At 43.0% G+C, this 144,179-nt stretch overlaps 3 protein-coding genes across 5 annotated transcripts; 1 reads left to right on the top strand and 2 right to left on the bottom strand.

The window, feature by feature from the left end:
* Positions 1-26,455: 26,455 nt before the first annotated feature.
* On the bottom strand, positions 26,456-77,944 carry TXNDC16 (thioredoxin domain containing 16). Of its 3 annotated transcripts, none has more exons than XM_016226806.3 (21): positions 77,772-77,944; positions 71,221-71,336; positions 67,078-67,281; positions 66,483-66,565; positions 62,992-63,065; positions 59,923-59,997; positions 57,010-57,131; positions 54,631-54,721; positions 51,237-51,393; positions 50,456-50,622; positions 49,582-49,642; positions 47,401-47,536; positions 45,049-45,195; positions 44,372-44,431; positions 41,812-41,980; positions 39,059-39,195; positions 36,516-36,600; positions 32,245-32,383; positions 30,754-30,914; positions 29,749-29,939; positions 26,456-27,256 (listed from the first exon to the last, which is right to left on the bottom strand). In XM_016226806.3, the coding sequence occupies exons 3-21, from the start codon at positions 67,244-67,246 to the stop codon at positions 26,991-26,993; spliced, it is 2,490 nt and encodes an 829-aa protein (XP_016082292.1). In that variant the 5' UTR covers positions 67,247-67,281; positions 71,221-71,336; positions 77,772-77,944; the 3' UTR covers positions 26,456-26,990. The 3 variants fall into 3 exon arrangements, with proteins under 3 accessions (XP_016082292.1, XP_028934300.1, XP_039770053.1); XM_029078467.2 differs by having other exon boundaries at positions 45,073-45,195; XM_039914119.1 differs by lacking the exons at positions 71,221-71,336; positions 77,772-77,944 and adding an exon at positions 70,006-70,095.
* Positions 77,945-78,393: 449 nt separating this feature from the next.
* Positions 78,394-102,098, top strand: GPR137C (G protein-coupled receptor 137C). The gene is made up of 7 exons (XM_016226459.2): positions 78,394-78,771; positions 90,898-90,941; positions 92,714-92,942; positions 95,627-95,773; positions 97,620-97,745; positions 97,889-98,007; positions 99,219-102,098. Exons 1-7 carry the CDS (start codon positions 78,394-78,396, stop codon positions 99,385-99,387), a joined length of 1,212 nt encoding a protein of 403 aa, XP_016081945.2. The 3' UTR covers positions 99,388-102,098.
* Positions 102,099-102,605: 507 nt separating this feature from the next.
* ERO1A (endoplasmic reticulum oxidoreductase 1 alpha) lies at positions 102,606-133,923 on the bottom strand. The gene is made up of 16 exons (XM_029078810.2): positions 133,613-133,923; positions 124,756-124,875; positions 122,749-122,832; positions 118,217-118,255; positions 117,608-117,684; positions 117,095-117,168; positions 115,243-115,363; positions 113,187-113,233; positions 111,851-111,862; positions 110,928-110,954; positions 108,965-109,057; positions 107,427-107,673; positions 106,678-106,747; positions 105,473-105,559; positions 105,257-105,390; positions 102,606-103,811 (listed from the first exon to the last, which is right to left on the bottom strand). The coding sequence occupies exons 1-16, from the start codon at positions 133,781-133,783 to the stop codon at positions 103,751-103,753; spliced, it is 1,464 nt and encodes a 487-aa protein (XP_028934643.1). The 5' UTR covers positions 133,784-133,923; the 3' UTR covers positions 102,606-103,750.
* Between the last annotated feature and the right edge of the window lie 10,256 nt (positions 133,924-144,179).

Raw genomic sequence — 144,179 nt, 5'->3', positions numbered from 1 at the left:
CTTCTGAGCATCAACAAGCCCACTCCATATTTTCCTTGCACTGAATTTGGTTGTTAAGGGCTTGGTGAGCCAAAAACTTAAACCAGAGACTGCCAAAGAGCCCTGGAAAGTAATTAGAGTCAAGAAGGGATCCCATTGGGTAAATAAATTTCTAAATAACCCTGCAAAGGCTTTTTGGGGACAAGAAGCAACCTATATAGGGTGAGCTCAACTCAGAGCCCAGTGAAGATCAGAGTAATCAACATCTAAACTAAAAAAACGTAGAAATATGTGAAAGGGGAGGAAAAGTCACCTGAGGGCTGGGAGATGGATCATTCAGGATTTATTAGCATTTAGAAAAAGATTCACACCAGGAACCAACCTAATGCAAAGGAGAAGCAACAAAGCCTAGGGGAAAGAGCAGGGGCCTGTGAGTCAAAAGACCTGGATTCTAAACCCACTTCCATCACTTGTCTGCTGTGTGACCTTGGTTGAGTCACTTTACTTCTCTTTAACCTCAGTTACCTCATTTGTAAAATGGGGATTGACTGTGAGACCCAGGTGGGACATGAATTGTGTCCAACCTGATAAGTGTGTACCTACCTCAGAGCTTAGTACAGTGCCTACCACATATTAAGTACTTTTCAAAAATGCCATTTAAAAAATGAAAACCTGATGGATGGATTTCTCTGTTTTGTATCTGTTGACTTTCAGAAGCGAGGGACGTTACCAAAGGAATCGGAAACCTCAACAGCCAAAAGCTAGTCTTCTCGCTGTCTCTGTGTGAAGGGAGCCCCGCATGTCTAATTGGAAGCAGCATGGGCCTGTTCTCCAACAGCTCGAGGGTTTATTTGTTTTTCTTATTTGTTGTAAAGGGAATTTACTATTCAATTATGATGATCCATTCTTCTCCGGTGGTTTAGCTTGGAATCGACCCAGATTGCTGCCTCTGGGGACGCAGACTTTCCGACTCAAAGGCTGATGGGTGGGGTGGTCGCTTGGCTCTCAAATCCGGTCCTCCCCACCTACATGGCAGAGCTGTTTTAATGGTTGAGTTCGTTCATTCATTCAGGCGTATTTATTGAGCGCTTACTGTGTGTCGAGCACTGTACCAAGCGCTTGGAAAGTACAATTCAGCAATACAGAGAGACAATCCCTGCCCACACTGGGTTTACAGTATAGAATGGGGGAGACAGACATCAAAACAAATACACAGGCATCAATATAAATAAATAGAATTACAGATCTATACGCATCAAGACAAGTAAACAGGCATAAATATAAATAAATAGAATTATAGATATGTACATATATAAACAAGTGCTGTGGGGCGGGGAGAGGGGAGTAGAGCAAAGGGAGTAGGGAGCTGAGGAAAAGGGGGCCTTAGTCTGGGAAGCCCTTTGGGAGGAGGTGAGCCCTCGGTAGGGCCTTGAAGTGGGGAAGTGTGACTGTTTGGTGGGTTTGAGGAGGGAGGACATTCCAGGCCACAGGTAGGACATGGGCCAGGGGTCAACGGCGGGACAGGCGAGAACAAGGCCCAGTGGTTAACCTTCTGGTTAGCACCAGAGGAGCGGAGTGTGCGGGCTGGGCTGGAGAAGGAGAGAATTCATTCACTCAGTAGTATTTATTGAGCACTTACTATGTGCACAGCACTATACTAAGCGCTTGGAATGTACAATTCGGCAACAGATAGAGACAATCCCTCCCCAGTGACGGGCTCACGGTCTAATGAGGGGAGACAGACGGCAGAGCAAAACAGAACGAAACAAAAACAACATTATCACAATAAATAGAATCAAGGGGATGTACACCTCGTTAACAAAATAAATAGGGTAATAAAAAATATATACAAATGAGCACAGTGCTGAGAGGGGGAGGGGCAGAGGGAAAGGGGGCTCAGCTGAGGGGAGGTGAAGGGGGGAAAAGGGGGAGCAGAGGAGCAGAGGGAAAAGGGGGTAGCTCAGTCTGGGAAGGCTTTTTGGAGGAGGTGAGCTCTCAGTAGGGCTTTGAAGGGAGGTGAGGTAAGAAGGGGCGAGGGGATGGAGATTTTTGAAGCCAAGAGTGAGGAGTTTTTGTTTGCTGGGTTGGAGAGGCAGCTGCCCCAGAAGCACCACTCTCAGGGGGCCCCCTGATGGCCTTAGATGGTGCCTTTCTTTTGCACTAATAGTATTTATTAAGCACTTACTGCACGCAGAGCACTGTTCTAAGCACTGGGAAACAGTCTACACGTGGGAATTAGACATGGATCCCGAGCCTCAAGGGAGCCTTAGCAACTACTTCAGCAACAAGTGGCAGGGCTGAAGTTCTAATCCCCATTCTGCCACACCTACTCGCGTAAGCCCGTCAAAGGGCAGGGACTGTCTCTATCTGTTGCCGATTTATCCATTCCAAGCGTTTAGGACAGTGCTCTGCACATAGTAAGCGCTCAATAAATACTATTGAATGAATGAATGATAGTCGCCCCACCAGGCTTAGGTATGTATCTTTAAATTCTAAATTCTAAATTACTTAGTCACAGGAATGTCTGTCTTCCTCTCTAGACTGTAAGCTTGTTAAGAGAAGGGAATGTGTCTGCTAATTCTTCTGTGTTGAACTCTCCCAACTGCTTAGTGCAGTGCTCAGCACACAGTAGGTGATGTGAGAAGCAGCGTAGCTTAATGGTAAAAGCACGGGCTTGGGAGTCACAGGTCGTGGGTTCTAATCGCCACTCCACCACTTAGCAGTGTGACTTTGGCAAGTCACTTAACTTCTCGGTGCCCCAATTACCTCATCTGTAAAATGTGGATTAAGGCTGTGAGCCCCACATGGGACAGCCTGATTACCTTGTATCTCTCCCAGCACTTAGAAAGGTGCTTGGCACATAGTAAGCACTTGATGTTGGTTTTTGTTAAGCGCTTACTATGTGCAGAGCACCGTTCTAAGTGCTGGGGTAGATACAGGGTAATCAGGTTGTCCCACGTGAGGCTCACAGTTAATCCCCATTTTACAGATGAGGGAACTGAGGGACAGAGAAGTGAAGTGACTCGCCCAAAGTCACACAGCTGACAAGTGGCAGATCCGGGAGTCGAACTCATGACCTCTGACTCCGAAGTCCAGGCTCTTTACCACTGAGCCACGCTGCTTCCCACTTAACAGATACCATCATCATCATCATAATCAATAAACACCACTGATTAAGAAGCAGCCCCAACTGGGCCATCCAGATGGGAGGAGTCAACTGGTCAGGGAAGTGACAGGCAGGGCGGCTTAGTACCCCTGCTATCATCAGAATTTCCAGAGGGCCTATTGTATTTATTGAGCACTTAATGTATGCAGAGCACTGTACTAAAGGCCTGGGAGAGAACAATGTAACAGTCTAACAGACACACAGTCTACTGGGGGAGATAGACACTAATAGAAATAAATTATAGATATGCACATAAGTGCTGTGGGGATGTGAGTCAGGGTGACACAGAAGAGAAGGGGAGAAAAGGAAAGGAGGGTTTAGTCAGGGAAGGCTTCTTGGAGGAGATGTGCCTTCAGTAGGCTTTGAAGGCGGGAGAGAGGAATTGTCTGCTGGATTTGAGGAGGGGGAGCGTTCCAGGCCAGAGGCAGGAAGTGGGTAAGAGGGCGGCGGCGAGATAGACGAGATGGAGGTACAGTGAGAACGTTAGCACTGTACTAAGCATGCGGGAGGATGGGGTCCCTGCCCACAAAAAGCTTACAGTCTAATGCCCCAAGTTCCTTCCAAGTGTCAAGAAAGAGAGGCACAGCATTGCCAAGAGAATGAAGAGTTCTTTTTTTGCAATTTGTTTAGCCACTATGTGATAGAAGCATCAGTAGCTTTGGTTGTGAAAAACTTGCCAGGGAATCCTACAAAGAGTAGAAAATGATCAATTATGTGCTTTCTCCTTATGCCAATTTTTAGTCAGCCAACAGTAGAAACTATTGATTTTTAAAAATAGCTGTCTAGCACAGATAGTGCAGCCTGAGAGCTGTCTGATATAAAGTTATTTTAGAACTGGCTACTCGATCTCCTCTAGCTGCTTGCAAGGCTGCGATAATCCATATCCAACCTATAATAGGATTCCAGTGAAGTGCCTTGTTTTTATTGGTTAAATACAGTGTCTTCAGAGGAGGAAAAAGAAGAGGACATTCATTTTCTACCTCTGGGTTCTGTTTCCATGGCAGTACACGGGTTCAGTTGTGTTAGAAATATATAGAGGGAAAGGTATAATTACCTCTTAAGTCTTTGAAAACATTGGCAAATTGTGAAAAATACCACATCTGGGTGACATAATGACACCAGCCTCAGAAACCAATAGGTCACAGGTAGCCCGAATTCATCATCCTTTTCTGCTTTCTTCTCACACAGCTAACTCGAGCCACCCACTGAATGATCAGATCGACTTTTGCACTTAAGGTCAAAAAACTCAGACTTGATCTTACTGTATAGAGAAGTCTAGTATTCTTTCTCCACAGCCTGAGAACTAAGAACTGGGAGCTACTGAGAGGAAATGACTCAAATACCAAACCAGGTATAAAGGGGGCATACAGTACATGACAATAATAATAATAATAATCATGGTGTTTGTTAAGCGCTTACCATGTACCAGGCACTTTACTAACCACTGGGATGGATACAAGCAAATTGGATTGGGCACAGTCCCTATCCCATGTAGGGTTCATAGACTCAATCCCTATTTTATAGATGAGGGAACTGAGGCACAGAGAAATGAAGTGACTTGCCCAAGGTTACACAGCAGACAAGTGGCAGATCCGGAATTAGAACCCATGACCTTCTGACTCCCAGGCTGGTGGTCTATCTCCTATGCCATGCTGCTCTCAAACTTGATACAATCTTGACCAGTATTGGGCTTCAGGATTGGCATGTGAGAAGGACTGAAATTAGAGAACAAAATCAGAGAATGAAAGGAAGGCCCAGGATGAAAGTTCTTTTAAAATGAGGGGGGAATTAGGGAGAGCATCAGTTTACAGAGGGGGTAATTGGCAAGACGTGAAATGGAGCCTTCTTAAAAACAGGTGTTGTGTCTGGATTTTGATTAAAGGCCTTAAGGAGCATTCTTTCAGCATGGATGATTTTGAGTTGGATATTTCTAGCCTGAATTCGTTTTCCTGGCAAAAGTGTCTTCTGTCTTGGGGCTGAACCTCCCTGGAGCAGGAAGAAAGCCAATGTTTTCATTTCACAATGAACAAAAAAACATCTTACCACCTGGGGTTAAAGCTGAGAGAGTAACATGTTGGGATTCACAGAATCCTGTTTCTATCCCTTTACTCTGACTTGTCAGAGAGAGGTAGATCATGTTTAAAACAAACGAACAAACAAACAAAAAATTCCAAGACCAGCCAGTTTAAGTTAGCAGGAGAAAATTATCTTCCCTGATAAATTTCTTTCATTTTCAGGATATGCTTTTCCTTTAATTCTACTCCCTTGCCACACCAGTCTCCTTTTATCCCTCCCTTTGTGTTTCAAATAGAGTCAGATGCTCTTCTTCCAAGGACTCAAACCTTCCACATTTATGGATTTTAATGCTTCCTGCTATGCACTTTCATTCACCAGATTTTTAATTCCCTATATGCGCTTTGTGGAAATTCAATAGTCTTGTTTTGCAGCACTCACTTTTCTAGTCTAACTTAATTTAAAAACAGAAGATTGTAATCAGTGCTGTATCGTTTCTTCCTTTGCTTACATTATATTGAGGTGACAGTAAAACCCTGATTTAAATTATGGAAAGGAACAGGCTCTATTTTGGGACATACCAAAAATAAATGCCAATTATTAAATCATTAAGAAACTTTCTGTTTTGGAAATGGAGAAATAATCAGGAATCTTCCATGAAAAGATCGACAGAGGAGACGACGAGTTGGCGTACTCAGGGCGGTGGGAAAGCCATCTTCAGAATCAGAAAGTGAAAGGGATAGAATTTTTTTACAGTATTTGTTATCCTCTTACTGTGTGCCAAGACACCGTTCGAAATGCTGGGGTAGATACAAGATAACCAGATTGGACACAGTTCCTGCCCCACAAAGCACTCACAGTTTTAATCTCCATTTTACAGATGAGGTAACTGAGGCCAAGAGAAGTGAAGTGAATTGCCCAAGGTCACCCAGCAGGCAAGTGGCGGAGCCAGGATAAGAACCATCTGCCACTTGTCTGCTTCATGACCTTGGGCAAGTCACTTCATTTCTCTGTGCTTTCTCCCTCTATCCATTAGGCTAACTATCGAAAGCTTAGTTAGCCTGCCAAAGTGAAAATACATGGTCAGCGCTACAACTAGAGCCATGAAGAAGAGCAAATCTTATGGGTTTGATTTGGGGGTCTGTCTAACTGCAAGCTCTGGTGAAAATACGAATAATGAAAAAGCAGTGTTGCCTAAAGGGTAGAGCACAAGCCTGGGAGTCAGAAGGACCTGGGTTCTAATCCTGACTCCATCACTTTTCTGCTCTGTGACCTTGGGTAAATCATTTCACCTCTCTGTACCTCAGCTATGTGGCAGAGCCAGGTTTAGAACCCAAGACCTCTGATTCCCAAGCCCATGGTCTTGTCACTAAGCCACGCCATTTGTCTGCTGTGTGACCATGGGCAAGTCACTTCGCTTCTCTGTGCCTCAGTTACTTCATCTGTAAAATGGTAATTAAGACTGTGAGCCCCATGAGGGACATGGACTGTGTCCAATTTGACTAGTTTGTAGTTACCCCAGTGTTTACTACGGTGCCTGGGTCACAGTAAGCGCTTAATGAATACCATGAAAAAAATTCCACAAGTCAGTCACTAGGAAATCTTGGAATCTAAATTGAAGCTCTTGCTTCACCCATTAAGAATACAAGTTTATTGTGGGCACAGAATGTATTTTGTGGGTCTATGGTATTTTCACAGGGTACACTGTGGCAGAATAGCCACCACAAATACAATCTCTATCGTGAGGTCGTAGAGATTTGGAAAAGATGTGATGTACAAATGAGATTGGGAGAATTGGACTCTTAAGATATCAACTCTGAATTGCCATAAAAGACGGCTCCATTTCAAAAGGAGGAGAACAGGACAGAACAAACCAGAAATCACAAGTACAGAACATTAGGGACACAGCATCCGAAGATTCAGAGTCAATATCCAAGCTTTTAAACTCAGGTAACCGCAGATGTTCTTCATTTGGCCTCTTTCTTTTAAAAGGAAACATAGCTGGGGTGGGGGAGATAGAATTACTGTTTGAGGACCAAAAAGGCTAACAGATCACTTCACGAGAGGATGACTTCCTACCAAAATGTTCTGTGGATATTAAAATTTCAGCCATCTCCATTTCCTGAAAAGCCCTAGACAGGGCTGGCTAAATTCCAGAAGGATCATTCAGAAGACAATGGAGACTCAAGTCTCCATTAATAGTTGTGAGACAGTCCCAGGGAATTAATGAAGTTCAGGCTAAAAGGAAAAGGTTAGCCAAACAGGAACTGTTATACAGCACTGGAAAAGAAATAAGGATGTTGACCCACTTGAGCACTAAGGGAGTACTAGAAATATTTCCCAGAGTTTTCCAGAAGGCAATCATTTCCCATTGACCTAACAAAATGTTAACACGTTTCTTTCTTTAAATGGTATTTGTTAAGTGCTTACTATGTGCCAGGCACTGTTCTAAGTGCTTGAATAGACAGAAGGTAATGAGGTTTTGAAAGGGAATGCAATGGAATGGCCTCCTTGGCAAGGAGGCCAAATCGGAAATAGTGAGAAGTGTTGCAAAAGTGCACAGCAAGGGACATCCCCCAAATGTTCAATTCCCCATATTGAGCCTTTCCATCACACCCTCAGCCAGTGGTGACTTTCATCCTCAGTGACACATCTGAGGGACAGCTGTGCAGAAGAATGAAACAGAGACACGTTAAACCACTCACCACCACTTGTCTGCTGTGTGGCCTTGGGGAAGTCACTTAACTTTTCTGTGCCTCAGTTACCTCATCTATAAAATGGGAATTCAGACTGTGAGCCCTCATACGGGACAGGAACTGTGACCCTTTTGCTTGTATCCACCCCAACACTTAGTACAGTGCCTGGCACATAGTAGGCACTTAACAAATACCATTATTACTATTATTATTATTAATAAACAGTTTCAATTCACCTTTGTTTCTTTCATCTTCTTTACAGCCAGTTTCTTTTCCCCAAAAAATCTGGTTGAACTGTTACTGTCTTGTCAGCTGTTGGACATTATAAACTTTTCCTATTACTTCTGTTGTTCTTACCACTTTTTGGTTTTAACCTAATATTTTTGTATCACTTCCCTGTATCCCTTTATCCTTCTGATATTTTCCCATCGAGGCACCTATCAATCTTTTCTCTCACGGTCAAATGTTAAACACCTACTATATACTACAGCTTTTCCTGTTTGATTTCTTGCCATTTGGTCTACTAATCTTTTTTCAACTTTTTGCTAAGTTAATTTCGAGTTTACCTTCTGAAGAGTGACTCTACCGGTGACCAACCAATTGTTCCGCCATGTGTCTGCTGTGTGGCCTTGGGCCTCAGTTACCTCATCTGTAAAATGGAGATTGAAACTATGAGCCCCATGTAGGACAGGGACTGTGTCCAACCTGATTTGCTTGGATCCACCCCGGCGCTTAGAACAGCAGCTCACACACAGTAAGTGCTTAACAAATACTATTATTATTGTTGTTATTAATAATAATTAAATAATGTCAATATGGATCCCCTCCTGAATCTTTTAATTTTGCTAACAGCCTCTTTAATAATCTTACTCCACTTGAATTGTTCTGGAACAGAAGGGACACATTAGGAAGGCATATTCCTTAAAGTCAATGCTTATTTAAAGGCAGGGGAGGGTCTATTATCTGAAAAACTTCAGCCTATATCCCCCATCTATAAAAACGACTGATATCCTTGAGAGCAGCCCACAACTTTTCTCGTGTAATTTCTTTTTTTTTAGTAAATACCTGAAACATCTTGTACCTTGGCCAGATGGGGAATATTCTTTTTAACAGAGCTACATACGCTCAAGGATTTCCGCTAAACATCTTTGTTTTGATTGCGAACAACTGTTTTCTATTTGGAACTATTTCTACATCACACGCCCAAACCTCTCCTCTAAATGTGAAATTTCTTTCCATAGATATTTATCTAATTTTTATTCTATTTCATGCCCCTATTGTATTTTAATCTACATCTGTTATTGCCTTCCACCACGTAGTGCCGCAGCCGAAATCAGTAACTCATCAATATTCAAAACCTTACTTAAAAATCACCTCCTCCAAGAGGCCTTCCCAGACTGAGCTCCTCTTCCCCCTCTACTCCCTCTGCCATCCCCCCTTTACCTCTCCGCAGCTATAGCCTCATTTTCCCCTTTTCCCTCTGCTCCTCCACCTCTCCCTTCCCATCCCCACAGCACTGTACCCGTCCGCTCAACTGTATATATTTTCGTTACCCTATTTATTTTGTTAATGAATTGTACATCGCCTTGATTCTATTTAGCTGCCATTGTTTTTATGAGATGTTCTTCCCATTGACGCTGTTTAGTGCCATTGTTCTTGTCTGTCCGTCTCCCCCGATTAGACTGTAAGCCCGTCAAACGGCAGGGACTGTCTCTATCTGTTGCCGACTTGTTCATCCCAAGCGCTTAGTACAGTGCTCTGCACATAGTAAGCGCTCAATAAATACTATTGAATGAATCAATATACGCTTTTGTTCCATCTAAAGGTTTGAAATGCTCAAGCCAATACAAACAGAAGGACCCAGCAACAGGAGGAATGTTAAACTGATCTGTTTAGGAATGATAATTTAAGACTGATGTGTAACAGTGTTCGCAGATGTTCCATTTACCATCTATAATATAAATATTTGGAGATTACATAAACGGTATTATTCATTATGTTCTTTTTTGCCCCTCTTTCTTTAAACAAAAATCACCCGACATGGTTCTGTCCTAAACTTACAAGCTGAAGAGATTTTAGAGGGGAGCAATAATCATAAATCAAACAAGCCTGGCCCATGTCTAGAGCTAATGGAAAGCAAAGGTGAGAACATCAATAGAAAACTTCAAAATGATGAGTTTTTTCAGTTTGGTATTTAAGTGCTTACTGTGTGTCGAGCACTGTTCTAAATGCTGGAATAGGTACAAGTTAATCAAGGGGGATACAGTCCTCATCCCAAATGGGGCTCACAGTCAAGTATGGAGAGGAGCAGGTATTGAATCCCCATTTTACAGGTGAGGAAACTGAGTTAAAGAGAAGTTTAAGTGACTTGCTTAAAGATTACCCAACAGGCAAGTGGCAGAGCTGTGATTTGAACCCAGGTCCTATACTTCCCAGGCCCCTGCTTTATCCACTAAGCCACACTGCTTCTCAATGTACATAGTCCAATCATCTCCCTCCTCATTCCTCCAGTTTGTATCACTAGTTACTTCACCTCAGTGATTTGCCAACTAATCCGTCAATGAAAGACTGTGAGCCTGTTGTAGGGCAGGGATAGTTCTCTATCTGTTGCCAAACTGTACATTCCAAGCACTTAGTACAGTGCTCTGCACATAGTAAGCGCTCAATAAATACGATTGAATGAATGAAATAGCATGGCCCTGGGAGTCAGGAGACTGGGTAATCAATCAGTAGTCTGTGTCCTGAGCACTGTACTAAACACTTGGGAAAGTACAGTAGAGATAGAAGACATGGTCCCAACTCTGTCATTGGCCTGCTGGGTGACCTTGGGCAAGCCTCTTAACTTTCTTTGTCTACGTTTCCTCGTCTATGAAATGAAAGTGACAACTGCCTCTCCACAGGAGGGTAAAATGTGATAAATGATGCGAGAGCACTTTGGAAAAATAAAAGAGCTATACAAATGAAAGGTATATTTTCCGATTAATCCTCCATTTTTTACGTTCTTGAGTCAATCAGTCAATTATGAATGGTTCATAATAGTCATTCTGAACTAAGCCACTGGGTGAACTAGCTGTGGATCACGCTAACTTGGTGATCTAACTGGGGAAGCCAAGTGGCTTAGTGGAAAGAGCATAGTACTGCAAGTCAGGAGATTTACCTGCTGTGTGACCTCAGGCAAGTCACGGAACTGCTCTGACTCAGTTTCCTCATCTGTAAAATGGGAATTTAATACCTGTTCTCCCTCTCCCTTAGACTACGAGTCCTGTGCGGGACAGGGACTATGTGGACTTTGACTGTGCTGTATCTAGCATTGTACTAGGCACATAATAGTGCTTAACAAATGCCACATTACTTTTCTTTTTTTATGATATTTATTAAGCGCTTACTGTATTTTTGTGGTATTTGATAAGTGCTTATATGTGTCAAGCACTGCTCTAAACGCTGGGGTAGATACCAATTCTCCTAAAACACAGACCCCTACAGTAGAAACAGCGTGGCTCAATGGCAAGAGCCCAGGCTTGGGAGTCAGAGGTCATGGGTGCTAATTCAGGCTCCGCCACCTGTCTGCTATGTGACCTCGGGCAGTCACTTGAATTCTCTGGCCCTCATTTACCTCATCTGTAAAATGGGGATTAAGATTGTGAGCCTCATGTGGGGCAACCTGCTTACCTTGTATTTATCCCAGTGTTTAGAACAGTGCTTGGCACGTAGTAAGTGCTTAACAAATACCATAATAATTATTATTAGACTGTAAGCTCAATGTGGGCAGGAAATGTGTCTGTTTATTGTTGTACTGTACTCTCCCAAGCACTTAGTACAATGGCCTGCACACAGTAAGTGCTCAATAAATATGAATGACTGAATAAATAAGGAAAATTCACTTTATGCCCAATGCCACAAGTTTGTGCACAAGCATTTCTTCCAAAACCACTTTGCTTTCTATCCAGACCGACGCATGCTGTCAGAAGAATGATCCCTATTTCTGCTTGTCCTGATCTATCCAAAATACATAGCGCAAAAAAATTTGTTTTGGAATACCTGACGGTACCTCAAGACATTTCTCAAACACCGAGTACTAGAACCCAGAAGTTTAGTTCACAGGAAAAGGAAAACCGAGATAGCATCCAACTGTCTCCACTCCACTAGATACACAAGCTTAGATGCAGAAAGACTCCCATAACACACATGCAAACTCCTTCAGACATGCCCTAAGCAGACACCCTTAGAAACAGATAAAGTTTTGAGCCTGTGCACTCCCAAGTCAGCTGGTGGAAATGGACTTAAAGCAAAGCTGCAAGTGAGTGACTCGGGATAGGAGGGAGCAAATAAAAGTTCTAATTCTGAATTTTAATGCCCCACCTAGTTTGCGGCAAGAATCTCATTCCCAGAGACAATTGGGAAATTTAGTTCCCTTGCCTCAGGTGCTGCAAGACTTTACTTCCTCTTTCCTATTCAGGCCCTTAGACCTCAGTTCTGCCTCAGTTAAGGCCTTGAACATCCCCACAACCAGGCTTTACCGATCCCTCCCACCTCCTGCTCTGGCACTAATAGGAGAATCAATCCATCAGTGGGATTTATTGAGCGCTTATTATGTACAGAGTCCAATAGTTAGCGCTTGGGAGAGTACAATACAACAGAGTTAGTGAAGGCGGTGGTGGGTGAAGGGTACACAGGTGCCATGGAGAAATGGGAAATGCTTTTAAAAGTTAGGACTGGGAAGGAAGAAGGAAGCTGCATGACGTAGTGGATTGAGCAGGGGCTTTGGAAAGTCAGAAGATCATGGGTTCTAATCCCAGCTCAGTCCCTTGTCTGCTTGCTGTGTGACCTTGGGCAAGTTACCTCACTTCTCTGAGTCTCAGTTACCTCATCTGGAAAATGGAGATTGAGACTGTGAGCCCAATGTGGGACAGGCATTGTGTCCAATCCGATTTACTTGTATCCACCCCAGCAATTAGTACAGTTCCTGCCACATAGTAAGCATTTAACAAATACCAGTCTAGTCCCATATAGACTCTGAGCTAGTTGTGGGCAGGGAATATGTCTGTCCTTATATTGTACTCTCCCAAGTGTTTAGTACAGTGCTTTGCAAACAGTAAGGGCTTAATATTATTAAATTGAATTGAAATTCCACAATTATTATTATTATGGGAAAAGTTCAAAGAGAGTGGGAATGGATGAACTCCCTTGGTGAACTCAGTTGCTCCCAGAGGTATCCCAGAGGTGGAGGCATCACAGCTGGCTCACAGCATCCACGACCAGAAGTCCAGCTACGTCCCTCATTTAAAACCTCACCCTTTACAGTCGCACTTCACCGCAACAGCTGGAGTGTTACAACCGGGCCAGGTTTATCAAATTTGTTCAGAGGCCAACAGGCAAAAATCATCATCCACCCTTAGTCAACAGTGTCTCCTCCTCCTCCTCTGCCCACACGCTGGCAAGCTGATTAAAGCTCCAAAGTCAAGGGATCACTGGGCAAACTTGCATACGTGGGGAGGGAGTGTGTGTTATAGTGGACTCTCCTGAATGTTTAGTACAGTGCTTTGCACATAGTAAGCACTCAAATACCACTGATGGATTAATTTCAGATCTGGATCGGGGAAAGGATGTGAGAAAGGCTGCGGGGAGGAGAGCCTATTTGGAGCTGGGATACCACAGATACCCATGGGGCCGATTCTTTTCTCTGCCTCCCCCCCCCTCAACTAATAATAATTATGATACTTATAAAGCATTTACTGTGTGCCAAGCACTGTTCTAAGCACTGGAGTAGATACAAGGTAGTCAGGTTGGACACAGTCCCCGTCCCACATAGGGCTCGCACTCTTAATCCCCATTTTACAGATGAGTTAACAAGGGCCCAGATAAGTGAAGTGACCTAAGGTCACACAGCAGACACACGGCAGAGCAGGAATTAAAACCCGTTACCTTCTGACTCCCAGGCCCGCGATCTATCCACTAAGCTACAACCCATGTTCCTTTCCTCTTGCCCAGCAGGGAACAGAGAGACTCCTTCCTGATGCTAGTCTTTCCTCTCAGAATATGTGAGGACGTCACAAGTGGAATGAAAAAATTGACTTGTTGTCTCTTCCTCTAGTTTTACAATTCCTTGAGGGCAGGGATGTCTACTAACTCTTTTGTATTCTTCTGGAGCTTAGTAATATAGTACCCACTCAGAGAATTCAACTGATGGATGAGTGACAAGAATTATTCTCAAGCAGACCTTTTCACAACCATCGCAGGATACTTAAAGATGCTCTCTGAATGGTTTACAGATGGATTACTGTGGCTTACTTTCAGAGGTGGGAGGGAGAAGGATGATGGGAAAGGAAAGAGACAGCTAGCCGGGGAATTTGAGCCACTCAGTTATCTGTTTATAATTCCTCCAAATACTTTGTAGCACATCAGCTCAACATTGTGTTTTTCCTTCTTTCTGTTTAACTTGGTTTAGAGCTACACGTTTCTTGGGCACCTAGGCCTGCAGGAGGTTCGCTGGGGCATCCCTGGAACTTGGGCAAGTGACCTTGGGCAAGTCACTTAATTTTCTCCACACCTCGGTTTCCTCATTTGCTCCGTCTCCCTTAGACCGTATGCCACATGTGGCTTTTACCTATTCCAGTGCTTAATAAAGGGCTTGGCACATAGTAAGCACTTTAAAATGCCACATTTAATTAGGCGAACTAAGTTCTAGTACAAGCTTCTCATTTGCCTGCTGGGTGACTTGGCAAGTTATTTGCCTTCTCTGCTCCTCATTTGTAAAATGAGGGTAAAATCCCTATTTATCTCTCTCTCTCTAGGTCATGGACTGTGTCTGGTCTGACCATCTACAGTAGATCTTAGTTTAATAAATAACAGTATTACTATCATGTGGTTTGCGGACAGGGAATGGGCCTAACTCTTGTATTGTGTTCTCTTCCAGGGATTTAGTACAGTCCTCTGCACATAATAAGTACTCAATAAATACCATTGATTGATTGAAAACAACTTCAGTGCAGTTGTGGAAAGTGCCTAAATGTACTATTACTTTCAATCTTGATATTTCCTTTTGTTCTAATGACTGTTCAACAAAATGCATGTGATCTAAAATGTTACCATGGATGAACATGAAATTAAATTATCAAGTGTTCTAGCTCCATTAGAGAAACCATAATCTCCTATCAAAGCAACTTTATTGGTGCCAGCTGATCAAGCAAACTGTAAGGCAGTAAGAATGGGGTGAAAGTAATTAAGTAATCCCGAAATTTAATTAGAAATAAAGGGTTTTTTTTCAGAAGCCTGGACTCAAACTGTTGGCTTCTATAACATGGAAAAAAACACACAGAGTATCTACAAACTGACAGAAAAGCTAAAAACAGATTTACTTGGAACTGCTTGCGGAGCCTGTATCATTCACAACTGCTTCCAGACAAACTGTGATGTATTTTCACTAGAAATACATCTAAAGCATCTGTGACAGATACAAACATTAACACATTTATTCTGAGAAACCATATTGCAAGCATTCTGGTACCTACCTGATGCTGAATATGAAAGTTTATTACAACGTGGTACCCTTATGCTTTCTATTGCTACTCTTCAGTCAAGCACCTCTGTAAGCTATATGTGGTGTAGCTTAGTGGAAAGAGCTCGGGCTTGGGAATCAGAGGTCGTGGGTTCTAATCCCGGATCTGCCACTTGTCTGCCGTGTGACCTTGGACAAGCCACTAAACTTCTCTGTACCCCAGTTACCTCATCTGTAAAATGGGGATTAAGACTGTGATCCCCACATGGGACAACCTGATTACCCTGTATCTACTCCAGTGCTTAGAACAGTGCACATAGTAAGCTCTTAAAAATACCATTATTAGTGTTAAGAAACATAAATCAAATCAACAGTGAGTGCTTATTATGTGCAGAACTCTGTTCCCATCTCATTTTTTAACTTTTGGAATGAATGCACAAATTTTTCATTGCTATTTGTACAAAATTGGAATTCTTCATGCTAATTATCCAAAACAAGGCTACTTCACCTTCTGGAATATTAAGTGAGGTGAAGTTAACTGAAATCACAACTAGTGAACTACAAAATGACCTAGGCAAAGCCCAAGATGAAATGAGTTGCTTTGAAGGAATAATTAGAGGTTACTTGATTACATACTCCCTTTCTTTTTATTACTAGAATAGGGAGTATTTGGAAAGGGTTTTTAAATATATTTTGCATTGTAAATAGATGGATCTCAGCTCTGAATGGAGAAACTTGAACAGCTTATGATTCTGTGCACAAAAAATTTAACAAATATTTTTATGATGATTATAAATGAGGATAGCACTCGTGATGAATTTTGGGCCATGCAAACATGTGCAGTGTCCAAACAAAAAGAATGGGGAGATGATATCTCTCATAAAAATAGATCATGTGGCATTTTCAACCATTTCAATTGTTCTCTTGTTCCAACAGATAATAGTTGGGATAGGCTGAAAGCACGTTTTGTGTTCTGAAATCATTCTCTCCATTGGAAACACATTTCTTTTAAATGAATAAATTGCGATCAATATATCAGCAGGTCAATTATGCTGAGAATCCCAACAAAGAGCAATTTGGAATTTTAATCAGAAGGTACATTTAGATTGCTCATTTTTAAATAAAATGCATTTCTCTAAAGCAATGAGTGGTTAAGAACCAATTGCATGGGGGCAAAAAAGACATGTTTTCTACCATTACCTTGCTTTTGCTCCTACAATTTTGCCTCACAGTTTGGTTTGATTCCTCTTCTGGACTTTTGTTTCCTTTTTAAGGCTGTAAGCTCATTGTGGGCAGGGCCTACATCTGCTAACACTGTTGTCATGTACTGGCCACATGCTTAGAACAGTGCTCTGCATGTAGTAAGCACTCAAATACCACTGACTCATTCAGCCCAGAGAGTTGGGGTTCCTTGAAAAGGTCTGGGTCTCCTGTGAGGGGCCTCTTCCACTTAATATTCCTGCAGTCTTCATAAACAAGCAGGACACGCAGCTCAGGCCGATCCTTTATAAATCAAATTTGCATATATCTAGACTGTGAGCCTGTTGTTGGGTAGGGATTGCCTCTATCTTTTGCTGAATTGTACTTTCCAAGCGCTTAGTACAGTGCTCTGCACACAGTAAGAGCTCAATAAATATGATTGAATGAATGAATGCACTATAAAGCCTACCTGCAATTTACTCTGATCCGACGGATGAATCCACTTGCCTAGGATGTTTGGTCCAATTGATGATAGATGAAAAAATAATTAGTCTGGATTTAAAAACTAACATTTTAAAATGGTAATTAGAAAGTGAATTTCACTCATTCATTCATTCATGCATTTTTAGGGTAAAAGAAAACTTTGGAGAAAGCAAAAATGAAAGTTTTTCAGTTTCATTCTCTAAGGGGAAATTCTCAAAAAGACCCTCATTTCTACAGGTTAATCACCAGATATAACTAAGTTGATCAAATCGAAAGTTGTTCTTTTGTTGTTTGCTTTTTTTAATATTGCTTAAGTGCTTACTATGTGCCAGGTACTGTAATAAATGCAAGGGTAGATACAAGCCAATTTAAGTGCTTACTATGTGCCAAACACTGTTCTAAGCGCTGGGGTAGATACAAAGTAATCAGGTTATTCCATGTGGGGCTCAAGGTCTTAATCCCCTTTTTACAGATGAGGGAACTGAGGCCTCGAGAAGTGAAGTGACTTGCCCAAGGTCAGACAACAGACAACTAGAGGAGCCGAGATTAGAACCCAGGTCCTTCTGACTTTCAAGACCATGCCCTATCCACTAAGCTATGCTAAAGTTGTTGGTGAACTAACAACCCAGTCTTCAAAAGACAATCAAGCAATCAATCATTTATTGAATGGTTACTGTGTGCAGAGCATTATCTAGGGGAGAAAGTGCTCTGACTGTGCCTCAGTTACCTCATCTGTAAAATGGGGACTAAGACCATGAGCCCCACATGGGATAACCTGATTACCTTGTATCTACCCCAGCGCTTAGAACAGTGTTTGGCACATAGTAAGCACTTAAACAAATACCATAATTAATTCTCATTAGTGAGGCAACTAGGGCAGTTCAACATTAAGGTCAGAAGATGTTCCAGGACTGGGCAATATGGGAGAATGCCAAAATTTATAAGTGGACTTCCGTGAAGGTCTTGAAATTTGTCAACATGTTCCAAAAAACAGATTGCTGCTGTTTTTTGTTTTGGTTTGGTTTTTTATGGTATTTGTTAAAGCTTACTATTTGCCAGGCACTATACTAAGCTCTGTGGTAGATACAAGTTAATCAAGTTGGACGCAATCTCTGTTCCACATGGGGCTCATGGCCTTAATCTTCATTTTCCAGATGAGGTAACTGAGTCCCAGAGAAGTGAAGTGACTTGCCCCAGGTCACGCAGCAGGCAAATGGCAGAGCTGGGATTAGAAACCTAGTCCTTCTGACTCTCAGGCCCGTGCCCTAGCCACCAGGCCATGCTGCTTCTCTGTTGTTGCTGTTGTCCGCTGTTCACACCCAAAGGTGGGAGGCTGAGTCTTCAGTGATGGTCAGGGACTCCACACAGTTGCTTGGGGATGGCAAAGGAAGAAAATGGATTTACAGATCTCATCCCCTACATTCCACTTAGCTGAACTACTCTCCTGCTGCCAGATGTTCGTTCAAAACCTACTAGGTGCTCTTTAACTTGCCTTGAACAAAGGTATTAAGACTCATTCAGATTCTCTTTTACTGAGCAACACAGTACAGACCTGGATTCTAATCCTGGCTCTGACACATCTGTGCTGTGTGACCTTGGGCAAGTGACTTCACTTCTCTAGGCCTCAGTTACTTCATCTGGAAAATGGGAATTAGGACTGTAAACCCCATGTGGGATGGGGACTGTGTCCAATCTGATTATCTTATATCTAAGTGCTTAGTACAGTGCCTGGCCCACAGTAAACGCTTAAAAACTGCCCACCCCTCCCCGCCCCCCAATTTTTTTTTTTTTAATTCCTGGTCCCCAAAGCAGCATGACTTAGTGGAAAGAGCATGGATTTCGGGGTCGGAGGACGTGGATTCCAATCCCAGCTCTGCCACTTGTCTTTTGTGTGACCTTGGGCAAGCCACTTACCTTCTCTGTGCCTCAGTTACCTCATCTGTAAAATGGGGATTAAGACTGTGAGTCCCACATGGGACAACCTGATTACCTTGTATCTACCCCAGTGCTTAGAACAGTGCTTGGCACATAGTAAGTGCTTAACACATACCTTCATCATTATTATTACAGAGCGCTTGGAAGAGTATAATTCAAAAGAGTTTTAGTTTTAATCAAAGAGCATTTTAAAAGTATTGACTCGAAAAACCACTGCCTTTCAAATCTATAGTTCACTGTGATCCTGTGGTGCAGGACTGATATCATTCACTCATTCATTCATATTTATTGAGTGCTTACCGTGTGCAGAGCACTGTACTAAGCGCTTGGAAAGTACAATTCCAATGCTGCATTTTTCTACTCTCCTGTTCCCAAGTTTTCAAGCCTCTACAGATATTTCAAAAATAGATGCTAGCAGTGTCTTTGTGATGGTTGGAGGGAAGATATCACTTCAACTTTTCAGATGGAAAGTGACTTCTAAGACACTCAGTTTCATTTGATGCATCATAGCAGAGTTAGGGCTTGTCCTTAAACTTATTGCTGCCATCCTTGGAGTACCTTTTATTTTTTTCACATCTGGAAATTGACTACGACAAAGAACAGAAGCCCATTTAAGGCCTCGCCATGAGAAGTGCAGAATCTTTACTGACCCTCTTTCTTTAAAAAGGATTCCCTGCTGCATGTGAATTATCTCCATAACCACCACAGCCATAAAGCTTTTCAATGTGCCAGGAGTTTCAAAAAGTCCCGTTTTTATGCAGAGATCAAGAGCCAAATCTGGGGTTGTTTTGACATTGCAAATTTCCCACAATGGTCGATGCCATTTGTGCTTTGGGAAAAAAAACCAAAGATTTCTCTGCTGTGATAATAAAACCACAACTGCCAAGATAAATGATTACTTTCCATATTTGTGAGAGGTTAGGGGGTAAGATATTTTAACTGCTTTCTGTGGGACTGACATCACAGAAACAGCCAACCTATGGCAATCCCTCTCTCACCCACCATCATTATCTCGCCGGTCTCCCCTGTCCTACTAACAGGACTGAGATAAAGGGCAGTGGAAACACCAGTGTGGAACAGTGGTTGGCAGAACCTAATGGCTGAGTTTCCAATTTTTAAGTGCTGGAGGGAGCTTTGAGTATTCTTTTCCCACTGATTCTAATCAGTGACTTAAACCCAAAATAACTTTCAGAAATAAATTTGGCAAGTTGATTGGTAGGAAGATGGTATTTTTTTAAAGTAATTACTATATTTCAGGCACTGTATTGAGAGCTGAGGTATATACAAGCTAATCACGATGGACACAGTCCCTTTAATTCTCCTGGAAAGGGCATGAGCTAATAATCCTCAAACAAAGCCTAAGAATTAAGGTGTCTGCATAAATTCTTAATCTGCTGTCACTGGGTACTGAGGGAAATTTGATCCACACTACATTAAACCAGCCAGAGAAGCCTTTAAGAAATATGTCTCGAGAGTTCAGGAATCTTAGTCCTGTTCCACAATTTCCAATGCTTAACCCATAAAAACACAGTTATTATTAATAATAATAACAACAGTGATGGTATTTAAGTGCTTACTGTGTCAAGCACTGTTCTATGCGCTGGGGTAGGTACAAGCTAATCAAGTTGGACACAGTCCCTGCCCCACATGGGGCTCACAGTCTAAATCCCCATTTTATAGATGAGGTAACTGAGGCACAGAGAAGTGAAGGGACTCGACCGAGGACACAGAGCAATTCCACAGGGCTACTACCTGGGAGTAGAGCAAGTCCGTTCTAGTAGAATGTGGGTACTGAATTTTAGCATATCTCTGTGATAAGAAAAAACTCATGTAATTCTCACCCCAGATCTAATGCTGGGCTCATACCCACAGTCCATTTCTTCTGACATCAATGCATAGATGCACTGCCAGAAGAAAATTTCTTACACATTTATGAAGTCTTTGCATTTCAATCTTGGACATTTGATGTGCATCCCACCCCCAACCCCTCGGCACTTATATAGATATCTTTAAATTCTTAACAGTTATTTATTCATAATAATGTCTATCTTCCCCTCAAAACTGTAAGTTTGTTATGGGCCGGGAATGGTTAATTCTGTTGTATTGCATTCTCCCAAGCACTTAGTACAGTGCTCCGCATGTACAAAGCACTCAATAAATGCCATTGATGAATTCTACTGTTGCATTTGATTTGACATGCAGAGGGAAAACACCAATTTTGGCAGGACTGGGTGTACTGCCAGTGAGGTTTCTTGTCATTGCAAGGATTAATTTAGGGAACCTATCATAACTTTCAGCTCTCTTCCCCCAGATGGTTAACTGTACTGATTGATACCTAATTCTGGTATTTAAGCACTTACTGTGTGCTGGGGTGGATAAAAGCAAATTGGGTTGGACTCAGTCCCTGTCCCAAGTGGGGCTGAGTCTTGATCCCCATTTTACAGATGAGGTAACTGAGGCCCAGGGAAGTGACTTGCCCAAGGTCACCCAGCAGACAAGTGGCAGAGGCAGGATTAGAACCCATGACCTTCTGACTCTGGCCCAGGCTCTATCTACTACACCATGCTGCTTCTCAACCTAGTATGTGAAGAGCACTATACTAAGTATTTGGAAGACCAAAATAGATTTAGGGACATGACCCCGTGCACAAAGAGTTTACAATCTAACAGTTCCCTTTATAAGCAAACGGGTTTTGAGGATTACAACTGAAGATTAAATACTAACTAAAAATTATTCAGACACAACAAATGTGAGTGCCTGAGTCAGAAAAGTGCGTTCCCAAATTCTGGAAACTACATCTCCCTTTGCCTGGCAGTGGTGATTATTCATACTCATTTTATACCTCCACTTTTAAATTCATTCCTGGAAATAGAGACAGAATGATCTTCCGAAGTGGTTTTCTTCCATTAGAAGAAAACAATCACTAGAAAACTGTCAATAAGGTGGTGTGACATTGGCCATGGTAAGTTTACATCTGATTTTTAAACAAAATTTGCAACATTTCCCAGTATTCTAATTCTGCCTTTACTCTGTCCACTATCTTCATTATTTTAGAGATTTCAAAAATGGCCTCACCTCAGCCTTTGTCTTTCCAGACTGAAAGTTCTGACCCTTTCAGGAGGTCCTCATCCAGAAGCTTTCCTACTTCCCGCTCATCCAGTTCCATCAAGACTTTCCTAGAAATTACTACTGTGAGCTTCATACGGGACATGGACTGTGTCCAACCTTATTAGCTTTTTTCTTCCCCAGCACTTAGGACAATGCCTGGCACATAGTAAGCACTTGACAAATACTATAAAAAAACCCCCAACAACCCTTTTCTAAGACATGGCAGCTAGATTTCAACCAAACTGTCTTCACTTCCACCACTTCTGCTTCCCCCCACACCAAGGAGTGACATAAACCCTGGGGGAAAGTAAAAGTTTTTACAATTTTCTGAAGGGCAAATTTAGATTTGAAAAACTCTGTTGGGGGCACTGGGAGAAGAACAAATGTGAGGGGCATCAGTAAAAGTGATCAGGACCACTGCAAATGGAGGAGAAGCAGCGTGGTCTAGTGGAAAGAGCACAGACCTCAGAGGTGGAGGACTTGTGTTCTAATCCCAGCTTTGCCAATTGTCTGCTTTGTGACTTGAGGCAAGTCGCTTAATTTACCTGTGCCTCAATTTCCTCATCTGTAAAACGGGGATTCAATACCTCTCCTCTTTCCTACTTAGACCATGAGCCCCACGAGGGACAGGAACTGTGTCCAATGTGATTAACTTCTATCTACCCCAGCAAATAGAACAGTGCTTGCCACACACTTACATAGCATTATTACCATTATTACCATTATTATCATCATCCTGAAAACTCTCTGCAAGATTGGTCTACTGGCAAAGGTGACCTCTCTGAAAAAGAACTCAAATTATGGTTGTGAATACCTCCCATGCGTCATGCTCTTGCCTTCAACACAACCTAGTGCCCTGCAATTTAGCGGAGAATTTCTGAAGCATGGCCACAGGCTAGGAACTTCTGTGAAAGAAAGAGAAGTCTGCCATTCACACAGCTGCTGTTGGCCAGTCCAGAGCATTCTAGAAGGTTGCCTCCTCCAACAGCCTGAACTGAATATTCCCAATCAGCTCAGATACATCTTTCAAAAAACATAGAAGCTGCATGGCTTAGTGGATAGAGCCTGGGCCTGGGAGTCAGAAGGACCTGGGTTCTAATCCCAGCTCCGCCACATGTCTGTGTGACCTTGAGCAAGTCACTTCACTTCTCTGTGCCTCAATTGACCTCATCGTTAAAATGGAGATTGAGTGTAAACTCCATGTAATAATAATAATAATGATGGTATTTAAGCACTTACTATGTGCCAAGCACTAAGCGTAGGACAGGTACCGTGTCCAACCTAATTAACTTGTATCTACCCTAGCACTTAGAACAGTGCTTGGCACACAGTAAGCACTTAAGTACCACTACTATTATTCTTCACTGCCCACTATAGTTGGAATGGTGAAGAAAAAGGAAGCCCTAAGGAGAAAAATCCCATCTTAAAAAAAAAAAAAAAAGCCACAGGAACATTCCCAACATGTCTTAAGAGAATGGACCCTGAGAGTACAGTGGCTTTCCCTTTTTTACTTCCCACTTCCTATCTCAATCATCTCCCTGGAAGAAATAGAATGATCTTTTGTCTAGTTTCATTTAGGACAGTCTGGTTTCTAGCTCGTCCCCGCTCTAGACTGTACGCTCTCCCTCTAGACTATATGCTCGTTGTGGGCAGAGAATGTGTCTGTTATATTATTCTCTCCCCAGTGCTTAGTACAGTGCTTAGTAAGTGCTCAATAAATACAACTGACTGTCCCCTGAATGACAGACACTAGCACTGCCTGATGTTTTAATTTTAAATGTCCATCTTCCCTCTACATTGGTTCCTGGCACCAAGTCCCCATGGCACGAAAGTAATGCCTACGTGAACCTAGGAGGGGAATTCAATGGCTCTAGAATAAGGATGGAGGTCAAGGGCACTGCAAGCAAAATGCTCCAGGTTTTGCAGATTTCCTCAGCAGGTTGCAAATGACATCATGAAGTTAGATGGAGCAACTAGCTTGACACATATTAACATAATGTGCACTTTTTATTTCCAGCTCGTCCAAGTGGCATCCCGTTTCCGGGGGTACCATTAGCAGCAACTCTAGTTAAGAGACCCTGTATACCTGACCAAATTTATTTCCCACATCCTAGAGGTGGATACTAACATCTCCACGACGTTCTACACCAAATAACCAGCTACCGCACTATCTCAGTATTTATAACACTTCAAGATCCCGAAAAGAATATGTAAAAATTAGGGGCCTCTATTCTCTAGCTAGGGGAAAAAAAAGGACTTCTGAAATTGCTGAATGTCCTGAACAAAATAAAAGCATCCAAATTTCCTTCACAGCCTGACAGTCACACATTACTGAAAAGCCCAAGAAACATATTCATACATAAGCTCATTCAACATTCAGCCTTTCAGTACCAAGTGTTGGCAAGGATAAAGCAAGGAGACGAGAAAAAGAGGATTTGAAAAAAAAACCAGAAGGGAAAAAATTAGTTGGTCCCAGAAAATAGCATTTTGTAGCCATCCACAACTCTTCCGGATGGCAGAAATATCAACTTCCAAAGACCAATTTCTTGGTTAAATTATTCTATTACGGCGGCTGTAAGTCATATAGCATATATCTGTTCACTTCCCTTCACCAAAGTACTGAAGTATTTTACAGGTGAGATATTTTAGCATTAAGATTTCCTGGTTGTTTTATTTTTGCTGGGGGAGGGATCGAGGTAAATAAGCCCTTCATGTTCCATAAAGCTTTGGTTCCATACTTGGTTAGATGACAATGTTGACCAATGGCTACTAGGATTTTGGTGTGGCATTACTTTAACTAGCATCAGAAGAGAACACACTGTCTCTGCCCTTTGGTGATTTTAAAATTGTCAGCTACCGAGGCTGTTTTGGGGAATAATATCCAGTTCCTGAAAGTACATGGGGAAGAGATAATGTAAAGGTCGCTCCTTGGGTTGGATAATTTGAGATAACCGCCGCAGACACCACGCTTTAAGGGACCTGCTGAGAAACTGCAAAGCGAGGGACTAAATCAGTCCCTCAGAACCAGACTGAGCCCGGCTGATAGCTTCTCGCTAGCCCTGCCCAGGGACATTCTACAGACCCATGAATATAAAGACCAGTAGTATTCATTCATTCATTTGTACTTGAGTGCTTACTGTATGCAGAGCGCTGAACTAAACCCTTGGAGAGTACAATATAACAAGCAGCAGCATGACTGAGTGTATAAAGCATGGGCCTGGGAGTCAGAAGGCCCTCGATTCTAATCCTGGCTCCGCCACTTGCCTGCTCTGTGACCTCAGGCAAGTCACTTAACTTTTAGTTACCTCATCTTTAAAATAGGGATTAAGACTGTGAGCCCCCTGTGCGACAGGGACTGTGTACAACCTGATCAGCTTGTATCTACCCCAGTACTTACAACAGTGCTTGACAAACAGTAATTGCTTAATGAATAATACCATCATTAACAGTATCTACAGTGTATCATTATATGGCCATGAGCTTATTTATGTATATGTCCATTTTTGGTGCTCAATAAATACGATTGGATGAAAGTCAATTAAACCATTAAAATGCACCCAAGAAAAAGTAAGAATGAGGAGTGTAGTGTACTTCCCCAAGTACTTAGTGCAGTGCTCTGCACATAGTATGCGCTCAATATATTGATGATGATGAAAATGTGAAGGCACATACCCAGCAAATTAGAAGGCAAGGATAAAAGCTACTATTACATGCTCAGTTCTCCCAACAGCTAATTGAACTTCAAGCTCACAAGTTGGTTTTACCCGCTACACTGGGAAACAGTGATAAAATTCTCCCTGTTAATAACTTCATCCCTAGAGGTAAATTAAGATCTTTAGGATTGACATGAACTGTTTCTGGAACACTAGGACACTGTCAGTGTATTGCTGCTTATAAATAGAGCATATGCTGCTGCTGACCATCTTGTCTTTTTCTTTATGATCTTTGTTAAGCGCTTACTAGGTGTCAAGTACTGTTCTAAGCACTGGTGTAGATACAGATTATCAGGCTGGATACAGTCCCTGTCCCTCAGGGGCTCACAGTCTAAGTAGGAGAGAAAACAGGTAACGAATCCCCATTTTGCCGTTGAGGAAACTGAGGTAAAGAGAAGGTAAATGATTTGCCCAAGGTCACACAGCAGGCAAGTGGCAGAGCGGGATTAGAACCCAAGTCCTCGCTTAACCCACTCGGCACACTGCTCCCCAAGTTACTGATCCTCCCAAAGTGTTTATCTTACTGCCAGCAAGTCAACTTAAGTACAAAGAAAACTGAGCTCTCTATGCCAGAAATGTATCAGATTAATTTACCTCATTGTTTTTTCATTTTTGAAATCTCATTAAATTGGGCATGAGCAATGATTAATTCAGTATTCTTACTTCAAATCAGATTTTTTTTAATATAAAGAATTTTGGGTCCCGGAGAGGCTTCATGAAAACCTTCCATTTTTTAAATCATTTTTTCAGAAATATCATGATAATCAGTTTAGCTACTGATATTTAATCCTACCCAGCCATGATAATAAATTTCACTAGTGACATTAAATCCTACCCACAGCTACATGTAGACATATCACTAATTGCATATTTTAAAAAATCATTTTAATTGTCAAATACATTTTTCCAATTCCTCCAACCATCACTTACCTGAAGGCCAAACTTAATGATTGAGATTATTACGGTTATTTTATAACATACCATGTTGCCTGGAAAAACACAGACCACTCCGGTGACTGGAACTGAATTAAATTATTGCACTTATTCTCTCTAGAAACACACACAAACACACACACACTTTCTGCCCCACACTTTAAAGACACTTATGTAAAAGGAGAGTATTTTAAAATGTGTCAAACAGGACAGGCTAAGGAGCCTTTGGTAAACTGCCAGAAATGCCACCAGCCGGTCAATTCTAGATATCACAATTCAGTGTGATGCTTAGTCTGCTTTTCTACTCCTTTAAACCATCTGGTTCTTTCCCGACGTTTCATCCTTGTGGATTCAGTGGGTTCAGTTCTGACTGTTGCTTTGTCTTCGTATTGTTCCTCTGTCTCCTCCTGCTGATCAGCTGTTTTCCTACAGTTAGGAGCACTCTGTGTAGACAACTGAAGGATCATGGCATCCATCCTGCTCAGAAAGTTGTAAGCAGGAAGAGGAGGCTTCCACTCGTCATCAGGTAAAGTTGCTGGGAGAAGGATATAGTTAGAGTTTTACCACTGATTTTTGGAAAGTTACCTGGCAAATCGAAAGGATTTACTGAGTGCCCTCTTGTGGGTAGAGCACTGTACCAAAGACTTAAGAGAGTACAATGGAAGCAGCAGAGAAGGTTACAATCTAGTGGGGAAACAGACAAATAGATGCTAAAATAATGTACAGTTGAGACGAACACTGCAATCAGCTCCCTTCTGATCTGAAAAAGTGTCAACCAAAGTGTACACCAGACAAGAAGGAATTACACTCTGAAAGAACTGGGTTCATTCTCTTTAGAAAACCACATTTGAAGGAGAGAAGGTTTTATCAAAACCAGTTTTCTATTCAAAACGAGACTTCAGTCGTGACCACATTTTCTCAATTAAAAACAACTTGGCATTATAGGAATAGATGGCTTTCACTAACAGGAAGTGCTCAGTTGCATTCGAGACATAAACTGTGTGTTTGGGAGTGGGCCAAAGTACCACAGTGAATTTAATGCTGGTCATGGATTAATCATTTAGTCATACTGGCAAAAACTTCATTGGTTATGGCTACGACATGCCTAGTTATCCCCTGAAATGCCAGAGTTCACCGTTTCACACAAGAAATAGTCCAGGTTCAGAAAGGAACAGCTTCTGCAAAAATCAGGGGAGAGTTCAGATAATCCAAGTACCTTAATGCTTGCACAGTAATGGAAGTCACAATCACAGTAGAAGTAATGGTGGATATGATCCACTGTAATATGTGATTCGGACGTGACACGTTCCCTGGCCACAAAGAGCTTACACCATAATAGGTGTTCGAGTTGGAGTAGTGGTGATAATAAATAATAATAATAATGGCATTTTTAAGCACTTACTATGTACCAGGCACTGTACTAAGCACTGGGGTAGATACAAGATCAACAGGTCGGACACAGTCTTTGTTCCCCGTGGGGCTAACAGATAAGGGTTCTTTCCTTTTTGTACCAAGGAAATGTCCCATCAGTCTCCCAGTAATTGTCGGGCCAGAAAGTTGAGTTATATTTTAGTAATTTCCTGCAAAACCTCCCTAGCAGATCTTGATGATGCACAGTACAGCCTAATCATCTGAGCTTAGTGTAAAAGTCTGGACGTCTACATTACTCCTAGTACTACTGCTGACTAGAAAATTGGGCAACTCACAAATCCTGCCTGGTTTAATTAATCAGTGAAATGTAGGATAAAATATTCAGTAACGTATGCAGATCTTTAAAACAAATGTTTGTAAAAATTACCAAAAAAAAACCCCAAGCCCCACAGCAACGATACTTAAAAGATACTTTCCGGTCACTGATATACTAAATACACTACCTTCTTCATTCCTGTTACTACAATTGTTTATCAAAAATATGGTATACCTTCAGTACCAATAAGTTAATCAATCAATAGTTTTGACAGAGTACCTACTTGTGCCAAGCACTGCACTAAACATTTAGTATGGTATAAGAAGAGATAGACGTCATGGTCCCTGCCTTCAAGAAGCTTACAATCTGACAAAATACATTTATAGATAGGTGGAAGAAGAGAATGGAAATATGGTAGGTGATTGAATAAGTGCAAAAATAGTAGAGCATGAAAATTGAGATGTATCGATGTGCCGAGATGTGTCTAAGTGGTAGTAGGGCAGATACAATCATGGGAGACGAAGATGGGATATGACTCGGGAGAAGATGAGGGAAAATGTCCTGTAGGAGATGTGATGGGGAGGACCATGATTTGGCAGATTTGAAGGGAGGAGGAGTTCCAGCCAGGAGAAAGAGCATGAGAAAGGCAGAGTCAGACACACAAGAGTTGAAATGAGGCACAGTAAGAAAGAACAGAGAATATAATATGGGTGGTCAAGGAAGAATGGATAAGTTAAAAGGAGAGAGATGATGACTCCATTGGCCTTTGAGTCAATGGTTAGCAGTTTCTGCTTAAATATCAAAATGAACAGTACTTCTACAAAAAAAAGGATTTGAAGTAATCTTGGGAATCCACTCATTATAACTCATTAGAAAAGCCTTTGAAAAAGGGTACCTTAGAAATTATGAGGGTTTTTTTAAATGCCTGCTGTAATTATAACATTCACCCTGTCAGCCTTAATTCTGTCCAAAACAGGGGGACAGGAAGGAAGGAAACCACTTCCAACCTGGCGCCTGACATTTTGTGACCTACACAACACTTGGCCTGTGCTGATTTGGCCAGTGTAGTCGAAATTATGCCTAAGCTGTCCTCAGTTCACCAGATAATTGAATCGCCTTTAACAAGCTTTGGTTCTGGACAACATTTTGGGTAAAGTTTCGAAATGAATCCACGAATATCTTTTGCAAAGTGCAATTAATCCCTAAATATTAATGTTGATGGTGTCAATAGGTAAACTAAAAATGGATTTTCCAACATCCTCATTAGCTCTGTGTAAAATATATGCAGCACAGTCAACAAGGTAATGTATTCTAAAAAAAAAACAAAAGTTCATACTTACTGGTGGGATGCTCTAGTCCAGCTTCTAATTTCTTAAGCCATGACAAAATATTTGCCTCAGTAAAAGTCTGGTCTGAAGGAAACGCAAATACCCGGCCCCCTGAAGGGAGATCCACCAAAACAAGAAGTGGTAGGGCCGGTGGATGGTTGAAATATACCTTCAGGATTCCTCTTCCCACAGGGGTATTTTTGCTAAAAAAAGTTTAAATATGTGTATCAATAACTTCTAAGACAATGAATATGAGGAGAATAATAGCAATTAGCAAGAAGTCCTCACAGAATATCACCCAAAAATAAGAGTTGTAATAAAGCTCTCCTGGAGAACATTTATGGCTGCTAACAAGAAGCGGACTCCTCACCAGCAATGTTAATAACAAATCCAGAAATACATTCTTAAGAAGGGGACAGTGTCTTCCTTTCTGGTAAAGATAGCCAAGTACATCAGGGCCACAATCCAAAATTAAAGAGGCTTCCCAGGGCTAATTATTCCTTTTCAAAGGTTGGCCAAGAAGCAGAAAGAAGGCCAACTAGATCATATGATTTTTTTTTTTAATTTATCCAGTCAATACCTTCTCCCCGATTTTACAAATTTAAAAATATATTGTTTACCCTTGAAACTATCTTTTATCACAAAATAAAACCTCAACTAACTGAATTAGGAAAAGGCTGTAGAACAGGGATAATCACGGAAAGAACGGAAATAAACCTATTTCAATATAGATGACATACCACACTGAGGTTTTTCCTCAGAAAATACATCCCACACAATGTCCCAAATTTTTGTTCTAATAAAACACAAGTGTCTTTCTCCCATGAGTCAAGGTCAGTTCACCTGGCATCTGTGAATGGTGGAATGTGGGATTTTTAAAAAAGGAAAATAGTATCATTGCTATATGTTCCCCATTGCTTCCTTAACAGAGATCTAACAATTCATAAACATAACTTTTTCTTCAAAGTGATTTACACAGCTACATAAAGGAAACGAAAAGTTCCATAACATACTTACAGGTTTAACCAGCAAGGGGTAAAATCTTCTAGGGATTTTTGTTTTATGAGACTCAACACTTCTTTTTCATCCTCTTTATTTAAAGTGCCTTCACTAAACAAAATAAGTAATGGCTTCTGAAGTCTTAAATAGATGGGAAGATTTTCCACTGTGATTTCTGGCTGTTAGAACAATAGGAGGGGTGGTTAGGAAGATAGATAACTTTAGTTGGATAATTTAGTTCATAAAGTAGAAAACTACGCCTGCTTTTGCGACCCTGAAAAGCTTATTGCTTTTATATATATAGTTTATATTTCCATTTTAGAGGCTTTTAATTATTTCTCCAGTGTTCAATGATATTACTGACTGTAATCCATTCCATTCATACCCAAATCTGTACTGTTAGTAATTAGCAATTTTCAAAAGAGGGTTACTCGAACCAACACTTAAATATTAAAATTTGAGACTCGATTTGCACAAAAAGTACTTCTGATCTGGAAGTGACAGAAATAAACAAATGTGACATTTATGATGTTACAGACACACATAGTACAACACAATTCAACATGTTGGGCTAGGAACTCAAGTCTCATCTGGCTTTCTCTTGAAGTTTGAGAAGGAGGAGGGGGAGCAGGAGGAGTAGTATTTATTAAGTACTTACTGTGTGCAGAGCACTGAACTAGTTGCTGGGAAAGAATACATAGGTGGTAATTAGACATGCTCAAAGAACTGTGTTATCCTAGTACCTCAGAGTAGCCAGTTCATCAAAAATGCAATACTGTATTTTATGGTCTCTTCAACTAGCTAAAACTCTCTTCTAGCCTCAAAAACAACTCAAACTAACCTGTGGATTAACTTTGGCAGGGAAAAAGGGAAATCGTGTGTGTTTTGGTTTTCAGTAAACACACATTTTAAAATACTGATGCATTAGAACTCTGTATCTTACAATGAGAATTAGAATAAGAGAAAGGGAGAATACATTGATTTAGGGAGAGGGAGCTGAGAAGTGCAAAGGAATGGAAGGGAAATGAACTGGGGAAACCATTCAAACTCAAATCCAGTCACTTGGAAAAACTTTTCAGGGTCCTGAATTGCAGGTGAGTAGTTTATTGTAAAGTGTAATCAGCCATTTCCATACATCACCCTGTAGACTGGTGGGATAAAATCCCTGAACCTTCTTCAATAAGGGGGCCATCTTCGATTCCCAAGTAGCTTTCTCCCTCTCTCTCTCTCCCCTTCTCTTTCCCTCGCTCCCGAAGAAGTGATATGCAACTAGGAGCTGTTTCATGAGTCCCCCAATCCAATTCTCCGCAACTTCAGCAGTGCGTAATAAACACTGGGTAGCAGTCAACATTAGATATGCACAAAGACCTATTGGATTTCACCTTCCCGATCAAAGTCGTGTGGCTGATGTTAGTCGACAAATTCTGGTCGATGGACAGGGTGCAGAGAATGAACAATGAGAACTTTTCTCCACAAAATCAAAAACATCTCTAATTTTTGTATACTTACAAAGATTTCCAATAATGCATTTTGGACTGTTTGAATTATATCCTGAGCACTAGTGTTAGTGAGCGGGATGCTCTCTATTTGGCCATCTTGGGGTCTAGCAAGCAGCAGAGCTGGAAGAGTCACAGCATATTTTTTGGATCTAAGGAAAAAGGAAGTATTGTTTAAAGACAAACCTGAAGCCAAGCTTTTGAAATGTGCGGACTCAAGAGTGAGCTGGATGTTTCCATTTAGGCACTGGGTGAGCCTAAAACACTTTAGAAGATTTGGTTGTCATTGCTTTTACACTCTTCTCTCAATAGGCAGTAATGGGCAGAGTTTCCCTGGGTTTGTCAGATACAAGGGAGGTTTAGGTGCCTAAAGAAAGCATGTGTGTGGGGAACTTAAATCATCAAGTAAGTCTCTGGAAATCTCTCCTCATCAATAAAACTAAGAAAATACAGTCCAGAATCAACAACTGCAGATGGGCACACAACTTGTTGGAAGTTCATACCCAGAGAAAAGAGAAGAAAGGAAAGAATCAGTATATCAACCTGGAGGAACAGAGATGATGTTCCACAGGACAACTAGTTCTAGCCCCAGAGGCTAATATTTTCTTCAGTGAACAGAATAAAAGAACTAAAACCAAGCTTATTCAGTCCACAGAAAGTTCCAAGACGGGAAAGAGTGGGCAGAGTTTTGGAAGATCAAAAGTATAGTTCAAAGTGACGGAACTGGAGAAGTGATTGGCATCAGAATGAAGTTCAGTAAGAACAGCAAGTTAGACCATCAGTCCGTGGAGAAAGTCAAATACAAAATGGAGAAAGACAATGGGGAAAAACAGCAAAAAAAAAAAAAAAGTCTCTGGGGTATAGTGGATAATCAACAGACCATTAGCCAGCAATTATCTTTTAGTCTAAAGAGCAATTATCATAGGAGTGCAAAAAACTACTTGCTGTACTTAGCTCTGCTTAAGACCTTACTAAATACAGTCCCACTTTAATTCCATAACTTAAAAGGGCTGGAGAGCATTCAAAGAACAGACCCTCAAAGATAATTGGAAAATACGTTCAACAAGCCTGAACTAAAGAAGGTTCTCTTCAACTACAGGAACGGGTGTTGTACTAAGGATTATAAACACTTTTCAATCTTCACCATGGCCAAAACAAGTAGAAATAGGCTCAAAGTACAGTATGAGGGGGTTCAGGACAGAAAACCAATATATTCCAGTTAGAGTGACTATAATGAAAGGTTACTGAAAACAAGATAATAAAAGGGAACCAGCATGGGAAGCAAGGGAACCTAAAGAAGCAGCATGGTCTAGTGGAAAGAGCATGGGTCTGGGAGTCAGAAGACCTGGGTTCTAATCTCTGCTCTGCCACTGGCCTATGTGACCTTGGGTAGATCACTTAATTTCTCTATGCCTCAGTTACCTCATCTGTAAAATGGGGATTAAATCCTACTCAGACTGGGAGTCCTTTATGGAATAGGGATGTGTCCAACCAGATTATCTTGTATCTATCTAGAGTTTAGAAATTGGCACAACGTAAGTGCTTAAAAGTACCCTTAATAATAACGATCATCACCACAGATGGTAGCCCACTACAGTATCTTGAAATTCAAAATCGTGACGATGGGTTGATCAATTTCTAAAGTGAAGTTTAAGGAGCTTGTTTTATATTTCTGGGGATCTGACCATTAATACACAGGAAAAGACTAAAAAGTAAAAGGTGTGGGGGTTTTTTTCCCTTGCTATGTTGATTTGTTATCAGCAAGAGGATGTTGCTGTCACTGGAATCTGAGTGAAAGGGTAGGTGGCTTAGTGGTAACTTATCTTGCATTCATGAATCTGTCCTAGCACCATGAATGACTAACTATACGGTAAATGGGAGCTTCTTGTGCACAGGCAATGTATCACTTCTCAGAGCTGTACTTCTTACTTTCCCACGGAATTTGCGCTATTACTATTCCAGGGGGTGGGGGGAAATGGGGCATTTAGAAATAAGACAGAAGTAAAGTTGGAGATGCAGAGGCCTCTTTTCCCTGACTCCCTCTCCGCCTTTGCGTCATCTGCACATTTGGATCTGTACACTTTGGGCACTTGGTAGTCAGGCCTTCTGCCCCACAGCACTTCCGCACAATCTAAGTTATTTAGTTATATTAGCGTCTGTCTCTCCCTCTACAGTGGAAGCTTGTTGTGGGCAGGGAATGTGCCTCCCTACTCTATTGTATTGGCCCCTCCCAAGCTCTTAGTATAGTGCTCAGAAGAAGGGGAAAAATACTGGGAACACAATCAGTTGAAGCTGTAAGCAGGGGGGATTGTGTCTACCCACTTTAAGAACTTGGAACAGTGCTCTGCAAACTATTAAGTGCTCAATAAATACTTTGGATTGATTGAATTTGTGCTTCAAAGTTTAAAGTGTGGAACCTTGTGCTGACCTACTCCCTCAAGCTCACCTAGTCCCTTGTAGTCAGGTAGCACAATGGTGACCAAGTTGGTGAGAGAAACTTCCAAAAAATAAAAAATAAAAGAGGAACAAGTTCAGAGAGAAAGGGTAGGAAAAAGAGAAAGAAGAACCAAGAAGAGTATAGAAAAGGGAATGAAAAGGAAAGACAGGGGAAGAGGAAAAAAAAGAATATACTTAGATTAGTGATGAGGCCTTCTATTTAGACAGGGGAGAAATAGTGAAAATTTAACTAAATTCACCTCACAGTTCCCCCAAATCCTGTGGATGGAGTTCTACTAGCAAAGGCAGAAACTCTCATATATAATCAGTGGAAGAGCCACTCTAACTTAAAGGTTACTGACAAAAAGCATCAGGGTTAGCAAAAAAATTTTACTCCTTCTCAGAAAACTTCTCCTACTCCTTGGCAGGACAGGTCCAAAGCCCTTCTGCCTTCCAATACAGGGGCTGTGAGGGTTAGGGGATTAATCAAATGAACTCTAGCTTCTGCCCCCTTAAATGGTGATTTAAGTTAAACCAAAATAGTATTGTTAGAAATAGAGTGATTACTCTTCAGCAGTTTGGTTAATAAGTTGTGAGTGGCTACTACAAGCACAGAGGAAGACAATTTTCTAATCACACCTTCAAAAGGAATAAGAGTTCAACTTAGGAAGGTTATTTTAGATGAAGTCTTGGATGCAGTTGAGTTACAGTGACTTGCTAGATTAGCAAGTATTATGCTGACTAATCTTGTACGGCAGCAGTCTAATTCTTTGGCAGCGTTTTCTACACAGTCCTTTTGACTGGCTGGTATTCGTAAACTTGAAAATCTGGGAAACCTGTTCTTCCCATTTTATTCAGTGTCATATTTCTGCAAGACATTTCCCATAAAGCTCAAACACATTCCCAGAGCACTGTTCCTTCTGTAAATAGAAGGGTCAACTTTTTTCACTTCTAGAGTGAGGGAAGCCTTGGGGTGGAGCTTTTGGTGGGGGGGTGCTTTTAAGAGGGGTGTAGTGCCCAAGATCATGGAAGTAGTCCCTACCATCCATTTCCAGTGGAGTTGCCAAGAGCCCCAGATGTTTCTGGAGCCCGGTGGGAGAGGAAAAAGCCCCCTGGCCTGGCCTTCTATGGTCAAGAGGAGCTGATGGGCTCGGGAACCAGGCCAGGGAGGAATCACTGGACCAGATGGAGAATCTGGAGCAGGTATGAAGAGTCTCTTAGCTTGTCCTCAAAATCTGCCAGTTTCCAAAGATAGTAAGGACAGTGCCTGGCCTGCCCTTAATAACAATAATAATTATAATGATATTTAAGTGTTTATTATGTGCCAGGCACTGTACTGAGCACTGGGTACATGGTAATTGGGTTGGACACAGTCCCTGTCCCAAAGGGCTCATAGTCCTAATCACCATTTCACAGATGAGGCTATTGAGGCTCAGAGAAGTGAATGACTCCCAAGGTCAGACCGGGATTAGAACCCAGGTCCTTCTGACTTTCAATGGGAGGGAGAGAGAGAGAGGGCCTGTAATCTGGACTGAGGGAAGGACTCCAAAGACAGACCCCTTGTTAGGGGAATTCCAGGAGCAGCATATTGCCATTGAATCCATGCTGCCTCACTCCCTTGCCATCATGGACCCTGCTGCTGTGGGACATCCTTGAGTGACGTCAACTGTGGCAGCTAAAACACTCCCAATCCTTGGGAAAACGTCTCATCAACACCCAAGATGATACCGACTGCCCCTGTGACCTCATACCCAGTTTGTGAGTGTGTGGAGATCTGCAGAGATGAGTCTCAATCATATTCTGTATCGTTTGATTATGTTTTTGGTAACTGTAAAAAGAAAAACTTACAGGACCAAAGCATCTTCTTTAGAATAGAGTCCAAAAATGACATATCCTTTCAGGCTGTTTGCTGCTTCAATGAAGGTTTCTTTGGCTATAAACATAGAGTTAGACAAAGATAAACATCTGCTCTCTTTTAAATTGTGCAGTCAAGCAATAGAGGTCCTCTGCATTATTATCAATGTTATTTATTAAGTACAAAGCCATTGTACTAAGTGCTTAGGAGAGTTCATGAGAACACCCAAGACCGCTGCCCTCCTACAGCTTACAATTTAAGGGGGTGAAAAGACAAAAATTATAATTGTTTAGAGGTAGTGCAAGCAGGAGGAAAAACAGGGATAACAGGAGGTAAAATATTATCCGGATGAAAAAGTACAAAAAGGTACAAAAGTGCTGAGGAATGAAACAGAAGTTCTATGGGTGGTATTGATTTAATGTGACTGGGGTGTTGTGAGTGAATAACAGAAGGCTTCCTAGAGCAGGTGAAATTTCAGAAGGCCTTTGAAGATGGGGAGAGCTGTGGTCTGGCAGACCCAGTGGGAGAGGGTGTTCCAGGTTGTGAGGTGGGGGAGAACAGCATGAGCAAGAGGTCAGAGATGGGAGAATCCAGAGCAGGATAATAAAAAGGTGAAGTAGGGGGAAACAAAGATAGCAAGCTGGTGAAAAATGGATTAAGAGAGCTGATAAGATGACTTGAAGCCAATGGTAAGGGGTTTGTGCTTGACGAGGAGGAAGATGAGTAGCCAGTGGAAACATCTGAGTGGAGAGATGTGTACTTCAGGAAGATGACTCAAGCAAAAGTACGGAGTCTAACTGAAATGGGGAGGGGCTGAAAATCGGGAGACCAGTAAAGAGAATCAATAAATCAATGATTTTGAATGCTTATTATGTGCACAGCATTGTATTGAGCGCTTGGGAATAAGAGTCAGTAGGCTCGATCCCTGCTATCAAAGACCTTAACCATCTTGGAGGAGAATGCACTAGTATAACTGTGAGAGATCAGGGATTTGGATCAGCGTGACAGTTGTTTGGATGAGGGAAGAGGAATGGAAACATTCAGGAAACATTGTGGAAGAGAGGACAGGCTACAACAATTCAATGAATGTGAGAGCTGAAAGAGAGAGGAATAAGGGATGACAACAAAGTTGCAGGTTTTGTGGCCTAGTGGGAAGAGCACAGGTCTGGAAGTCAGGGGCCCTGGATTCTAATTCCAACTCCATCATTTGCCTACTGTGTGACCCTGGGCATGTCACAACATGATCTCTCTCCCTCAGTTTCCACATCTGTAAAACAGGGATTAGATTTCTGTTCTCCCTCCTACTTAGATTGTGGGCACATGTCGGGCAGGGCCTGTATTCAAACTGGATTACCCTGTATCTATCTCAGCGTCAGTACAGTGCTTAATGTAGTAAGCGCTTAACAAATACTACAATTATTCTAGGGAGAATAGCAGTGTTTTTGACAGATGGGAAAGTTTATAGAACAGAGGAGAGTGGATAAATTCAGAACATGAGAACTGCACAAAAATGTTAAATACACTTCCATTTGTGAGGGGTGAAGGTATTCAAGTAGGCGGTGCTGTTTTTCTTTATAAGGCAGAGGGTTTTTTTGGTTTTCAGGTATTGCTATTGGGATTCCAATGGCTCATTTAGAGGTTCTGCATTTTATTCTGAATAAAAGCAGTACAATTGGTGAAAATTAAACTGGAAGTTTGAAAACAATATGGCACACTTTTGCAAGGAGAGGGAGACACCTAGAACACAAGTGGAGAACTACTGTGAAAAAAGAAATCTGAATAAGATCCATCATTACCGATGTGATCAGTGGTGAAACTTGAAGAAGGGGACCACAGGTCGGGAAGACAGCCTGGGCAGAGTTGAGGAAAAAGAAGGGACCTAGAAAGGGGTTTTAATTTCTTCCCTTGCCTCACACAGGTCAGGAAAACTTGCTCCCACAGATGGACTGAAGTGTTTAGAACTTGTGTCCAGTCTGATTAATTTGTATTGACCCCAGTGCTTAAACAGTGCTTGGCACATAGTAAGCACTTAAAGGGAACCATAATTATTAGTATTACGGCTGGTTAAGGAAAACTGGCCCCTACAAACAGACTAAGGTGGTGCAGAAATGGAGGAGCAGTCACTTCCAATTCCTTCCCTAGGCTGGTGGTAACCCAGCAACCAGCCCTTCTACTCCCAATCTGCGATCAATAAATACCACTGATAACGATGATACACCTGACTGGAGAGGAAAAGACATATAAAGGAAAACAAGATGACTTTTCTGAAATGTCAAACAGAAACTGAATTTTTAAGGAAAAGGCCGTTATGACCAAAACACTATATGTCAGAGAGCAACAAACACCAACCAAGAACAGTGAATGACTTTTGTAGAGGAGTACAATATCAATAGGTTGCCTGCACCCTGAAAGCAATTATTATTAGAAGTGCTTGCACTTTAAGTAAGGAAACAGTCATTCAGTTCTAAAATATGAAACAACGATTTTTTAAAAAATACATCTCATGCCTCTGTCAAACTTCAAGTTGTGTTTTTACCTTTTGTCATGCTTGGGTTAAATAGTCCCAGAACTGATACACTCCAATAGGATGTCAAATCTTTATTTGATTTCCCTCTGAGATATTCTTCTGCTTCTTCAATACTGACTATCGTCAGGGGACAGGAGAGCCTGTTGCTGAATGATGGGTTTTAAAAAAGATGTTTCAACTTGTTAAAAAATAAAACAACAAGGAAGGGGGACTTAATATCTTGTTGACCACAATATTTGGGACAAAGTCTCTGAATTTAAATAACAGGTCATTGTTTCCCCTATTTCTAGACTTGAAATGAGACACTCTAAAGACCTCGCAAACCCACTCCACTTATCTCCTTCCCATATCACTCCAATATGAAAAAAAGGATTTTTAGAAAGTTACATATCACTGTCCGGTGATCATAAATGATTGCTTTTCACATTTAAAAGGTTAGGAGTTTTGAAAGTCATCCACGCACCAAAAAAAAATCTATTGTGTTTTTCAGCAAGGGAGGACTTCCAGTTCCATTTCTTGACTGTCTAACCTTTTTATAATTAATAAATCAGAGGTACTTACTGAGCGCAAACTGTGTGCAGAGCCCTATTCTAAGTCAATGCTGAATTGTACTTTCCAAGCACTTAGTACAGTGCTCTGCACACAGTAAGCATTCAGTAAATACAAATAAATGAAGATGAGGAATTCTGTTTTGGACATGTTAATTATGAGGTGACCACAGGATATCCAAGTAGAGATGTCTCTGAAAGCAGGAGGAAATGCAAGACTGCAGAGAGGGAGAGATATGAGGGCTGGAGATGGAGATTTGGGAATCATCTGCTTAGAAGGGGTAGCTGAAACCAAGGGAGTGAATGAGTTCTACAAAGGAGTGGGTCTAGATGGAGAATAGAAGGGGAACCAGAACTGAACCTTGAGGGACACCTCCAGTTTGGGGATGGGAGGCAGAGGAGGAGCCCACGAAAGAGACTGAGAATGAGTGGCTGGAGAGACAGAAGGAGAACCAAGAGAGGATAGTGTCAGTGAAGTTAAGGTTGGATAATGATTCCAGGAGAAGAGGGTGGTTGAAAGTGATGAAGGCAGCTGAGAGGTCAAGGAAGATTACAGTGGAAGAGACTGTTGGATTTGGCAAAAAGGAGATCATTTGTGACTTTTAAGAGGGCGGTTTCTGTGGAGCAAAGGGAATGAAAACCAGATTGGAGGGGGTCACGGAGAGAAACGGAGGAGAGGAACTTGAGACAGCAGGTGTAGACCATTCACTAAAGGAGTTTGAAGAGGAATGATAGGAGGAAGGTGAAGCGATAACTGGAAGGACCTGTAAGACCAAGGGAGAGTTTTTATTAGGATAGGAGAGATGTGAGCATGTTTGAAAACTGTGGGGAAGAAGCCATTGGAGAGCAAACAGTTGAAGGAGGTGGTCAGGGTGCTTGATAGACTAGACTGTAGATGGTACAGCTCTACACTGTAAGCTCGTTGTGGGCAGGGAATGTGTCTGTTCACTGTTGTATTCTACTCTCCCAAGCGCTTACTACAGAGCTCTGCATGCAGTAAGCACTCAATAAATACGACTGAATGAATGTAGCATACAGAACAATAAAGTAGACAAACACAATCCCTGCCCACAGAGAGTTTACAGTCTAGAGGGGAGATGGACATTAAAATAAGTTACAATCAGGTGCTTAAGGGTAATCGAGAAAATGAGGATTTCATCTGGGAAGGCCTCTTGTAGGAGATGTGATTTTAGTACGGCTTAAAAGGTGGGGAGAGCAATGACCTGTCAGATTTGAAGGAGTTCTAGGCCAGAGGGAGGATGTGGGCAAGGGGTTGGTGGTGAGATAGATGAGATCAAGTTAAAGTTAGTAAGTTGGTTTTAAAGGAGTGAAGTGTGTGGGCTGAGTTGTAGCAGGAGATCAGTGAGGCAAAGTAGGAGGAGGAGAGGCAACTAAAAAGCCTTAGAGAGGATGGTCAGGAGTTTCTATTTGATGTGGAGATGAATGGACAACTATTAGAGGTTTCTGAGGAGTGGGGCGATACGAACTGAACATTTTCTTAAAAAATGATCAGGGCAGCAAAGTGAAGCATAGACTGGAGTGGGAAGAGAGGGGAGGGAGGCAGGGAGGTCAACGAGGAGGCCAATGGGATTTTTATCGGTGCTTGGGCCAGCGTGGTAGGAGTCTGGGTGGTGAGGAATGGGATTCTAGAGATTCTGTGAAGGCTGAACTGACAGGTTTTATTACAGATTAAATATGTAGGTTGAATGAAAGAGATCAGCCTAGGAAATTGCCAAGGTTTCAGGCTCGGAGACAGGGAGGTGGTGTTGCCTTCTTTGATGGGAAAGTTAAAGACAGAACAGGGTTTGTGAGGGAAGAATAAAAACACTGCGTTGGATGTGTTAAGTTTGAGTGTTGGTGGGACATACACATAGAGGTGTCCTGAAGGCAGCAGAAAATGCAAGAATGCACAGAAGGAGAGAGGTCAGGGCTGGAGAGGTAGATTTGGGCATCATCTGGGTAGAGATGATTGTTGAAACCATGGGAGCGAATGAGTTCCCCAAGGAAGTGAGTGTAGATGGAAACTAGAAAGGCACGTAAAACTGAGTCCTGAAGGACCCTCCCCACACACACAGTTAAAGGGAAGGAGGCAGAGGAGGAGCCTGCAAAAGAGACTGAGCAGTAATAGCCAAGAGGAGTATTCAGTCACAAATAATCACATTTCCTCTGTATTTTAGAACATTCTTAGGAATCAATCATGTATCAAATACTTACAGCAGTATGAATCTTAGCAGATCTTCTGTTCCTAACATGCCAGTATATGTTACTGGATTCTCTCCTTTCTGGTAAAATTTTATAAGAGGAAATTCTGTGATATTTTGCTTGGTACAAACATTAGACCAGTGTCCACAGTTTATTCTCAATAGCAAAATACTAGGTGCTCCTAAGTAAAAGAAAAAATGGTTATTATAGCTAAAGAAAACAAAAGACTCTGAAGTTTCAGGGAACTAAATACACTACTTATTAAATTGGAAAACATATTTACTCAATTTGTACATAAGAAACTGTTATGCACATAAATGCACTTTCTAATGTATTAAGTTAACTAAAAGGTAAACTCCAACCACAACACATGCTGATTATTTCTGTTCCTTACTAAAGCAAGTTGTCTGCATTCTCACAAACCCGACATACGCGAAGGAAATGGCAAAAAATTAATGCACGCTGCCACCTTGTGGCACAGGGATCTTTCTTCGGCATTTCCCAAGTTATTTGAAACGAACTCAATCTAACAAGCGTCCACCAATGTAACATTTGTTGAGTGAATAGCTAAACTGGATTCTCCAGGGCCCTTTAAAAAACAGAATTCCCACCTTCTAGTAATTTATAATCCGGCAAGGGAGAAGAGATTAAAAGACCTGTATGCCCACAACCACCTAACGAACGGCGTGGCCAAGCGGAAAGAGCACGGGCCTGGGAGTCAGAAGGACCTGGATTCTAAGCCCAGCTCTGCCACTTTCATTCAATAGTATTTATTGAGCGCTTACTATGTTCAGAGCACTGTACTAAGCGCTTGGAATGTACAAATCGGTAACAGATAGAGACAGTCCCTGCCCTTTGACGGGTTTACAGTCTAATCGGGGGAGACGGACAGACAAGAACAATACTTGGCCGCAGTGTGACCTTGGGCAAGTCACTTAACTTCTCTGTGGCTCAGTTACCTCATTTGAAAAATGGGGATTATGACTGTGAGCCCCATGTGGGAGTGTGTCCAACCTGATTAGCTTGTGTCCACCCCAGCACTTAGTAGAGAGGCTGGCAACAGAGCACTTAAATATAATTTAAATTTAAAAAGCTACCTAATTACTAAAAAAGTAATTAAAGCAGATAATTGCACAGGTTTTTTGATTGCTTTAGGGACATTTTCTTTGTAGAGACATCAAGTAGGACAGATGCCTTGATTGGAGTACAATCACAAAATGATCGATTTCAAGATCCTAAGGGAAGGGAGGAAGAAAGTCAGATGAAGTAAATGGACCTCGAGTAACAGGTTTGGTGCCGCAGAAAGGACCCGATGGAAGGAAAGTCTAAAAGACAAAGGAAATCTTGAAAGTCGGCTTATCTTCAAAAGGACAATTCTGTAGGCTCAAGAATAAATTATTCCACTACAGAAGAAAAAAGAAAACAGCTTGTCAAAACTGACCAAACTGAGATCCCTTAAAATGCTTGAGGTGAAAATGGAAAAAGCTACAAAGAGTAGAAATTGGGCCAAATCACTAAAGAACTAAGTAGAAGCAGGAATAGAAAAGCAGAAGCTGAAAATGAGGTAAATTAGCAGGAGATATAAAAGAAAAGCATTCAAAAATATTGGGCAAAAATAGGAGGGATAGGGAAAATGTACCAGGGTTTGGCTGTGAAAATGGAAAGGAAATGGAGGTCAGGGACAGCTGGGGAAATGGGAAACCTATTTGAGCAGCACCTGAGACTTGGGAACTACATTTTCCAGAAGCCTAAAGCCCCCGCTCAAATTTCAACCTCATCTTTCGTAGCTCAGTGGAAAGAGCATGGGCTTTGGAGTCAGAGGACATGGGTTCAAATCCCAGCTCTGCCACTTGTCAGCTGTGTGACTGTGGGCAAGTCACTTCACTTCTCTGTGCCTCAGTTACCCCATCTGTAAAATGGGGATTAAGACTGTGAGCCCCACGTGGGACAACCTGATTCCCTTGTGTCTACCCCAGCGCTTAGAACAGTGCTCTGCACATAGTAAGTGCTTAACAAATACCAACATTATTATTATTATTATCTTTTCCTCTCATGCCCCAGTATGTGTTCCTGAATAAGAGAGTTGGCGAGGGGAGATATCCCCACCAAGCCAAAATCATTTCTGGTGCCACTCCTGCACCAGGTGTCAACCACCACCAACCTCAACAAACATCTGTCCCTAATACCAACCGGGTCAGAAGAGTTTTAAGACAGAGAACAGCAGGGTATCCAAACAGCTGTGGGCAAGCAGAGTGAAAGGAGACAATGTTAACCGGGGGGTAAGGTAAATTAAGTCTCAAACAGTGTGAGAGCAGTGGACTGCTTAGTACCGTGCCTGGCACATAGCAAGCGCTTAACAAATACCATAATTATCATTATTAGAAAACAAGGAATGATGGAGGGAGGACCTAACTGCCTAAAGTCAATACTTCCCTCCTTCCCTACCATACCTATCGGGGGAGACAAGACACTTACAGACTGGGGTAAGAGGCCTGCAGACCACCCCGAGCAAGATGTTTTATAAATATCTGCAACCCCGAAATGATCAAGTTTGCCCACCATAGCATTTTACCTTTTAATTTAATTGCCACATCTACATAGGACTGCAAAAATGCCAAGGACACAGCTTCCCCTGCAAGTAAAAAACAAGTTTTTGTAATTCTGGATTGTATACACAGTCTTTGATTTAACTAGAATAAACTCCTTGATCTCTCCAATTAGCTTTTGTAATCCCAACATAAAAGGAAAAGAACTGCAATCTTGTGGCCTTCTGTCAAATTGTCGCTTCGATCACAAAAAGATTATGTTGTTGGAGGCCTTCCCCTTTGTCAAGTTGGCAAGTAAAATTAAGTTATTCTTAAACTCACTTTTGTTCATTAAAAACACCTGATGTCATTTTAAAAAATGAATCATCTATTTTCCAAATAATGAAGAATTTTCCAAATTCTCCCATAATTATTATTTTGATAATAAAGATGCTACCTTTACGTTTGATCAATTTTTGCCTAAATTGTTTATTTCAATATCTTATTCATTTGAAAGTTCTAAGTTTTTGAGAACAATGAAAGATTCAGAATCAGCTCTTCAGTTATGAACCATTTCTGTATGCCTAATCTATCCAGAGGACTGCTAGCACCAAAATTTGGTGACTTTAACACGTGGCTCTTACGCTTCAAGAAATATGTCTTCTCTTGGTTTAACGTTTACCAGCGTCAGTGAAATTAGCATATTGTGAAGGTGTACACTCACAACTAGCATAGAATAATACTACACTGTCGGATGTCCCCGATATTGTAGCGTTGAATGTTTCCTCAGTCAATTCTACTATGAGCTCCAAAGGTAATTCTCGTTTCCTGTCTCTGTAAACAGTTTCAACCACTTGGTCGTCCTGAACATCTGTAGTGATTTAAAAGAAGAAAATGCATATGTATTAATAATTAACTTGAAAGAATTCCTGTTAAAATTTGATTTAGTGTAGTTATCTCCAATGGTGAAGTATTATCATCATCAATGGCATTTATTGAGCACTTATGTGCAGAGCACTGCACTAGCCACTTGGGAGAGTACAATACAACAGAGAAGCAGCGTAGCCTTGTGGATAGAGCATGGGCCTGGGAGTCAGAGGACGTGGGTTCTAATCTTGGCTCTGCCGCTTGTCTGCTATGAGACCTCGGGTGAGTCACTTAACTTCTCTGTGCCCCAGGGACCTCATCTGTAAAAAGTGGGGATTAAGACTGTGAGCCCATGTGCTACCCAATTTCCTTATACCCACCCCTGTGCTTAGTACGGTGCCTGGTACATAGTAAGTGCTTAACAAATACATAATTATTATTATTAGTTGGGCAGAAGCATTCCCTGCCCAAAATAAGCAGCATCACTTCAATACACATTATAGAATTCAGTGAGAATCAATTCTGATATGCTCCATCTTATCTACTATTGTTGGGATGCATTTTGGGGACGTGCCTGGAGTCTTTCATACCATGATACTATTTAAAGCAGTGAAAGGCTGCATTAAATGCATCCAATGGCTTGTAAGCTCCTGGAGAGCAAAGATTGTGTCTAACTACTCCACTGTTTTCTTCCGATTACTTAACACAATGCTTATTGTGGGCAGGGAACATGGCTACCAATTCTGTTATACTGTAGTCTCCCAAGTACTTAGTAGCCTGCTCTGCGAACAGTAAGCACTCAATAAAAAAGTCATATCTCTTCCAAGAGGCCTTCCCCAGTTAAGCCCTCCTTTCCCTGGCTCCCTTTCCCAATCTCCTTTCTGCGTAATCTACACATTTGGATCTGTGACCTCTATACATTTGATATTCGCTCCACACCCCACAGCACTTATGTGCATATCTTTAAATTATATATTACAAATTACTTAACTATTTGTATAAGTGTCTGCCTCTCCCTCTAGGCTTGTAAACTCATAATAGGCAAGGAATGGATCTGCTAATTCTGTTGTATTGTACTCTCTCAAGTGCTTAGTACAGTGCTTAATATGATTGACTGCTCTGCACGCAGTAAGCATTCAATATATAAAGAGGATTAATTGAAAGAATTGATGCAGCGCCAAAAAGTAAGCAAATTACTCTTCTCTCACGGCTACATAATAATGATGGTATTTGTTAAGCGCTTACTATTTGTCAAGCCCTGTTCTAAGCACCTGGGTAGATCAGGCCAGTCAGGTGGGACACAGTCCCTGTCCCATATGGAGATCACAGTATTAATCCCCATTTCATAGATGAGGTAACTGAGGTCCAGAGAAGTGAAGTGACTTGCCCAAGGTCACACAGAAAAGTAACAAAGGTGGGATTAGAACCCAATTCCTTCTGACTCCCAATCCTATGCTCTATCCAACAGGCCATTTATCGATGTCAAATTTTCTGAAGACTTGAAATACAAAAACATAACATTCCATAGATGGGGATCATTCCTGGAAACTGATCAGTGGCCCATGAAGTGCAAGTCAGTCAATCATATTTACTGAATTTACTGAGTGCAAAGGACTGTACTAAGCGCTGGGGAGAGTACACTATAAACAGATACATCCCCGCCCAAAGCAACCTTACATTCCAGAAGGGGAGACAGGCATTAATGTAAATAAATAAATCACAGACATGTACCTAAGTGTTGTGGGGCTGGGAGGGGAGATGAATAAAGGGAGCAAGTCAAGGGGACACAAAAGGGAGTGGGAGAAGAGGAAAGGAGGGCTTAGTCAGGGAAGGCCTCTTGGAGGAGATGGGCCATCATTAAATTTTTGAAGGTGGGAGAGAGCAGTTGTCTGCCAGATATGAGGAGGAAGGACGTTCCAGGCCAGAGGGAGGACAAGGGTGAGAGGTCAGGGGTGAGATAGATGGGAGGAGGAGTTGAAGTTCTCCAACAAATACCACAGTGACAAAAGAAGGGCAACACCTTTCAAAGTTTTGGGTTACTACACATTATGGGGACAAAATACATTTGAAAAAAATGTCTATGGTTGTGTAAATGTGAATACATTGCAAAATGAAGAGAGCTTTGTACGCCTGCTTCCCAGTTTTTTGCCGTGTCATTAGAAAGAAAAAAGATCAAATTAAAGTCAGAATTCCAGAGGTCGTTACATACCCAAGTCCAGATTCTCCATTTCATCCTCTTCATATTCTTGGATTGGATCACTTTGTATACTATTTTGTACATTACTTTCCACAAGGGCTATTATCGAATCAATATCTTGCAAAACCAAGAAATCGAGTGGTACACCCTGGAAATATTAAAATATTTATTTTAGCAAAAATTCCTTTTCAGTCAGTATTCAAAGTGGGCTCAATAAGATCTAGATCACTTAAGAGAAAAATTTCCAAGGACAGAAAAACAACCTAATAAAAACACTTTTTGCAGTATAGTGTTTTATTTCTCTCTCACACAGCACAAAAGCTGGTTCTAAGACTACAAATCATTCCCCATCCTAAAAAAAAAAAAATTACAGTATACACTGTCCATAAATAAAATTCAGAATAGCAAAGTGGCCAAGGACATTGACTATGACAGAGCAAAAAAAAACCACCTCAGAGCTATAGCCCATTTTGCCCAGAAATACTAATTCCATAGATCACAATTAATGGCAGCATGTTCGCCTAGTACCGCATGAGAAAATGTCTATATGTCTTAAATAGTCCTAATTTCCAAAGGTCAGATAAACATGTTTGGGTTAAAGAAAGCCCACTCTATAGGGTTTTAATTGCCTTTGGCACACACAAAAAATAAAAATTAACTGCTGACAGAATGCCTTAACCATCCCTGGGATGATAAATCATGTCCAGTTAAGCTTAATTATTAAAAATTTTGTATTCACACCCAGTGATCCAAATACTAAGTCAAACTCAACTTCCAGAGACAAGGGCCAATAACATTCGTCTTTCAAGGTGAATTAATTCTGGCTGCTACTGTACTATTTAGTAAACTATTTCCTCCGCTTGGTACTTAAGGGGCTTGAAATAGTACATTTATATCCTTATTTCTACACTGCAATTTCTTCAGATGTTTTAAAAATTTGTAAAGTATAATATCCTATTTCTGTTTTTCTATTATTCTATAGTCCAGTTATTGGAATCACTCCAAGGATGCATTTAGAACAAACTTCCATTTTAACACTTTTTACTGGCAACAATCTTGTTTGTTTTTTCTTTTAGAATGATGTCAACTGAAGGAATTTAGAATTGCTTATTTATAAGTCAGAATCTAACAGAAAAATACTAGTGCTGAAGAAGAGGTTAATGTATGCTTCTTAAATTCTAATGAAATCATACATCATCTTAAAATCTCTGAAACAATATACTATGAAGTAGGCTTAACCCAAGAGAGACAACCATGGCTCAACTGCAATAGATTCTGAGTATTCTAGGCTACTGATAGATGGAGGGAGAAAAGTGGGAAGGGATACTGAAGGAGAAGAAAAGTAAAGAACAGAATTATGGGGCCTTGAAGTAGGAGGTGTGGATTAGAATTTCACAACTCTACTAAAGCATTTGTGAGACTAGAAGCAGAGTAACACACACTGCACTTGTGCAATCTGAGGAAAACTAGTGTTTAAACCAATCACTATGTCAAGCAAAGGATCATGAGATTACTGGGTGGAGGGATGTGAGCAAGGTGGTAAGGCTGTAAGGAGGAAGCAGAGAGCTGCGTTTCTTGAATCTACCTATTTTGGAGATACTCTCAGGTGAGTGCAGTGAGTCAGATTACTCCACTGAGTTTACAAAAAGCCATTAGACCATCATGATACATCCCCTCCATCCCGCTGTAAAATATATCATCCTAAAGTCTTTTAGCTCCTGCTTTCTAAACACCATTGCATCAGGAATTGCTTAGGCATTATTAAAATTCAAAAAAGAAAAACCTGGGAGACCAATGGAAACCCTACTAAGGCTACTGGGATGAATTTCCAAATCTATTTTTTACCTGAGTTTTTTCTTCACTGACCCTGTCTGAAACCTCCCCCTTCAAAACCCCACCAAAACTGTGCACTACATACCTTCCTACTAGAAATTGAAAATTAGTTTTGGCAGTCTAGGAAGCATAAGAAAATTTAAAGTAATCTGCAATAGCAAAAAATAATAATAATAATAATACACCTCAAACCCTGTAGAAACAATAATGTTTTTGTATGGCAAAATAATTTAATTTTACTTAAAGAAATAATAAAGTCTTTGAAGGTAAAGATATAAATATATATATATCTTTACACACCCACACATGTACACACAATTAGGTAAAAAAATAGAAGAGTAATAAAGATAAGCAACTAACCTCTTCTGGTTTTTTGAGGATCACATTGGCCTCCCCAAGAACTTCTGAATCCCAGGAATCCCTTTTAAAAAATGGAAATCCATTTTTTCAGTTGTTTAACCTAAAAGAACAGAATCTAGCCCTGCTGTCCACTATCTTACCTAAAAATGAGTTCACATCCCTTAATAGCACAACAGGTCACTTGTACACTAGATATGCCCAATTATAATAAAACGTTGCTCATGATAATTCTCGCTAAAAGTTTTGCTCATTTCATTTTTCATTCCACAATCCCTTTATTCTATTTTTAAATTTTTAAACAGTACTTGTTTAAATATATATTAATAAATGGTATTTATATTAAATTAATGGTATTTATAGTGTGATCACTCTGATCCTAGCACTGAACTAAGCACTAAGGTAGGTACGAAGATAATCAGCTTGGACAAACTCCATCTCCCAAGCGGGGCTCAAAACCCTATGAGGTTCTAGAGTCCTTTTTCGCTGGTACTTATGAAAAGGTTCAAGGCACATCATCTTCACTGGGTTGTGGCTTGTTTGGGAGGGACATTTCTGCTTTGCTGGTTGCTTTGAGTTGTATTTCACATTTTAGGAACTGCTAAAGTGGACTGTGTTATGAAATGAAATAATATATATTTATTTTAAAAATTCAGTTATTTAACTGAAAGAATAATCCATTTTCATACTTTCATACCTATCTGTTCACCAGATATCTGCATTTTACTTTCATTCCCTCAACTCCTCCATCTCCTTATATCCTCCAGGGTCACTTTATTCCCCTTCTTCTCTCCCTCTTGTTTCCTAATTTTGTGCTCCTTAATGTTTCCCTGAGTTCATCTTCTCCTTTTATGCTTTGCAGACTCCCTCTAATTACCTTAACAACAGTGTGACTCCAGCTTTTCCCAGAAGATGCCAAGCAACTAATTCTGCGGTTCTCTTATCATCTGCATAGGTCTCTTGTCGACTGAGAATAAATATCAGAGGCAGACCAAGTTGGAGATGAATAGTTGATACTTTTTCAGGATCTTCAGCAACTTCAACCTTTAAGCCAACAAAATAAACAGATTGTGGTCACTCTAAACAATAGGGACTGAAAGGATATTTAGGATTTATTCTGAAGGGACAGGTGGTGGAGCGAGGTAACAATGAGACACAATCCTAAAATGGCCCTTCAAGCTATAACGGCGAGATAAATTAAGCTCCCCCTCTAGATTGTAAGCTCATTGTGAACAGGGAATTTGTTTAGTGATGAATTGTACTCTCTCAAGTACTTAATACAGTGCTCTGCACATAGTAAATGCTCAGTAAATACGACTGACTGACTCTGTTGCCGGCATTCACCTTTGTGAACGGTCTGGAGTTGATCGTCATTTTCAGCAAAATTTATTACATGACCACAAGGTGATGTTCCGGGAACATACAGATATTTTCTGGAAATGGCCCTGTAACTATGTAAGAGTACCTGGATACTGCAGCACCTCTCAGCAAGCAGCACAATTACATTTTACAAATAAAGTTTGCGCTGCCCTATTTAATCAAAAGGTCAGAGCCAGGAAAGGAGGTTAAGCCCAGGAAGAACCAACTCATGCCAACAGGTTGAGGCATAAAGATTTCTGGCTGTGATTTGCTGACATATAATATTGGGGACAACATACCAAAAGGGGAGTTTCCATTAGCTTCAGAAACCTGTGAATGTTCAGTGTAGTCAGAGGCTGCTCCAATAATGTTCTCCTGCACTTCTGGGTGAAATCCAAGACTGGCTTACAGTGAAAGAAGTAAAGTCTTGCAGAAACTAAATCAGTCTCTTCAGTGCTTTAAAAAATTATGGAAAAACTCTGCATTATGTATAAATAATGGGCAACACAATGAAAATCTTCAAAAGAACAAGCAACAACTTTTAAGACCTATAAAAACATTTTCCAATGCTTCAAACGTTTCATCTTTTCTGAACCACTGTGGAACCTAGACTTGTAAAAAAGAGTAAACTGGACAAGTGAAAAACAGACAACACTGTACTTAAACCATAAAGCATATTTCACTATTTTTCTCCCCCCTTAATTTGACACTAAAGCTGTTTTGCAAGATAATGTTTACAGCTAAATTAAAAAAATTCCACACATACTGCAGTAGAAGAGGGTAGAGTCGTAGACAGTGAAGCAATTTTTAATCAAGTATGTGGTTTTCCTATTGAAATCCTAAATCAAACTTTGCAATGAAGCACAAAGGCATTTTCTGGGTTTAATTATAAAACCAAATCTCGGTTGAGTCTTCAGCCCCTCTGAGCCAAAAATGCTTTAACATGGAAACCATTTGTAATTGATGGCAGATTTCTATCAGAAACATGGCAAAACTGCCTTTGTAGATTTTACTTAAGTTGGCAAACTAATGGCAAATTCATGGGAGAAGCCAAAAGTACTTGATCCTAGACAAACTGGCCAGGGTGGATCAAATCAATCCCTGGAACCACAGGCTCAGTATGGAAGAGGAAAGGGGAAGGGAAGACAAAAGGATGGAAGAAGCAGAACAACTGCACTGGAAAGCAGTTTCACTTTAAAACTCTCTTCCCCTCCTCAACCTTGATTGAAAGTCCCATAAGATTGATTTACCCCAGACTATATGTGCCACGGTACAGTCCAGGCTAAGCCAGTTGGTCAGTCGATCGTACTTATTGAGCACTTACCATATGCAGAGCACTGTACTAAATGCTTGGGAGAGAATGGTACAACAGTATACGACACATTCCCTGCACACAGTGAGCTTGGCCTTGGGAATCAAAGGGAGCTGACTGGACCAGCATCGTTTAACTATGCTTTCAGCTGGTCTGATGTTAGAATGACACATCCCTGGGGTCAAAGGAGTTACTGGGTTTACCATTTTGGTGAGTTTGGCAAATGCAAGAATCAGTACCCAAAACTACCCATTGTAAGCAGCAGCCAACCTTATCTTAAGTAATACAAGTGAGGAGGGTGTTTTCTTGGGTTAATATGGCCTGTATGTCTTTTGTAGACTTCCAAGGGTGTATGCTGCAATTCAATTACATCTGAACACAGGGCTTTTCTGAGACTGGCATATGGGGCTCAGCTGATCGGTTAGAAAAGGTCAAAAGTAGGAGAAATGGAGCTGCGGGGAGGACTGGGTGGGGAGAGAGCAGGGCAGCAAATGACTGGTTATGCCTGGGCTCCTTTTTATCAGCACATTTAGTTCTGGGTCAGCATCTAGATAAAGTGGATCTGGCACCTTCTTCTGTTGAGGAGCCCTCCTTAGGGCCTCCCTTCTTCCCATTACCTGTCCAGGTAGGAGGACTATACCCTAAAGTCAAGGCCCCTCTTCCCCTCCTAGAATTTCCACAAGTCTTTTCATTTACTCTTTTCTTAGAAGGATTCCCTATGAGGAGGGGAAGAAAAATATCCCAAATATACCTTTGCACGGGCTCAATGTCTGGTTGCATGGATTTTGCCAGCTTTCAAGCTGGCTAAAAGTGGTTCTCCCGAGAAAACTGATCCAGAGGGAAGGAATGGGCCTGCCACCAGAGATTGGGAAGAGGGATGGACAGACAGGGATGGAGGATCAGCATGAAGCAGACTGGAGGGGTGAGATTCATTCATTCATTCATTCGCATGTATTGAGTGCTTACCATGTGTGCAAACCACTGTACTAAGCCCTTGGAAAGTACAATTCGGCAACAAATAGAGACAATCCCTATCCAACAATGGGCTCAGAGTCTAGAAAAGGGAAGACAGACAACAAAACAAGCAGATGGGTAATGAATCCCATGAGGTTATACACAGGATTCCCATAATGAATCCCATAAGGTTATACACAGGATTCCCTGACAGGTAAGCTTTGAAGCTTTGCTTCTCTCAGTCCTTCAGGCAGCCTATTTTGAGCTTATGTGGCCTTTTACACATCTTCAGAGTTGCCAAAATCTATGATTTGGAAACTCATTGGCAGTAGCCTTATGTCTGAGTCAGACCACATTTAAACACTGGCCTGGGCACCCTACTTTCACTCTTCCCCATCCCACTCTCCAATAAGGGGAATGGAGAGAAAGGGCAGAAACTTCTGGAAACTTTCCTGCCCTGAGTAGTAGAAATAATAATTGTGGTATTTGTTAAGTGCATACTATGTACCCAGCACTATACTAAGCCCTGGAGTGGGTACAAGATAATCGGGTTGGGCATAGTCTCGGTCCCACCTTGGGCTCAGTCTCAATCCCCATTTTACAGATGAGGTAACTGAGGCAAAGAGAAGTCAAGTGACTTGCCCAAGATCACATGGCAGACAAGTGCTGGAGTCCAGATTAGAATCCAAAACTTTCTGAATTCCAAGCCCATGCTCTATCCACTACGTCAGACCAAAAAGTAGCTTTTCCTTTCACACTGTAGTAGATGGTGTTTTCAATCTTTATCTGATTCAAACCAAGTCTTTTTCTGATTATATCCCGATGAGACCATAATCATCTGTTTCAGCAAGCTTCCTTCATTCGTAAAGGAACCTATGAGTTGTATTTCTGGCTGGGACACAGGGTGCTCAGAAGGAGGGTTTTTAGAGTTTTAGTTAAATTTCCTCTCGGCTGACTGTCCCTACCTGATCGATCAGAAGCACAGGCCTAGAGGCTTCCATAGAGAGAGCCAAATCTGGGAGCCAAAGACATCTAGACTCCAAGAAGGGTAGCTATTGTTGGCTTTCTGTTTTCTATGAGCCTGCTTGAAATAAGAGCTCTAATCCAAAAGGGGTCTAAAAGCTTCAGAAAAATAAACATTTTCCACAGCAGAGCCACATGAAAAATTTATCAAAAAAGTAACCTTTCAACGTACTTCTACTTCTTGTCTCAGATAAAGGAATATGGATTTATGCCAACTTAAGTACAAAGGAGTTCAAATCAATTTTAAATAATGGAGGAAGTTTGAGAGCAAACAGAAGGTGGTTCATGTGCTAGGAATTATAGGCAGCACACACACACAGAGACTCTTACCAGGAATGAGTGATTTTTGAAAAATGAACATACACAAACCTAATGTTTTGGATTTATGCTTCTTTCATACCTACCCAACACTCTCCAAGAAGGCAATTTCGGTAGTTAGCACAAATTGATATGTTGTGCCATATACAAAAGCAGCTTCCATTACTGCTCTGTGCTCTAAAACAAAAACCCAGAGGGATAAAATAAAATTAATTGGAATGCCTGCAAAATTGTTATATACATGATACCTAGACTAGGACACAGCATAAAAACAATTCTGAACTTAGTTATTAATGGATCTTCTTGAATGAGGGTGACCAAAGTCTTTTGAATTATCCACACTGCTTGGCTTACAATGACGATGAAATAAGACTAAAGAAAAACAGACAATACAAGCCTACATTACTCCATTCTAGAATTACCCTTGCTCTAGCTTCATTCAGATCATTCAGCAAATCTTAGGGCCCCAGGCACAGGTCTGGGAGTCTGAAGGTCATGGGTTCTAATCCTGGCTCTGCCACATGTCTGCTGTGTGACCTTGGACAAATCACTTCACTGTGCCTCAGTTCCCTCCTCTGTAAAATGGGGATAAGACTGTGAGCCCTAGGTGGGTCAGGGACTGCATCCAACCTAATTAACTTGAATCTACCCCAGTGCTTGGCACACAGTAAGCACTTAAGGATCATAATCATTATTATTATTAATTCATTATTATTACATACCAAGGGACAACTTCTGTTTCCTAAACTGCAGTAGAAATATCCTTCGGTTTAAAGATGACCCTGCTGACTTAACTCCACAGGATGACAGGGTTCTTTTAGCATTTTCCCAGAACTACCTGAGGCAATGAATGACATAGACTCTTCTGTGGGCTAGGAAGGCCTAGCTAGCTACACTTTTGATACTAACCCTATTCCATGTGTATTTTTTGAAAATAGAAATGAAACTGTTTTAAAATGAATACTAATAAACACACAGAGAAGTTTTATTACAAAATTCAAAAATCCTAAAAAAAACTTCTTGGCATAAGATTGCAAGTTCCTTTCAATGGGCATACTTATTCTAGACTCATAAATCTCCATGGTTCCTACTAAACAGTACTAGGTGTTCTGTAGACCCCCAAATATGTTCACTTGGATGAAAATGAATGCTTGACAGTTATCACTATTTTACCCCATCTAACTTTAAAAAGAGTTAGAGAATACATAGGTCACATAAGGGTAGAAAACAAGTCCACCACAGTTAAAAATGTATTTTGCAAAGTTTAAAATCTGCAGCCTAGTTTACTCTAAGATTGGACAATAATCTTTTCACCTTAAAGTCCAATGTAGAGATAGAGTGAGCAGGAAGAGGGGAAGAGGGATGGACAAAGAGAGGAGGAGCCAGGAGACCCCTGTATCCTCACTTCTGACATGAAATGACACTGGGGAAACTGAGGAGTAAAGGTGAGAAATAGGATCCTGGTTTCTCCTCAATCCCCCATATCTACAGCTCCAAGACAGGGAAAGCAGTGAGAGGAAGAAAAGCGCAGAGAGAAGGGTGGGGGAGAACAGCTGGAGAATACAGAGAAGGAAAGGAGAGAAAATAATTAGCATACTATTTATTAAGCACTTCCTATATGCCAAGCATTGGGTGGATACATGATAATCAGATCCCACAAGGGCTCACAATCTAACATGGAAAGAGAACAGCTCTTTATTCCCATTTTACAGATGATGAAACTGGGGCACAGAGCTGTTAAGGGGTGGAACAGGTACTAAAAACCTTGGTAACCTGACTGCCCAACATGTGCTATTTCCTTTAGGCCAGGTAACTACGTAAAAGGAGAGTCCCAACATTATGATTATAATTGGGAAGAAGCATGGCCTAGTGGAAAGAGCAGGTGCCTGGGAGTCAGAGGGCCTGGGTTCTAATCCAAGCTCTGCCCCCTGTCTGCAGTGTGACCTTGGGTGAGTCACACTTCTCTGTGCCTGTAACCTCATCTGTAAAATGGGGATTAAATCCTCCTTCCTCCAATTTAGACTGTGAACTCCATAAAGGGACTGAGTCCAACCTGATTATCTTGCATCTACCCCTGTGCTTTGTTCAGAGTCTGGCACAAATACCATTAATAATAATGATTCTGATAATAATACCACCAAAGCCAGGAAGGATTGGTAAATACTAAATTAGCCAGGAAAAAAGAGAGATGAGAAGGGCAGATTTGCAATGGTGAGAGAAGGCACAAAGAGAAGAAGCCCAGGAAGAAACTGAAGAAAAAAATAAGAATATATGGGAAAAAAGGGAAGGGGAGAATAGAGCTCAATTACTATACATTAAACAAAAGACAGAATGCTGCAAATAACAATTTTTAAATAATCCTAACTTGAACCCATAGCCAAAGAATATATTTTGGTTACTTCTAACTGCTTAAGGAAAGATACAGAAATTAAAAAGTGTACCAAAAAAGACTTCAAATTTAATACCTGGTGTTCCAACTGCTCGTACATATGTGAAGACTATATTGGTTTTTCCCTTCAAAGTATTTTCTACATTATAAAGATCCTCTTGAAGTGTAATATATTTTACTTCATTAAAAAGGAGAGCACTACGGAGAAATAAAATATGATTTATAGACAGCATCTTCCAAGAAAAAGACAAAAACACCAAAACGTATTCTTGCCACAAATCTAAATGTGTTCTGGGGGGAAAAAAATCAAATGAGGACGTCTCAACCTACCTTTTTACTCCCTCTCCATCAACAGTAGCACCAACATGTCTTGGTGAAAAATATAAATTTACTATTTTCAGCCCTTCATGGCCAAATAGTGAAACTGGAGCTTGGACAACTACCCAGCTAAATCAGGTAATGGCCTACCCATAAAAAAAAAAAGAAAGAAAAAAACAAACAAAAAAGCCCCAACCTCCTTGTGTGAATCAAAGGTCTAGTTGTTGCATTTTGAGACTGTTTGTGCAGCCACATCACCAAACTTTTCCCTAAAATACTTTCTACGGTTCTCCAGAGGGGAAAGAGTGTTCAGTAGAGTGTTGTCTCATCTTGACGGGAGAGGGGCAACCCGGAACCCTACTGAGGTTTTAGACAGTCTGGGCACAATTCAGCACCTGTCAGGCAAGAATAAGCCCAGGGCTGAAGAGCTCCCACAGGGATGAAGTTCCAAGAAGAGGGCCCTCTCCAATTTCAAATGTTGAGACTGCAAGCTCCTTGAGGACGGGAATCATGAATACTAATTCCACTGTACTCTCCCAAGCACAGAGTACAGTGCTCTGTTCATAGTAGGCATTCAACAACTCTGGGATAATCTCTTTTGGACTACTGTCCTCCAAGCAACCACTCCTTAGGGAAAATGTTATAATGCTTTGCAGAATAAAATACCACAGTAAAAATGAAAAACCCAAACCCAGTCTTTTTACCACCCTTAAAAAAAATCATATTTTAATTGGGTTATAAACAGCCTGTTCAAACCCAAGAAACTACATCATGGCCTGGATATTTAACTTCTCGGAGGTTGAGAAACTTAATCTATAATTACATTGGTTATTTCTACTTCTACAAAGTTGCCTGACCTGTTTTAATAACTTATTTTGTTCGAATCCAATTCCTACATTTCAAAAAGTGTTTCCATATGCCCAACTGTTTTATTCCAAGCACTATTTGATCTCTTCTTAAGGAGTCTGTTACTTTCAAAATTGCACCTTTACTTAATTCTTTACCATTTGATACAGGAATGGTTGCAAATGTCTCTGCTTCTGTCCGATGCCTTGCATGAATTTGAATCTTTCAAACCATCTCATTCTTTGCTACAGTATTTCTGAAAATACTGAGTTACCAGGTTATATAAGAAGCAGTGTGGAAAGAGCACAGGCCTGTAAATCAGAGGACCTGGGTTCTAATCCTGCCTCTGCCACCTGTCTGCTCTGTGCCCTTGGGCAAGTCACCTACCTTCTCTGTGCCTCACATCCCTCATCTGCTAAATGGGGATTCAATACCTGTTCTCCTTCCTATTTAGAGTGTGAGCCCTATCTTCACCTTATACCTATGCCAGCACTTAGGACAGTGCCTGGCACATAGTAAACACTTAAATACCACAATTATTCTTTTCAAATTATTATAAATTAAGGCAGCTGAGAAAACTTTTCCCCCCAGCTACATTTAAGATTATTGTATTCTCCTGAGGATCCCCCTTTAGACCGACTCCACTGGAACTCGGGAACAATTTGAAGTCCAGCACAAAGTACTGTCAGCTGTATGCAGCACTTTCCATCAATTTTAAGGGCTTGGCTGTTTTTCTCTTTCCCCACTCTTGTATTCTATTTCCAATTCACTTCTGGTACTGTACACGTTGTATATCTCCACTGATAATCGATCCAATCCCTGTTTTATTACACATCAAATAGTTTAATTATAGGATTTAACCCTGAACAAGGAAGCCTCTCATATTCTGTCCTGCTTTTTGCCGAGTCTCGGCACTTCCTAAGTGGGCACTGCTGCACCTTTTCATTAGAAGAAAAGGGTAGAAATACCTGCGAACCTATTATGGGAAACGCTTATTAACTGCTTTAGAAATGTTTACCTACAAAAAGCCTAAGTATGACAAATTTGCTTAATGAATTTGGCATACCTAAAAAGCTTGTCAATACAAAGCTTGTCAATATAAAAGATGAGTGTATGTAAACTCCCCAAGATGTCAGTCGATCACAAAATGGGAAAAGATTAGCACAAAGCAATCTCTTAAAAACTTGCAGGTTATTGGCAGGTTAGCACATTTTTAACACAGCAAATATATTGAAAGGTTCTGGATCATTATTTCATATATTTAAGAGCATTTTGAAAAAGGAACTGAATTTCACAGGTGGTTGTTCTATTTCCTGTAAATAACCTATTTCAGGAGTCTTGCTGCTACAAATGCCACGGAACCAGAGGAGCATATTGGCACAACCGCCTGTAGTGCCCCAAGATAGCAATCAGTCAATCAACGGTATTCATTTTTTTTATGGTCTATGTTAAGCACTTATTAGGTGTCAGACACTGTTCTAAGCGCTGGGGTACATACAAAGTGATCAGGCTGGACACAGTCCATGTCCCACAAGGGGCTCCCAGTTTTAATCCCCATTTTACAGATGAGGGAACTGAGGCACAGAGAAGTGAAATGACTTGCACAAAGTCACACAGCAGACAAGTGGCGGACCCAGGGTTAGAAGAACCCAGGTCCTTCTGACTCCCAGGCCCGGGCTCTATCCACTAGGCCATGCTACTTCTCTAGCAATTTAAACATGTCTCAAAGGCAGGAACATTTGGCCATGCTGAAATACAAGGTGGTGTCATATTTACACAAACACTACAGAGTAATTATAGACAATGGAACATAATTTCTACTTACAAGAGAACATTAGCTATGATGGCGTTGACATCAAACAAGGCATCTAGAGGGAATTCTCTAAGCAGTATACTACCCCTATAAAAAGCAACAAAAAATATTACATAGTGATACAAGTCATAGAAAATGTATTTTCTTAGTACCAATAAGACCAATGATGTTTATGAGCAGATCCTTAGGCAGATGAATAATCCAGAAAAGTTATTTTAATTACTCACTAATAATAACTGTAGTATTTGTGGAAGCGCTTCCTGTGTGCTAGGCACTGTATTACAGCACCGGGGTGGATACAAGGAAATTGGGTTGGACACAATCTCTGATCCATGTGGGGCTCACAGTCTCAATCCCCATTTTACAGATGAGGGTACTGAAGCACAGAGAAGTGACTTGCCCCAGGTCACACAGCAGACAAGTGGTGGAGCCAGCATTAGCATGCTCTATCCACTGCTCCATGCTGTTCACCCAAGATCGCATAAAGTTAACATCTCCTCAGCTCATCACACACACACATACAACATGTATATATGTATGTGCATATTACCATCTCCCTGTGTTTCTGCCAGCATGCCTATATGCTTGGCTATGGAAAGAAAAGACACACACACCCCATCCCCACCCTGTTGTTCCCCCCACCCCTCACCCCTGTCGGGAAACTCTCCTTATTCCCTCCCCAGAATCTAAAATAGGATCTAAACTTATCCTTACTTGGCTGAAATTCAGGTTTTCTGCAGAGCAAAAAGGTTGCTACCAATTCAGATCCTTGGGAGACTTTAAAGGACTCCCTTCTCTAGTACTCAACAAGTTTGTAAAGGATACCTTCACATTAACACTCTGCAGCTATTGTCTGCTGCATCCAGTGCATTCAAAACGGCGACTGTCATCTGAATTTCCTTAGCTACTGCAGGAGCGGGAGTCGAAGGGTGTGAGGAAACCCTTTGATGGAAAATTCTTCTCTCTAGGTCCTTCTTCCTCCGAATGACTTCTCTTTAATGTCATTTTTCAACCAGTCATTTAATCAATGGCATTTGAGCGCTTATTGTGTGCAGAACTCTGTATTAACCACTTGGGAGGTGGTACACACGTTCCCTGCTTACAGTTAGCTTACAGTGTAGAGGGGGTGATAGAGATTACTATAAAACTATTTATCTTTCCCCAGTACCTCCCTCTCCAACCTGATAAATTTACCTGAGACTGACAGTCTTTCCTGTCTACCTTCCTCCATTCGCAATCCCTTCTCCCACTGACCTTTTCCCCAGTGACTTCTCACCTACCGTGAGACCATGAACAACAAACCTGGGTGGAAGAATACGATATTTACACTAGTATAAATACATACATGGGACTCCTTCCCTCCGATTCTATCATTCTAACTCTGATCCATCTTCTCAGGTTCCTTCTCACCTAAGTTATTAAGACTTCACACATACAGGTTCTTCCTCAGGTCCAGACTGGAGACTCTAATTCCCCACCAATTTTGAACTTTGTTACCGAATTCCCCACGCTTGAGCTACCAACCTGGTTTTCCCCCCTCTACTTAGTTTTCGGACACCTTCCCTTGTATTCTTATTGAAGCCTTGTCTTGCCTTATGATGTCGCGTCATTTCTGAAGCCTCATCCACAACAAAAATCAATCAATGTTATTTGAGTGCTTACTATGTGCAAAGCACTGTATGTACTAGGTGCTTGCTAGAGGATGAAACAACAGAATTAGCAGACACATTCCCTGCCCATAACGAGCTTACAGTCTTGGGGGCAGACAGACAATAAGTAATTGATAATCCAAAATTTAAATATACATACACAAGTGCTATGGGGTTGGGGGTGGGGCGGGGGGGTGAATATCAAATGTTCAAAGGACACAGATCCAAGTGCATAAACAATAAATCTACCAGATACTATAATCCTCTGCATGGGTATTTCAGAGCCTTTTCCATTATTTGGCTAAATAGCTTGACTTCCCTAGGATGCTTCTTTTACTGGCCTCATTTGCAATAGATAGTTCTGAGACCTTGCTGAAATAGCTGAACCTCTAAGCTCCAGTTCTAATTCTTGATAAAATATCCCCTCTAGCTTCCTGTGACCTACTTCAACTCTCCAGTCTGTTTCACTTCTAAAAGCCCCTTAATTCACCGAGCTGAAAGGCAGGAATTCCCCACATACTCGGTGAAATTCAGCTATCTGGCCTCTCCCCTTCCGAGAAACCTCACTTTGCCAACCATATGAAAAGATGTTTCCTTGGATATAAAATTTTACCTAAAAAACATCATGGATTGGTTTACAGTTATTGGCCAGTATATGGGCTTTGCTCTAAACAAGTTCCACCCCAAACTCACCACATTAAATTAAAGCATTAAAACCTTCCCTGATTAAGTCCTCCTCTCCTCTCACTCCTCCTGCGCCTCTCTGACTTACTCCTTCATTCATCCTCCCTCCCATCCTTACAACGCATATATATATATATATATATATAAATATATATATAATATCTGTATATCTGTAATTTATTTATATCAGTGTCTGTCTCCCCCTCTAGATGTGAGCTCGTTGTGGGCAGGAATGTGTCTGTTGTTATACTGTACTCTCCCAAGTGGTTAGTACAGTGCTTTGCGCACAGTAAGCACTCAATAAATGTAACTGAATGGATGAAAGCACTGAAGATAACACTAGGGACACTACTCATTTCTTGCTAATGTGACTGCAAATGTCTGTGTGGGATTGATACATAATAATGATAATGACAATAATAATAATAGCATTTATGAAGCGCTTACTATGCGCCAAGCACTGTATTAAGCACTGGGGTAGATACAAGTTAATTGACTGGACCCAGGCCCTGTCCCACATTAGGCTCACACTCTTAATCCCCTTTTTTTTTTTTTTTTTTACAGATGAGGTAACTGAGGCATAGAGAAGTGAAGTGACTTTCCCAAGGTCACACAGCAGACCAGTGGTGGAGTCGGGATTAGAACCCATGACTTTCTGATTCCCAGGCCCATGCTCTATCCACTACACCTTACTGCTTCTCCCACATCTTCCCACATGGTTACTCTATTTGCAAGAAAAAATCATTACCTGAACAAGTAGGCCTTCATCAAACTGCTTTCTTTTCCACAGTATTTTGATGTTTCTTTGTACTCACAAATAACCTGTAAAAATTTGAAATACTGAAGTTTATATATCTCCCGAAAAAAGAATCTTCAAATATCCATTATCTGATTCATTACATAATACGGCAGGAGACTAAAATGGTTTATAAGCCATTAAACAAAGACATGACCCCCTTGCTATGGTATGGCTCGCATTTGACGCTTCTTAGACAAGCAACAATACCACCATGTTTCATTTTAGTTGTTGCTCTATTTTATTAATGATGTGCATTTATCTATGGTTCTTTTTATCTATTTTGAAGGCAGTCATGCCTGTCTACTTGTTTTGTTTGCTTGTCTCTCTCCCCCTTCTAGACTGTGAGCCTGTTGTTGGGTAGGGATTGTCTCTATCTGTTGCCGAATTATACTTTCCAAGCCCTTAGTAGAGGGCTCTACACATAGTAAGTGCTCAATAAATATGACTGAAGTGTTTTCTTAACCTGGATTGAAAATTATCTGTTCTAAAGCAAGGTGCCAAGAGGAGATGTGACTTTTTTCACTGTCTTAGGCAAAGCACCTACTACATAAGTCAGATGCAGTCCCAGAACAGCTAGATCCAATAAGTTAAAACTATTCTTCCTTGGCCTTCTTGTAAAAATTACCCCATTTGCCCATCTTCTCAAACATCACGGTCAGGCATGTTACTTAAAAATACGGAGTTTTTTCAAAATGTCACGTAAATATTTTGACAACATTTGAAGCTTGCATTGTGACCCAGAAATAATGTGTTTGATTTGAAATTGAGGGTTAGGTAACAGTGACAGCTCCAAAATAAATCACAAGATTCACTGATGCTGCATTCTGCTTGCCAAGAGAAATCCTGGTAACAAATAACAGCAAGAGGATCCAAGTTTGATGTAGCGTGGAGGAGAGGGAAGGAAGGTGACAAAAAAAGAAAAAGGGAGGAGAGGGTGTGACCATATATAACAATAACTATAATTATGTCATTTATTAGGTACTTACTAAGGGCTAAGCACTGGGATTAAATAATGACGCTATTTGTTAAGTGCTTACTTTGTGCCAGGCCCTGTACTGAGCACTGGGGTAGATACAAGCAAACTAAGGTGGACACAGTTCCTGTCCCATATAGGGCTCACAGTCTCAATCCTCATTTTACAAATGAGACAACTGAGGCACAGAGAAGTGAAATAACTTGCCGAAGGTCACACAGCAGACACTTGGAGTAGCCGGCATTAGAACCCACAACCTTCTGACTCCCAGGCCCGTGCTCTAACCATTACACAACACTGCTTCTCCACACCATGTGCTATCATATTAGACACGGTCCCTGCTGCAGATAAAGAATGTGAGCCTCATGTGGGTTAAGGAGTGTGTTCAACCTGATTAACTTGTGTCTACCCAAGCGCTTAGAACAGTGCTTGGCACACAGAAAGGGCTTAACAAGTACCATTACTATTATCTGCCTTTCCTGGCTAAGATTGAGCCACTCAGCTCACGAAACGGCAGCTGTTTGGGTTTCCTGCTGTCTCTCCTTCGTGTCCCAAGGGTGATGTGAATGAAATTACAATCTGTGGGAGGTCTGGGTCTCTCGACAACTGGATAAAGTTGGACGTTACAACTTTCTTCGCTTTGATCTGAACTCCTTACCTTCTCACCCGAACTCTGTCCTCTCCGATTTTCCCGTCACTGTAGACGGCACTACCATCTTTCCTGTCTCACAAGTCTGTAATCTTGGTGCTATCCTTGACTCATTTCTCTCATTCAACCCACATATTCAACCTATCACTAAATTCTGTCGGTTCAGCCTTCCCAACACTGCTAAAATGCACCCTTTCCCCATCCAAACTGGTACCACTGTTAGTCCAAGTACTTTTCCTAACCTGCCTTGATTCCTCTATCAGTCTCCTTGCTGTCCTCCCTGCCTCCTGTCCCTCTCTCCACACTAATGCATACTTCAGTCTGCTGCCCAAAGCATCTTTCTACAAAAACGTTCAGTTCACATTTCCCCACTCAAGGACCTCCAGTGGTTGCCTATCCACCCCCACATCAAACAGAAACTCCTTCCCATCGGCTTTTAAGCAATCACCTTTCCCCCTCCTACTCCACTTCACTACACTCCTATTACAACCCAATCTGCACTCTTCACTCTTCTAATACCAACCTACTCCCTGTACCTCGATCTCATCTATCTCACCTCTGATTTCTCGCCCACATCCTGCCTCTGGCCTGTAGTGCCCTCCTTTTTCAGATCCAACAGACAATTATACTCTCCATCTTCAAAGGCTTATTGAAGGCACACCTCCTCCAAGAGGCCTTCCCTGGCTAAACCCTCATTCTTCTTTTCCCACTCATTTCTATGTCACGCCTTATTTTGGTCTCTTTATTCACCTCTCCCTCAGCCCCACAGCACTTATGTACATATCCATAATTTATTTATATCAATGTCTGTCTCCCCCTTTAGACTGTGAGCTCACTGTGGGCAGGGAATGTGTCTCTCAACTCTGCTATATTGCACTCTCCCAAGCGCTTAGTTCAGTGCTCTGCCCAATGTAAACATTCAAATGTGATTGATTGATGGCACACTGGCATGAAAATACAACAGTCCACCACCTTTCCATCTTCAAAGCCTTATTAAAATTACGCTTTCTCCAAGAGGCCTTCCCTGACCAAGCCCTAATTTTGCTTACTTCCTTTCCTTCTGCACCCTCTAGGTATTTGGATCTGTATCTTTTAAGCACTTGGTATTCACTCTACCCTCAGCCTCACAGCCCTTATTATGCAAATCTTACACGTCTCTAATTTATTTTAACATCTGTCTCCGCCTCTATAATATAAGCCTCTTGGGGGCAGGGAAATGTGTCTACCAACTCTGCTGTGTTGTACTCTCCCAACCTCTTAGTACAGTGCTCTGCACACAGTAAGCACTCAAATATCACTGACTGATTGATTGGCATTACATCGTCAGTTTCTTAAAGACATGATGGTTTTCACTATTCAGTTTATTACTCTTTTGTCTATCTGTGCACTACTGAACACTGTTTCAGTGGAGACATTTTCAGGTCTGTATTACCAAGGATCATCTTCAAATATATTTCATTTTTTTTCATGCTGCCTAGACCTAACTTCAGTCTTCTTCAGGCTTTATAAAGCTTTGCTGATTCTGCTCAGCAGTTCATAATCATTTGATGTGCACTTCCAGGCATCAGGTATAGCAGCTTTTGGATGACTGATTCAAGGCTTTCCAATAATGCCTGAAGCCTACTGAGTTGGAAAATTTTCCAGGAGCATCAGAAGCTCTTTCTAATACCATTTTCCAAATCTCCTGCTACACCCTCAGGCAGGGCTGAATAAAATAAGCCCAGTGATGATGGGGAAAATGGCCAGATAAGGAAGTTTCTACTTTTTAGCCCAATCAGTCAAACCACTGTGTCAAACATAACAAAGACAACTTTTTACCTTTGCAGCTGAAATCCCATATTCCTGGAGAGGTTCGATGGAGTTAGTCAATTGTTCAAGAAATGCCATAGTAGTTGGAGACACTAAAGTAAAAATCGTAGATACACTTTGTAATATACTCTTATCTTACTCAAGGAAAAGGGTTCCAAAAAAATTTGCAATTGAGGGTTGCAGGATGAGAATTGTTCCCCCCCAGTTCCCCAATGTGTTTCCCTGACAGAACAAAGGTTGTCAGCTATACTGTCAACATTGTAAATGGCATAAAACCCTATGCAAGTTGTGTTCTGCAAGAGAGTTCACGCCTATCTCTTTCAAAATGTTTTCTTAACAACCACTTCCATTTTATTATAGTTACAAGCAGACGTCCAATTAAAAATCTAAGTAGGAACGGGGCTAACCGTCTCAATAAGAATGGCATTTTTATGGCACCGGCAACTGATGAAATGGTACAGTGGTTTTGCATAGAGCACAAACTCTTTAAACCAAAACATAATTAGTACGTCACAAAAGTAAACGGTAAAATATAATTTGAATCTGTGCTAATCATACAGACTTCACCACCCCAAAATGTGTATTTTCTTTAAAAAGTACTTACCACCTTGACTAAAATAAACAAGGGAGGCTTTTCCTGGTTGTAAAGTGCTGAAATAGTTCTGAGGAGTTAGCTCCAAAAGAGTACCTGGATTTCTTGCTGTCAACTTGTAAAACGTACATGTCAGCACAAAATAGATGCAGGTTACCCATTTATTTAATCTGGATGACATGGTTTCACCAGATAGAGATTCAGCTGAAGAAATATCTGCAAAAAACAAAATGAAATACTGGAATTTTTTCAGTTAAATGACCGTATATGAAATTACTCAAAAAAGCCCTCATGAAACTATATCCAATATAGCCCTCATAAAACTATATTCAATATCCTGAACAATCTCTTTGTAGGAAGGAACATCTGTACTGACTTGGTTAACTGTACTCTCCCAACACTTAGTATAGTGCTCTGCACACTGTAAGCACTTAATAAATAACATTGATTGATACCAGGTTAATTAAAATCCTATGCATGACCAAAGAAATCCATCTTCAACCACGGAAATAATAACTACAAATGCAAACATTCTACTCTTTGGAAAACGGTTCACCCAACGGCAGCAATTCTCCTTTTTGGTCTAAAAATAAATGTGTCCAAAGATAAAGCATTTAACAGATTCGATTCTGCAGTTTGTCACAATAAGCAAGATCAGCACTTTATTCAGTTCCTGACAATGTGAAAAAGCTGTCTTTGGCATTAAGCTATTATTATCGTCAAACTGGTTCAATGTATAATTCATAAAAATGTCAAGCATTAATCTATTACATATACAATCAGTGCACTACGTAAATTCATTTTCTACAATGTTCAGAAAATGTCATGCCATATACCTCCAGGACACTTCTTCACTAACCAGACCAAAAAAAAAAATGGATAATAATAAATCTTTCCTTGCAAGACTATACTGTTGATATACTCTGGCTAGAAAATGTGATTCGGTACATTTCTTTAAAATGGTATTTGTTAACCGCTTACTATTACCAGGTACTGTACTAAGTGCTGGAGTAGATACAAGATAATCAGGTTGGACACAGTCCCTATCCCACACGGGGCTCACAGTCTTAATTCCCAATTTACAGATGAGGTAACAGACCCAGAGAAATAAAGTGACAGGTGCCCCATTTAGGCCAAATCCGCAGAAAAGACCTGTTGCTCAATGGGAAGAACTTGTAGATTATCAGGATGATAAAACTATGTAATGGACACCCATTTAAGTTTGAAAGTTGTAGGTTCAAAAAAAGAAGTCAGGTGGAAGCACTTGCCACACAACAGGTGGAAGTGTGAAGGCTGAAAATATCAATAGGTTCAAAAAGATTTGGAGAAATTCATTACAAGCTCTGGGACGGAAAAGTGAAGAGATGTTGGATGGGTTTAAGTAGATGGGTCGACAGGTTTGTGAAGGGTTTCATTAGCGTTATTAACATCCCTAACTCATATGTTAACCTATTAACATCCTTAATCTTAATGGGGATTATTTCAAGGTGGACATCTGTAAAACTGTTCTTCCAAGTATTTTGCCAGAAACAGAATATTGATCTGGATGGCCTGTTGATTTTATCCAGTGTGGCAGTTCTTCTGTTCTCATGTGCCAATCAACTAGGAAAACACCAGGCTACAGGATAGTTCCATCCATCCTTTCTGAATGCTGGTTTGGATTGAGGGTAACTTCAGGAATAAAGTCTGAACCTGGGTAGACCTAGAAAAACATTTTTTTAAGGTATTAAGCGCTTACTATATGCCAGGAACTGCATTAAGTGCATAAAATACAAGCTAATCAGGTTGAACACAGTCCCTGTCCCACATGGGGCTCACAGTCTGGATCCCCATTTTACAGGTGAGGGAACTGAGGCCCAGAGAAGTGAAGTGACTTGCCCACAGTCGCACAGCAGATAAGTGGCAAAGCCAGCATTAGAACCCGGGTCCTTCGGATTCTCAGGCCCGTGCTCTGTCCACTACACCAGAGAAGACAGGTGCCCCTTTGGGCTTGACCTGCAGCTAGATGACTTACGCAGAACCGACTTCACCCTGTTCATCCCAGCACTTCTTGACCTGTAGCTAAATTGCATTTGCTAAGCCAACCCCTCAAACACTTCATTCATTCAACAGTATTTATTGAGCGCTTCTGTGTGCAGAGCACTGTACTAGGCACTTAGAATGTACAATTCGGCAATAGTTAGAGACAATCCCTGCCCAATGACGAGCTCACAGTCTAAATGGGGGAGCAAAACAGAAGAGAACAAAAACAAGACCACATGACAAGATACTACAGTGTTCTTCACCAGCTCCCTAACGCTAGCAAAGAGGAAGGAGATAAAGCTTCTAAAGTCCTCCTCAAAATGTCTCCCCACAAGAAAATAAATGTTTCTGGGTTTATCTACCTAACAAATTAGAGGAGTAAGACACAGCTGAATCAGCAAAATTCAGGAGGATATATTTGATGTACTTAAACTACGGCCATATCGAGTATTCATTGCTTTCTCTGAACTAGATTTATTAGAGTCTTCCCATAAACTGTGCTCACTGGATTTGGCCAGCTAATTCTGGTTACTCAAAAGGAAGATGTGGTTGAATTCTTCCATTTTACACACAATTAAAAGCTCAGTTATCTAGAAAACATGGATTAATGCAAGTCTTAAACACATATATTCCAAATACATGAGGTTTTTTTTTCCTATTTTAGTCAAAAAAATAGTTACCTTTATTGAAATACCTGAATATGAAATGAAAACATTAAGGACAATATTTTCTTTATTTACTTTAGAGATGAAGGCCTGCCATTCCTTAGTTTTTGCCAGTAGATAGCAGCACTAAACCCTGCCTTTCTCATTTATTCTCTTGTCATACATCAACGTCACCTGAGAATCATACGTAACCTCACATGGCAAGATAAAAGTCATCAGATGAACTGTGGTACCGCAACAAAAATCAGCTCACCGGGAAGGGGGCACTACCCATTGCCAACACCATTCTGCGGGAAAGGATGCATGAGGAGAATGAATGACCGCAGGACCCCAAAGCGTTGGCTGTGTGTGGAATTGAAGCAGATCACACACAAACAAGACGAGAGAACAAACGTTTGAGTCAGTCAGTCATATTTATTGAGTGCTTGCCGTGTGCAGAGCACTGTACTAAACGATTGGGAGAGGACACTTTAACGATATAACAGACATTCCCTGTCCACAAGGAGCTTACAGTCTAGAGGGGGACTACTGCATTAGAGATGTGATGGAGCACGGCATCACACAAGAGGACAAATCACTGGACTGAAGCAGGATGATCAGCTTGGTTTACTTCAGTCAGGAGCGGGAGTTGCTCTGAGCTCGGACATCAGAAACATTGGGAGACAAAGAGGTGAGTTCAAATACAGCAAGAGTCCCTGCAGGTAAGCTCGTTATGGGCAGGGAACACGTGTATCAATTCTATTGTGTTCTACTCTCCCAAGTGCTTAGAACAGTGCTCTGCACATAGTAAGCACTCAATAAATACCATTGAATGAGGTAGAAAACGCAGCAGGGTAGCAAAGAGATTTTTAAAATATGAGCATTGTGGACTGGTTTGGAGATTTTTTTTCCAAATCACCCCCCTGTCCAAAGAGGACCTTATATCAGTCATCCCCAGAAAGAAAGAACAGTTTTCAGGGGTTTTTTAAAATGGGATTTATTAAGTGCTTACTATGTGCCGGGCACTGTTCTAAGAGCTGGGGTAGATACAAGCTAATCAGGTTGGACACAATCCATGACCCCCGTGGGGATCCCACTCTTAATCCCCACTTTACAGATGAGGTCACTGAGGCTCTTGGAAGCAAAGTGACTTGTCCAAGGTCACACTGCAGACAAATGGCAGACCTGGGACTAGAACCAATGTCTTTTGGATTCCAGGTCCAGGCTCTATCCACTAGGCCGTGCTGCTTCCACACAGTTTGCTCTGCCCCTTCCTCTCACCGTCCCGAGACACACACACACTCTCTCTCTCTCCATTTGACTGGGAAGCCGTGGGACACAATATCCCCTGCCCAAACCTTGTCTCCCTAGGGGACACAGTCTTCAGCCTCTCTCCCTGGTCTCCCTCCAGGACACCATTGCTGCAGCTTCAGACCCACCCTTTTGCTAAACTGGGACCATGATTGAGGACAAGGTTGAAGAGACTCACCAGAAGCCTGCTTTGGAGCCGGTGGTCACACCTGGGAAACCTCGACGTGGTTCAAGGCCGGCAGAGTTGGTGGGATTCAGCTCGATCCCGGCTGCCCGATTTTCAGCCCGTCCCTGCTGAAAATTGAAATTACAACCAGTAAGATCAGATTTCAAGTGGGCCATCCCATATTTTCATTTTAATACGATGAAAGGCACAAACTGCACATAAGGGCTTTAATAAAATTCAGCTCTCCATAGTATCTGGGCAATGGCAAAATGGAAATGATAACGGCATTGTAAAAGGTTTATTTTCCTGGTCTTGTGGTCACAATTCAGGTACTTCTAGGACACCTTACAGTCATTTAAATCCATTAACCGGGAATTAGGTCAAAATTTATTAAGCCCACTGAATTTTTCTGAAGTAAAAGATGGTTAAAAGAAAGAGGCATTACTTGTTTTCTGGACGTTTCCAGAGGTGCCGAGGTAGGGAAGTAGACTAGATGTTCAACAGTGTACGTTCAAGTAAATGCCCTACGATTTGGCACTAGTGCAATGTGGGAATACGTCTGTTTATTGTTATATTGTATTTTCCCAACCACTTAGTACAATGCTCTGCACACAGTTAGGCGCTCAATAAATACGACTGAATGAACAGGAAGTCCTGAATAGGTTACAAATGGTCAAACGGACTCTCTGGGGCAACAGAAGCAAGTCCTTACCACAACTTCCAAACCCTGAAAGTATCCAAAGGCCAGTTTAATCTGACTACTGGGCTTCAGAGATTCAAGAGACCATTCAAAACAGTCAATTCAAGCAGTAGAACCTAATTCGGCTTTTATCAAAAATTACAATATTGAAAACTATTTTTCAAAAAATAAAGTATAACACTATTCTTTTCAAAAAGAGTTTCTTGAAAGACTGGAAGGAGCTTAGACCTCATTTTCTAATTGATGTTTGGATGAAGCATCAACTGCTGCTTGAGAAGCAGCCGTGGCCTAGTGGACAGAGCATTGATTTGGGCATCAGAAGGACTTGGGTTCTAGACCCAGCTCCACCACTTGTCTGCTGTATGACCTTGGGCAAGTCACTTCACTTCTCTGTGCATCAGTTACTTCATCTGTAAAATGGAGATTAAGACTGTGAGCTATTTATGTGTCTAACCTGATTAACTCATATCCTCCCTAATGCTAAGCACTTAGCAAACACCACTAAAAAAAAAAAGGGAGAGAACAAAAAGTATTAAAGCCCTTCCTAAACGCTTAGTACAGTGTTCTGCACACAGTAAGTGCTCAATAAATACGATTGACCAAATGAATATTTCTTTCTTGTACTTTCAACCTGGCTCCCCAATGACATATGGCAGAGTTCAAAGAATATTTAAAAAAAATATATATTTTTTAAATAACTAATCTCTTATTAAAATCAACTCTAGTTCATTCTCACGGTCTAGAAACTGAAAGACTGATTTTCAAAAATGAAAATGTTATTTTAATCTCAAATATGATCATTCAGGGAGGAAACATGCAACAGGAAGTTGGGCTTTATTAGTCGGAGGGAAGGGCAAAGTCTTGTCCTAAAATACTAATATGATGGACATACGGAAGTACTAACATTTTCAAAGTTATGCAAAAACTTCTTTGGGGTAGCGGGGAAAATATGTAATAATTTTCTTAGTTTTTTAAATCCAACCATGCTTTTATGTTAAAAAAAAAAGAGAGACAAAGTTTTGGGTCTTCATAGCATCACAGCAGGAAGGAACATCAAGGGTATCCACTAAAATTGACCAAAAAAAGCAGTTACGTACATCTTTCTTAAAGTCCTCCTAGGATGGAAACATCACAAACCTCCTTGGTAACTCATTACAGGCTTTTATCATCCTGATAATCTTGCCCATCATTCGGCGGGGATTGTCTCTATCTGTTGCTGAACTGTACATTCCAAGCGCTTAGTACAGTGCTCTGCACATAGTAAGCGCTCAATAAATACTACTGAATGAATACAAGTTCTTCATATTGAGTAACAGGTCTTTTCTTCTGAGTTGGGCCTAGAAGACTTTCTGTCCACTGACCATTATTTCTCTAATTTGTTTTCTCTTCCTACTCCAGACCACCCCTCTCACCACCTTCAGAGCCTTTCCCGATTAAGCTCTCTTCTCCCTGATGCCCCTCTCCCTTCTGCATCACCTAGGCGCTCGGATTTGTATCCCTGATTTTCACTCCACACTCAGCCACAGATTTATATATTTAGACTGTCTGCATCTTCCTCTAGACCGTAAGCTCCTTTGTGAGCAGGGAACAGGTCTGCCAACTCCGACGTCCTTACTACAGTGCTTTTAGGTAAAAGAGACGAAGCTAAGAGCTTTATCGGAGATTTTTGTGACATAACCAAAGTGCAGATGTTCTCTTTCCCAGTACGTACAATCTGACTTTGCTATCACAGTTATGAATTTACAAAACGCTTTTCTCCCAAGAGCTCACAGCTTTACATTGGAACAAAATTCTGGTGTTTATTATAGTGTTCTGCATTTGTTCTATTGAATAGCAATCCTGTTTTTTACAAGGCCATTTTTCCAACGTCTCGCTACGTTACTTTGAATTCTTCTCCAATCATCCAAAGATTTGGCAACCCCACCCGCTGGAGTAGTTTCTGAAAATGTAATTTATATTACTTATTGTCCGTCTCCCCCTCTGCTCGTTGTGGGCAGGGAATGTGTATGTTATACTGTGGCACTGTACTCTCCCAAGTGTTTAATGCTGGGCTCTACACACTAAGCGCTCAATAAATACGATTGACTGACCGATCAGCTTTTAATTCCTTCATCCAAAGCATCTGTACTGAATCAGGACCACACCGTGAGAAGCAGCGTGGCTCAGTGGAAAGAGCACGGGCTTTGGAGTCAGGGGTCATGGGTTCAAATCCCGGCTCGGCCATTTGTCTGCTGTGTGACTACGGGGAAATCACTTAACTTCTCTGTGCCTCAGTTACCTCATCTGTAAAATGGGGATTAAGACTGTGAGCCCCACGTGGGACAACCTGATTCCCCTGTGTCTACCCCAGCGCTTAGAACAGTGCTCGACACATAGTAAGCGCTTAACAAATACCAACATTATTATTATTATCAGGACCAAATATGCCCCTCAAAAACATTCCATTGGTGAGCAGTCCTCAAGCCAGCTCTGCACCAAAACGGTCAAGATCAAACTCTCCCTATAATTACATCATCGGAGAAGAATATTAAACTTCTTTTGACAAGTAAGCTCGTTATGGGCAGGGAATGGACCTGCTAATTTTGTTGTATTGTCCTCTCCCAAGCACTCAGTACAGTACTCTATTGTTAATAAGTGTTCAATCAATTCCACCAACTCCGATCTGCCCCGCTGAATGATGAATTTCACACATCCCACCTGCAGCATGCTCAGTCATTCATTCAATCGTATTTATTGAGCGCTTAGTGTGTGCGGAGCACTGTACTAAGCGCTTGGAAAGGACAATTCGGCACGGGTAGAGACAATCCCCACCCAACGACAGGCTCACAGTCTAGAAGGGTGGGAGAGACAGACAACAAAACAAATTGACAGACGATAACGTAAATAAATAGAATTAAAGATGAATACACATCATTAGAAAAGCAGAATGGCTCAGTGGAAAGAGCCCGGGTTTAAGATTCAGAGGTCATGAGTTCTAATCTCGACTCTGCCACCTGTCAACTGTGTGACTGTGGGCAAGTCACTTCACTTCTCGGGGCCTCAGTGACCTCACCTGCAAAATGGGGATGAAGACTGTGCGCCCTTCATGGGACAACTTGATCACCTTGTATCTCCCCCAGCGCTTAGAACAGTGCTCGGCACATACTAAGCGCTTAACCAACATTATTATTCTTAATAATGAAATAAATAGAATAATAAAATACTAAATATGTATATTCATTCAATCGTATTTATCGAGCGCTTACTGTGGGCAGAGCACTCTACTGAGCGCTCTGTGTATATATGTGCGACTTTGGGCAAGTCACTTTGCTTCTCTGAGCCTCAGTTCCCTCATCTGTAAAATGGGGATGAAGACTGTAAGCCCCACGTGGAACAACCTGATCCCCTTGTATTTCCTCCAGCGCTTAGAACAATGCTTGGCACAGGGTAAGGGCTTAACAAATACCAACATTACTCTCATCATTATTCTCTGGGCCTCAGTGACCTCATCTGTAAAATGGGGCTGAAGGCTGTAAGCCCCACGGGGGACAACCTGATCCCCTTGTATCCCCCAGCGCTTAGACCAGTGCTTTGCATGCAGTAAGCGCTTAACAAATACCACCATTTATTTTATTTTGAAGGCAATCAAAGCAAGGAGGATGAAAAGATTCATTCATTCAATAGTATTTATTGAGCGCTTACTATGTGCAGAGCACTGGACTAGGCGCTTGGAACAGATAGAGACAATCCCTGCCCATGGACAGGCTTGAGAAGCAGCATGGCTCAGCGGTAAGATCCCGGGCTTGGGAGTTAGAGGTCATGGGTTCGAATCCTGACTCTGCCCCCTCTCAGCTGTGTGACTGTGGGCAAGTGGCTTAGCTTCTCTATGCCTCAGTTCCCTCAACTGTAAAAGGGGGATGAAGACTGTGAGCCTCACGTGGGACAACCTGATGAACTTCTCTGTGCCTCAGTTACCTCATCTGCAAAATGGGGATGACGACTGTGAACCCCACGTGGGACAACCTGATTCCCCTGTGTCTACTCCAGCGCTTAGAACAGTGCTCTGCACATAGTAAGCGCTTAACAAATACCAACCCCATTATTACAAATACCAACATTATAATTAGAACAGTGCTCTGCACATAGTAAGCGCTTAACAAATACCAACCCTATTATTACAAATACCAACATTATTAAAACAGTGCTCTGCACATAGTGAGCGCTTAACAAATACCAACATTATTACAAATACCAACATTATTATTAGCACAGTGCTCTGCACATAGTAAGCGCTTAACAAATACCAACCCTATTCTTACAAACACCTACATTATTTTTAGAACAGTGCTCTGCACATAGTGAGCCCTTAACAAATACCAACATTGCTATTACAAATACCAACATTACTATTACAAATACCAACATGATTATTAGAACAGTGCTCTGCACATAGTGAGCGCTTAACAAATCCCAACATTACTATTACAAATCCCAACATTATGATTACAAATACCAACATGATTATTAGAACAGTGCTCTGCACATAGTAAGCGCTTAACAAATACCAACATTATTACAAATACCAACATGATTCTAACAGTGCTCTGCACATAGTAAGCGCTTAACAAATACCAACACTATTATTACAACTACCAACATTATTCTTACAAATACCAACATATTATTATCAGAACAGTGCTCTGCACACAGTGAGCGCTTAACAAATACCAACATTACTATTACAAATACCAACATGATTATTAGAACAGTGCTCTGCACATAGTGAGCGCTTAACAAATCCCAACATTATTACAAATCCCAACATTATGATTACAAATACCAACATGATTATTAGAACAGTGCTCTGCACATAGTGAGCGCTTAACAAATCCCAACATTATTATTACAAATACCAACATGATTATTAGAACAGTGCTCTGCACATAGTGAGCGCTTAACAAATCCCAACATTACTATTACAAATCCCAACATTATTACAAATACCAACATGATTGTTAGAACAGTGCTCTGCACATAGTGAGCGCTTAACAAATCCCAACATTACTATTACAAATCCCAACATTATTACAAATACCAACATGATTATTAGAACAGTGCTCTGCACATAGTGAGCGCTTAACAAATCCCAACATTACAATTACAAATCCCAACATTATTACAAATACCAACATGATTATTAGAACAGTGCTCTGCACATAGTGAGCGCTTAACAAATCCCAACATTATTACAAATCCCAACATTATGATTACAAATACCAACATGATTATTAGAACAGTGCTCTGCACATAGTGAGCGCTTAACAAATCCCAACATTATTACAAATACCAACATGATTCTAACAGTGCTCTGCACATAGTAAGCGCTTAACAAATACCAACACTATTATTACAACTACCAACATTATTCTTACAAATACCAACATATTATTATTAGAACAGTGCTCTGCACACAGTGAGCGCTTAACAAATACCAACATTACTATTACAAATACCAACATGATTATTAGAACAGTGCTCTGCACATAGTGAGCGCTTAACAAATCCCAACCCTATTATTACAAATCCCAACATGATTCTAGCAGTGCTCTGCACATAGTAAGCGCTTAACAAATACCAACACTATTATTACAACTACCAACATTATTCTTACAAATACCAACATATTATTATCAGAACAGTGCTCTGCACACAGTGAGCGCTTCCCAAATACCAACCCCCTTATTGCAAATACCAAGATGATTACTAGAACAGGGCTCTGCACCCAGTAAGCGCTTAACAAACACCAACATTACGGAAAGATGGGTTTGGGGGAGGGGTGGGGGGGGGACGTTCACTGGATGAAATGAAATAAATCAGAACTCACCTGCCCAGGACCGGTCGGGGAGGAAAAGGGGCGGATGGGGAGGTGGAGCAGGTTCAGGCGACGGCCTCTAGGGGGCGGGGCGGCGGGAGAGCTGGGGTGGCAGCGGGCTGCAGCTGCATGCACGAGGTTGCATGCACCATGCACCGTGCAGCCTGCAGCGAGCAGGCCGCGCGCCGCCGCCGCCGCCGCCGAAGCGTCCGCGGGAAAAAAAAACAACCGCCCCCCCCCCTCGTGGCTCCGCCCCCTCCTCCACGTGCTCCCTGCGCCCACGACCCGGCAGCCAATGAGAGCGCCGCAGGGCGGGGCTCCCCGGCCAATGAGGAGGCCCCCCCCTCCTCGCCGAGCGGCTCGTCCAATCGGCGTCCGAGAGAGCGTCCGCGCTCGGGGGGCGGACCAATGGCGGCGGGGCGCGGGAAGAGCGACGGGCGCCGCGGCCAATGGGCGTCGGGGGGCGGGGCTCCGGCGGGCCAATGGGGGCGCGCCCGCGGGGCGCAGCGAGCGCCTCAAATGCCGGGGCTCCTCAGCTGATCGTCTCCGGCCGGGAGGCGTAGTGAGCGGCGGTCGAGGAGGGCGGCGGGAGCGGGGGAGACGCCGCCGCCGCCGCCGCCGCCGCTCCGGCGCCATGCGGGCGAGCGGGCGGGCGGCCCCGCCGCCAGGGGGCGCGGTGGGGGCGGTGGGCTCGGTGCAGCTGGTCCTGAGCGTGCTGCACACTGCGCTCTACGCTTCCCTCTTCGCCTTCGCCTACCTGCAGCTGTGGCGGCTGCTGCTCTACCGGGAGCGGCGGCTGAGCTACCGGAGCCTCGGCCTGTTCCTGTGCGTGGGCTGGGCGGCGCTGAGGACCACCCTCTTCTCCGCCGCCTTCGCCCTCGGAGGCTCCCCGGCGCTGCCCCTGCTCCGCCCGCCCTCGCACCTCCGCCCCGCGCCCCACTGGCTGCTCTACTGCTTCCCCGTCTGCCTCCTCTTCGCCACCCTCTGCCTCCTCAACCTGCATCTGGCCGAGGTGAGGGACCGGCCGGCCCGACGGGGGGAAGGAGGTTGGGGGGCGTGTAGGGGGGGGTTGGGGAGCTGGGGGTTGTGTAGGGGAGCTGGGGGTTGTGTAGGGGGGCTGGGGGTTGTGTAGGGGGGTTGGGGGCTGGGGGTTGTGTAGGGGGGTTGGGGGTTGTGTAGGGGGGTTGTGTAGGGGAGCTGGGGGTTGTGTAGGGGAGCTGGGGGTTGTGTAGGGGGGTTGGGGGTTGTGTAGGGGGGCTGGGGGTTGTGTAGGGGGGCTGGGGGTTGTGTAGGGGGGTTGGGGGCTGGGGGTTGTGTAGGGGGGTTGGGGGGCTGGGGGTTGTGTAGGGGGGTTGTGTAGGGGGGCTGGGGGTTGTGTAGGGGGGTGGGGTTGGGGGGCTGGGGGTTGTGTAGGGGGGTGGGGTTGGGGGGCTGGGGGTTGTGTAGGGGGGGGGGTTGGGGGGCTGGGGGTTGTGTAGGGGGGTGGGGTTGGGGGGCTGGGGGTTGTGTAGGGGGGTGGGGTTGGGGGGCTGGGGGTTGTGTAGGGGGGTGGGGTTGGGGGGCTGGGGGTTGTGTAGGGGGGTGGGGTTGGGGGGCTGGGGGTTGTGTAGGGGGGTGGGGTTGGGGGGCTGGGGGTTGTGTAGGGGGGTGGGGTTGGGGGGCTGGGGGTTGTGTAGGGGGGTGGGGTTGGGGGGCTGGGGGTTGTGTAGGGGGGTTGTGTAGGGGGGTTGTGTAGGGGGGCTGGGGGTTGTGTAGGGGGGTTGTGTAGGGGGGCTGGGGGTTGTGTAGGGGGGTTGTGTAGGGGGGCTGGGGGTTGTGTAGGGGGGTTGTGTAGGGGGGCTGGGGAGCTGGGGGTTGTGTAGGGGGGCTGGGGGGTTGTGTGGTTTTGGGGGAGCCTGGCTTTGGGCTTGTGTAGCTGTGGATGATGATGATGATGATGGCATCAGTTAAGCGCTCACTCTGTGCCAAGCACTGCTCTAAGCGCTGATTTGGCTGGCTTTTGGTTTGGGGTTGTGGCTCTCTGGGTTTGGGTGGGTTTTGGAGGGGTTGTGGTGTGGCTTTGTGGGTCTGCTTTGGTGGGGTTGTGGCTGTGTGGGTTTGGGGAGGGGTTGTGGCTGGTGGGGTGGCTTTGTGGGTTTGGTGTGGGGTTGTGGCTGTGTGGGTTTGTGTGGGGGTTTGGAGGGGTTGCGGGGGTGGCCTTGGTGGGGTTGTGGGTTTGTGTGAGTTTCTCAGGGGTCGTGCCTGGTGGTGTGGCTTTGTGGGTCTGGTTTGGTGTGTTTGTGGCTGGGTGTGTGTGTGTGTGTTTGAGGGTTTATGTTGCATCTGTGTGTGTGAGGAGGGGGCCGCCCCGTTACCCCTCCACAGTTTAAGCAGCAATCCTTCTTTCTCTCTCTCCACCATCCCCTTTGGGGCAGGCCTGGGACTGTTTGTTTATGACTGTCTCGCCCTCTCCCCAGCGCTCAGTCCAGTGCCCTGCACCCAGCGCTCAGTCCAGTGCTCCGCACATCTTGAGTGAATTTAGGGACTGGATGCTGGGGAAGGGCGGAGATATCCCTCCGACCCCTTTTGTGCTGCAGGCTTGGCTGTTTTTTCCAAAGAGACAAATCCCTTCCTCCAGTCAGGAAGCTCATGGTGGGTTGGGAATGTGTGTTGTTGTTGTTGTTGTTGTTACAGAGTCCTCTCCCCCCAGCGCTTAGCTCAGGGCTCTGCGCGCAGCAGGAGCTCAAATCCAGCGCTTAAAACGATGCTCGGCAGATAGCAAGCGCTGAACAAATACCAACATTGTTGTTATTAAATACGAGCTAGTGAGAGACACCCAGCTCCCCAAGACTGAAAACTCATCGTGGACCGGGACTCTATCCGTTGGCCTCTGCCAAGCGCTTAGTACAGTGTTCTGCACGCAGTGAGCGCTCCCTAAATAGGATCGAAGGAGGGAGAGACAGATCCCCAGCCCCCTCTCGACCGTAAGCCCGTTACAGGCAGAGAATGTGTCTGTGTTTATTGTTCCAGCGCTTAGTCCAGTGCTCTGCACCCAGAAGGCGCTCAGTAAATACGACCGGAGCACCAGGACACCCACTACCTGCCCCCGGACCCCAAGCTCCCGGTGGGGACAGGGAGCGCGTCTGCTCATCGTTCCAGCCTCGTCTCCCGCAGCGCTCAGCTCAGTGCTCCGCACGCGGGGGAAGCGTTCAGGAAATAGGATGGGGGGGGCGCTTAGCAACTTGGGGTGCAAAAGGAGCCCTTTGTTCAGCTCTGGGCACCAAGGGACGAGCGAAAGGAGCATCCGGCTCAGAGTCCACCGGACTGTTTTGGAAGCCGGGGGGATGCTCAGGCGGCGGCGCGGCTACAGCTTGGCCCACTGCCAACCATTACGTCACCGGCCAGAGCTATTGTTGTTGCGTCTCTTTTATCCGGGGGCTCCCAGACCCTCCCGCATCTTTCTCCCCCCTCAACCCTTCGGTCGGGGATGGGCGACCGGACCGGCAGCTGGAAGGGTCAGCACGGTGGGGTTGGATCTGCCCATTTGGCACCCCTCCCCATGCCTCAGTCGCCTGCTCTTTCAGGATGTCCTACCACCGGACCACTCAGTCCTTTCTCCTCTTGTCCCCAAGACATCGGGGGACCGGGGCGGGGGGAGGGAGAATTCTCACCGTCCTTGCCTGTTGCAAAAGGAGACAAAAATTGCAAATGTTTGGCAACCACTTTATTGCCCCTTCTATACACACACACTCCCTCCCCCTTTCTCCTTTATTGGTGCCCCCCTTTTATTGGTGGGGGGCGGCTTGGGTTTACTCTGCAACATTTAGCCGTCTGACCCACTTGAAAAAGGTAAGCCTGGAGCTAGTCATCAAATCTCACCACGTATATTTAAACCCAACCCGTTCCCCAAGTGATGCAGGACCACGGTGGTGGGCTTTTGTGTTTGTTTGGGGGGGGGGGGCTATTTTTTTCTTCATCCAACCTCCGCTTAACTTGAGACAAAACAAATCAATATATAGAATTGATGTAATAACCCGGGGTACGGCCAAGCCCCTAATATGTAGGCTGTTGACGGTGCTGCTAAATCATCATCGTCTGCCAAAGGGACAGTTTTTAGCCAAGCGGGGGGAATTGTTCAGCCTACTAGTTAAATGACAGTTAAATGTGCGTCGTACTAAGCGGTGAATTTTTTCAGCCCTATGTTCCCGTGAAAAGGTTGGGGAAGAGCCTGAAAAATCAACCTGTACAGATAATCCAAAGGCACCATTAGGGCCTTTTAATCTCCTTTCCACCAAATCTTTTCCCAGAGCTGTGAAAAATCTATGGCAAAATTGATGTACTGAGCTTCAGAAGAACATAAGTGGGGCCACGATTTGAGTCGGGCCAGTGGCCCTTTAACCCCCATATTCGACCTGTGGTGATGGCGAAGGTCCCGACTAACCCTTCTGATGTGTGGTGATTTAGTCACCTACTGTCCCTAACTCTATTAATCCACTGTGGACTTGATGTTCAAGAATTTATCCACCCCATTCTCACACGGACTGTAAACAATCAGGAGGTTCACCCTAATAATAAAAATAATTACTGTGGAATTTAAGTGCTTACTATGTGCCAAGCACAGTACCGAGTGCTGGGGTAGATTCAAGGTAATCGGGTCCCACGTAGGGCTCACGGTCTAAGAGGGAGAACAGGTCCTGAATCCCCATTTTGGAGCTGAGGGAACTGAGGCACAGAATAGTGAAGTGAGTTGCCCAAGGCCACACAGTGCAGATAAGTAGCGGAGTTAGGATTGGAACCCAGGTCCTCTGACTCATTCATTCAGTCGTATTTGAGTGCTCTCTGTGTGCAGGGCACTATACTAAAGTGCTTGGGAGAGTACGGTGCAATAATAAACAGACCCATTCCCAGCCCACAGTGAGCTTATTCATTCAATAGTAATTATTGAGTGCTTACTATGTGCAGTGCACTGTACTAAGCGCTTGGAATGTACGATTCGGCAACAGAGAGCCCAGTGACACAGTCTAATCGGGGGGAGACAGACCCAAGCCTGGGCTCTTTCCACCTGCTGTGTGAATAAGTCTTTCCTCTGACGTTGCTCTCATCTCTCCACCTTCGATAGTCTGAGGGTGAGCTTTTTTGTCCCAGAGTTATGAGATCATTGAGTGAACAAAACCTCCCAGGGCTCACTTTTATACACACCCTCCAGGATTTGGCAAATTTGAGTGGTGTCCAGCCTTTTGCTTTCCAGAGGGAAGAGCCCTAATCTTTTTTTTTTTTTTTCCTTCACCCCTTAGGAATAAGCGGCTGTCTCCCCTTGATCACCTGGGTTGCCCTCCTGTACCTCTTCTAGCTCTACCCTGTGGCTCCCCAAATTCAGCGATTAGCACTGCACACCATGTTCCAGGGGGTGGTCAGGTGTTTTATATGCTATCAAAGTTATACCCTTTCTTGTTTCCTATGCTTTATCCACGCTGTCCGGTGCTGTTTCTCACCTTCCCTCCCATTCATGAGGCGGAAGTGATAGCAAGCAGTGACCTCCCCTAAAACAGAGCTCCTGAAGACCCGGAATAATAATGATACTTAAGTATCTCCTGTGTGCTAAAATGCTCAGATCGGACACAGTCCCTGACCTCACATGGGGAACGCAATCTAAGAGAGAACAAACACAGATATTTTTATCCCCACTTTGCAGATGAAGAACCTGAGGCCCCGAGACATTGCCAAAGGTCATGCTGCAGGCAAGTGGAGAAACTGGAACTGGGACAGAGAAGCAGCGTGGCTCAGTGGAAAGAGCACGGGCTTTGGAGTCAGGGCTCATGAGTTCGAATCCCAGCTCTGCCACTTGTCGGCTGTGTGACTGTGGGCAAGTCACTTAACTTCTCTGTGCCTCAGTTCCCTCATCTGTAAAATGGGGATTAAGACTGTGAGCCCCACGTGGGGACAACCTGATTCCCCTATGTCTACCCCAGCGCTTAGAACAGTGCTCGGCACATAGTAAGCGCTTAACAAATACCAACATTATTATTATTAACTGTGCTTCTGACTCCCAATCGTGCCCTCTTTCCCCTAGGACACACTGCCTCGTTCTTTCTCCTGCTACCTTAGTAATCCCCCCACCAATTTTAGTTCAGTGCTTGGAAAGGAGTAAGGGCTCGATCCCGGTTTCTCCACTTGCCCACTTTGTGACCTTGGGCAAGTCCCCAGATGGGATGGTCATGAGAAGTGGAAACAAAAGGCATGGATAAACTCTTAGTTATGGAGCCTAAAAGTGTAAGCATAATATTAAATTCAGCTGACTGGCCTTCAGGCAAGGAAAAGCAGCCCCTTAATCTGACACTTGTCCCTATACGCTGATAATGATACGATAATGATACGATTGAGTAATGCCCACTACCTTCCACTACTTTTATTCAATCGTATTTGAGCTCTTACTGTGTGCAGAGCACTGGACTAAAGGCTTGTAAAGTTCAATACAGCAATAGAGACAATCCCTGCCCACAAAGAGCTCAGAGAAGCAGCGTGGCTCAGTGGAAAGAGCCCGGGCTTTAGAGTCAGAGATCGTGAGTTCGAATCCCAGTTCTGCCACTTGTCAGCTGTGTGACTGGGCAAGTCACTTAACTTCTCTGTGCCTCAGTTCCCTCATCTGTAAAATGGGGATTAAGACTGTGAGCCCCATGTGGGACAACCTGATTCCCCTGTGTCTACCCCAGCGCTTAGAACAGTGCTAGGCACATAGTAAGCACTTAACAAATACCAACATTATTATTATTATTATTACTTCTCAAGGAAGGTTATTCTGTAACTTCATAGAATATATATTTTTTTTTAGCTGACACTCTTAATCACGGCCTCTTTTTTTAAAGTGACTCTAACATACATCTAATATGCCATAAGTATTAAATTCTTTTTTTCTAGTAAATGGTGTTTTTGTAGGTGCAATCTCTAGAATTTTACTAGTAATAAATGAAGGGCTAAGCCATTTTGCAGCAGAAGTCATTCAATGTGAACACTTCAGTTGAGGCTTTAGTTTAAAGCTCCAGCTTCAAAGTAACTTTTTGCTCTCTGCAATGAGATCCTGAATTTGTTTTCGAACTAGGTCACCAGACTTAGTGTTTGATAAGTATTCCACCCATTGAAGCGCTAAATGCCTGAACTACTTAATGTACCCTGTCTGTAAAGACTCTAGTGAAGATGGGCCACTTGGATCTGTTTGGAAAATAATTTTGCATTAAATGGGGCCCGGGTTAAAATGGAACATTCTGTAAGGGTTGAAAGAGTCATATTTAAGACGCTTTTCCTTAGGAGGGGGTGTGAAGCCTTGTGAAGTTTTAGGGGTAGGGATCGGTAGACTATAAACTAATTGTGGGCAGGGAATGTGTCTTCTGTACTCTCCCAAGTGCTTAGTACAGTGCTTTTGCCACAGTAAGCACTCAGTAAATACGATTGAATGAATCGGTAAACAGCACAAGTATTGCTCCTTACCTTCTTATCCTGGGATAAGGCACTTCTCTATGCCCATTTCCTCATCTGGAAAATAGGAACTAGATATGTGTTGCACAGGTACTGCTCCTCACCTTCTTATCCTGGGATAAGGCACTTCTCTGTGCCTATTTCCTCATCTGGAAAATAGGAACTAGATATCTGTTCCACAAGTATTGCTCCTCACCTTTTTATCCTGGGATAAGGCACTTCTCTGTGCCTATTTCCTCATGTGGAAAATGGGAACTAGATATCTGTTCTTCCTCCCACTTAGACTATGAGCCCCATGAGGGGTAGGGATTGTCAGTCAATGGTAGTTGAGCGCTCAGTGTGTGCAGAGCACTATTCTAAGCCCTGGGGAGAGTGCAATACAACAATAAAACAGGCACATTCCCTGCCCCCACCGAGCTTGTACTCCAAGGGGAGGAGGCAGACATTAAATAAGTAAATATACAGTCTGGTTCAGCTGTACCTACCACAGTGCTTGGCACAGAAATAGTGCCACAGTTACTGTCCTTGTCCTAGCTCTTTACCCCACAACTCACCTATCCAAATGAACATTTCCCCATCAGCAGGAGTCAGGGAAAAGCTGCCCACTCCTAGCCTCTCTGGTTCCCACACACTCTGGACAATCAGATGTATTTATTGAATGCTTACCGTGTGCAGAGCACTGTAGTAAGCGCATGGGAGAGTTCGACACAACAGTAAACAGATACAGTCCTTGCCCACAGGATCTTAGAGTCTAGAGGGCGAGGGAGACGTGAATAGAAAGAAATAAAGGGCGGGTATGTACATAAAGTGCTGTGGAGCAGGAAGGGGACCGTGAATAGAAAGAAATAAAGGGCGGGTATGTACATAAGTGCTGTGGGGCAGGAAGGGGGCCCGGAGAACAAAGGGAGCAAGTCAGGATGATGCAGAAGGGAGTGGGGGAAGGGGGAAAAGGGGAGTTTAGTCAGGGAAGGCCTCCTGGAGATGTGCCTTCAATAAGGCCTTGAAAGGAGGGAGAGTCATCGTCTGTTGGATTTGAGGAGGGAGGGCGTTCCAGGCCAGAGGCGGGACATGGGCCAGGGGTCGGTGGTGAGATCAAGGCACAGTGAGAAGGTTAGCATTAGAGGGACCAAAGTGTGCAGGCTGGGTTGTAGTAGGAGAGTAACGAGGTGAGGTAGGAGGGGGCAAGGTGGTTAAGTGTGTTAAAGCCAATGGTGAGGAGTTTTTGTTTGAGGTGGAGGGTAACCGCTGGAGTTTTTGGAGGAATGGAGAGACTTGTCCTTTACGTTTTTGTAGAAAATCTGGGCAACAGACTGAAGTATGGGCAGAAGGGTGAGAGGTCAGCAAGGAGTCTGATGCAGTAATCCAGGCAGGATAGGATGAGTATTAACATATTTTGGAAAAATTAGGAAGAATTGGGTTTGAGGAAAGTACTTAGTGGGAGGGAGAAGGAGCTGTAGCAGGTGAGTCTCTTGGAGCTAACGGGGGGAAATATTCTGTAGCCTAAGCTAAACTGCTGGCTTACTAAGAACTGCATCAGAGGCCAGATCTAGCGTTTTCACGCCATCGATTTTACAAGAGATCAATTTAAATGGCCTGTACCTGGTCCAACTGACCCGACAGACTCTTTTCGGAGACCGATATGAAAGGTAAGAAGCGGTCGATTTCAAAATGTCAGTAGCGAATTCCACCCTGGCACAAAAGCCCATCTCGCCGGGGCGATAAACGGTAGGTAGAATCGGTATCTTTTGAGGTTCGATGTTGTAAATGGGCTAGGTAAACCTCGGCCGTGTTCATCGGGAGCCTGACTGACTTGGTGGAGCACGTACAAAGACTGGGTGCTTAGTTCAAGATGGCTGCCTCCAGTCGCTTCACATTTTGAGCCTCTCCTCCTCCTAGCAAACTCTTTTCCTGACCTTCAGCCAGGAAGGTGGTGGAAACATTTCACAACTGCCAGTCTGGGGCCCCTCTGCACCATCTGACCAAATCAATACAAGGGGAGTGGATGGAAATAGCATCGTACAAGAGGATGGTCAACCACAGCCTTCTCTTTCCAGTTTGTGGGTCTTCACCTCCTTCCTGTCATTCCACAGGGACTACAGGTCAGGCCCAGGAGGAAAAGATATAAGGAATCCAAAAAGGCACTATATTAATAACTATGGTACTTGTCAAGCTCTTACTATGTGCCGCACCCTAGGGTAGATAAAAGATGAGCAGGTTGAACACGGTCTCTATCCCACAAGAGGCTCACGTTGTAATAAAGATGGATTAGGAGGGTCTTATTAATAACTATGGTATCTGTGAAGTGCTTATTAGGGGCCGGGCACTGTACTAAGGACTGGGGTGGATACAAGCAAATCACATTAGTCACAGTCCCTGTCCCACATGGGGCTCTGTCTGAATCCCCATTTGACAGATGAGGTAACTGAGGCACAGAAAAGTGAAGCGACTCTCCCAAGGCCACACTGCAGACAAATGGCGGATCCAGGATTAGAACCCATGATCTCCTGACTCTCAGGCCCTTGCTCTATCCGCTAACGCCACAGTGCTTTCCATGGCTTTAGTCAAAGTACTCTGACAGTGTGCATAGGTCATGACTAAGGAAATAGATGTTCTAAATCAATAGTATTCCACATCTTCGCTGCCACAGAGCACTGTGTGCACTTCGGGCAGTACAGAAGAGTTAAAAGGCACGATCCCTCCTCTCAAGGAGCTTGTAGACTCAGTAATTCCCAGAAGAGAAAGCAAACCTGGGTAGGAATATGAGTAAGTGCTTAAATTGGTTGTAGAAATCTTTGGCCACACCATTACACACTCATTCCCCATAGACTTTAAAAAAAAAAATAATCAAAGAATGGTCTGGCCTGCCCATTATTCTAACAATACAGACTCTTCAAAAATGTAAATTAAAAGAGAAGACTATGGTGGAGGGCCAATCAAAAACTGAATAACTCTAATTTATTTCAATTAAACGATCGCGCGTGGTAAAATATTTTAATAGAATTGCCTGAGAATAGATTGTGGGTAGAGTGGTGTTATGGAAAAACAGTAACATTAATTCAGGGCACTTCCAGGCAAAAACCTGAGACCGAGCTTCTCATCTCCTCCGGATAGCGCTTCAGAATTTTCTTTCTTGAAAAAGAGCGATCAGTCCTCTTATTTGCCCTAGAAAAGTTACAAATATGTGTAGGTTTAGATGGAGCTGTGACAGGACACTTCCTGGCTCCCAGCAGGTGGCTAATTCTGTCCCCAAAGTTTGGTGTATAAGAAGCCAAGGGCACACACCCTTTCCTTTCATTCTCTCTAGATCTCTCCCTCCACCTGTCCCTCCAATTTTCTAAACCTGAGCAGCTTCAGCACAGCAGCAAACCTTAAAACTAAGAGGGGGCTACTAAGACCACTCGGGTAAATCAGTGCCCAGTGCTGCTCTGTGTGCCTTCAGCTGGGATTCTTCAGGTCTGTGTCTGTCTGGACTCCAAACTCTGTGTTCAACACCAGAACCGCCCCCTTCCTAATGCCACTTGATGGGAAAGAGGAGTTCACCCTTAAGAGGAGCAGCATGATCTAATAGAAAGAGCACAGGCCTGGGAGTCAGAGGATCTGGTTCTAATCCCGGCTCCAACACTTCTCTGCTTTGTGACCGTGGGCAAATCTTTAAACTTCTCTGTACCTCAGTTACCTCGTGAAAAATGGAGATAAAGACTGTGAGCACCAGGTGGGACAGGAACTATATTCAGCCTAGGTAGCTTGTAGCTACCCCAGAGCTTAGTACAAGTGACTGGCACATAATAAGCACTTAAATACTATGTTTTGGGGGGGGGGGGGGGGTTTTGGTACAGTGAGCTGCCCTCAGGGTGCTCAAACCAAGCTAGTCACAGCTCCTCATTCTCATCTCTCACCCCTGACCTCTTAGACCCTTTATTCTGACTGCAAATTCCCTCCCGTTTCAAATCTGATGGATGACCACTGCTTTCCCTGTCTCCTCCCTGCCACTTCCACAGCCCGTCTGAAGTCACATCTCCTGGAGGCCTTCCCTGATTAATCTCTCATTCCCCAACTCTATTTCCTCCCTCTACTAATGATAATATAATTGCTTAAGTGCTTACTGTGTTCTAAGCACTGGGGTAGCGGCAAAATATAATCAGATGCCAGTACTTTCCCTAGAGACACAATCTAAAGGAAGGACTGCCTCACCCTTTGGCTACTCAACCCCTGATCTCTACCCCTTTTTTAAAAAGTGGTATGTTAAGAGGTTACTATATGTCAAGCACTGTTCTAAGCCCTGAGGTAGATACAAGTTAATTAAGTTGGACAAAATCCTTATCTCATGTGAGGCTCACGGCAGGGAGAACGGGTCCTGAATCGCCATTTTATAGTGGAGGAAACTGAGACACAGAGAGGTTAAATAACTTGCCTGAGGTCGCACAACAAGCATTTGGCAGAGCCAGGATTAGAACCCAGTACTGACTCCCCAGATGGTCTTTTAACTAGGCCATCCGGCTTCTCCCCTAGCATTTTTTAATGTATTTTTATAATCTGTTACTTCCCCATACGTGTTAATTTAATGTCTGCATCCACCCCTAAGCTCCTTGGCAGCAGAGGATACATACAGTAGACACTCAGTAAATAAATACTATTGTTTGATTTGAAAGCAGGGAGAGCTGTGGCCTGTCAGATCACTACCAACACTAACACTCTACTGACTCTTCCTCCTTACTCTTCTCCTCCTTGCTTCCCTTCCCCCCCGCCCAACCCCTCCACCCCGACACCTACTTAAGGTGTGAGGAGAGGGTTACCAAACCACCAATTCTCTAGTCACTCTGCTTGCGAGGGTCATGTTAAATTCCCAGAGGGTCGGACTGTGCGGCTTCCATCCCTCTGAATAAAAAAACTAGGTTACTATTAGGCCTATTAGGAGAAATGCTTTAGCTTGGAGCCCCTGTCTGTGGCTTTTGCCTGGGTAATTATTCCATCCGCTTCTTTGCTATGAAATATACCACTGTCTTTTTCCAGGAACCAGACACATTTTATGTTTGCAGGCTCTCCCAAGCCACAGCCCCCAGAAGGTTTGACAGTCACTAAGTGAGTCCCCGCCTCCTGGTACTTTCTTGACGGGGTGTCATCGCTGCCTTCCCCTTCCACTCTGCCTTTCGCTCCCACCTCCTGCTGCACTCCTTTGCCTTTTTGCTTCCTGTTTCTCGAACTAGACGCTAGGAAAGGCAGCAGTATTGACGGCATTTGAGTATCCACTGAATGCGATGCACTGTACTAAACAGTTGGGAGATACGAAGCACACACGTTTCCCTACCCAAAGGAATGTTGCAGTCCAATAAGAGAGACGGGCTTGGTGGTTTTAGAAGGGAACTGGCGCTGGTTAGAATGTAGAACCAGAGTCTTCTAGGCCAACTAAAATATAGCCAAGCACGGTTCCCCACTTTGTCTGCTGTGAGACCTTGGGCAAGTCACTTTAACTTCACTGTGCCTCTCAGTTCCCTCAGGTAATGAGGATTCAATACCTGCTCTCCCTCCCCCTAGACTGAGCCCCACGTGGGACACGGACTGTGACCGACCTTATTAATTTGCATCTATTTCAGAGCCTAGAACAGTGCTTGACACACAGTAAGTGCGTAAGGATACTGTTTAAAAAAAAAATGACACCATTCATACCTTCCACAACTTTCTTTCTTTCTAGGTTATATGTAAAGTCAGATGTGCAGCCGAACTCGACAAAAACAAGTAAGTTTTGCTTGAGGTTTTTGTGTCAACACAAGCTTAGAGGCCAGAAATATATCTCTCCATGGAAGAACTTGGCAGGGAGGGGGTGAGGAAATGTGCTTTAACAGTCTGAAGCCAAGTTCAGAAGCACAGAAGCGTCAATAGCAAATCTGTCGCTCTAGCTTTGTAAATAATGCAAGGGAGAAGTTAAGACTTTGAAACACAGATTCCCACCCAAGCTGGCTACTCTTCCTCATGAGTTCCCATCAGTGATGATTGCTACTTACTATCTTTAGAACACTCGATATCTACAAGCTCCTCTGACTAAATACTTTGTGATGCCGGGAGGATGTATCCCAAAATTGTTGGCCAATTTAAGGCGTTACCGGAGTAGTCGGAGACAACAATTTAATTGGCTTCTCCCTTTTTCTGTGCCATTTAAGTGCTTACTATGTGTCAAGCACTGTTCCAAGTGCTGGGATAGGTACAAGTGAATTGGGTTGGACACAGTCCCTGTCCCGCATGGGGCTCAGAGCTAAGCAGGAGAAGGAACAGCTATCCCCATTTGACAGTTGAAGAATCTGAGGCACAGAAAAGTCACTTGCCCCAGGTCACACGGCAAGCAACTGGCCGAGCTGGGATTAGAACCCAGGTCCTCTGATGCTCAAACACGGGCTCTTTCCACTAGGACACATTGCTTCTCCGTTTCAGGAAATGTTGTAGGGATTGGTGGGCCACCTCTCCTTAGGCTCTGTGCTGAGGCCCGATCCTGACTCGGGCAAGAGTCCACATCCCCCCTGACCTGGCCCCAGCGGAGCCCTGCTTCCAGTTCTGGGCCCTGCCAGTCTAGGCTGCCCTGCTGGCAACTCCAATCCACCACTTCCTCTTTGCCTGCCTAACAGTAATATTTGGGCTATTTGTTAAGCGTTTACTGTGTGCCCGGGCACTGTACTAAAGACTGGGGTGGATCCAAGCAAATCGAGTTGGACACAGTCCCTGTCCCACCTGGGGCTCACGGTCTCCATCCTCATTTTTCCAGATGAGGTAACTGAGGCCCAGTGAAGTGACTTGCCCAAGGTCACACAGCAGACAAGTGGCAGAGCCAGGATTAGAACCCCTGACCTTCTGACTCCCAGGCCCGTGGTCTATTCACTAGGCCATGCTGCAAATTCCTGCCTGCTCTTGCCAGCCCCAAGATGATGCTTTGCTAATGACTCACAAGAAGCCTAGCCTGGGGTAGTGGTCTCCTGGACAGCAATTAGCTGTGCTTCCCACACACATTGGGCATGGGAGATATCATGGGAGTCCCCAGGGCCCCGTGACGAGGTCTGGCTGGCCAGCCCAAGCCCAACACAAATATTTTCCTCTCTCCCTTTACAGTGAGCTGAAGGGCTACAGGGAAACGATGACAACAGTACTTAGATCAGAGAGACCCAGGGGCCACTCGGGCTTCTATTTTGCTAATCCACACAGGCTTTTTAGCCACCGAAAATGGCTTTTTTTTTTTTTAATCCACTGAAGTGGCTTCCTTGCGTCTAAAGTTTGCACATTCTAGGCTGGTTTACTTGGATTTGGCTATTTTTGCCCTCCCATTACACTGGAACTTAAAGGTTTAACCATGCAGAGTCGATTTGGATGTTTGCAAAGGAAGTTCTAGAAAATAAGGATTACTGAAAAGTAATGATCAGGGGTGGATTTTTCAATGTAATTTGGGTTGGGATTTCCCATACCCATTTGGCAGTTATGAATTCAAGAGCCTAACGTGTTTGGTTGTCATTGTTCTTTTTTTCCAGAATTCTACTGCATCTGGGCTTTATATTGGCGAGCCTCATCTTTCTGGGGGTGAATTTAACTTGTGCAATGTTAGTTCATAAAGGCATCCCTGAAAATCAGCTAAAGTGGACAATGTCTGCTCGAGCTCTGATAAATGATAGTCTCTTCATCCTTTGTGGTATTTCATTAGCTATTTATATCTTCAAAATTACAAAAATGTCATCAGCAAATGTCTACCTCGAATCAAAGGTAAATGTTTTTTTCCCGTTAAAATGACTTCTTAATCTCTGAGTGTTAGTATAACATCACAGTGTATTTAAGAAGCTGTCAGTAGGGGATCCGAATATCAGATCCTAAACCTGCGAAGTCTTCGGCAGGAAAAGAGGCATTCCAGTTTCAAAATGGAAGTTTAAAAGCATTCAAAACATAGCTGCTACCGATGGAAGACTTTTTTTTTTTCCCAGTCTTGATTTTGAAATTTCTTGCAATTTTGTCAGGCTTATAGCTTGCAATCACAAAGCAGATACATATTTTTTTTCCAACTGTGTGAAGAACTGTTTCAGTGCTCACAGGTAGCATGTGTAGGATGAATCAAGATATGGTCTAATGAATAGAAACCTGTTAGGAAGACCTTGGTGTCCTGTTGCAGGAGAACAACTGTACCTTTCTAAAAATGGAAGACTCTTGCAAGAACACCAATTAGACTATTAATGGGTCACATCTTTGTAGAGTTGGCTTAGTAGTTAAATGGTATCAGGATGGGTCTTCCTCTAAGAATGGCTTTAGAATCTATCTTGCGAATGCTCTGTGTTTGTGCTCTAATTCTTGAAAGGTGCATCTCTACAGTTTTGCCATGAATACTAATATGGGTAAAATACTTCAAATCTCCCTGGGTAAAGGAAAACATCTTTGTTACCTGGACTTTTAGGTGGGTGTGGTTTTGTTGTTTTGTTTTATTTTGTCACTCTTCAGCAGAGCTCCTCTGGTCAGTGTTCTTAGAACTTCTTAACTGTTATGAGTCAGCAGGGATGTGGTGGATCAGAACCACCAGGGTTTGACGAGGAAAATGCGCCTAACTTGGAAATCAGAGTGAAATAAAAATGAACAGAACTATAACACTCAGCCAAGCCAAGAAATCCTGCCCCAACCTGGCATGGATGCCTGTTGCCAGAGCACAGGGACGACAAGCTAGGGAGGCTGTTGGGGAAGCTTGTCTGAAAGGAATATATGGAGCAGACTATAAGATCCACCTTGTCCAGCAGAAGAAGAAATTTGTCTTAAATTCCCCAGGACTGTAGTCAGGCATGCAGATGACTTGATCTGAAAATCAATTTCAGCTAGTGAAGCAATTTTGAATAAGATCCTGATTTTGATAACAAGAAACTTAAATTTATCAGGAGCTCATTTGAGCCTCCTTTGAAATATTGTCGGATGACTGAAACAGTCCTGACTGGAGATCTCTTAGGGGTGGAGGAACCTGGAACGCCCTCCCTCCTCAAATCCACCAACCACACTCCCCCCACCCCTTCAAAATCCTACTGAAGATGCACCTCCTCCAAGAGGCCTTCCCAGACTAAGTCCCCCTTTTCCTCAGCTCCCCCTCCCCTCCACGTCGCCCCAACTCGCTCCCTTTGCTCTTCCCCCACCGACCCACAGCTCTTGTGTATATATGTACATATCTATAATTCTATTTATTTATATTGATGCCTGTTTACTTGTTTTGATGTCTGTCTCCCCCCTCCTAGGCTGTAAACCCCTTGTGAGCAGGGATTGTCTCTCTTTATTGCTGCATTGTACCCTCCAAGCGCTTAGTACAGTGCTCTGCACACATTAAGCGCTCAATAAATACGACTGAATGAACGAATGGTCTCAAGCAAGCTGGCCTGAGTACCAAGTGGCACTCCGTGCTATAGAAGGAAAACGTGCAAAGTCTTGGGAAAGTCTTTCTAAACTCTTCTGAGCTCAGTATTGGTTACACTTGCTTAATGCACTAAACATAGTCTCACAAATTAGAATAGTGTGTTTGAATTGGCGGGTGTTTGCAATAGCGGTTTTACCCCTTTCAGCATGGAGAGGCTTGACAATAGATTCTGTTCATTCAGCATTCTGAAGGAAGAGTACAGATGCAAAACAACAAATCTACTCAAGAGCGGTCTAACTCTGAGTCCCCTCCCCCCTTACATTCTTGTGAGGTTTAATCAGAAATTGGGTTGTTGCTGACTTCCAAAGAGCCTTGATATTGACCTGATGGTTCACTCTTCCTATGATTACTTGTGGTTGCTTACTATCAGCTGGTCTAGGATCGGTTTGTCCCCCAGCTCCCGAAATAGCACACGCCACGCCGGCCTGAGTGGAGACCCAATTCCCCATGTGAGTTAAACATTTCTAAAGCCCAAGAGTGGAAAAATTATTTTCGGATCATTATGTGCATTTGAAATGGAGTCATTCAAATACCTAAATTGAATTAAGATGCACAGCTGGTATTTGGAAATATGTGAATTTAAGATAACTTTTTTTCCCCAGCCCAGTTATTTAATAAAGGTAATAATAACTGTGGTACTCAAGTACTTACTATGTGCCAAGCACTGTTCTAAGCACTGGCACTGTTCTAAGTGCTGAATTGGTTGATAACTTTATTAATAATAATAATAATTATAGTATTTAAGTGCTTTCTATGTGCCAAGCACTGGGGTAGGTACAAGGTCATCGGGTTGTCCCACGTGGGGTTCACAGTCTTAATCCCCATTTTACAGATGAGAAAACTGAGGCACAGAGAGGTTAAGTGGCTTGCCCAAGGTCACACAGCAGTCAAGTGGAGATGATTAGAACTCACATCCTCTGACTCCCAAGCCCGTGCTCTTTCCACTAAGCCACGCTTCTTCTCTAATAATTAATTTAATTTATTAATGTGACTTCATTTTTTTTTCTTTTAGGGCACTTCTGTGTGTCAGACTGTCGTCGTAGGGACTGTGGTCATTCTTCTCTACTCTTCAAGAGCTTGTTATAATTTGGTGATCACAATATCTCAGGATAATACAGAGAGCCCATTTAATTATGGCTGGGATAACCTTTCTGACAAGGTAACCTTCTGTCATTCATTCAGTACCATTTATTGAGCGCTTACTATGTGCAGAGCACTATACTAAGCGCTTGGAGTGTACAATTCGGCAGCAGATAAAGACAGTCCCTGCCCAATGACGGGCTCACAGTCTAAATGGGAGAATCACGCAAACTTTCCTTAGGGTAAATCCATCAAGAATGTGATCAGAAACTCAGTGTATGTGTATAGAGAGAGAGAGAGATGTATATATCAATCAGATGCTGCCTTGAAAATCATAAGGAATCCACATAGCCAAGGATGTGTCTTGAGGCAGTTGGCTATGTAATTAAGTGCTAGGTAATCCCCATTTCCCCCATTCCCTTTCAGTCCTAGAGATTGATACTCTATTATACTCCCCTAAGTGCTTAGAGCAGTGCTCCATACAGAGTAAGTGCTCTCAGTAAATCCCATTGATGTCCCGGTGGAGGATTCAACATGGAGGCTCCGGCTGGCCGGTCTTCTTTCCCCACCTCCACGGCTCACATCTCCTCTCCCCTCTCTCTCCCCACAGCTCAGCCTCCTCAGCTGCCGCCCTCGCCCATTGAATGCGGTGGGGTGTGGGGAGAGGAGGTGTGACAAGCAGCACTGGTCATTACTGGGCACATCTCCACCATTGGGGTGTGTGTCGTGGCTGGCTCTGGAAAAACTGGGTTAATAAAAAACAGTAATAATAATGACTGTGGTATTTAAGTGCTTACAATAGGCCAAGCACTGTTCTAAGCACTGGTGTAGATACAAGGTAATTGGGTTGGACACAGTCACTGTCCCACATGGGACTCACACTCTTAATTCCCATTTTACAGATGAGGTAACTGAGGCCCAGTGAAGTGATTTGCCCAAGGTCACACAGCAGGCACGGGGCAGGGCCGGGATTAGAACCCACATCCTCTGACTCCCGGGACCGTGCTCTTTCCGCTAGACCGTGTGGCTTCCGTGGTCCGCTAGACCATGCTCAAGCCCTCCTAAGATCACACCTCTAAGAGGCCTTCCCTGAATACTGAGCCATCATTTCCCCTTCTTTGTCACCTAGGCACCTGCATGGAACAATCCCTTTCCATCCCTCATGGAACATCCCAACTTCAGCCTCAGAGCACTTATGTACATATCCTAACTCCCTGCCATTTCCCCGTCTGTAATTTATTTTAATGCCTGTTTCCCCCGTAAAATGGTAAGTTCCTCACCGGCAGAGATTGTGTCTACCAACTATTACCCTCTCCCACATGCTCAGGACAGTACTCTTCACTCAGTAAGCACTCAGTAAATATCAGTGATGGATGAAGGAAATAATTGTTAGAGCACAGATGTGATTCCACCCAGCCTCTTTCCATTTTCCCCAACTCTAACTTTCAGAGGAGGGTCAGTGGACATAATCTGACTGGATGGGCCAGAGAATGTTTAAAACCCGTTGCAAGACAGGCTGGATTTCTCTCTCTCTCCTCTTTTTTCTTTTTGAGGGTGCAGAGCTATCAGAGCAGTTGAAGTAGTTGTTTGTCCTGTGGAGAGCTGGCTTTTTAGCCTCTTTTTTAGCAATCATCCTCTATGGCTTAGAGATAATGTAGCCGTTTTCAATGGGAGGTCCGTATCGCCTTAAGCCTGGAACTCGAAATGTCATAGAATCGGTTTTCACAATTTCCAAACTTGGATTAGAAATGTCACTGACCGCTCACTAACCCCATGACCCCTAAAAGTGGAAAGACTCTTGCAAATGCTGTAGTTGATTCTAAAAATCTCTCTTGGAACTTGCCTACTTAGAGGGCCTTTTGTCTAAAAGAGCTCCACAGGGCCGGTAGAACTTTAGAAACTGACCCATCCCCTTGTCGTCGCAGGCTCGTGTGGCAGACCTCAGCGGAGAAGAATACGTAGTGTTTGGAATGGTCCTGTTCCTGTGGGAATTTGTGCCAACTTGTACAGTGGTGCTGTTCTTCCGGGCCCAGAGGCCGAACCAGAATTTGGTATGATGCCGTGAGATGCGACTTTCCCACAGCCCCAGACCCTCCCTCAATTCTCAAATGTCAGTAGTTACCACCGGGGGGGATAGAAACTCGTCTCCCTCAAAATCTCGGCGTCCCCCTTCCCCCCAACTTTCTCTCCACAGGCCCCCGCTGGGATGGTCAACAGTCACAGTTACAGTTCCCGAGCTTACTTTTTCGACAACCCGAGACGGTACGATAGCGACGACGACCTGCCAAGACTAGGAGGTTCGAGAGAAGGGAGGTGAGTGGCGCCGAGCCGTCTAGGCAGGTGCCCGAGCTCTGGGCATTTGTGTCCCCTGGTGAATATCTGGACACACACCCCCGTAGGCAGGTAGGGGCTCTGGGGGAGATTCGTAACCCAGAAAAGCAACTTGGTGCCAAATAAGTGAAAATTGTCACTGTTAGGATCTCGCCTAATAAAGGATGCTGCTCTATAAAGCTGTCCAACAGAACCGCTTTGATTACTGGAAGGCAGCAGGGTGTAGTGAAAAGACCACAGAACTGGAAGTCAGGAGACCTGGGTTCTAATCCCAGGACTGGTTTGCTGGTGACCTTGGGCTGTTCACTTAGCCTTCTGAACTTCTGTGTTCCCACCCTCCCTCTTCAACTGGGAGTCTGGGTAAGACAGGTTCTGTCTCCGTCTACCCCAATACTTAGCACATTGTAAGTGCTTAATAAATATTAATATGACTGTTACCAGCGAAGACTTTCTGACTTTATCTGGTGGAAAAAATTGTAGTTTGCTTCCAAGAAGCCAGGGAGAGTTTGCCACATTGCTGTCAGATTAATGGGTCACGAGACCTTAAAAACTAAAGCGGAGACTTTTATCACGTTAAAACTTGAAGAAAAACTGCCAAGCTCAGTGTTATCCCAGGAGTTTAATGGAGCCCAGTACAGATTCCTAATATATTCCATAATCATCTTTTGAGGGAGGGGGTTGGGAGGGGAGTTCTAGCACCTCTTAGGGAAGCAGCATGGCATAGTGGATAGAGCACGGGCCTGGGAGTCAGAAGGTCATGGGTTCTAATTCCAGCTCTGCCACTTGTCTGTTCTGTGGCCTGGGGCAAATCCCTTCAATTCTCTGTGCCTTAATTACCTATTCTGTAAAGTGAGGATTAAGACTGTGAGCCCCATGGGAGACAGGAACTGTGTCCGACCCGATTTGCTCTTATCCATCCCAGTGCTTAGTACAGTGCCTGGAACATAGTAAGCACTTAACCGGTACCATTATTATTATATCCCAGTGCTTGGCACATAAGTGCTTAACAAATGCCATCATCACTATTATTATTATTATTATTACCACCTCCAAGCATGAATCCATAGTTGGAGTGAATCAGCAAGTCTCTGGAATCAAAGTGGATTTGTCAGAATACAACTAAAGCTTTTTTTGTTTGTTTTTTGTTTGTTTTGGGGGGGTATTCCCCCACCCTGACCCCCTTGTTCTTCCAGCTTATCCAACTCCCAGAGTTCTGGTTGGTACGGAACTATAGCTAGCAGCAGCGGTCACACCGCCACTCCACATTTGAACGGGCTCCCATCAGATCCAGTCCCTCTCCTCTTTTCCGCTGGTAACTTGGAAACCAACAATCATCATTTCTATTCGACGCCCCAAAACTGACGATGTCACCAAGAGCCAACATTCTCCAAATGGTTTACATGAGCGTGTGCGTGCGTGTGTGTGTATGTGTGCGTGCGTGCGTTTGTTCTAGGCGGTTTAATTCCATCGACATAAACATTCCAGTTACTTGATGCAGCTAAAAACAAAGCCCTGGAGAGATGGCTGCATTCGGTGGACGGCGAAACAGTTACTCCTGACTCTTTCTGGAAAAACGAAGCCCAATTTTTGGAAACTGTCTTGGAAGGAGGAGGGAGGGAGGGAAGGAATGGGTCATCGGGATCGTAGAGCTGGATCGTCCAGAACTTCCTGACTTCCAATACCATCAGATGCGTATTTGCACTTTTATCTTTACATTTTGAAGGAGCTAACCCTCGCTAGTTACCACACTCCAGTGTTCAGAATAGTTTGTTTTTATTGCACTTTCTACCTGGGAGGCAGGCTTCATGCAAAGAACAAATATTCAGCAGCGTATGTGTAGGCTAATCCTAATACCATGACGGTAGGGGATGTCCTTTCTATTTGGCCCAGTATTGTCCGAGCTTTCCCCACCCGGTACTAAATGTCTAAACACCACGGAAAGGGTCCTTAGGGAATCAGTAGAGAGGTCTTCTTCTTGGGTAAGCTTAATGTTGCCGTAGGATTGCAATAACTCTAGCAGAAGAGCGGCTAATGGGGTTATCAAAATAGCAACTGCCGCTTTCTTAAAAAGAAAAGTAAGCTAGTGAAGTCCGCGGTCCTATTACCAGAACCTGCGGTCAAACCCACAGGACAGAGCGTGGTGTCTGAAAGCCGGCTTGAAGAAGACCATAGTGAGATTGTGGTAGAAACTTCCTGAGGTCAGATAACTCTGGGTGTTCCTCTAAATTATTCACCGCAGGAGATCCATTTGACTAAACTCCTAGCTCGATCGCAGCCTACAAAGCGGTACCCGTCTTAGCACTTCCTGAAGTCGAAGTCGTCGATACCCCAATCTGAAACGTTGCCAGTAGCAGGACTGTCTCTAGGTGTAGGAAATCCTGTTCAAAAGAACACAGGCGGAGTGCTCCTTGCTTGGAGTTGCCAGCTTCTTTAGCGGGGCAGAGCGAAACTAGTATTTGCTCAACTCAAGCTGGTGGAAACATTTGCAGGGAAGTGGAAGGGAATGAGCACATCGGCGTCCAGTAAAGGTACAGGTTGAAAAACCAACGGTAGCCCAGCGGAACACTTGAACCTTCAAATTTAAGGCAGTATAATAGCGGGGGTCGGAGCTAAGTTTACGTAAAATGCCCTGCTGAAAACTCCAACCAAGGGGGAGAGGTTTATGCTGAGTCTACAGTGGAATTTTTAAAGGCAGTTTCTACTGGTGGTGTTCTGTGGAAATAGGAATAGGTGCTGAAGAACACCAGAAGATTGCAAGGGAATAAGGCAGGCTGTGGTTACAGAGTCAATAACTTGGCAAGGACCTGTCTCTTATCTTGAACCCATCTGTGTAAATGCTTGACTTCTTGAGTATAGCTTGACCTCTATAAGGATTTCGAGACTGTCATGCCGTTACTGTTCCACTGCTAACGGAATCTGTGTATTAAAATTAAGAGGGTACGGGGTAAGCAAAATGTGCTTTTGATCTCTACTAGGCCAATGGCAACACTTCAGTGCAAACGTGATTACGAACGTCAGTCCTAAGTCTGTAGGTATGTCTATATCTTCACTAAGTGTTTTTTTAATAAAGTCAGGTACTAAACATTAGTGGAAGCTTTGCAGTGCAGACATAGTAACTTCTGAAATGCAAAAAAAAAAAAAAAAAAGTAGCAACTAACACTTGCACCTAGCTGTGTACATTTTAAATGCAGTTGCTTTTTTTTAATTTGTCTCAGTATTCCATCTGCCACTGTGCTCACTTGAGATCCTGTACTGTAACCGTTCAGAACCTTTCGAATCTCAGTGCTTGGGCCGAGAGTTTCTATCCAGATAAATTTGACGTGCCGTACCGATCTATCAGCCCTCTCCTTGAGCAGCAAGGCAGCGAAGGCACTTTAGTATTCCCGCTCGTGCGGTGTGGAGAAATGCATTGGTTCCTCCAGCTGCTTTAAGTCTCCTTGTCCAAGTTGAGATTCAAAAGCCTGCTCTCGATCGCTCTCAGACGTACTCAAGTGCTCCCGTGTGTCTCTTCTGTCCCCACCCACTGGCCCATGTTTTTGCTTAAGAATTCCAAAGCACTAGGAGCACTTTAAGTTTTGGTCAGGAGGGAAGGGAGTGTTGCAAAACAAACAAAAAAAAAACAAAACCAAGGGCTATGGGCTCACTCTTCATCTTGCACTGAAGCACATACTGACAATTTTGAGACCTTCCTTTTTGGCTCCTAAATTGGGGAAGTGGGTTGTGTTGCTTAAGTGTTCAGTTCTACAGTGATTAGCAGTATTAAGTCTTATTTTGTATGGATGGCCATTCATTCGGGAACTGACCGCTCATTGCGACTGGTCGCGTAGTTTTATGGAAGATGTGATTTATAGCTGAAAAGTGGCTTTCATATGCATAGCTGCCTTTTTTTTTTTTTGGATTTCTCAGCAATGTAATCAGTGGAACACTGACTGCAAAAAAACGCTGTGGCCAATGAATGTACTTGTTGTTTCACTAATGGTAACAAAGCACTACTGTTGAAATAAAGTTGTGATTTTGTGTTATGTGGAGGTGGGTTGCGTATCTTTTTAAAAATAAAATGGACTATATTCTGATTTTGAAGGGCAAAGTCTTCCCTGGTAGGGTGACCTATTTTAGATGGATAAAATTCAACTTTGTATCCCACTTACGTCCAGTGCTTGTATGCTTCAAGGAGTTTTATGTAGATCTGCTAACAGGTTTATTTGCACTGCATATTGTTCATAAGACAGGTGCTATTAAACTTTGTTCATTCTAAATATCAAAATTTAAAATTACTCCTTCTTGATGGTCAGAAAATATCTTCCGTACAAAATTCCACAGCCCAATTTTTTTTTTTTTTTTAAATCATCTCTTCTCACACCTTTAATTAGGATCGGGGGGAGACCCTTTTATGCCTTCAAATACTCGGGTCCTCCATCAGTCAAAAATAAAAACCAAAGTAAACAGAGTGAAGCCCCTGTGCAGCTTCAGGTAAATCCAAATTATTATGCTCTTACACTTGCTTGGATCATGGCAATACTATTTTCCATTCACTCAGGGCCAGGATCAGGAATTTTAGTACATGACGACAACATCACAGGTTTTTTTTGGCAGTGGTAATTACATTGTCTAAACATGTTAACTTGGACAAGAACAAGAATAGCTTAGTTTGAAGTCCTCTCACAATTATATACGGCTACAGTTCACTTATTAGCCAGAAAACCAGAGCCTGTTCTGTAATAGACTTAAACCCGTAAACCAGACAAAGTGTGGAAACTTATAAAAGAGGTTCTGGCCCAGTTCTATTTTAAAATGTGGCAGGAAGGAGAGGGGGCTTTCTTTCAACAATCACCCTTAGCTCTATACTACACATTAGGCAAGTACTGTTTTCCCTGAAAGCAGATGGTATTTTTAAAAAATCAGCCACAAGCCCTTCTTTCACTTCAAGATAGGCCTTTTGCAAATTCTACCATGAACTAGTGCTGTCTTATCTTGTATGCCTCATCCAAAGACCTGTATCATATTGGTAATTAGTAGAGAATCGACCCTGGGGGGTAGAGAGGGGAGAGGTATTAACTTGGGCCAGGCTCTTGCTGCTGCTCCGATGCCTTTCCCTGCTATCCTTGTAAAACAGAGTAGGAGAGTCACGTCAGAGCTGGGGGTTGAGCTAGGAGTCCTGGAAAAGTGACGAATCTTGGGACAGGAGAGCTTGAAAACATAATCCAGAGGGCTGCTGCAAAGGAGCTGCTTCAAGAGAAGGGGCATAAAACTTTACAACTTTTAGCAGACAAACTTTTCGGGACCCATGGCGTCTTTGAAAGGTCCGATGCTGAATCTTCAAAATGCAGAAGACAACTGTTCACTGTGTGAGTTTGGAGCCAAAATACTTTGTGTTGCAGATTATGGAAATGCGTCCTAGTCATCCAGTGACAGTATCATTCTTACGACGTTTTCCTCACACATGACGGATGCAGCCGACGTCTAGCTTTGCTGTGCAGTCTGAGTAAAAAAATCCAAACGTAGCCCTTGTGGAGCCTCCTGTGATTCACAGTCCCGCCTTTATTCAGTGTCCCTGGCACCTTCAATTTATACAATATGATATGCCCATTTTAAACAATTTTTACAAAACATAGCCTTGTATAAAATGAATTCCCAGAAGGTTCCCATTACTATTGTTCCATATAAGCAACCTATTTTCAATAATTCATCTTACCCCCAAAAAGTACATTTTAATATAATCCTTTCCTTAATGAATATCTCGTAACAAATTCCTGAAGTTTTCTAATTCTTTCACACTTGTTGAAACTCTGTAAGAAAAAAAGGAAAAAGTGAGGTTCCGAGTGAAAATAATTTAGTTAAAATATCTTAGAAAAGCATTTCTTGAATAAAGGCGTTTCTGGGAGCTAAGGCAAAACCTGCATTCTGAATAAAACAATCAATGGTATTTTTGAATGTTTACTATGTGCAGAGCTCAATATTAAGTGTTTGGGAGAGTATAATACAACAGAATTAGCAGACAGGTTCCCTGTCCATAATGAGCTTACAGTGCAGAGACCAGTAAAAGTCATAAGGCACCACCACTGTGCAGTTTTTCTAAAATATTTTCTTGGTTTTAATCCTTAATTGTAAAATGCTGATGCTACCATACAGTTATCCAGACAAAAATCTTAAGGGCTGTGTTTATTACTATTCCTCAAAAAGTTCAGTATTAAGTCTTAAAAGCCATTCCCATTAATGATTAAAGGGGGCTATGGTGTTACTTGCAAAAATAAGCCAAAGTGTATCTTTGGCACCTTCTGGCTAGTTCTAATGCTGTCTCTGCCACTTTTTTTTGAATAGTATTTTTAAGGGCTTATTATATGCTAGGCACTGTACTAAGCGCTGGGGTTGGGCACAGATGGGGCTCACAGTCAATCCCCATTTTACAGATGAGGGAATTTATGCATGGAGAAGTTAAGTGATTTGCCCATGGTCATGTAGCAGACAAATGGCAGAGTCTGGATTTGAACCCAGGTTCCTTTTGACTTCCAGGCCCGTGCTTTTTCCACTAGGCCATACTAAGGGGTTGAGTTGGGGGAGAAGAAGGGGAGAAGATGTACTTAATAAATAAAGATGGTGATGAAACCATGAGATTAAATTTCACAGAACTTCCAAGTTATTTACCTTAAGAAAAAATAAAAAGTAAAGTATTTATCCTTGCATTTTAATCTATAACAATGCTTGGTGTGGAGCTAGATTGTTAAAACTGCATGGACCAGTAAATTCATTCTAGTGTCTATCAGAGATAGGTGTATGGCCTAGTAGAAACACAGGCCTGGAAGTCAGAGGACCTAGGTTCTAACCCTCACTTTACCAAATGCTTGACACATGACCTTGACCAAATCACATCTTCTCTGTGCCTCAGTTTCCTCAACTCTACAATGGGGATTCCTGTTCTCTCTCCTACTTAGACTGAGACTCCCACGTGGGACAGGGACTGTGTCTGACCCGAGTAACCTGTATCTATGTGAGGTCTTAGTGCTTCACATAGAGTAAGGGCTTAACAAATATAATAATAGTAATAATAATCCTTATCATTATTGTGTCAAGAGCCTTATGTCTTCATAAGAAACATTCCTCAGAAGACCCATCAAGTGCAAAATTTGCAATGCACCAAGAAATAAAGGACATTTTCTGACCCTTTTCTGCTTTTGGTGTGGGCATATTATTTTGCCTATTGAATGGAACAAAAAAGAAATTACTCCCAACTAACCTTCCAAAAGCATTAAAGAGTGATACTATTTCTTGTCTTGTTAGGTGGAATCCATAAGAAGGGCCACTTTCTGGAATATTTTTTATCTGCTTCTCAGAAAATAGGATCTTCAAAGCGGTACCCAAACCCTGAGTCTAAAATAAAGGGGAAAAAAAATTAGTCATGGGCCACTAACATAAAAAATAATAGAAACGGGATTTTATTAGATTTTCTTACCTGTAATTTTCCCCAAAGGCGGCATTTAAAACAACCAACACAATCCATGATTCGTGAGATGTTTCTAAAATGTTGCCTAAAGTCCTCCTAAAAAATAATTAAGCCTGCAATTACTCCGAAGTTATTGTTCCATTCCAATATATAAAGTTATGAGATCACAAATTAGCTGTTAGCATCTCTCAGAAGGTATTATAATTTTACTGCAACCCTGGTATATATATAAAAAAGAATAGAGCATTGGAAGGCTGAAGACAATAAACAGCTCCTAGAGGCATAAATTTTTCTTGCTAAGATTCTGACTCAGAAAATTCATAAAAATATGCTTCAATCTATGCTCTCAAAATCTATCGGTATTTTTTAACCTTCCGATACAAAGTTAGGAACTCAAAATGGATTTTAAGAGTGGCCTTAAATGTTCACATCCTACACCTCCCAGTGTTCTTTCCACTAGAAATATTACATCTTCCTCGCTTCGCTAAAATGCCCTTGAACCACAGACATCTTTGCTACTGATTCCTCCAGAGTCAAAAATCAAAGCCAGACTTCTGTAAATTCTAGTAGATTGGACGAGTAGCTTACATTCAACAAAAACAAAGACATGATGATTTGCATGTGTTTGCTACCAGCTTGTCCCATATAATGCTGCTTAGCTGAATTTAGATGCCTTTCAAATACGGGAGACCTTATGATTGTGGTGTATGGTAAGTGCTTACTATGTGCCAAGCACTTCACTAACTGTTGAGAGGATATTCATAAATATTATGATATATGAACATAAATGAACCCCAAATTCAAGTTGATTCCCAACTTCTACTTTCACTTATTAATTGGATGCCTCACGTTCAGACTGGTTACATCGGGAATTTTTGACGGTATACAAAACAGAATGTAAGCTCCTTGTGGGCAACAAATGGGTCACTTCTCCTTTTGTACTTCCCAAGTGGTTAGTACAGTACATTAAACCCAATGGGCACCCAATAAATACTACTACTAAATGTCTTCATATCAACAATGAGCTTAACCTGCAAACAGCAGAGACAAGTGAAATTTACTCCATTCAATCGTATTTATTGAGCACCTACTGTGTGCAAAGCCCTGTACTAAGCGCTTGGGAGAGTACAATATAACAAACACTTTCCTGCCCTCAACGATCTTGCGGCCTAGAGGGGGAGACAGACATTAATATAAATAGATAAATGCATTACCTTGAGTTTATTAGCTTCCTTTCTATTTCCAGAAAAAAATGAATTCTCATCAAAGTGCAGTGGAAAAGATCTAAGTGGCAAAAAGGAAAAGGTTTCTTTTTGTAAAAGTACACATTCATTCACATTTTTGGCAGGCACATCATTTAAAACCCTGCTGATGCAACATTTTGCCATTGCGGTTATTGTAATCGCAACCACGATCGTACCACAGAGCACTGAACTTGCTTATATCCTCCTTAGCACTCAGATGTATAAGACCACTCACTTTTTTCAGACAGTACTGTGTGTGTGTATATATACATTTGTCTTCCCCCATTAGGGTATTAGCTCTCTATGGGCAGAGAACAGGTCACTTTGTTACTGTGTACTTAATACGTTCAGTAGGTGCTAAATAAAGGTTATTTTCATTATTACTACTATTACTGGAGGGGGGAATATCCAGGATACTGCTGTGTAGGCCGTAGATCAAATTCTCACCTCTCACACCAAGTATTTTAACGCTATTTACAAGGTGGAATAATTAAAATAGAAATGTAATTGAAAAGGAACAGCTGTCAGGGAAAAGGATGGATTCACCTTGGCAGCTACAACTTTGTAAATATTAATATTGCTAAATGTTAAGCCCTGGGTTTTTCATAATTTTCACAACACTCTTTCCACCTTCTAAAATCATCTAATTAATGAACATTTAGATATGTTTACAAGTTGCCACTATTCCATTAATTGTTAGTAATGGTATAATTATTTACTTGGCTTCTTGAAGTATTTTCAGGAGTAATTTTTTGTTCTCTGTATCTTGAATTTTATTTCCAGTGAAGAGCTGAAAATCAGGACGTTCAAAGAACGGTAATACTTTAGATAGAGCCCTTAATTCTATCAAGTAGAGGAAGTATAAATTCTTAAGTCTTCTTGGCCCTTCTCCTTCAGTCAGAACTGCATCAAACCTCTGCTGAAATTCGGTAATATTGTGTCCCCACTTCTTTTCTAACCAAGTATCTAAGAGAGGGAGAAAAAAACCAACACACATTTTTGAACATAAGGCTTTAAACGTTAAATTCTTTTCTTTGCTACTACTACTACTAGGATAGAAACAGAAATTACAGGAAACTTTGCATTATTTAAGATGTATACAAGAAAAAGGAACTGCAATAATCAGTTTGGATAAATCTTTTTTATCAAATTATAAAAATATCCAGCCTTCTGTATCTCACTTGGGGGAAAAAAAGGGAATAGAAGTAATTCCATTAAATCCCAGAAAGGTCTGAAGAACCGAAATGACTATGTTCCCAAAAGTAAACATTCACTTAATTCGATGATCCATTTCACATTCACCACGATGAATATCTCAAGGGTTTGCATTCCAATATGTTTGTCCTATTAAAATTATTGATCTGGCTCCCTTTATTCATGTCCCCCCTCAGCCCCATAGCATATATGTACATATTAATAATTTTTAAATTTATATTAATGTCTGCCTCCCACTTGACTGTAAGCTTGTTGCGGGAAAGAACCTGTCTACCAACTCTTATACTCTCCCAAGTGCTTAGTACAGTGTCCTGCAAACAGTAAGCAAATATGATTGACAGATTGATAGAAATGTGTTTTAAAGAATTTTCATTTCATTTCCAGTTAGGGGATAGAGTACTGGCCCGGGAGTCAGAAGGACCAGGGTTCTAATCCTGGCTCTGCCACTTGTCTGCTGTGGCACCTTGGACAGGTCACTTGATTCATTCGGATTCATTGAGCGCTTACTATGTGCAGAGCACTGTACTAAGCACTTGGAATGTACAATTGGGCAACAGATGAGACAATCCCTGTCCGACAACGGGCTTTGGGTCCCAGTTACCTCATCTGCAAATGGGGGATTAAGGCTGGGAGCCCCATATGGGACAGGGACTGTGTCCAACCTGATTAACCTTGTAACTACCTCAGTGCTTAGAATAGTGCTTGGCACACAATAAGTGCTTAAGAAGTATCATTATTATTATTATTATGTCACACTGTCCAAAGTTCCAGATGCTGGAAGATAGATGGCAGGAGGTAACCAATCCACTGGTCCTTCAACCACCTCTGTTGTTCCTAGATTCTGGAATGGGGAGAGGGCAGGGATTGTCTCTATCTGTTGCCGAATTGTCCGTTCCAAGCGCTTAGTACAGTGCTCTGCCCATAGTAAGCGCTCAATAAATACTAATGAATGAATGAATAAAATCCCATAGGAACAGAACTAGAAACAAGAATAAAGGACTCCTGGGTTCCCCCCCCGGCCTCCCACGAAGAGGTCACATACCTTGTAAAAGATACCTGGCACTCAGATGAATGTTGATGCTTGCATGTAGACCAGAAATGAGTTTGTAGAAAGCTCTTTTTTCGACACAGAGGCCTGAAAGAAGTTGAAAACGAGATCTTACCCACAGTTGTCAAGTCTCTACACAAAAGAGGCTTGGGATAACCCATCTAGGCCACCGGTTCTAGCCTTCGGATTGGCTGGCGCCCTTCCCAGCCGATGCTTCAAATCCTCTGGTTGGTTGAACCTAAGGGTTTCAAGCCTCCTGATTGGCGGATATAGAGCTCGATGAACCCAAAGACAGATGAGAGGGCGCCTTTCCGGGAAGCTCGCCACCCTTCTTATGCCCCCCGATAGGAACCATAATGTGCTAAACCAATACTATTAAAAAAAAACCCCTCAGTTTGTTCATATTCTGTTGGCCTAAGCACTTAATAACAATAATAATGATGGTGGTATTTGTTAAGCACTTACTATGTGCAAAGCACTGTTCTAAGCCCTGGGGGATACAAGGTGATCAGGTTGTCACGTGGGGCTCACAGTTTTAATCCCCATTTTATACAGATGAGGGAACTGAGGCCCAGAGAAGTGAAGTGACTTGCCCAAAGTCACACAGCTGGCAAGCGGCAGAGCCGGGATTCAAACCCATGACCTCTGACTCCCAAGCCCGTGCTCTTTCCATTGAGCCACGCTGCTTCTCATTGACGTTCACTTGACGTTCATTTTACTCTCAGTCCCACAGCACTTACGAACCAAGTTTATTTTGTAATTTATTTTAATGTCTATCTTCCCCTCTATACTGGACGGTCCTTGTGGGTAGGGAACATTTCTACCAACTCTGTTGCACTGAACTCTTCCAAGAGCTTCAATCATTCAATGGTATTTATTGAGCGCTTACTGTGTGCAGAGCACTGTACTAAGCGCTTGGAAAGTACAATTTGGCAACAGGTAGAGACTATTCCTACCCAACAACGTGTTCACGGTCTAGAAGGGGGGAGACAGACATCAAAACAAGTAAACAGGCATCAGTAGCATCATTATAAATAAAAAGAATTACAGAATACAGTGTGCTCTGCACAAGGTAAGTCTGATTGATTGACTGATATAACCTTTAATCTTTCTTCTCCTAGCTGTAATTCAATCAATCTATCAATAGTATTTATTGGGCACCTGTGAGCAAAAGCACTGTGCTAAGCACTTGGAAGAGTATAATATAATAGACATAACCTAGTTTACAATCTATATTATTCCGTGCCTGTCTCCCTTATTGGAAACTACTTAAGGGCAGGGATCTTGTCTCTTATCTCCAAAGCTCTCTCCAAATATTTTTTATTTCTATATTTTTGTATATTTACTCTGTTATGTCCTGATGGGTTTATACCCTTTCTGTTTTATCTTTGTTCTTCCTCCTCCTTTAACCTTCTATAAATAATTTCAATCTGTCTCCCCTATAAGACAGTATGCTTCTTAAAGGCAGGGAACATGTATCTTGTTAGTTATACACTTCCAAGCACTTAGTTTGGTGCCTGGAATATCTAGTAAGTAGGTGCTCAATAAATACCATTGATTAGTTGGATCTGTATGATTCATTAATAAGAAACAGCATTGATATAAATAGCATGGCCCAGTGGAACGAGCATGGGCCTGGGAGTCAGTGGACCTGCGTTCAAATTTTGGCTCCACCACCTGCCTGTTGTGTGACGCAGGGCACAACACTTAACTTCTCTGTGCCTCAGTTGCCTCACCTTTAAAATGGAGATTCAATGCCTGTTCTCCCTCCTACTTGGACTGTGAGCTATATGTATAACAGAGACTGCGACTGACCTAATTATCTTTTATCTACAATGCTTAGTATAGTGTTTGGTATCTAGTAAGCGCTTAAATCCCACAGTTACTATTATTGTCAATAATGAGGATGATAATAACAAAAATTTCATTTCCCTTATTTGACAAAATCTCCAGTTACCTTCCAGCCAGCTGTAAAAAGTGTTTTCTGAAAAACAAGGGGGAAAAAAGTCACAAGATGAAAACAAACAGTATCAAAGAGACAGATGTTCACAGAATTTTCATAAATTTAAAGTAGGAATATGGCAATGCAAAGCAGTTCAAAGGCTATGTTAAACAGAGTTTCACTGAGAAGACTTACTATTATTTACAGTCTTTGTAGGGCGTAGTATAGCAGCGCTGCCTAGTGGCTAGAGCACAGGCCTGGGAATCAGAAAGACCTGGGTTCTAATTCCAGCTTTGCCACTAGTCTGCCGTGTGATCTTGGGCAAGTCACTTAAAACTTCTCTGTGCCTCAGTTACCTCATCTGTAAAATGGGGGCTAATACTGTGAGCCCCATGTGGGACAGGGACTGTGTCCAACCCGATTTGTTCATATCCACCTCGGCGCTTAGTACAGTGCCTGGCAAAGAGTAAGAACTTACCAAATCCCACAATTATTATTATCAGTGGTTTGAGTAATTACTGCCACAATGGAAAGTTGGGAATGGTAGTGGTCTTATGAGTGATAACTCCAAACAAGGAAACTATTCATAACTGATAACCCCAAACTAGGAAACTACTCATAAATGATCAGGAGGACTTGAACTAGAAAAAAGTGATGTTGCTCTTCTCAAACTTCCCGTCAATCACACAGCAAACTAAAGGCAGACCCTGGAGGACTCTGATGCTTCAGACATTAAAGGCTTAAAATGCTGAAAACTGATTTCAGCCCAGTACCTGAAGCAGGAGGATTCCCAAAAGAAATAGCAAAAAAAGAAGATGATGATGTTCTACTGAAATTGTGAGCAATTTTTCTGTTAGTTTTAGCCATAGTGAACACCCTAATCAAAGCAGGTGAGGGGCAATGAATCTAACTGATCACTGATAATGAAATACACTTACCTTCGCTTTTCCCTAGAAAGGGGATATAAAATGTTGATGATTAGAAACTATTTCCAATGCAATCATTTGGTAGTAAACGATCAATTCAGAAGAGGAAATAACCATAATTAGGAGTGCAATCTTCCTCTCTCCTTTTGCTTAGCGATGAGTCTCTATACCTTTGAGAAGCAGCATGGCTTAGCGAATAAAGCACAGGCCTGGGAGTCAGAAGGAACTGGGTTCTAATCTCGGCTGTGTAACCTGGGGCAAGTCACTTGATTTCTCTGTGCTTTAGTTCCCTCATCTGTAAAATGGGAACTAAGATGGTGAGCCTATGTGGGACGGGGATTTGCTTGTTTCCACCCCAGCACTTAGTACAGTGTCAGGCATATAGTAAGCAATTAGCAAATACTACAATTATTATTATTACCTTTGCCTGACCAGAGTTGCAGAAGTTCATTTTTCCAGGTGGGCACATATAAAATGGCATTTCAAAACCACTGTTCTCATTTCAGCAGTGGTGCACCAGCAAGATATGTAAGTCAAGCAAAACGTAACCAACCAACCACTTCAAAAAGTCCTCACTCAAACCAATACAAGTCAGGAGACAAATGACGATCTACCCAGGCACAAACAGGTCAAGGCATGTTGCAGTCATATAAATTAATGCCTGGGGAAGTCAGAACTCATCTCTGGTACTCAGCACATGGCCCAGAAGAGGGACTTCAACCCAAGCATCCGTCCCTCTGAATTCCAGCTCAGCTGGGGAGACAAGGCATCAGTAACTCCATTCCTCTGAAGGCGCTCAATAAATACGACTGAATGAATGAATGAACCTTCAGCGTGACTGACTGTCACCCATAGAGGATGACGTAGAACACTACTTGGCCAATGGCTCTCTCGGAAGAGTTGAATTATGTAAGCATTACAAAGCCCTTAAATCAGATTCCTTAGAGTCTTCTTTGAAGACCTCCTTTTCCTAGGCTGCCAACAACCAGGACATAGTGTAAAACCCACCATTTCTACCACAGAATGAGTCCAGCTTCCTCTCAACTCCACTTTTTGCAAAGTAGACGTTTTAACACTTTTAGAAAATGCCTTTCAAAGTTTTAGGCAATGGGAGTATTTTAGAAATAGAAGATGGAGAATGAGTAAAATGTCCAGCATTCAGAATTTTGGTCTTCCTTCAAGCTCTCTGAAAATGAAATAGTAAATTATCTGTCTCATGTAGCTTAAGTTAGAATAGGATGGAAGAAAAAGGTGGGTTTGGTAGTCTTTCATAGTCTAAATTTTAGTTTTATTAAGGGAGAGAAAACTGCTGACATAAATCAGGTAATTGTATGAATAAATGACTCACCTTGACCAGAAGCCAAAGGACTTAAAGGCCTTTTAATTGTCTGTGGCCTAGAGACAGAAGCATTTAAATATTAAACATAAGTATTTATACATTAACCATGCTGCAATTAAGGTGTCCATGGAAAAAAGTATCAGTTAAAAGGCACAAAATAATTACCTTTATTTGACATCACTTTTAGCATTTTATGACATCACAAAAGGATTTTAAAGAGTTAGAGGATGATGGATTTTTTTCCCCTACTAGGATAGACCTACCTACTCTGGCAACCAAAGGTTCTAAATTTCTTCTTCCCCACCATGAAAACATGTACTTAGAGACCCTTTGTTTGGTCACTTGTTCGTTTTACCTATAAAAAGAGTATAGGGTGGCTCGTTCAGTGGCATTTATTGAGTGCTTATAATGTGCAGAACACTGTACTAAGTATTTGGGAGAGTAATAATAATAATGATAGTTACAGTACTCATTAAGCGCTTACTTTGTGCCAAGCACTGTTCTAGGTGCTGGGGTAGATATAAGATCAACAGGTTGGACCCAATCCTTGTCCCACAGGGGGCTCACACTCTTCATCCCCATTTTACAGAGGAGGTAACTGCAACCCAGAGAAGTTAAGCGACTTGCCCAAGGTCACACAGCAGACTAACGGCAGAGCCAGGATTAGAACCCAGGTCCTTTTGATTCCCAGGCCTGGGCTCTATCCACTAAGCCATGCCGCTTCCCGTAGCCATACTGAGTACAATACAACAGAACTAGCAGACACATTCCCTACCCATAATGAGTTTACAATCTAGAGGACAAGTCTGGAAGGTGGGCCAAAAAGACACCCATTTATAAGTGGAGAAGTGGGAAGCAGACAGCCTGGTATTCTGCCACTCAGGACAGCTGGCAGATCTTGGGCACGGCAAGGTAGCTTGCCCCCAGGTCAGTTTCCTATGAAATGATTCCACTTCAACCCCTCAGTTTTTAAAACAAGAGAAGACTTAGAGCTGTTGTAAGAATGCCCCCCACCCGCTACCCAAAATAAATGTGCAAAATGGAAGTACTGTAATATTATAACAGTCATACATTAAATCAAGTAACCCACAACCATTTGGAAACATATTTTTCATTAACTATCTTTCTATATTCTGTAATTATTTTAGTCCCTGATTGTCCCATTACCTTATTTCTAAAATTACATTTATAGGATTTTAGACATAATTCAATTAGAAAACACCATTAAAAGTCAAGAATTTGCTTTAGATCGATGGTACCAAGTAAGATAAACTACTTACAAAACAAGCAAATATAACCCCAAATCCATAGTTGTCATGGTAATTTATGTGAAAAACAGAACCAAAATAATTAAAATGAGATTAAACAAAAAAAAATATTTTGTTTTTAAAGCTGTAGTTATCAAAGTGTAAGTTTCAAGGTAGGGACCATGTTTATCAACTCTATTATACTCTCCCAAACATGAAGTACTGTGTTCCACACAAAATAAGTCCTCAATAAATACCATTGATTGATTTTTTTAAATTGGTATTTGTTAACCACTTACCATGTGCCAGATACTGTACTAAACAATAGGGCAGATACAAGCTGATCAGGTTGGACCCAATCCCTGTCCCACATGGGGCTCACTGTCTTAATCCCCATTTTAAAAATGAGGTAACTGAGGCCCAGAGAAGTGAAGTGACTGGCCCAAGGTCACAAAGCAGACAAGTGGTGGAACCAGTATTAAAACCCAGGTCTTCTGACTCCCGGGTCTGTGCTCTATCCACTAGACCATGCTGCTTCTTGTTTACTGATGAAAATTTTAATTATTTTAACTGAAAATCTTTCTTGGGAAGAGACTAGAAGTTTACTTCTGAGCTTCTCTCATTGGGCAGGGATGGTCTCTATCTGTTGCCAAATTGTACATTCCAAGCGCTTAGTACAGAGCTCTGCACATAGTAAGCGCTCAATAAATACTATTGAATGAATGTTTTTGGATTGCATTAGGTCTGTCATTGTCCCCATTGTATTAAACTTCATTTAATTATGATAGCACTAAAAAAAGTGTTCTCAAATTACATACTTGAAACAGTTTTCCTCATAGATGACATTCCATATCTTCCAGGCATCCGGTCCCTTGTAACCTGTATATCGTTCTGGGTTTAGGAGTAAATCCACATACTCAGCATCAGGTGACTGTATATCTATAAAACAAAGTTCTTAATTAAACTTCCCTCAGTTAGGTTTCGTGGCCTGGATACAATCATGTTTCTCCGTAAGGATTGGATAAGATCTTTTTCAGGAAAATGTTATAAAATAAATAACTCTCACGCTCTGGCTTCTAAACTGTGTGCTTACTAGACAATTGGCCTCAATTTCATTTCTATGGTTCCTATTGATAAGATGATTCATCCACATAATAATAATAATAACTATGGTATACATCAGCCACTTTGTAATTAATAAGCTGTACCATCCTCAATTTAAGATTAAAAAAAATCAAACAATACATATGAAGGCTCCTGCAAAAACAAGATTCCAAAACCAGTGAGCTTCTTTGATCGAGTACAATGCAGCAGTGCCTGAAAGGTGATTCAGAGTCATCAGGATATTTTATATCTTGTGCTAATTGTGGTTCTTTTTAGCTTTCACTTTTGCAATCTTGTTATTTCACATTCATACCTATTTTAGATTCTTTTTTTTTAATGGTCCAACCTAATTCCCTTGTCTTGAAGTTTTTCCATTCAGTCCTTATGCCCCTGAAAAATTCTGAGTTAACCAACTTGGCAAGATGGATTCTTCTTGTCCTTTTAATTTGTTTCTGAGCCTGCAAAAAGTGTCTTCTTGAAGAACAGCCAGTTTTCTTGGGCCTTTTAAAAGCCTTCCTTCAATTGGACATTTCCTATTAGTGACTTAAGCCTATTAGAAACTGCTTTCTTAACTATTATTGTCTAATTAGTAATGGTTGTAACGGTGTTTTCAGAGCCCTAAGGTACTTACCCTCCCAAACCAAATGAACCAATAGAGGCGGCTCAATAATAATAATTGTGGTATTTATTAAGTGCTTACTATGTGTCAGGCACTGTACTAAGCTCTGGGGTGAATACAAGTAAATCGAGTGGACAGAGTCCCTGTCCCACATGGGGCTCACAGTCTTAATCCTCATTTTATAGATGAGGTAACTGAGTCACAGAGAAGTTAAGTGACTTTCACAAGGTCACACAGCAGACAAGTGGTGGAGCTGGGATTAGAAGCCAATCCTCTGACTCCCAGGTCCGTGCTCTATCCATTAGACTATGCTGCTGCCCAGCTCAAGTTATGCCAACTCTCCCAAGGAATTCTCTCAAAGGGTCTTATGAGAGCTCATTGTGGGCAGAGAAGTATCTGCTAATTCTATTGTATTGTACTCTCCCAAGCGCTTATTACAGCGCTCTGCACATAAACAGCATACGATAAATACCACTGATTGATGGATGAGGGATATGGTTGTCCCCTCAACTTCCTTACACTTGATTCCTTCTGGTAGTTCCAGGGAATCCCAAAGTTCTCCTGCCATTCAGAGAACCCCAACAGCTAGGTAGCCTTGTTCATTAAGTTTTAAGGGACATTAAGAGTTCATTCAGCAAGCCACCCCATGAAAACCTCATTGAGTTTTACTTTCCCCTACCATTCCGCATTCGAGTCACTCACTGGCTACACATACGTATGTGATCTTTTAATAAGAATCACAAAAAAGCACAAAATGTGATCTTTTAATAAGAATCACAAAAAAGCACAATCACAAAAAAGCACAAAATCATCTTGTGTACAAGATATGCTCATTCCATTTTCCTTGCTCTGGTTCTATCCTTTCGTAATGTAATCGTTTCAGTGTTTTCTATATTTTTATGATCTACACAATTTTATGAGCAATTTCCACTGCACGGTACTCATACCATCAACTTCACAGAAGCTGTCTGAAGAATCATCGTGCTTGGTCCACTGAAGAACAGCTCGTTGTGTTTCCTCACTTCAAACCAAAAAAATAAGCATCATTTAAAATTGGCAAATTTAATATTTGATGTGAAACTTAAGAACCATCATTGCTGTTTCAGATCAATGGTCCATTCTGGCTTCTACGGGGCAACGGAATGCAATACGATGGTTTTGGATGTTCATTTAACATCCCTAATTTTTCCCTTTACTAATCCAAAACAGACCTCTCGTCCATGGATTTCCCAAATCCTTTTGCACCCGACTGATATTTTTTGCCAGGACGACTCCCTGCAGTGATAAATTTTGTAGGCTTCTCCCACACTGTATGGAGAAATGCTTCCTTTGGTCTGCTTTTGGCTTTCTACCTTCAAGTTTGGAAGGGTGCTCCCTCGCCCTAGTTTCTGGGACTTAGTCAACAATCCTGAGTTCTCCTTGTCCACACCATGACTTAATAATCCTTGAAAAAGACAAACCTCAAAGATTCATCAACAGCTCCTAGTCTCTCAGCCTGCTCACATTCTTCAGTGAGAGTATTGGCTTCTTCCGAATACTGGAAAGCAAAGCAGGAAAAAAAACGATAACATGTGGTTAATTTTAAATCTGGCATACCCCAGCACATGGTTTGCATTAATATAGCAGCTTCACATATATACTTCCTGTAGGATAATTTTGCAAATCAAGTAAATGGCTTTTTACACTGGTCTTAATCATCTTGAATCCAGCCTGGAAAGAGACCTTATTTTCACTTCTTAAACTTGAAAACCAAGAAAAAAAACCCCACCCTTCCTTAGACTTTCAACGGAAAATGCAACCTATTTTTTAGCAAGTTTTTTTTTTCCAGTCAAGCAGAGCCACAGCCCTGAAGATCTCACACCAAAATGTCCCACAAGAATTCACTGGAGTCTTCTGACTAGAAAACTCAATGGCTTTCTTAAAAAGAAGGTCACTTTAATCACGACAGCTTTATTCGGTAGTTCTAAAAGTAAGATTATGGTTTTATATTAATCTCCTGAAATTATACTTCAGGTGATTTTACCTCTTACTATTAAATATATTTGGATCTCAAAGATATAAGTACATACCTTATAACTTGAAGATTTAATCCCATCGGGAACTTCATTCTGAATAAGGAAAGAAAGTCATAAGTCCCTAATAATGACATTTCCTCATATTTATGCCCTATTTAAAGAGAAAATTACTTTATCAGTTTTTAAATAGAGTATAGGTAACACAAGCAGCTTTCTAAACTTTCACTCCCTTTCAAAATGTAATACAACAAAATAAATGCGCAGTTCTTCACTGCTGAGTCCTTGCCAGGCTTAAAAAATACCATATATTTCCTCCAGCTCACTCACTCACTTTTTCCATTTTCTAAAATGATCTCTTCAGCCCTGTTTCTTCCCCAATAATCATCAACTCTAATGTTGATTTGTATCTTCCTCTCTTTTGATAGTTGTTCATTTTTATTTTCCCATAGCTCTAGTACATTCAGCTATCTCATTTTAGCCTCACATCCCTGTGAGATGGAGAAAGGCAGGTATTATCCCTGAACAAGAGGAAACTGAGGCCCAGAGAGGTCAAGTGACTTGCTCAAGGTCACCCAGCAGGCCAGTGACAGTCCTGAGACTACAAGCTGCAACTCCTGCTTCTGAGTTCTGCTGTCCCTCTACCTGCCTGTCCCCTTGCCTTTCTGCCCTTCGTGTTTCTACCAACTTTCTTTCCTACTTTCCTTTTTCCTCACTATTTTTCTCTTTTACTCTTCCAATTCCGGTACTCCTCCGTGTGTGTGTGTCTCTCTCAGTGCCCCTCTTCTTTTACTATCTTAACATTGTTTGACAGTCCATATTTTGTCCATCTCTCACTCTACCTTCGCTCTCTGCCCTGGGTTTCTCCATCTTTTTTGACCTTCGATCCTCTCTTCCCTTACATGTTTCTCTCCCATCTTCTCCCATCCTTTCTCAGTGTCCTCTGCAATAGGCCCTGTCTGCTCCTACCTCATTCCCTGACCCCAAATTATAATAATAATAATGGTATTTCTTATGCGCTTACTATGGGTCAAGCACTGTACTAAGTGCTGGGATAGATACAGAATAATCAGGTCCTTTGTGGGGCTCACAAGTCTAAGTAGGAGAGAGAGCAGGTATTTTCCAGACGAGGGAATTGAGGCACAGAGAAGGTCACATGGGAGACAAGTGGGGCAGCCGAAATTAGACCCCAGATCCTCTGCCCCAGGTAAGGTTCGTGCTCTTTCCACTAGGCCACAGTGCTTCTCATCCAAGGTAGAAGGATATGTAAGCTGCCCCACTCAGTCACGGGATGCTCCAGTTTAAGAACATCCCTAGGGGAGGTGTGCGTCCACTTGTCCACACAGGGGTGGGCGAGAAGAAAGAGGTCAAAGAACATAGGTTCCACCCTCTAGACTGTAGGCTGGTGGTGGGCAGGGAATGTGTCTGTTGTTGTATTGTCCTCTCCCAAGCGCTTAGTACAGTGCTCTATAAAGAGTAAGCACTAAATAAATTCACTCATTCAATTGTATTTATTAAGTGCTTACTATGTGCTAAGCACTTGGGAAAGTACGATACAACGGTAAATATGACTGACTGACCCTCTCCTCCCTGACCAACCCTATTCATTCACTCAATAGTATTTATTGAGCACTTACTGGGTGCAGAGCACTGTACTAAGCGCTTGGGTGTGTACGATACAACAATAAACAGACGCATTCCCTGCCCTCAACGAGCTTACGGCCTAGACAGGTCTGGGACCCAAGAGAGTGGTGTGGGAAGGGAGGAGGGATTGGCAGGGCAACAGAAACTCAGGTTCACCAATCTGCCCTTCCCTTACTGCCCCCATGGCAAAATCCTCCAGGATCCCACTTGCCCAGTGGAGCAGGGGTCTCCTAGGACACAGGTCAATGCTCCAAACAGCTCCATTCTTTGGGTGGTTCTAAGGGGAAAGAGTAACAAACTGACTGTCAATTTTTACTGTTAATATCCCCAAATCCTGAAGTATTTCATTTTTTCTTTGCCTGAAATAAAGACTGCCTCATGAGCAGAAAATGCCCCATGACCCATTATATGAGTTAGCAGCCAAAAAGGGGGATAGAGAATGGATATTTCAAGAAGAGCAAAAAGCTTTCTAAAATGAAACTTGATTATAAAAATGTATAATTCGACTAGCAGAATTACCTGTTTAACTGGGTTAGGGTGGTGAATGTCCTCTCTCCCCCCTTAAGAAAACATTCTCTCCTTTCTAGTGCCCACACCCTCACTGTGACAGGGAAGTAAGTGCCCATGCCTAAACCCTAATAATAATAATGATGGTATTTGTCAAGCACTTACTATATGTCAAGCACTCTTCTAAGTGCTGGGGTAGATACAAGTTCATCAGATTGGACACAGTCCCTGTCACACGTGGACAGTCTTAATCTGTAAAATGGGGATTAAGACTGTGAGCCTCATGTAGGACAACCTGACTACCCTGTATCTACCCCCAGCGCTTAGAACAGTGCTCTGTACATAGTAAGCGCTTAACAAATACCAACATTACTATTATTATTGTTGTTATTTTACAGGTGAGGGAACTGAGGCATAGAGAAGTCAAGTGACTTCCCCAAGGTCATGCTGCAGCCAAGTGGCAGAGCTGGGATTAGAACCCAGGTCATTCTGACTCCCAGGCCCAGGGTCTCTATCCACTAAGCCATGCTGCTTCTCTTCTAAACCCGGCTGCTCCCTGTGACCAGCTCATGCCACATTCCCACCATCTAGATAGCAGAGTACCTTAAAATATAAAATATTTGCATTGCTTGGGTTTTCAAAATCGTAGTCAGTATGTACTCTTGCTTTTTATTTTGGAAGAGAAAAGTGGAAAAGGTATGGAGAATCCATTTGTATCAGAGACACCCCAAAATACCAGAATGCATTTTCTCCAATTTGTTCATACTTCTTGATATGGCAACATGTGGAGCAATCCAGTTTTACCTTTGCTGGTAATACCGGTGCAGCTCTTTGCTTTCTGCCTATGTTAAAAAGGGCTTGCTGGTTAGGTGTGATAACTAAATCACAGAATTGAATTATTTGTGAATCTATGGATTGCCTAATGTTGATGGATTTAAAGTGAATCATTCATGAATACATCATTTTAAATAATATAACTCATGCTTCTAGCATAGTTTTTTTGGCAACAGAAAAAAAATTAAGGTGCTTTAGACTTGAATTTCCATACGAATTTCCATATATTTCAAGGGGCATGTATCAAGCCACCCACCTCATTATCTTTTTAAAAACCCAACAACTGTAATAAGATTAGTAGTGGTATTTGTTAAGCACTTTCTATGTGCCAAGCAGAGTACTAAGTTTTGGGGCAGATAAAATATAAGACATTAACACACTGTGACTGTGTCATATAGGACTCAGTTTGAGGAGGGAGAAGAAATATAATTTTATATTTACTAATGCTTAGTAAGAGACTGAAATTCCACTCCCAGATTATCTACTGAAGATTCTAAAACATCATATGGCTAATGATCCTAAAAGTTTTCAGAAATAGTTACTCAAGGAGCAGCTGCCCACATAGTCCTTTAACTAGTACCCACGGTCCATTACTACAGTATGAATCAGAGAAGCTCAAAAATCATCCACGAACCCAAAGGATTGAAGATTTTGTATTTTTGCTGACTTTAAATGAATTACATTTTGTGATCTGAACCTACTGTAACCTTAATAGGATGCTGATTGCCCAGTGCTGATTCTAGATGTTAATGTAGGTGGATTATGGACAGGAAATGTGTCTGCTAATTCTCCCAAGCGCTTAGTACAGTGCTTTCCACATAATAAGCTCTCAGTAAATACCACTGACTGATTTACTGATCTGTCTGCTCTTTTCTCCAGCTACTCCAGGCAGGTCTTCCCAGTTAGACTGTAAACACCTTGAGGGAAGGTATCACCTCTCTTATTTCTATTGCGTGTTCCCAAACTCCTAACAGAGTCAGTGTTCATAAAGTCTCTTGATGAGGTCGTAAATTCTTATATATGATACTAATCCCAGGCATTTGATGTAATTTGTCCCAGGTGCAAAATTATATAGCTACACTCTTGCCAGTATTATGGATTAGGATGTACATAAATTTTAGAAATACAAAGAAAAAAAATCTTCTCCTGAACCCATTTTTTTTAATCAAACAAATGGAAGAGGATACATTACTGAAATCCATAGGCAATGAAAAATAATGTTTGCAATCAAGAGTACTTATTCAGTGTCTACGAGACGCAAAGCACTATACTAAGCCCTGAGGAAGGCCCAATAAAGTACAAAGATGTGATTTCAGAAAGGTTTTGAAGATGAAGTGTTATGGTCCAGCAAATAACGTCAACCTCCTTTAAGGCCAAAGCTGTGCCAGAATTTCTAACCGACAACAAAATCGAAAGATTCTAAATTCCCCTCCTTCCTTCCTATGGACTATCCTTCAATAGAGGTACAAAGGAATGACCAAAAAGCAGACAACTATAGAGAGAAATGGAGTTAATGGAATAGACTTGGATTTTCAGTTTCTAAATTGAACTTTGAAAAAGTGGCAAAGAGAAAAGGAAAAGAGTTACAAAACATGAGTTCTTACAGATTGGCAGGGTTTCACTGCACAGTCTCTTATTCCACAGTGGCTGATATCATTCCAAAAGGGGCAAGGCTTTTTCAGGTTCACCTGCAAAAAAATTACAAATTGTTTTTGAAAAGAAGGCAATACCAGTTTTTGTATCAGTCTACCTACATTTTATAAGAGAGTCTGCTTAGTATTTCAGTATTTAGTATTAGAGAAGCAGCGTGGCTTAGTGGACAGAGCTCGGGTCTGGGAGTCAGAAGGACCTGGGTTCTAATCCCTGCTCCATAACGTGTGTGCTGTGTGACCTTCGACAAATCACTTAACTTCTCTGAGCCCCAGTTACCTCATCTGTAAAATGGGGATTAAGAGCGTGAGGCCCATGTGGGACAAGGACTGTGTCCAACCTGATTAACTTGTATCTACCCCAGTGCCTAGAACAGTGGTTGGCACATAGTAAGCGCTTAACAAGTACCATAATAATAATAATTATTATTATTATTAATTACTCTTGCTGCTGCGGCTCTTTCACTAGAGTCTTCCAGATTTCCCTAATTCTCTCACAGTCCTCTTTTAATCTGTTTACATGGAATGGGAACAGGTTTGGGGTGAGTTTTTTTTAATGGTATTTGTTAAGCATTTACTGCATGCCCGGCACTATACCCCGTTTTCATAACCCTTTTCATCCCTGAACTATGCAGGCCACTGGGGTTCAGGGGAATGGCAGAGCAATTAGAGTTGACAGGGCACAAGGCACAACCCACTCATGTTGTTTCACTCTTTGAAGATCCTACTCTCTGGCAATGAACAAATACCATACCATAAATAAATTAGAAGTCTTTGATTAGTAGTTGGATTCCATTTAACATCTTTTTTAACTTTTTAAAATCAAAGTCGTGAGACTCTCATTTGGCAAAGATGCCCGAGGTTGGCTATTTCTTCAGAAACAACTATTTCTAATTCTTTATTTGTTGTGCCAGACCAAAGTAATTTTATTACTACCCATAATTATACCAGTTCTTCCACTTCTGATTATTAAAGTTTTTGAAAATTGATTCAAATTCTTCTCAGTAAACTAATTGAGCAGATGGTTGGTGAGGCCCGTCCATTGTTATGAAGTAGTCCCAGGATCCAATGTCAAAGTAGATCATATTTCACTGCCCAAATTAGGACTCTTTCCAAGCAAAATAACACTTAAACGGTTGATCAGTTAAAAAAAACAACAGCTCTTGTCCAGGGGATTTCTTAGTAACTGAGCAATTTACGACCCCTTATTCCTTAAATACAAATCTACATTTACAAATACCAAAATTTGTGTAGGTAGGTTGCCAAAAAAATAATAGGGTCTAGATTTCTGCCTACTCGGGCTGGACTGACCTGATGTAATTGCTAAAAGAGATGCACAATAGGGCCAAAGAAATTAAAAAACAAAAAATGAACTCTCACTGGCCAGGTTTAGTATCTGTTCCTAACTCAGGCTGAGAAGTAGTGTGGCTTACTGGTTAGGGCCAAGGCCTTAGAGTCAGAAGAAACTGGGGTCTAATCCCAGCTCCACCGCTTGTCTGCTGTGTGATTTTGGGAAAGTCACTTAACATCTCTGTGACTCAATTACCTCATCTGTAAAGTGGGGTTTAAGACTGTGAGACTCATGTGGGACATGGACTTTGTCCAACCTGATTAGCTTGTATCTATCTACCCCAGTGCTTAGGACTGTGCCTGGCAACTACTGCTTAACAAATACCATTAAAAACAAAACAAAAAAAGCCTCAGCCCAAACAGGTTCCAATTCCAGCCAATGTGATCAGAAAATGAAAAGAACAATAGAAAGCAATGAATGGTCATCTCTTAAAGTTTCATGATTCAGTATATGGATTCTCTTGGGAAAGTCTTCATTATGCATCTTTGAGAATGAATCATTTACCAAATCAAGGATTTTGCTGCTTAATGCCTTTCAAACAATATAATGACTATATTATATTATGACTAAGTATCTGGGCTAATAAATGTGATCCCTGTGCTTGAAAATACCTGGTAGTACCGAAAGTAGTCACTTTCCAGAAGTTTTTGCAGTCTTGGAAAAAGCTTGTAATTGTTAAAGCTGTCGATGGTTTCCACATCACAGATGCAATCATCTAGATAACCACTGACCTGTTAGATGAAAAGACACAAAATAGTAGGACATTACATAGAGTTTAGGTGTTAAAAACCTCCAGTATCGATTCTATTTCCCTCCAGTCACCCCCAACCATTTTCAGAAGTGTGGAATTGCATGTCAAGGGAGACAGTAAAAAATTCTTGGTCTCCAGAAATTAGGGGAAAAGAACAATCAATCAAATCCGGGGTCTCTAAAGCACTGTTCGGGCAACTACCTCAAACCAATGTTTTATCCCTCGTCTCCAAAGACATCACCGGATAGGAGGAATTTAAAAAATGTACAAGTCGGACTCTAATGTATTATGCTTTAATTTAAAATTCCTACTGAATCAACAAAAGGAGTTTAAAGACAACTTGCAAATTAAGGAGAAGCAGCATGGCCTGTCCAACCTGGTAAACCTGAATCTATTCCAGCGCTTAGAACAGTGCTTGGCACAGGGTTAGCACTTAACAATACTATAATTATCATTATTATGATCATGAGGAGGGTGTTGAAGTCTAACTCCATGATTCCCAGAGTGTGATTTAAGGGTCCTTGGAGATATTTCATAATCCATGCTGGGATTTGAGGCAAGAAGAGCATGCCAGGCATGGAAAGAGGTTGGGGAGGACAGTAAGAAGGAAAAGAAGCAGGAATTAACCTTCAAAATCGAGAGAGAGGAAGAAAAGAATGGGAGCCTCGTGAGATGGCTGAAGAAAGAGATTAGGTTACAAGCTAATGAGAGAAAGAAATGAGAGAACATCATTAGGTTAATATATGTAAAGAGTTCTAATTGCATAGGGAATTAAGATTAAACATTAGTTTTACATTAGTAAGAAGACGGTTAGTAAGGTGCTTGTCCTTAGTATTTGAAAATGACATGACAAGCAATCACCGGTATGCAGGTGTGGCTGAAAAGGCCTATGGGGGATTGACAATCCATTCCATTCTGCGTGCAGAGAATTACTGACCTCTGTTGCCCTGAGGAGTTGGGCACTTGCCACACCTCTCTTTGCTTCTGAATCTACCTCTTGCTTTCCCAAACTTCCTGCAGCCCCAGCTCCAGATGACAAGCTCCTTCTTCTGACTGCCAAATGTCAGGCTGGGCGGTGGGGCTGACTGTCGTTATTAATGTTTCCAAGGGGCCACTGCTCTAACGCGTGACCTGAGACTACATTTCTGCCCTTATTCTTGTCTAAGCAGCATGATGTCATGGATAGAGCACAGGGCTGGGAGTCAGAAGGTCATGAGTTCTAACCTGCTGCTTGTTTGCTGTGTGACCTTGGGCAAGTCACTTCACTTCTCTGAGCCTCAGTTACCTCATCTGTAAAACATAAATTCCGAGTCCCATGTGGGACAGGAACTGTGTCCAACCCGATGTGCTTGTATCCACCTCAGTGTTTAGTATTGTGCCTGGCACATATTATTATTATTAAGCCTCATGTCAGTTCACACTGCAAATTCACAGACTGTGCAATAGATTCCCTCTCAGCCATACTTACACGCACGGATTCAAGCTCACATTTTTTAAATCACATTCGTTAAGCACTTACTCTATGCCAGGCACTGTACTAAGCGCTGGGGTAGATACAAGCTAATCAGGTTGGACACAGTCCATGCCGCATATGGGGCTCACAGTCCTAATCCCCATTTTACAGATGAGGTAACTGAGGCCCAGAGAAGTTAAATGACTTGCCCAAGGTCACACATCAGATGAGGGACGGAGCCGGAATTAGAACCCAGGTCCTTCTGACTCCCAGGCTCACTACTCACTATTCCACACTGCTTCTCATTTGGTTCTACTATAGGAACTCTTGTTATACATTCTCTTCTTATGCCAGTCAAATAATAGTATTTATTGAGCGCTTACTATGTGCAGAGCACTGTTCTAAGTGCTTGGGAAAGAACAGTGTAATAGAGTTGGCAGAAAGGAACCCTGCCCACAAGGAGCTTACAGTCTAGAGGGAGAGACAGACAATAAAATAAATGACAAAATAGAAGAGAGGGCAGAGTGTAAGGTTATGTACATCAGGGCTGTGGTGCTGAGAGTGGAGTGAAAATCAACTGCTTAATTGCCTCAATGCTTGTTAATCAATCATTGGTATTTATTGAGCACTTACTATGTCAGACCACTATATTAAGGACTTGGGAGAGCACAATGCAATAGAATGAACAGACACATTCTCTGTCCATTAATAAACTGTGTTCTAAGGTCTCTGTTGGTGATCATGCCTTTGCCATTTAATCAATCATATTATTGACCACTTACTGTGTGCAGAGCACTGTACTAAGCGCTTGTGAGAGTTGAGGTTGAGAACAGCTTGTAGGGGCTGCTGACGAAAATACCTGAGAAGTCTGATGAGCTTTCTGAGGAACATTTAGAACCCACAACCACAGAGCAAGCTGGATACACTTTGGCTTAGTAAATTAATAATTAGAGTAGGTTTATAGTTTAATGCTGTGCTGTAACCAAACTCATTTTATCAATCTCCCAAAGGACAAGCTGACCTGTTTCTATTTTTTACTTCCTTGTATGTTCCATGCATCATTAGTGTACACAGACCCTATTTAGGTGACAGGACTTAGAACTACAGCTGCATCCAGCGGGTTGAAGGGAACACTACAGAGAGATTGCAGGTGTCTTTTTTCAGCTTGCAGCTCGGAAACAGGGCAGCGTGTCGGGGAAGGAGAGGGTTTCTTGGTGGGGGGATGTAAGTCGATGGGAGTGTGGCTTGTACAAAAATGCTCAGACAAAAAGGAGGTAGATGAGACTACGAAACTTTTTGTGCATGAGTAAGTTTCTGCAAAGTACAGCATATGCACGTTTCTTCACCAGCCTAGGTTTCAACTTTTTCAGTTCCGAATACCCAGAGAATGCCGTTTTGAGTAGTCACGGTTTGTGAGGGCTCACATCAGCCTGCCACCTGCCATTTAAATCATCTTCCCTCTCCCCCACCCACATGGGGTGCTCCCATCATGTGGCATTTAGGCAATTAAAAACGAGTTACTTACTGGGTGCTCTGCTTTCCCCCCACCCCCAATTCCTTGAGCCCTTAAGCAGGGCCTCTAAGTGAAAAAGAAAGTGAGCAACTGTTAATAAGGGCAAGGAAATGGATGTCTCAGACTAAAAGCTCCTTAATATTAGGAACAAGCCACCTAGAACAGCGCTGTGCACACAGTAGGCAGTCAATAAATACTAGGGGATGAATGAAGGCCTTGAAAAAGCAAGCAGAATAGTTGGAATCCACGCAGGCAATGGTTATAAGATATTCGAAGGAAGGCTTGGCATCTATTTTCTTTTTTATTATTTTACCTTACCCGAAATCCCAGTAGGTGTTTAATAAATGTAGTTAACGATGACTGACTATGGTATTTGTTAAGCACTTACTATGCGCCAAGCACTGTTCTCAGCTCTAAAAGAGCCAAGGTAATCAGGTTGGACAAAGTCCCTGTCCACATGGGGCTCACAGTTTTTTCTCCATTTTGCAGATGAGGGAACTGAGGCACGGAGAAGTGACTAACCCGAGGTCACACAGCTGACAAAAAAGTGGCACAACTTGTCATCCTGTCCCTCTGAAATGCCCTCTCCTTTGGGGCTTTCATTTCCAAATGTGTTGGAGGATATTAGGATAGCACTGTATGCTTTTACGAGTTAAGAAACGTCCTGCAGCAAAACAGAAGCACCAGAGCAGAGAGCATCGGCAGAAGAGGATTTATAGATCACAGATCAAATAACAAATAGGGGGTTTTTTTCTTCTTAACGAAATCTGCATTGCCTGGCTTAATGGTCACAGGAGTAAACACTACAAGTGGCTTCTGTTGTCATGCTAAGATTCTGTTTGAGTAGCTGCTTATCCCGAACTGCAGAAAAATGACAGGAGATAAAGGATGGTCTAGCCGTTATTCCCCTGCTCCCTCTTTACTTATTGTAATTATTCTATATCCATCTCCCTTGTCATATTGTACGTTCCTTTAGGGCAAGAAACATGTCATTACTATTATTATTATTACCATTATTATGGTATTTGTTAAGCAGTCATTATGGGCCAAGCACTTTACTCAGCACCGGGGTAGATACAAGATGGTCAGGTCAGAAACAGTCCCTGTCCTTTACAGTGCTCGCAATCTACAAATGAGGGAGGATAAGTATTGAATCCCCATTTTACAGATGAGGAAACTGAGAGAGAGACGTTCAGTGACTTCCCCCTCAGCAGTTTTAGTCCGTATCCCTATACTCCCCATTCCCCCATCAGAAATTTACTTTAATGTCCATCTCTACCTCTAGACTGTGAGCTCCTTGTGGGAAGGGCATCTATCTCTCAGGTCTACCGCACTGTTCTCTCCCAAGTGTCCAGCATGCCACTTGGCATACAGTAAGCACTCAATAAATACCACTGACTGATCACCCAAGGTCACACAGCAAACAAGTAGCAGAATCAGGATTAGGACACGGATCCCCTGACTCCCAGGCCCTGTGCTCTTTCCACCAGGCCATGCTGCTTCTCTCCTAACTCCATTGTATTTTCCCAAGTGATTAGTCCAGTGCTCTGCTAATCAATTAATCAATCGTATTTATGGAGCGCTTACAGTGTGCAGAGCACTGTACTAAGCTCTTGGGAGAGTACTACACAATAATATAACTGACACATTCCCTGCCCAAAAGAGCTTACGGTATAGAGGACTGAAAGTCCGCAATAGGTGTCAATAAATACTATTGACTGATGGATTGATTCTGTAGATTGTCTGTGAGTCTAGCCCTCCCCTTATTCAGAAAGGTGACGTCCACTAAAGAGAAAGACTTTCAATACTACCCTACTTAATGTCAGAATCTGTATTCTACAGAAAAAAATGTGTTTTTTTTTGAAGAGCCTCAGCCCAGTCAACCCCAAACTACTCAAAGTTCCTCTGAAGGCTGCTGACGAAATGGATTTTGGTGGGTTGGCAGATGACACTCCTCACTACTGTCCTGCGATTTCCAATAAACTTGGGCTAGTTCACCTGTTTCCCAGCCTGTTAACCTGACAGTCATGATTCAAAATAGAGTCTAACTTGAGGTGTCTGGTTTCATAGGGTTGAAGTTGACTATGGAAAAAAATGACTATTTCTTTTTGGAGGAGAGATCTGAAAACTAGCAGGTTCCACATATGAAAAAGAAACCTCAGAATACTAACTCTGACTCTAAGACCTCCCTCTTTCAGCAAAGGTCAGCATAGACGGATGCTTCAGTTAGCTTTCATTCATGGTAGCCTTCAGCATTTAGTTTGTGGATTTCCTAAGCCACTGGTTTCTTCCCTTAGAATCTAAGTTCCCTGAGGACAGGTGTCTCATCTCTATTGTCCTTTTCCAAGAACTTAATGCAGTACTCTGCGTACAAAAAGTGTTCAATAATTATGATTGATTCTTTCTCCGGCTTGCTGTATTTGGACAGTTTCACCTAATTAAAGGGTTTATGACAGTAAAAACAGAGCCAGGGCAGGGCATGGGGGGTTGGAGAGGGGGGAATCACTGGGTTATGTTTCTCTCATCCAACTCTCATCTGAAGAAATTTGAGTTTCTGCAATCAAGAAACTCCTAAGATGTTTAGGAGTCTCAGCTAAGTGTAATGATGTCTTAAACCAAACCCAAATCAACCCAGTTCATCCCTTCTGTCAGTCAGGATCACAGTAAAAATCAACGGCTCTTTCAACATAAAGAACAGAGTTTCCTGGAACATCACCGTCCAAGAGACAGTTGCAGGAAGAAGAAACACGTCAGCTTCTCGGAAACTCATAACATATGAGAAGGGACAGACCCTGTTGTAAAATTATGGACTCACACTCCTCTGCCTGGCATTGAGGAGTCACCCACGCCCACCACCTGACATGACAGGACATAGTTTTATAAGAAGATACAAAATAGACCCAAGTCCTCCTGATGCAAAGCAAAAGGATACACAATGCAGGAAGAGAGAAGGCAGAGGAAACATATACCCCTCATCTGGCAAGGAGAGGTTTCAGACCCAAGGAATAGACACAATCTCTCTCTCTCTCTCTCTTACACACACACACACACACACACACACAATACTTGGAAAGAGTTCCAAAGACACACAAAGACAAAATCTCTCTATCTCTCTCACACACACACACATACACAAACATGAACTCCTCACCTAGAAAGTATAGGTCTCACAGTCACACACACTCCTAACCTGACAACCTCCTAACCTGTGATTTCTCACAAACACACACATTTTTCAACTGACAAGGAGAGGTTTCACACACCACACACACCCCTCATCTGACAAGGAGAGATTTCTCTCTTCTCTCTAACACACACACCCCTCAACCGACAAGGAGTGATTTCTTTCTCTCACATACACACACACATGCACACCCCTCTCAACAGTCAAGGAAAGATTTCTCACACACACACACACACACACACACACACACACTTCACCTGACAAGAAGTTCCTCACAAACACACCCACACTTCACCTGTCAAGAAGTTCCTCACACACACACACAAACTCACATCCTTCACCTGACACGGAGAGGTTTCTCACACACACACACACACCTACACACATATACACACACACCTCAACCAACAAGGAAAGATTTCTCTCACACACACAAACCTATACACATACATCCACACACCTCATCCAACAAGGAAAGATTTCTCACACACACCCCTTAATCGACAAGGAAAGGTAACTTTCTTTCATACACACACACAGACACACACACACACCCCTCAACCGACAAGGAAAGGTTTCTCTTTCATACACACACACACACACACACACACACACACACACCCTCAACCGACAAGGAGAGGTTTCTCACAAACACCCATAAACCGTCACTTGGCAAGGAATCAGACACATACATATACACGAACACACACACCCTCAGCTGACAAGGAGAGGTTTTTCTCTCTCTCTCTCATACACACAGACATACACAATCCTCAACTGACAAGGAGAGGTTTCTCACAAACACCCATAAACCCTCACCTGACAAGGAGAGGATTCTGACACATACCTATACATATACACACCCCCTCACCTGACAAGGAGAGGTTTCTTTCTCTCTCTCTCTCACATACATAGACACACACAGAGACACCCCTCACCTGACAAGGAATCTGACACATACATATACACGTACACACACACACCCTCACCAGACAAGGAGAGATTTCTTTCTCTCTCTCATATACACACACAGACACACACACAAAGAGACACCCCTCACGTGACAAGGAATCTGATACATTCACACGTACACACACAGACCCTCATCTGACAAGGAGAGGTTTCTCTCTCTGACACAAACAGACACACCCCTCAACCAACAAGGAAAGATTTCTCATCACACACACACACACCCCTCAGCCAAGAAGAGATCTCTCACACACAGAGACACACAGAGACACCCCTCACCTGACAAGGAATCTGACACATACATAATAATGTTGGTATTTGTTAAGCGCTATGTGCAGAGCGCTGTTCTAAGCGCTGGGGGAGATCCAGGGTCATCAGGTTGTCCCACGTGAGGCTCCCAGTTCATCCCCATTATAATAATAATGATGTTGGTATTTGTTAAGCGCTTACTCTGTGCAGAGCACTGTTCTAAGCGCTGGGGGGGATACAGGGTCAGCAGGTTGTCCCACGTGAGGCTCACAGTTAATCCCCATTTTACAGATGAGGTAACTGAGGTACAGAGAAGTGAAGTGGCTTGCCCACAGTCACCCAGCTGACAAGTGGCAGAGCCGGGAGTCGAACCCATGACCTCTGACTCCGAAGCCCAAGCTCTTTCCACTGAGCCACGCTGCTACACACATACACCACCCCCCCCCCCACCTGACAAGGAGAGTTTTCTCTCTCTCACACATACATACACCCCCCTCAGTCGACAAGGAGGGATCTCTCACACACACAGAGACACCCCTCACCTGACAAGGAATCTGACACATACATATACACGTACACACACACACACACACACCCCCCACTTGCCAAGGAGAGGTTTCTCTCTCTCACACATACACACACACACACCCCTTAACCGACAAGGAAAGATTTCTCATACACACACACACACACACACACACACACACACAGAGACACCCCTCACCTGACAAGGCAACTGACACATACATACACACGTACACACACACCCCCTCACTTGCCAAGGAGAGGTTTCTCTCTCACACACATACACACACACACACCCCTTAACCGACAAGGAAAGATTTCTCATACATACATACACACACACACTCACAGAGACACCCCTCACCTGACAAGGCATCTGACACATACATCCACACATACACACCCCCTCACTTGCCAAGGAGAGGTTTCTCTCTCTCTCACACATACACACACCCCACCCCGGCCGACAAGGAGAGATCTCTCACACACAGAGACCCCCCTCACCTGAAAAGGAATCTGACACATGCCTACACACGTACACATACATACACACGTACACCCCCCCATCTGACAAGGAATCTGACATACACCCCCCCCCCCCATCTGACAAGGAATCTGACATACATACATACGTACACATCCCTCCCTCCCAACCGACAAGCAAAGATTTCCCATACATACACACAGCCGACAAGGAGAGATTCCTCTCTCTCACACACACACACACACACACACACAGGTACACACACATACACACACACATAGACACACAGGTCCAGACAGTGTCCCGGGCGGTGGGTGCAGGCGTGGGGCCCCTTGCAGACCTGGCAGAAGCATCGATGCGCCGCCGACTCCGGGTCCCGCTGCTGCTGCTGCTCGTGCTGCCGCCTCTGCCGGGAGGCCCTCCCCGAGGGCAGCAGCAGCAGCAGCAGCAGCAGCAGCATTGTCGTCACCGCCGCCAGGAAGCGCAGCTGCAGGCCGGGGCTGCGGGCCATGCTCCGCAACCTCTCCGCTCGCCCGGGACCGACACCACCGGGTACCAGCGGACAGGACCGGCCTCTCCCGCTCTCCTTGTCTCTCTCAGCCTCCCTCCCGGTCTCTGTGTCTCCCTGTCTCTCTCTCCCGGTCTCCCTGTCTCTGTGGGCCTCTCTCTCCCAGTCTCTTGGTCTCCCTGTCTCTCTGGGCCTCTCTCCCAGTCTCCCTGGACCTCTCTCCCTTCCTCCCAGTCTCTCTGGGCCTCTCTCCCAGTCTCCCTGGACCTCTCTCCCTTCCTCCCAGTCTCTCTGGGCCTCTCTCCCAGTCTCTCTAGGCCTCTCTCCCAGTCTCCCTGGACCTTTCTCCCTTCCTCCCAGTCTCTCTGGGCCTCTCTCCCAGTCTCCCAGTCTCCCTGGACCTCTCTCCCTTCCTCCCAGTCTCCCTGGACCTCTCTCCCTTCCTCCCAGTCTCTCTGGGCCTCTCTCCCTTCCTCCCTGTCTCTCTGGGCTTCTCTCCCGGTCTCTCTGTGTCTCTGGGCCTCTCTCCCAGTCTCTCTAGGCCTCTCTCCCAGTCTCCCTGGACCTCTCTCCCTGCCTCCCTGTCTCTCTAGGCCTCTCTCCCAGGCTCCCTGGGTCTCTCTCCCTGCCTCCTGTGTCTCTGGTCCTCTGTCCCTGTCCGGGTGTCCCTGGGCCCCCGTGGCGGTCTCCCTGTGCGGTCCCCTCTGCCGGTGTCCCGGGGCGTGTCTCGGCGGGTGAGGAAGTGTGGGTGCGAGTCCCGACACGGGGGTGTGTAGAGTACGGGCTCCCGGGGCGGGACCGGCCCCGCCTCCCCGCTGGGGAGGGAGGGAGGGGGCAGCCCCGCACCCCGCCCCGCACCCCGCCCCGCCTTGCGGACGTGCGGCCAGGACCGGCCTTCCTCTCCCCTCCCTTTCCCGCCCTTGACTCACCCCAACCCCCGCCCCGCCTCGGGGTCAACCTCGGGGTCAGCCTCGGGGTCCGGCCCAGGCCTGGGGGTCGTTCGTGCATTCATTCGGTAGCACTTATTGAGCCCTGACTCTGTGCCCCGCACTGTTCTAATTGCTGGCTAATAATAATAATAGTAATGGTGGTATTTGTAAAGCGCTATGTGCCAAAAATTCATTCATTCAGTAGTATTTATTGAGCGCTTACTATGTGCAGAGCACTGGACTAAGCGCTTGGGATGAACAAATCGGCAACAGAGACAGTCCCTGCCGTTTGACGGGCTTACGGTCTAAGCGGGGGAGACAGACAGACGAGAACGATGGCAATAAATAGAGTCAAGGGGAAGAACATCTCGTAAAAACAGTGGCAACTAAATAGGATCAAGGCGATGTACATTTCGTTAACAAAATAAATAGGGCACTGTTCTAAGCGCTGAGGGGGGATACAAGGTCATCAGGTTGTCCCACGTGGGGCTCACAGTCTTCATCCCCATTTTCCAGATGAGGGAACTGAGGCACAGAGAAGTGAAGTGACTTGCCCAGAGTCACACAGCTGATCGGTGGCGGAGCCGGGATTAGAACCCACGACCTCTGACTCTCAAGCCCGTGCTCTTTCCACTGAGCCATGCCGCTTCTCTGCTCTTCTCTGTTAAGTGCTCACTGTGTACCAGGCACTGTACTAAGCACTGGGGTGGGTATGAGCAAATCGAGTTGGACACAGTGCCTGTCCCACCGGGCGTCTTGCGGTCTCAATCCCCATTTTACAGATGAGGGAACTGAGGGACAGAGAAGTGAAGTGACTTGCCCAAGGTCACACAGCAGACAAGTGGAGGAGGTGGGATTAGAACCCACGACCGTCTGCCTCCCGGGCCCAGGCTCTATCCACTACGTCATGTTACTTCTGAGAGATCTGATATATCTGATATCTGATATAACAGATACATTTCCTGCCCACGAGGAGTTTAAAATCTAGAGACTAACAACAAAACAGTGACTTTACAGCCTATAAAAATAATTGGAAACCCACCTTTTGGTGGGATCAATTAAATAATCAGTAGTATTTTCATTGCCTTCAATGCAGAGCACTGTATTAACTGAATGGGAGACACAATCCCTGTCCTCAATTAATCATATTTCCCCCTAGACTAAGCTAGACTGAGGGCAGGGAATGTATCTGTTACAGTGTACTCTCCCAAGTGCTTAGTACAGTGCTCTGCACTCAATAAGCCCTCAATAAATATGATTGATTTCTTCATCATCAATGGTATTTATTGAGCCCCTACTGTGTGCCAAGCACTGTACTAAGTGCTTGCAAGAGTATATGACAGATTGGTTAGACAGGTTCCCTGCCCACAAAGAGCTTATGTTCTAGAGAGGGTACTTACATTCTAAGGAGGGATACTAGGGAAGCCACTGATTTTATACTGCGTGATGGTTTGGTTCTCAGCTGTTTGGAAGCATGGGCTCAGTATTGATATCCCTCTTTGGGTACTGGTAGGCTTTTATGTTCCATATTTCTATTTTAAGCACTGTGCCTCTCTGGCCTCAGGCTCCCGCCATCCAGCTCCATGGCTCGGAAGTAGCCCGGGTGTTCACATGGATCTGGGAAGGGAACACAAAGCCTCTGGAGCAAAGTCAGGGTCAAAGTTCTCCCCAGAGAAGCACTCCAGGCAGGGGAAATATAGTGTACTTCTCCAAAATGGTGGTTATGACATCACCTCACGCTGCGTGCCCAATGTCTGTTGTGATATCATATAATAATAATATAATTGCATTTATTAAGCACCTGCTATGTGTCAAGCACTGTATTAAGCCCTGGGGGAGATGCAAGATATTCAGTTGGATAAAGTCCCTGTCCTTCATGGGGCTCACAGTCTAAGTCCTGTGTGCTTCAAGTGCTGTCTGACCACCCTGAAGGAGACAGAATAATTTAAAGCTCGGAGAATGAAGGGAAAGATAAAATAAAATAGGAAAGATAAAATTGATGAGTACTTAAATTGTAGAGTACCTAAATTGATATATACCAAAGTACTATGGAACAGCTGTGAGCACCTGCGTTGAGGAGACAGTTGGAAAGATATCTTCTGGGGAGAAGAAAAATTAATCAGGGAATGCCTGCTTGAGGAGGTAAGATTTCAAGATAAAGGAAATTTAGACTATTTAGCCCTAAACTCTCAATATAGGATGAGTAATCTAAAATGGTGCTTCAAGTCATTGATCCGATTGTATCTGATTTGTAAATATTTGAATTTTTACCTAGGGAAGCAGTGTGACCTAGTGGAACGAACACAGGCCTGGGAGTCAGAGGACCTTGATTCTAATCCCGGCTCTGCCACTTGTCTGCTGTGTGATATTGGGCAAATCACTTCTCTGTGCCTCAACTGTAAAATGGGGATTCAATACCTGTTATCTCTCCTACTTACTCTTTGAACCCCATGCGGGACCTGATTATCCTACCCTGTGCTTAATACAGTGCTTGGCGTAAAAGTAAGCGCCCAACAAATAGAATTATTACCACCCCATCCATTGTACCTAGTTCCATCTCTCCCTCAGTTGACAGCTTTCTCACACTCCTCCTCCTGAATGCAACTCCTTTCCCCTTCACATCCAACTATGCCCATCTTTAAAGCCCTCCTGACCTTATATTTCCAGGAAGCCTCCCCTGTTTAATCTTTACTCTTCCTAGGTTACATCCTTTCAATTGCCACTTCTGTTGTACATCCACAACTTCCCAGAGCACATATGGACATATTTTGCATACCTTCTTAGTCACGTACATATCCCCTTTTCCTTCTTCCTCCTGCCTGTAAATTTACTGTCTCTCTTCCCCACTAACTTGTAAACTCCTTGAGGGTAGGAACAATGTCTAAAAATTATATTGTACCTCCCCAAGTGCCTAGTACAGAGCTTTGCACTCACTAGGTGCTCAATAAATACGATGAATTTACTGACTGAAATTCTGGTGCAAGCCTATTAATTTGAAAATAAGGACAGACCTGCCTCAGTTCTGGCCTTTCTGCCGCCTCACATTTTTGTACTTTCCAGTTTCTGACCTTGAAAAAGTCGACTACCTCTGCTGCATGTCGATTTAAAAATAGGAGAAACCTAAAATCCAGCACATAGAAGATATGATAGTAAGGTAAGATCATTCCGACCTTATTTCAATCAGTAGATTAAATCAATAGTATTTATTGAGCCCCAGGAATGTGTGGAGCACTGTACTAAGCGCCTGGGAGAGTACAGTAGCATTGATAGACATAATCCCTGCCCTCAAATCTAAGGGGTAGAGAAAGAACTAAGATACATTAAAGATAGGAGGAAGTAGTGAAACATATAAGGTATGTACATAAGTACAACAAGGGGTAAGTGTTTAAGTGGTGAAGAGTGGCTACATGAGAAAATGAAAAATTAAGCTGGGAAAATTATTAATCAATCAAGGGAGGCTTCTTAAAGGAGATGCATTTTCAGAAGGAAGTGGAATGGCCAGGAAGGTCTCCAAGGGGCTTTCAAGGGAAAAAATAAACTTCCTGAGGCCAGAAGCTTTTGGCCACAAGAAGCCAAAACCTGATGTAGGGGCATAACTTCCCAGCTGTCTGGTAGGCCCCAAGCTGGGGAGATAAATCCCTTGACCAAATCCTGGAGCTCCTCAGGGGCAAGGTCTGAGCACCTACTTCAGTGTTCTGCGCACAGTGGGTGCTCAAGGACTGATGATGATGAATGCTAAAATGTCCCAGTTAGTCCTAGAGACCCTGGCTTATCCTTAAAACACCTGTGGGATGCTGGGGCCAAGAGAACAGCCCCTGGCCCAGCCAGGGTTTAACCAGAAGCAAGTCAATCTTTGCCAGAATCCAGAATTTAACCGGGGGAGTTGGGGGATGGGTTCAGAAATGGAGCTGCTCATCATCTTGGCTGCTTCCCTCAGGGCTGGCCCCCATCCAGCTCCAAGAAACTAGCCAGATAATAATAATAATAATGATGGCGTTCATTAAGCACTTACTATGTGTTAGGCACTGTACTAAGCGCTGGGGGTGGATACAAGCAAAAGGGGTTGGACAAAGTCCCTGTCCCATGTTGGGCTCACAGTCTTAATCTTCATTTTACAGATGAGGTAACTGAGGCCCAGAGGAAAAAAAAAATTATGGTATTTGTTAAGCACTTACTATGTGCAGAGCACTGTTCTAAGTGCTGGGGTAGATACAGTGTAATCAGGTTGTCCCACGTGAGGCTCACATTCTTTAATCCCCTTTTTTATAGATGAGGTAACCGAGGCACAGAGAAGTTAAGCGACTTGCCCAAAGTCACAGAGCAGACAAGTGGCGGAGCCGGCATTAGAAACCCTGACCTTCTGACTCCCACGCCTGGGCTTTTTCCACTAAGCCACACTGCTTCTCAGATGTAGTTGAAATTCCTGGGGATGGGGATTGGTAGCCCTTGGATGTTCCCTGTGTCTCTTCCTCTGGTCTGAAATGCCCTCCCTCCTCATAGCCAACAGGCAATGACTCTCCCCCCTGCCCCCGCTTCAAAGCCTTATTACTTGTCTGTCTCCCGCTCTAGACTATAAGATCGTTATAGGCAGGGAATATGTCTGTTCATCATTTTACTATACTCTATCAAGCTCTTAGTACAATGCTCTGCACACCGTAAACGCTCAGTAAATACAACTGAATGAATAAATGAAGGCACATTTCCTCCAAGAGGCCTTGCCTGACTAAGCTCTCCTTTTCTCTTCTCCAACTTCCTTCTGCATCACCCTGACCTGCTCCTTTTACTCATCCCCCCTCCCAGCCCCACAGCATTTATGTGCATATCGGTCATTTATTCATTTCTATTATTGCCTGTCCCTGTAGACCGTGAGCTCATCTGTGGGCAGCGAATGCATCTGTTTATTATTGAATTGTACTCGCTCAGGCGCTTAGTACCATGCTCTGAAAACAGTAAGTGCTCAATAAATACGAATGCCTGACTCCTAAGTTCCTCCAAGTCAGTGCCTGGGCTGCAGGGTGGGTTGCCTGGAGATTGGAACAGAGCGAGAACCAACAACAGAACCCGGGCAGCTTGGGGAAGAAACGACGATAATGGGTGGGTCGAGGCCTGGACATAAGAGGTGGACGGTGGCGGAAGAGTACAGGGCTTGGTAAACCTGTCTAAGCCTCCATTATGCTCCTAGGGCCTCTTCCTGCCAACTTCAACTCTGACCGAGAGGCAAATGACTTGAGTTCCTTGATCTGAACGTTCAATTTAAAGAATGCTGAGGTGTGGAACTTCCCACTTAAATGATTAACCTCTCCAGACTTGTGACCGGCTTAATGTCTCAGTACAATTTTCATTCAATAGTATTTATTGAGCGCTTACTATGTGCAGAGCACTGTAAATTTTACGAAGTGAGAGAAGAGGATTCACTCCCCATCCCTAGGAGAAGGGCAAGGCAGATCCCATTTATAAGCTGGAGCCTTAGCTCTCCTTGACCTGGTCTTCACTCAACCTCCTCGTTCCAGAGAGCAAGACTCGGGATGGAGTAGGTCGAGGAAAAAGCCAGGTTTTGTTCTCTGGAGGGCTCTGCCAGGTGGGTCGGTTAGTCAACGAGTATTTATTGGAGTCTACAGGATGCAAAGCAAGCTACCCACTGTTCCCTCCCTACTGCTCCAGACTTGGGACTCCTCTTGAGGAAAACTACTTTTTGTTGAGCTGTGTCAAATTGTTTGGTGATGAACTAGTTCCTTGCATCACGTCGCCCTAAGGAGTGGTGATGATGAAAATAATAGCGCGTGGTTTGTTTTTACTGTACATAGTGTCAGCTTGCTTCCAAGGACCTCAAATTGCTTTGCAAATGACCCATTATGCTATTTTTCTAATGATCGAGGCAAAAAATGCTGAACTACAACTGTTTCCCAAACTGGGATTGGAGGGAGGACCCCTGAGAGCCACCAGGATTTGTGTCAGAGATTCTCAGAAATCCTTTCTCTTGCATGGGGAGATCTATGCCCTCACTACATGGCTCAAGAGCACGGGCCTGGTAGTCAGAAGGTTCCGAGTTCTAATTCCGGCTCCGCCGCTTGTCTGCTACGTGACCTTGGGCAAGTCCCTTGACTTCTCTGTGCCTCAATTACCTCATCTGTAAAGTGGGGATTGAGACTGTGAACCCCACGTGGGACTCTGTCCACCCCACTTTGCTTATGTCCACCCCTGTGCTTAGTACAGTGCCTGCCACTTAGTAAGCACTTAACAAAAACCATAATTATTATTATTAGTGTCAGAGGTGGTGTTTGGAGCAGGATGGAAGAGAGAGGGGAGAGCCAGAGGGAGGAAGCCCTTCCCCAGGAGACTGGGATTGTGCCTGGGCCCAGGGAGCAGTAATGGACCAGGGATCTGAGTGGACAGTGAGGCAGGAACTGCAGTCCAGGCTGGACTGTGCTGGAGAGGTGTCACAACAGCACAAACCTGTACCCCTTACAGACTCTAGCTAGCTCCTCTCCCCATCCACCTCCACAGTAAACAGAAACTCCTCACCATCGGCTTTGGATTCCTGCATCCCCTTGCCCCCTCCTACCTCACCTCGCTGCTCTCCTACCACAGCCCAGCCCGCACACTTCACTCCTCTAATGCCAACCTACTCACTGTACCTCCATCTCGTCTACCTCGCCACTGACCTTTCATCCATGACCTGCTCTGGCCTGGAACGCCCTCCTTACTTCCCATCTGATGGACAATGACACTCCCCACCCTCTAAGCCTTATTTAAGCCACATCTCCTGCAAGAGGCCTTCCCTGATTACGCCCTCTTTTTCTTTTCTTCTACTCCCCTCTGTGTCACCCTGACTTGCTCCCTTTACCCATCTCCCCTCCCAGCCCCACAGCACTTACATTCATATCTGTCATTTATGTTCTTCTATTAATATCTGTTTCCCCCTCTAAACGGTAAGGTCGGTGTGGGCAGGGAATGTATCTGTTATATTGTTCTACTGTACTGTCCCAAGCACTTATTACAGTGGTCTGCATTCAGTAAGTGCTCAATACATACAGTTGACTGACTCACTACCCCCAGCAAATCTCTCTGGGGGTGCAGACCCCACCACTAAACAACACCCCGGATTGCCATAGCCCCTTCACAGAGCCATTTGGGGATCCCCGTGGAAGCAGAGAGTCCTTCCTATTCACAGCCGCCAACCTGCCCCCGAGCTCTACACTGTAAGCTCGCCATGGGCGGGGGAACATGTCTATTTATTGTTATATTGTACTCTCCCAAGTACTTATACAGTGTTTTGCACACAGTAAGCGCTTAATAAATACGATTGAACAAATGAATGAATGTGCTTAGCCTTCCTCTTCAGGGTCTGGGAAGCCTCGGGCAGCGGGGGACAAAACCAGAGAATTCCGGCTCTCATTTTCTTACACAAATTGTGTTCCAGTGAGTTCTGCTCTGTCTCCACGACTGTGAGATTTGAAAGCAGGGGAGAGGGCAGACCCTTAAATTTCAAGACTGCTCCACCCAAGTGGGAATATCTGATCCCTTTATGCTCAGAGTCAGAGGCATAAATGGAGAAGGCACAAACTTTGGCCCCCTTTCGCATTGTGGGTTTCCCCACATTTCACAGCTTGCTTAGGCAGAATGCAGGCATGCCCCCTGGCCAGAGAAAGCACTATTCCCGTCTGATGGGGAATGCCTGGAAATAGTAATCCATCTGCCATGCTTTTGGAACTCCAGGAACTCCATGGTGGCCTGCACAGAAATACTAAAAAAGCAAAGCTTTTTGACCTCGGCGCCAGTTTTGGAGAATTTTGATTTCTTCATTCTTGCCCCGGCCTATTTCAGGGCCCTATACTGCAGTGATTATTTGCATCGATTCATCGTAAACTTTTTTTTTTAATGGGATTAGTTAAGTGTTTATGATATGCCAGGCACTGTAATAAACGCTGGAGTAGATACAAGCTATTTAGGTTGGACACAGTCTGTGTCCCATATGGGGCTCACAGTCTTCATCCCCATTTTACAGATGAGGTAACTGAGGCCCAGAGAAGTGAAGTGGCTTGCCTAAAGTCACACAGCAGACAAGTGGTGGAGGTGGGATTAGAACCCAGGTCCTTTTTGACTCCCAGACCCACACTCCATCTGCTTGGCTGTGGGCAGGGAATGTGTCTACCAACCCTGTTTTACTGTATTTTCCCAAGTGCTTAGTAGAGGTCACAGTAAGCACTCAATAAATACCATTGGTTGATAGATTGGGCAACTCGCTGAACTTCTCTGTGCCTCAGTTACCTCATCTGTAAAATGGTGATTAAGACTGTAAACCCCATGTGGGGCAGGGACTGTGTCCAACCCGATTGGCTTGTGTCCATCCCAACACCTCGTACAGTGCCTGACGCATAATAAGTGCTTAACAAATCATGCAATTATCATTATTAATTAATTAGTTTCCTCTACACACTTTCTAAGAAGCAGCGTGGTTTAGTGGCTAGAGCATGGGCCTGTGAGTCAGAAGGAGCCTGGGAGTCAGAAGGGCCTGGGTTCATTCATTCAGTAGTATTTACTGAGCGCTTACTCTGTGCAGAGCACTGAACTAAAAACTTGGGATTTATAATTCGGCAACAGATAGAAACAATCCCTGCCCAACAGCGGGTTCTAATCCCTACTTCACCATTTGCCTGTTGTGTGACCTTAGTCAAGTCACTTCACTTCTCTGGGCCCGAGTTCTCTCATCTGTAAAATGGGGATTGAGAGTGTGAGCCCCATGTCGGACAGGGACTGGGTCCCAACTGATTAACATGTACCTACCCCAATGCTTAGAACAGAGCTTGGCATGCAGCGTGGCTCAGTGGAAAGAGCACGGGCTTTGGAGTCCAAGGCCACGGGTTCGAATCCTGGCTCTGCCACTTGTCAGCTGGGTGAGTGTGGACAAGTCACTTAACTTCTCTGTGCCTCAGCTACCTCATCTGTAAAATGGGGATGAAGACTGTGAGCCCCACGTGGGTCAACCTGATTCCCCTGTGTCTCCCCCAGCGCTTAGAACAGTGCTCTGTACATAGTAAGTGTTTAACAAATACCAACATTATTATTATTATTATTCTCTGGGCCTCAGTTCCCTCATCTGTCAAATGGGGATTAAAAAAACGGTGAGCTCCACGTGGGACAACCTGATGACCTTGTACCCCCCCAGTGCTTAGAACAGTGCTCTGCACAGAGTAAGCGCTTAACAAATACCAACATCATTATTATTATTCTCTGGGCCTCAGTTCCCTCATCTGTCAAATGGGGATTAAAAAAACGGTGAGCCCCACGTGGGACAACCTGATGACCTTGTATCCCCCAGCGCTTAAAACAGTGCTCTGCACATTAGAGAAGCAGCGTGGCTCAGTGGAAAGAGCACGGGCTTTGGAGTCAGGGCTCATGAGTTCGAATCCCAGCTCTGCCACTTGTCGGCTGTGTGACTGTGGGCAAGTCACTTAACTTCTCTGGGCCTC

This window comes from Ornithorhynchus anatinus, chromosome 14, assembly GCF_004115215.2.
Source record: "Ornithorhynchus anatinus isolate Pmale09 chromosome 14, mOrnAna1.pri.v4, whole genome shotgun sequence".
NCBI lineage: Eukaryota > Metazoa > Chordata > Mammalia > Monotremata > Ornithorhynchidae > Ornithorhynchus > Ornithorhynchus anatinus.
Note: the sequence above shows the minus strand (reverse complement) of the source record. Positions and strands in the feature narration are given on the sequence as shown.

What these genes read in the sequence shown, in the direction of transcription:
- TXNDC16 (XM_016226806.3), bottom strand. Translation starts at nt 67,246, where the DNA reads ATGTCATCCAGATTAAATAAATGGGTAACCTGCATCTATTTTGTGCTG. An exon ending in ATGCATTATTGGAAATCTTT is followed by an intron (nt 30,915 to 32,244) that starts GTAAGTATACAA and finishes TTGTTCTAACAG; the next exon opens with CCAGAAATCACAGTGGAAAA. An exon ending in ACCCCTTGCTGGTTAAACCT is followed by an intron (nt 29,940 to 30,753) that starts GTAAGTATGTTA and finishes AACTTTTTTTAG; the next exon opens with CAAAAATACCCCTGTGGGAA.
- ERO1A (XM_029078810.2), bottom strand. Translation starts at nt 133,783, where the DNA reads ATGGCCCGCAGCCCCGGCCTGCAGCTGCGCTTCCTGGCGGCGGTGACG. An exon ending in TTTTTACAGCTGGCTGGAAG is followed by an intron (nt 109,058 to 110,927) that starts GTAACTGGAGAT and finishes AACTTCTTTCAG; the next exon opens with GCCTCTGTGTCGAAAAAAGA. An exon ending in AAAATACTTCAAGAAGCCAA is followed by an intron (nt 106,748 to 107,426) that starts GTAAATAATTAT and finishes TTTGCCACTTAG; the next exon opens with ATCTTTTCCACTGCACTTTG.
- GPR137C (XM_016226459.2), top strand. Translation starts at nt 78,394, where the DNA reads ATGCGGGCGAGCGGGCGGGCGGCCCCGCCGCCAGGGGGCGCGGTGGGG. An exon ending in TCAACCTGCATCTGGCCGAG is followed by an intron (nt 78,772 to 90,897) that starts GTGAGGGACCGG and finishes CTTTCTTTCTAG; the next exon opens with GTTATATGTAAAGTCAGATG. An exon ending in AGAGGCCGAACCAGAATTTG is followed by an intron (nt 97,746 to 97,888) that starts GTATGATGCCGT and finishes TTCTCTCCACAG; the next exon opens with GCCCCCGCTGGGATGGTCAA.